This window comes from Cryptomeria japonica, chromosome 11, assembly GCF_030272615.1.
Source record: "Cryptomeria japonica chromosome 11, Sugi_1.0, whole genome shotgun sequence".
Lineage (NCBI taxonomy): Eukaryota > Viridiplantae > Streptophyta > Pinopsida > Cupressales > Cupressaceae > Cryptomeria > Cryptomeria japonica.
Genome location: NC_081415.1, coordinates 316,767,168 through 316,911,346, shown reverse-complemented (window position 1 = coordinate 316,911,346; position 144,179 = coordinate 316,767,168). Strand labels below are relative to the sequence as shown.

Sequence of the window (144,179 nt, the reverse complement as noted above, 5' to 3'; positions counted from 1 at the left end):
AAGCTAAAGGTCGAACAAATTGGGCAGATCAAATGGTGATCACACATGATCCAACGGTGATCGTTGATCCGCGATTGTAAGATGCACAACCTAAACTCATCGCAGATCAACGACAAATCACTGCAGAAAAGGGGCAAGTTAAAGATCGAGCAAGTTTGAGAAGATCCAATGACTGTCGTTATACCACGACGAGAAATACCTCATCGGTTAATCATCATGACTTGGCGACAAGGCGGGCCCAGGTAAGGTGGTGATCTAGTGGAAGATGAAGTGGCAGACGAGTGGCAAGTCACATGGTGGCTAGCCAGATGTGCGGACCAATCCAAAGGTGACACGTGGCCAGGGGTCTGTTGACGAGTGACTGAATGGTGGGCCTTCTTTGAAGGTTAATGGTTTAGCAACCGAGCAGGATAGATGAAGACCAACGGTGGTCGCTATAATGCAATGGGAAACTGCTTGCCAGTTATCCATTGCGGATCAGCAACAAAGAAGACACAAGACCTAAGGTGGGTCCGGCCATGCTCAGGTGGCAGGATAGGTGGAAAATAGAGGGACTCGCAACCAACCCAGAGGTGACACATGGCAGGGCGTAGAAGGAAAAGTCAAAGTTAAATGATATAGTTTCAGACTATAGTGTAAAAATGTAGAAATTTAAATGACTATTGTGCAGAGAGATATTGATGGTTGGTGGGTTATTTTTTGCCCAAATAGCAAGTATTATATACCATTAGAAATCTCATAAAAACACAAGTTTGTTTTTGCTATCAGTTTTAAAACTTGTCAAATATTTCAAAAATGGTTTCCATGAGAGTGATGGAAAGAATATTTTAGAAGGAGTGGGACACTTGTCACTAATAGATGGAATCTAGAATTCTTCTCTTCCTTCTTATTCTCAATTCTTCTCATTTGTAAGGGTTCCAATTTTTGAGAAATTCTCAAAGGGAGATTTCCAAAAGGGGTTCCAGTCTAGTGCATTTTAATTTTCTAGGTTGTAATTGTTGATGTTCTCATTCTTCTGTTATTGAATAGATACTTTTAGCTATAAATTCTTGGTTGCAGGTTGCATATATGTAAGGCATGTATGCAGTTCCATTGGATTATCTTCGGGCATCTTTTCAATTTCAATATATCCAGTCTTCAAGGGAGTTTGGGTTTATCCTCCCACGGGAGAGTGTAATTCTTGTTCTTAGGTATCCTTTACAGAAAGGATTTAAATTCAATGAGCAGAAATTATGAATTCTGAATTAATGTTTGGATATGTATGATCCTTTGTTTGAGTTTAGAATGTATTAATGTCAGGCATTAATACAGGGATATCTTTTAGTAGATCTAATTTTTTTCTTGGATTTCATTTGTGGTTATTTGTATGGACTCTATGCCTAGATTGAGGCACTGATTTGTTACAGCTAGAGGTTACTTGCATCAACATTTTTAAAATCAAAATCATAATATCTTTCTTTTCTATTTTGTGGAATTGTTCCACTTATCTCATGTTCAAACCTGTCGAGTTGTCAATGTAGATTTAGCCTATCTACAGTACCCTCCTTGTTTTTCAACCTTTAATGAGATCTATCTGCTTCTGTTGATGTTCTAATCAATAAGAAAAATAGGTTTTTAGGACCCAAAACCTTTAACATAGGAGATTAAGAAGTATCATCATAGAGTATCCAAACCATTAAAAACTGCTTACAAAACGACTAGCAAAAAGGCCAGTAAACAGAAAGGACAGCAAAATATGCTTCTGTTGATGTTGTCTTGTGTGTCATTGGTCTAATTTATGCATCAAAGATACACCCACCTAGGCTTTGCAGAGCTTGAAGAGTAGAAGGATTTTTATCCTTGTTATGTTGTCCCAAGCCCTGAAGTATTTCATTGATTGAAATTGGCTACTTCATAGGTAAATTGTAGGTGAACTTGGGTTTTCTCATTTTTGAGAAAAACACCTAGTTCCACTCTTGTGATCCTGCAGTCAGATAGTTGCATTTCCCCTTGTGGTTCATCAATAAGAGGTCCTGCGACCTCTACATACTTCTTCTTGTTACTATCCACAACCACTTGTGAAACTATTTTAGCTTTCTTGGCAGCCTTTGGTTTGGATTTTCTAAGCCACTTAAATTCAAACACATTAAGAGAAATCTCATGTTTTTTTTATCTTAGGAGTGATTGAGCTCAACCATGGGGGTAAATATAATGAGCTTGTCTCAATAACAACAATTGTATTTTGTGTAGAAAGAGACTCAGTCTTTACTTCAATTGTCATTCTAAGGGAGGCCTCGGCCTAAACAGTAACAAATGTTTGCTCGAATGAGATGTCATGACTAGCTTTAGACATGAACTTATCATAGTTTATAGAAGAGGTATCAATCTTAGGAAGTAACACACTCAATAGAATAGGATATGAAGTATTTGCCTCAAAATATTCTTGAAGTTGTCATGTGAGGCATCCATAGGTATCTATGTTGTCGATGATGAAACAATAATGCAAAAGGAAACACTCGGTACAATAGGATCAACATGAACCATAGAGAAAGAATCAACATGTATGTCTATTAGAGACATAGGGACATCAAAAGATAATTGGGGAATGACCCTATGAAGAGTCTGACTTCAAAGTAGTAGGAGATTTTGAAGCACCCTCCTCCTGTTGTTCATTCTTAGGGTAAATGACTTGAATTTCCACTTGAGGCTTCTCTTTTCCTTTCAACAACACCTCTTTTTGAGGAATAACCAAAGCTCTATTGAAACTTAGCTTGATTCTCATACCAGAAGAAGAAGCACCCTCTTTTATTTTAATACTTCAGACTTACATCCAACAGGTCTCCTTCAATCATCCTTTGATCCAACTTTAATCTTTACAGTTTTAACATTATTGCTTTCCAACCAAGCATTGTTCTTGGCAAGGATAAACAAAAATCTATCAAAGATTGAGGTATATTCCTTCTACGACCATTGTACAAATGGAAGATGAGCCTCTGCAACCCTTTGCTTTGTATACTTCAAAGTAAGTATTTTCCTGTCAACTACCTTGCCTTGTGGAATCTTGGTTAAATTCAGATCTACAATTTTCTCGAAGGTAAGCCTTCTATAGTCCATCTTCTTCATGTCTTCCTTTGTACAAAGATCAACCCAAATATCCTCAAGGTGATGAACATGAGTAAAATCCCACTTTCTTTTATCTTTCATCACTCGATAATAAAAATCTTTCCTTTCCTTGAACTTCTTCAACTTGATTTCCCTAAGCTTTGTCTCTGTCGCCTTAGCTCTTGCTAAAGTGGTAAAGGAGTATATGCCAATCTGAAGTGGATTATATGAGGATATATTGATCCTTGACTTATGTTGAGTTAATTGGATTACATGAACTATCATCAACTGTCTAGCCAACTCCATTAGGATAATCTTATCAGTACGATATCTTGGAAGCATGTATGGATGGCCTTCAAAACAGCCAACTCTCACGTAAGTGAAAGTCGGGAATTGAAGGAACGGGCATCTATATCCATTAACCTTCTTTCAGGCTGCTTTAAACACTCTCTTGGTCTTAAGTACCTTATCAAACAAAATCATTAAGTGACCAAAGAAGACATCCTTCACCCTCTTATAGTGAGCCCAGCTAGGTCTCAAGGTGAGTTGATCATAGTATTTCCATGCTGGAGCCAACAACCTGTCACCTTTGGTAGAAAGACCTAGAAACTGTTTGAGTGACGCTTCTATATATATGAGGTAGGAGTTCATGTATAAAGTGAGAGTGGTTAAAACTTGGGAAAGGTGCTCACACAGGTTATCACTGATCACTTTGCCCCATAAAATATGCGACTGAGCTTTTTTCATGACCATAATGTATTTGTGCATCCAGACCTCAAACACATTAGATTACTTCAATCTCATTATTCAGCTCAAGAGTGTGATCATGTCACTCTTTTCTTTAATGAAGTCAAAGCAGTGAACTTGGTCCATCAAGACAAAGAAGTCTTGGGAGTCTTAAGCCATTTGGAGTTGATATGCCTTATACAAACTATCTTTTTCAAGTTATAATGATCAAGAGCACTCTCAAGGGTAATATTTGTGTACATTGAACCAACAAGAACCTTAAAGATTTTATCAATGGTTTTGATAGGACCTAAAATTATGTCTTGCAAAATTTTGGTCATTCTTGTTTCATTATGCCCTCTCTCAAGTTTTCAGGGTTTCGAGTTTTAGGGGTTGTGACTTTCTGGTTAAGTTTTGGTATAAAACAAAATCTTTGGGCCTTTATATATTTTGTTGTTACCTTTTTCTTACTTAAGGCCGAGGGTTGTATTCCGTTGGCGGGGCCATTTTATTTCCTAAGTGTTAAGTTGTGTTAGACCGGTGTATGAAATGATTTTTTTAAGTCACGTAAAGTTTTCCCTATAGTCGATCTCCTTTTAATATTTGTACCCACGCCCATAATTTTCCTAAGTCTAAAATTCTTAAATATTTTGGTCGGTTACTAAAGACAGGACAGATCAAACGATCCTCTTTTCCTCATGGTCAAAAGTGAAAGGATGATAAAGACCGTGGCATCATGATATGATGCCACATATGCTTGGCAGAGAAAGGCGAGCTCACAATTTGACTTTTCAAAATTTTTGATGTTACTGGTTCCCAGTAGTTAAAACCCGAGTGACTAGAAATGAATTTTTTTGCACGTGCTTATATCAAGAGGTAATGTTTTAATTGTGGTCTAAGAAATGATCAGGAGTTAGCAGCCTTTGTCAAGTGACCGGTGCAGATAGAAGGTAAACAAAGAGCAGACCTGATGGTTTCTATGGTCCTAGGATCAAAAGATGCATGGAGATTATGGACCGCGACATCACGAGATGATGCCATGTGTCCAAGGTGAGCCAAGAAAAGCCGATGGTGGGGTCACTAAAGGTGGTGAAATAGGAAATGAGTTGGATGTGCCATGTCATGTTAAGGATGGACCCACTTGCCACATTGGATATTAAATGTCAGATTGAATGGTTTGGTCCGTAAGATTTGCCAACTTGGAGGATGACCGACAGTGAAGTTTTAAAATTTTCTAATGCAAGTTAAGAGTCGTTGTTTCACGCGCATGAGTAGTAATGGCAGATGAGACATTTGCATTTCATTCCAGGAAGTAATAAAAGTACTTTTAAAATTTTTTCTTCACTCGTAAAGGATTTCATAGCGATCTAGAAGATATTCATGTTGTTGAAGAAGGTTGAAATGACTCTTTGCAACACAGAATTGCCATCTCTCTGGTGAAATCGAAACAGTAAGTTTGTCTGAGGTCCTTCATCTGTTCTTGAAATGAATTGATGTTATAAATTATGCATGGAATTGTAAGAAAATAATTTCAATTGTTTTAGGGTTAAGAGCTAAACAAAGAAGAGTGAAATTTGTTTAAATTATTGTTTTAATTTAAATCTCATGTTAGCCCTAGTCTTTTCTTCCTCAATTTGAAGTTATAGTGGAAAACCCTAGTTTCAAAAGATGGCTCCCTCACGAAAAAATTTAGGACAAATTGATTATATGATATGAAATATATATGATGATTTATTGGACCAATTGAAGCCCTCGACAAATGATAGACAGCAAGAGCAGAGATTTGTGAGTGGAAAAACCCTGGGGGAAGGGTTAACTGATCAAGCATTCCTCTTGGCAGATGTTAGTGTACCAATGACTGGACTAGAAATGTTCAAACTATGGTATAGATAGAGGAACTTTCATTCAACATTATCCAGTCCCTTGCATTATGATTTGGGTAAGTTAGTAGTGTTAGGTGTCTTCATGGACATTGACCTACTCAGAGTTGTTGTGTTGGTGCCTAAAAATGGGTTTACACTGACTCAAAGGCAAAGACCAAATTGTTTTCTCCTGATAATATCTATGGAAAGCCACTTCCAACTATTTAGTATTCTTCAAACTTGGACCAATAATGACAAGGATGCTAGATCCTTCTACGCTTTAGGCTCTGCAAAACTAGGGAGGGTGATCCCCATGCTTTTCTATGTTTTTACACCACACTCACAAATCATGCATGAAATAAAGAAGATAATCTCATATAATGAATCAACAATAAGGGAGAATTCTCAAGAATGGAAAATTCCTCAATGATCCTCAACCCGTTTGGAGCATGAGATGACTAATGCATATGATAATGTTCATATAAAATGAAAGTATTCTGATTTTCAACTAGTTATAGACAACCAGTGGTGATTTCGAATGGTAAATAAAGACCCAGGAATTCACTTAACTATGATCAGTGCCTTACTCCATTAGGTACGTGAATTCATATTGCATTAGACTGTACTTCTAACATAATTTATCTAACATAAAATCAAAGATTATATTTCTTTACAATATATCATATTTGTAATCCCCGCCCAAAACTACTTATCAAAACCCCTGTAAAGACCCCTATCACTCTGCAAATTTAATTGACCTATTAGACCAAAGCATGAACAAAAGGTTACATACACAACAATAGTGCAATGAATGATAAAACCCTTTATAATACACTTTCAAAACATGATAGAACAATACATTGGAGAGAAATGGGTTTGAATCATATATTCATTCATTAATTCCGTTGTCTCTATAAGAATACATTCCATACATAACTCCTTCAAGAACTTGCAAAAATCATAGACACAAGAATCTTTTCTATATATTTTTTGCTCTGTAAAATGACCTCTTACAATCCATTTGTTTCACCTAGACTTTGCTATTTGGAAATAGAAATTCGGAACACATAAGGGACCAAAATTTCTGAACCCCCGTCTCATAGCCTTGAATTCCCTTTTATAAAAAACAAGGGAGCAAACAAGCTTCAGGCCAAAGGAGACACCTATCATCTAAGAATGACTATGCATAACCATGTTCTGTTATACAAAACAATCATCCTCAAACTTTCTTATACTAGATCAAAATTTCCAGCCACTTTCTTCAAAACTCAAGATGAAAATTACCCCCACCTTGTCTTACGAGCTGCAAAATATTTGTCACTAGAAAACAAAAATAGTTCTGCAAATGGTTTACAACTTTTTATTCATCATTTAAATACATGTCACTCCACATGCTATAGTCTTCATCAGATGGCCAATTGAAATTTATTACTTCATCTTATTTTTCCATTTATGGAATATACTTAACGACTACTTGGTTTTCCTCTCTTTCAAAAGTTTCAAAAAATAACCCTGTAGCAATTATCTTATCCATACTATCTTCTAGCATATCCATATTTAACCCATCACAAATCATTTCTACCTTGGTGTTGATGACTCTCTCTGCCTCTTCCTTCCAAGACCGCAAAGCCTTAACTCTCCCCTCTCTATCTTCAATATATAGCAAAAGAGTTTGTTCTAATTCACTAAAACTGTTCATCAACTCCCTTATCTTTCTTTCTATATTTTCTAGTTGAATTTGGGATTCTTGCATTGATTTTACCAAGAAATATGTTGACTGGAGTGCATGTGGCTTCTCAGTGTGAAATTTAGAAGCCATAGACATCATTCTAAGCTCATTTCCCCTTTGTAACCACTTTGTAAATAGGGGAATTGCAACTTTATCATCATTAAACTTTTGAATAGCATCAAAAAGTAAAGAATATAAGGCATGAATATTGCTCAACCTACATTTAATTCTCTCATTTAAATGAGTTAGTGAAGAGGGGAAAAAATGGAATGAAAGGTTAAATGATCCAAAAACACAATGAAATGAGCATGAGAACCATAAAACATCAAAAGATCATTTTATACCTTTTCTATTTTACCTCTCCCTCGGATTGAGCTTGATGAAGTGGATGATGAGGATGTGCCCTTGATGCTCCACTTGATGTGTTGCTTGCTTGATTTGGATGTGGATTGGTCTCCTTTGTGTTCAACAAGATAGATTGATGGATTGGATTTGGATTGAAAGATTATGGATGGATGGATTTGATAGAGGATTATGAAGAGAGAGGAGAAAAGAGAAGCATGACAATGCATGAGAAGTGGATGATTTGTGAGGATAATATACTCCAATTTATAGATTGGAGGAGGCCAATGGAGGGCCAAGATTGATTTGATCATGAAGGGTTGAGATTTATTTGAGATAGAAGGCATGGATCAAGGGTGCCTTGGGAAAATAAACAGGAATATAAAATTCCTTGGAAAAAGGGGGGAGAAATTTGAATTTCAAATATGAGGAATTAAAAATTCCAAAATAAGGATGCATTGATGGATTCAAAAATATTTGAATTTCTTTGAGAGTCTCAATGTTGATGTGACATGAGTGGGAATTAAAAAATTGAGGGATAATGATAAGCATCATTATGAGAGATTCTAGAAGGATCAATTAGTCTAATGGGATTAGGAAAAGTGATTTGTAGGAATCACATGACTAGGTTAATTAATTAAAATTAATTAACTGAGTGGATTTAGAGGAAATAATTATTGGAGGGGACTTTAGAAGAATAGGGGAATAATTAATTTATTTGATAAATTGATTATTGGACAATAGTGACAGGATTAATTAAATTAGATTTAATTGATTCTAAGAGGAATAAGGATAACACAATTAAATTAATTAATTATGTTGATAGGCTTAAATTAATCAAATATTAATTTTAGGTGTCTACAATTAGCACACAGCTAACTATATTCTTCTACTCCTTCGCTGATTGTTTCTTTGATTCTTTAAACTTATTCTCTAATTCAACGATTTTCTCCAGGAGCTGAGACTCATTTGGTTCAGTTGATCTTGTAGCATCAGGCTCATCATCATCATCATCATCATATGGGACTAACATCATGACAGGGATATTAGTACTTATATTTAATTGAGATACTTCTTTTTGGATCATAGGTGGCGACCTAGATGTTGATGGCTCAGACGGCCCTTCAAGTGTAGGATATGAAACCTTTATTTGTCCTTTCTCTAGGAGTTGCACTCTCATTTGCAACTCCACACATCTTTTATGAGATGCATTATAATCATTAAAAAGCTTGTCAAAATTCTTCATTAGCTCAGCCCTCTCTGAAGCTTCCTTTTTCGCACTTTGATGTGCCAGTTTAGCAACATCAACATTCAATTTTGTAGCCTCTACACTTGATGTGTCAGCTACCCTCTTATCATGCCCAAACTTTTGGGCACAAACGGAATAATTTTTTTTTTTAAATACTTAACTTAGTACGACTACCTTCATTAAATTAATGCAAACTAGTTTGGTCTTAACTATATTTTGCGTAAAACATCAATTGAATTAATCAAGCGATAATTAATCTAAGTCATGAACAAGCTAATATCTCTCCAAGAGAGTTATCGCTAATCTTCCTTTAATAAATAATTAAACTCCCTTAGCAATTAATCTCAAACTAAATATATATTTTCTAAAATTGATGGAGGAAAATAATAATTTCCTATAGTTCCCTAACTACTTGGGGTCTAAAATTTACTCACCCTAACTCCTTGATTAAATAAATTTATTAAATCAATTATTCATTAATTAAAAAAAAGTCCAATAATTTTCAGAATAGAGGGGGCCAACATGGTCAATTTAATCCCCTAAAATTTACCCTCCCAAGAGTATAAAATCCCTTTTTTTTTATACTTTATTAAAATGCTTCTACATTTATCAACAATTTAAAAAAAACATTTCTTAGTTTTACAATTTACTATATGATTCCAAATAATTAAAGAAATTAAACCACTTATATATATAAAGGTAAGAAAATAGCTTATTTTGAAATATGCAGTTTTTTTTTTTTTTACAAATAGTTTTATTTCGAAATATACAGATTTCTCAAGAATAAATTATATATATATATATATATATATATATATATATATATATATATATATATATATATATATATATATATATATTTGAATGGATTATTTAACAAGCTTATTAGGTTTCTTTTTTTTTTATATTTGTGTTATTAAATCTTTAAGTACATCACTATTTTTTTTTTTTGTTTATAAACAGATTTATCAGAATAACATTTAAAGAACTAAAATATATATATATATATATATATATATATATATATATATATATATATTTTGCTACCCTTCTTTTTTTTTTTTATCTATAACCCATATAGGCTTTCTTTTTGAATTTATTATTATTTTGTGTATCTCTAAAATGCATGCAAGGATTTCCTAATGTGTTTTGCAGATTTAATAATGTGGAAAATATTTTATTTTTTTGTAGGCAAATAAACTAAGACTAAATGCTAATCTTTTTGAAAAGAAATAGACTACTATAATAAGTTTCATTTTCTGCATTAAATGGGAAAATAAATGACTGTTTTTATTTATTTGCAGCAGCATTAACATAGCTAAATGAACATGTAGAAAACAGAAATAAATTTTCATTTGCCAAATAAACATAAATGCAACAACATTCTTTTTGGAGATTTAAATACAAGCTAATTCATTTCCTCTTCTTTTTTAGCAAAACTAGCCAAGTAGGAGAAATATTTACATTTCTTTAGCAAGTGTAAATACAAAGTATATTTGAAATACAAATGGGTTTGAAAATAAAACAACCATATTTTCTTTCCATGGTAATTTGAATACATTATATGCACTTCTTTTTTTTTTATAAAATAAATACAACAAAACACTTTTTTTTCAAGCTAATAGTGAATACATATTTTCCTTCAAACTTTTATGCAACACAAAAACAACAACTAGGCTCTTTATTCTTTCCTTTCCCATCCAAAGCAACCTGCAATAGAATCACAACTTGACCATGGAGAGCTCACCTCCCAGCCTAGGCTTACTAGAAGCCACCCCCGAGCTTGGAGAACCAAGCACTAGACGGGTTACATACAAGCAAACTCCACAACAAATAAAAGAAAACACTCAACATACATCTTCCCATCCCAAGCTACACTTCACCACACTTTGTGATGTTCATTCCATGGGTGGAAGTGGACCAAGTACCATTGGGGAGATTGCAAGCCAAAAGAAATTACAATTCAAGCCACCTCATGGCAATACAAAATACAACAAAAGATACCTCCTCATGCCTTATGTCCCCCAAAGGCTCAAGGCCACATTTTCTCCCCTTATGACCCCCAAATGCATACACAAGACTATGCAGCAAGGGCCACAAAGGACACCCTTGAGATCACTCTCCATGAGGAGAGCCTCTCACCCAAGGCTATCATACTTCTTCCACCCCAAGACCATCCTACTCCCCCAAGAGTAGGAGATCTTGGACACTCCCAAAAAAAACAAGAACACATAAACAAAACATAGAAATGAAAACTGCACATTCTTTTCTCCAACAACAATTTACATAAACACTTTTTTTTTCACAAGCATTTCTTTCCTTCAACAAAACAACATAAACTAACATAAACAACATAAATAAGAGGAAAATAAAACCAACCTTATTTTGCCAAAAGGTATGTTAAATTTCCCCAAGATAACAACTAAACCTCTTCAAGGAGTCAGGATCATTGATCTTGAATATTTTTATAGAATCCCTTCACCATCAGCTGTATCCTTTTCACCGGTAAGACAAGATGAAGTTCAAGTGTAGGGAGGTAAATTTATTGCAACAAGTGCAGAAATGCAAATGGGTATTCCTGTATTGCCTCCTAATTTGGAGTTGGATCTTACTCCCTTGGATATTTAGGGTAAAGCCTTCAAAGATGCAAGAAAAGAGGCACATGATAGCTTCCTTGAGGATGACACATTTTTAAAAAGCCCAACCTTTTTGCAGTTAGTATGGAAAACAAAGGTTGAAGAATACAAAGGAAGAATTCCTGAGGAAGGCCCAAAGGCCAGAAAGATTAGACCAAGAAATCCAAGAGGAAGTAAAAAGTGAAATGAATGAAGAGTTCAAGGAAATCACTGCTAATGAGGGTAGGAAAATTATAAGTTAGGCTGGAGTCTTGATACTACTAGAGTGGGATATAGCATATGTAGTGGCATTTGATGCCATTAGGAAATCAAAGGAGGAAGAAGCAGGGTTAGCATTAAGAGGATCAGACTTTGTAGATGATTATGCAACTTGGCTATATGGGAATTAGAGGAAGGACCTAGGAATCCTAACGTCAGTGATTTAAACCCCAACTTGAGGGGAAGTTTGATTATAAAGAGGTGTGAGGCCCTACCCCGACTCAGTTTGACATTTTTAGTTATTTGCATATTGAGACTATTATGGATGCTTTATTTTATGCTTCATGGATTTAGAACCTATATGATTTCATGATTGGATCACATTGACATATATTGATGCTTTATTCTATGCATGATGATTATGAAACTTTATATGTTGTTAGAATAGAATTATTTTGAAATGATGAATGTCATGATTGGAATTGCAGGACTTTATTTTGAAGATAGAAAAATGATGCTTATTTTATGAATGGTTCAATTTTGTGAATTATGTTAATCGCTTATGTGAAATCGAATTTAATTGAATGAGATATTGAATTATTGTTGACAATGTATGAGTGTTTGATGTGCAATGAAATCCATGTATTTAATTATGTATAATTGTGATTATTTGGAATTAGTTATGTGTTAATTAAGATGCGCAGGAAAATTATCCATGTGACCATGGAATTTATATGGAGAACCAAACCTAGACCAATGTACGTTTGTTAAGCCAGGGGTTGCCTATTTGGAGAGACAACACCCCGTTCGTAATGTATTTTATTTGTGAAGTGTATGATGCTTGAGTGTTAAAATTAATTTTTATGTATATGTGTAATCCTACAAGAGACAAATTCCATGTGTGATTTTTATATTGTATTTTTATTGTGTCACTTGACACATGTGTTGATTAGTGTCATTGATTTTGACTTGTCTCTTGGAGGGAGTTTTGTTTCTACCAAAGCCATTCAAAAAAACATGAGTGTGGTCCCAAATTTGCCTTGGGTAGGGAGTCTTGGGAGTGGTCAACTCAGGTTGACCCGTAGGTAAACTTCAGTTGGGTTTCTAAGGGGTTAAATGGACTCCTAGGGTCAGTTTTAAGGCTTTTCCAAAGGTCCAAAGGGTATACCTATGGGTTAGGGGTATTTTGAAACATGTGACTACTCCCATGTGACTGTTTAGTCACTTCAAAAAGTGGTTTTTTCAAGGTGAACGAATATTCAACTTAGAAAGTTCCTCCTAGGATAGACAACCTTCCCTTTTGATGTCAAACTCTCTTCCCCATCTTCTCTCACCTTTTCCTTTTCCAGTTTTAGGAATGTGTAAGAGTTTGGGAAGAGCAACCAATGGGAACTCTCACCTCACCCAAGGGGTTGGGGAGTATGTGAGAGGCCTTCTTAGGCAAGAATTGGAGACTTAGTGAGTAATCACCCACTCTCCATTTTTGGAGATTATGCTTTTGCTTTGAAAATTAGATGTAGGATAGAATTTTGGGGGAAGATTGGAGAAAAGTTTGTGTGGATTGGGCAGCTCATCCCCAACTAGGCTCTGAACTCATGATTTTCTTACCCTTTCTCCTTATCAATCTTCCACTATCATTGCTACTATCCTCTTCCTCACTTATTTATTCTCTAACTCTTTTGTGAGGAGACTCTTGAACAGGCCTTTCTGCTACCACACCACTTTCTCTCTGGGATACAAGAGGTTGTGATCTTAGTTGTTGTCAGCCATGAACTTCTTCAAGTCTAGCTAGCTTCTCCCTTAAAACTTTAGTTAACTCATCAAAAAAATTCATAACAAATTCAATCTTGGTATAGAATGGAGAAAATTCCTTTAATGGATCATATTTTGGATCCATCTTCTGAATAGTACCCCATAATTTTCTAAAAATTATCCACTTCTCCTTTCTCTATTTCTACATTGTGTGGTCAAATTCAGCCCTGATTAAATCCTCAGGAAAATTATACACATGGGGCAACAGAGATTCTTTTATCTATTTCTAAAAATTATGAAAAAACATTCAAGATCATTGTTTCTAGCTATACTTACCCCCAAATGATATGGAGCAAATAATTTGTCAAAATGCTTATACCCTCCCTTTATAATCACAAAGTAAGGGATAATGGTGTAATCCGGGAAAAGTGACCCCTTTCCTGTATTTTCAATTCTTTATCCTAGATACATCCAATTTGCCACATTACCTCAACAAAACCCATTCTCAGAGGAACATTGAAAGGCAACACATGAGGTTGTCCATAAAAACCATAAATTCTAATCACAATACTTACAAAGTATGGGATAAAGTATCCCCAATTATGCTCAATTCTAGGAAGATGCGTCCTTTCCTTGGGTCTCAAAAAATCATGTAATTCTTTAGGAATCCTTGGTGGATTCACTGTCAAAATTTGTCTTAATCTAAAGGAATAATTATTATCAAATCTTATATAACTAGCCTCTTGTCTATCCCATGACATATCTGTGCTCCAGAGTTGTACTAGAATCTCCTGATTATCTATTGTCTTTCTGAGGTTCATGGTACCCTCAAAATAATATGCATTCCTTGAAAGGAATATATGCATGAGTAAAGAATACCAAGATAATTTTACCACAGCCACCTGATTCTTAATGTCTAATAACCCCTCATGAATCTTTTCCTCAAGATAAGGGGCAAAGTCAAAAACTATTGTAAAATCTGGATGTTGTATCTGCATAGCCATGTACATGAAATCAAGTGGCATTACTGTAATGGGACTAAAACCCAATACTTGGCAAAAAGAGAAGAAAGTAGCCTAGAAATAGGGAGAAAAACCACCAATTGGGAATGGCTCCTCTAAACTAGGGCCGATATGATATGTTGTAGTTCCTGCTCTAGCTAAGTGCATTGGAAGGAAACAGTTTCTAATGAATTCCTTCATTTTGTAATATTCTTCTTTATGTTCATTTAAATCTATTGGTACCAGGCTAGGGGATGGCTCATATAAGTCAAAAATCTCTTGAAATTCATCCCATCTGATGGTTAATATAATCTCACCATCATTTGCTCTGATGACCCTTGAAACTGGGTCATATCTGTTTGCAACAGCCTTAAACAAATCGACATCCATAAAAACACCCGGTGCTACCAACTTGCCCAAATCATACTACCAAGGACTAGTTAATGGGGAATTTAATTTCCTTTGTCCATACCATCATTTAAAAATTTCTAACCCAGTTGCCAGTATATTAGCATCTGCCAAATGGAATGCTTTGTCATTCAACCCTTCCCCTAGGGTTTTTCCATCCACATACCTCTGCCCGTGTTGTTTATCATTTGTAGAAGTCTTTAATTTGTCCAAGAAATCATCATAAATATTCCTTTTCATATAATCCACCTCCCCTAAATGCTTTCGTGCGGGAGGCATTTTCTACAACTAGGGATTTCTACTAAATCTTCTAGTCTAGGACTTATCACAAGATTTTAAAATTTCTAGAGTAACTCAAACATATTTCACTATTTTCTGTCTAATATCTTAACCCTAGAACAAATTGAATCTTCTCTTTGCAATCTTTCACAGTTTGCAATATCAATTCATTTCAAGAACACATGGAGAGCTCAGATAGACTTATTGCTTTTGATTTTCACTAGAAATGACAATTATGTGTCACAGAGGGTCGCTTTAGTCTCCTTTAGCAGCAGGAAATTCTTTAGAATTGCTATGAAATCTTGTGTGAATGAAAGATCTTTAAGATTATTTTAATTATTTGTCCAGGAAAGGACGCCAATGTCTTGTCCATCATTAATATTTGCACAAGCGAAACAACAGCTCCTAGCTTTGTAATTAAGAAATTTAAAAACTAGTCATCGATCGTCTTTCTAATTGGCCAATCCAATGATCATCTCCTTGTTGACTCATCACCTACTCTTTCATCTATATCAGTGGTCCCACAAAATCATGACACATCAGCAACACCTCCTCTTTTTGTCAAATTTCATCAACTGCCCCATTGTAGGTCTTTCTGGCCAATTTGAGACACATGGCATCATCCCGCAATGCCGCAGTCTGTAACCACCTCACAACTTCCATTTTGGGAATACGAGGACCGTCTGATCTGTTCAATATTTACCTCTTTGCATACTACCCATCAACTCCTACAGGACTTAAAATTCGAGCACCTTTTACCTCAGGATAAAACATCCTCGTTCATTATGAGCACGTGCAAATTGATGATAATATTTTTTGACCCACCTTTGCTGTCTGCAAACCAGTATTACAAAGCTTTTGATCGATTGTGCTACTAACCTTGTTGGTTTCATTGATAACATGAGGCATCATCTCGTGATACCGTGGTCATTAAAATCCTCACATCTCTGATTTCGGGGAAGTGCTAGCTATTGGATCTATCCTTTCTTTAACAGACAGTCTAGGTATTTAGTACTTGCTGGACTTAGGAAAAAGCAATCGCAGGCATAAATATTTTAAAAGGGGACCAGTTATAGGGAATTTCAAACAGGTGACTTAGGAAAAGCATACATTACGAACTGGTTAACCAATATTTTTCCTAGAGAATGAAAATGGCCCCGCGAACGAAAGTAGAACCCTCAGCCTTAAGTGAGAAAAAGGTAACATCAAAATATACTAGGGCCGAAAACATACTTTCAACCCACTTTTTAATCATAAAAGACACAACCCCCCATAGACCTAAACCCTGATACCTTGACCAAGGGCAAAATAAAATCAGCAAGACACAATTTTAGGTCCTATCATGTTGCAAATAGATATGACCTTGTCTCGAGGGTTATTAGGGGAAATGAAGGAGATATTTTATTGACTATTAGAAGGGGAGAATTCCAAGAGGTTTTTGACCTGTATGAACCATCTACAAGCCTGGTGTAGATAGATTTGAATGAGCCAAAGGCAGAGTACAATAAGATGAGGGAATTCATTAGAAATAGTTTCCTTCCAATGCATTTGGCTAGAGCAGGGAGTACAACATACCATATCGACCCTAGCTCAGAGGAGCCATTCCCAATTGGTGCTTTTTCTCCCTACTTTTAGGCTACTTTCTTCTCTATATGTCATATATTGGGTTTAAATCCAATTACCACCTGATTTTATGTACATGGCCATGCAAATTCAGCATCCAGATTATGTAGTGGTTTTCATCTTTTCCCCTTACCTTGAAGAAAAGATTCATGAGGGGCTACATGATATTAAGAATGGAGTAGTTAGTGCTAAATTCTACTGGTATTCCTTACTCATGTATATGTTCCTATTTAGGAATGCAAATTTCTTTGAGGGTACCGTGAACCTCAAAAGGACAATTGATAACCAGGAAATTCGAGTGCAGCTTTGGAGCACATATATGTCTTGGGATAGACAGGAGACCATCTTTGTAAGATTTGATAACAGTTTTGCTTCTAAGTTGAGGCAAAGGTTCATAGTAAATCCGCCAATAATTCCCAAAGAATTACATGATTTTGTAAGACCCAAAGAGAGGTTACCACTTGTCAGGATTGAGCATAATTGGGGGGATTTTATCCCTTATCATGGAAGTACTGTTATCAGATTCTATGGTTTCTCCAGACAGCCACATGTATTGCCTTTCAATATTCCTCTAAAAATGGGTTTTGTTGAGGTAATGTGGCAAGTAGGATCCATAAAAGACAAGGATTTAAAAGGAAGGGGTAAAGGAACAATTTTCCCAGATTACACTATCATCCCTTATTTTGTAATTTTGAAGGGAGGATAAGAATATTTTCATAAATTATTTGCTCCATATCATTTGGGGGTGAGTAGAGCTAGACACATTGATCCTAAGGCATTCTACAATATTTTCAAAACAAGAATAAAAGGAAGTATGTTGCCCCATGAGCATAACTTTCCTGAAGATATAATCATAAATGAATTTCATTTCATGACTCGAGAATGGAGGAAAGAAAAGTCGATAATCTTCAGAAAAATGTGGGCTGCAATCCAAAAGATAGATCCAAAATATGATCCATTGAAGGATTTTTCCCTATTTTGTGCCAAGGTCTACTTTGTTATGAATAATTTTAATGAATTAAAATTGTTTTTAAAGGAGAAGATAGCCAAACTTGAAGAAGTTCATGGCTGACAACAGTCAAGCTCGCAACCTCCTTTGTCTCAAAGAGCAAGTGGCATGGTAGGAAGGAGACCTATTCATGGATATTCTCAGAAAAGAGCAAGAGAAGAAACGAGTGATGAAGAGGAGAGTAGTAATGATAGTGGAAGGTTAATAAGGAGAAAGGGTTAAAAGGTGATGAGTGTCGAGCCTTCCCCTAAAATACAAATCAAGCCTTTTCAAGGAATCAAGATCATTGATCTTGAAGACTCGGACAGAAGCCATTTGCCATGACATGTATCCATTTCACCTGTAAGGCAAGATGAAGAACAAATGGAGGAAGATATGTTCATAGCAACAAGTGCAAAAATGCAGCTCAATGTTCCTCCTTTGCCTCCTAATCCAGAATAGGATCTCACTCCTTTGGATATCCAGGGTAAAGCTTTTAAAGATGCAAGAAAGGAGGTGTGTGATAAGTTCCTTGAAGATGATACTTTTGTGAGGAGCTCAGCCTTTCTGCAACTAGTATGGAAGATGAAGATTTAGGAGTACAAAGGAATAATTACTGAGAAAAAGGCCCAATGGCCAGATAGATCGAATCAAGAGAACCAAGAAGAAGTAAAGAATGAGATGATGGAAGAATTTAAGGAAATCATTGTTGATGAAGGGAGGAAGATTATAAGTCAGACTGGAGTCTTGATCTTACCAGAATAGGACATAGCAGATGCAGTGGCTTTTGATACATTAGAAAATAAGTTGAAAGAATCAGAAGATCAATCAGTCGGGCAGCAAAAGGATATAGTTAGTTCAATGCTAACTAATTTGAATGAGAAATTTTATAGTAGGCTCAGTAGTATCCATGCCTTATATTCTTTGTTATTTAATGTTATTCAAAAATTTGATGATGATAAAGAAGTGGCAATTCCTCTGTTTACAAAATGGTTGCAAAGAGGTAATGAGCTCAGAATAATGTCTATGGCCTCTAAGTATCATGCCTAGAGACCACATGCACTCCAACCAACATATTTGTTGGTAAAATCAATGCAGGAAGCCCAAATTTTGCCAAAGAATATAGAAAGAAAGATAAGGGAATTGATGAAAAGTTTAAGTGAATTGAAACAAACTCTTTTACCAGATATTGAAGATGAAGAAGGGACAGTCAAGCCTTTACAATCTTGGAAGGAAGAGTCAGAAAGAGTCATCAGTACCCAGGTAGAGTTGATATGTGAAAGGCCAAATGTGGATATGGCTGAGGATAGCATGGATAAAATAATTGCTACAGGATCATTTTTTGAAACTTTTGAAAGAGAGCCGAACAAAGTAGTCGTTAAATATATTCCATACAGGGCAAAAGCTGATGAAGTCACGAGTTTTGATTGGCCATCTGATGAAAACTATAGTGTGTGGAGTAGTATGTATCTGGATGATGAATAAAGGTTGTAAACAGTATATTATTTTTGTCTTTTAGTGACAGATGTTTTTCAACCTATATAACAGAAATAGTGGTAATATTCATCATGAGTTTTAAAGAAGGCAGTTGCATACTTTGATCCTGCGTAAGCAAAATCAAGGATGAATATTTGTGTAACTAAATGCAGTTGTCTGTAATCATTTTGAGATGACAGGTATCTCCTCTAGCCTGAAGCTTGTTTGCTCCCTTATTTTTTATAAAAGGGAATTTAGGGCTATGAGTCGAGGTTCGGATTTTTTTGGTCCCTTGAGTGTTCCGAATTTTTGTTCCCAATAGCAAATTTTAGGTGAAAAAAAAAAGTTGTAAAAGGTTATTTTGCAGAGCAAAATAGAGAGAGTCTTATGTCAGTTATTATGTAGGTTCTTGAAAGAGTTGTGTATGAATTGTAATCTTACAGAGACAGTCGAATTATTCAATAGAAATATAATTCAAACCCATTTCTCTACATTGTATTGTTCTATCATGTTTTGAATGCATATTATCAAGGATTTTATCATTCATTGCACTCTTGTGGTGTATGCATTTTTTGTTCATGCTTTTGTCTAAGGGGCCAATTAAATGCTTGAGTAAAATTGTAGAGTGGTAGGGATATTTGCAAGGATTTTGATAAGTAGTTCTAGGTTGGAGTTGTGAGTATGATGTATTGCAAGGCAATATTTTCTTAGGTTTAAATGTTGTGAGATAAATTTTGTCGAAATGCATTTTATGTCGTATGAATTCATGTACCCAATGGAATAAGGCACTGATCATAGCTAAGTGAAGGCCTTTGTGTTGATTTTCTATTTCAAAATCACCACTTATTTGCTATAACCTATTGAATATCATAATATTTTCATTTACATGAATGTTGTCATGTGTTTTAATCATCTCATGCTCCAAACTAGTTGAAGATCGCTGAGGAATTTGTCATCCCTGAGCATTCTCCCTTTCTATTGAGTCTTTATATGAGATTATCTGCTTTGTTTTATGTATAATTTGTGAGTGTGGCGTAGAAATCACAAATTGGCGAGGGGATAACCCTCCCTGGTTTTGCAGAGCCTAAAGTGCAGAAGGATCTTGTATCCTTGTTATTGTTGGTCCAAGTCTGAATAATATTAACAGTTGGAAGTGGTTGTCCATAGATATTTTAGAAGAAAACAACTTGGTCTCTGCTATGTGTGAGTGTAAACCGGTTTTTGGGCACCAACAAAAAATGGCGACTCTATTGGGGATATGAACTGTAAAGAGTCTCTGGTTAAAAGGGTTTTGTTTAAAATATAGTAGAGGTTTCCATAGTATCTCTGTGATTTGACGGTTCAGCCCGCGGTTTTGTGTTTTTGGTTCATGTTTTCCTGTGAAAAAGGTGTTTTACGTTTTCGTGAGAAAGATATCCTGGTTTGTGAACAAGGCTCACAAATTTCTGTCAAAGATTATCACGCAGTATATTATTTAATATCCCAAAGCAATTTGGGTGGCGACTCTGAAGTTTCTACGCTAGTGCGTATATTTCTGAATAATTCTAACGAATCTTTGAAGGACTCTGCTACTATGAGTAAAGCGAAGAACACCAGAGGTTACATGAGGTTGCATCCTGAAGAGAAATTGGAAGAGCTTCGTGGAGCTCCACAGAGACAAGGAACGAGAAGAAATGCAGATACAAGTGTTGCTCCCTCATCATGGAAGCCTAAGCACAAAAATGCAAGTAAGTCACAGTTAAATCTTGTTCCTAAGGTTCATGCATCATTTCTACAAGTTCTGAATCAGATAGTTTAGGATTTTTCAATTCCTTATTTGATACACCTATTCAAGAAGAAATGCAACCACATAAAAAAGAATGTACTCAATTTCAGTATTCAGAAAAGACAAGAGGTGGGACTAGATGTAGAAGTCACCAAAGCGAAAATACTATTGGTGTACCTCCTCCTCCAAGTCTCACAACAAATTTTTCTCGTGGTTATGAGTCAATACGAGAACAAGATACTGTGAACTTGATTGATTTAGATGATACTTCTAGATCTGAGATAACTCTACCAGATCCAGAAGAAGGCTTTGGAGACATAGACATATTGAGAAGAGAACTTCAAGAACATATAGGTTTGAGAAGTAAAAGATAAAAGGAAAAGGAATTTGAATTTATTAGAGCTACAATAGAGAGAGATGGTTTGATAAGACAATTAGCAACACTCAAAGCCTTGGTTCAGGAAAATGATAAGCCTAGTGTTGAGGGCCCTGTTTTAAGAGATTTTAGATAAGAAATCAGAAAATATCACAAAGCAAAAGACTAAGAGTAATATGAATAACCAGTGGTTAGTAGATCTTAGTCAGCCAAGTATTCAAATTCCTAAATTAGATCTCGATAAAGGAAAACATAAGATATATGGTGTTAAGATAGATGATAAGAAATCTTCAACTATCCTAGATCTAAGTCGAAAGTTATCCCAAATTGACATTGAGCTAGGAACATGCCCAATCTTCGTATCTTTTTTTTCATCAGTAGGAGAGCCCACTTCAGAAGGAGAAATCTCATTCTGATACTTGTCATATGTGTACTTCATCTTCTTATTTGAAGGAGATGTTGGTTCTTCCGTCATTGAGTAAGAATACGTAACACTACAATGAAAACCCCAAAGAGTTAAGACATCATCAAAGGCTATTGGAGAAGCCATGACACCTTCTTCAAATGAAAGAGCTTGGAAAACAATGCCCAACTCTTAACCTATCATGGTATTTATCATGGGAAAGGGAAAATGAGTGAACAAGCTTGAATGATGTATTATGAAAAGGACACATATAGAGACAAAGGACAAAAATTTGGATCTCAGGACGTAGAATGCAAGTGAAATGCAGCGACCTTGGAAAAGTGGAAATGGTCAACGCAACTTAGGGAGGAACATTGACACTTGCACTTGCAATCGGGTCTTGAATACCTAATTGCAAGTAAGCAAGCTTGCATTATTTGGTATAAGCTTACAATCGAGTCTTGAAGACCTGATTGCAAGTGCAAAATAATTGCAATCGCATGATAAATATGAGCTTGCAATCGAGGTTTCAAGACCCGATTGCGATTAAACAAGCCCAATCGCTAATATAGTATGGCTTGCAATCGGATCTTGAAGACCCTATTGCAAGTAAGCACATAATGAAATGCAAGGATGGAAGCTTGCGAACTTATGAGAGAAGATGATAGGAAAAGTATACTTGCAGGGAAAATGATCCTTCAATCACACTTGGCGATAGAACAACATAGACCTCAAGTGCAAATTAAACTCAAAGGTTTAACAAGAGGGAAGAGCAAACGCATGGTTGGGTTTTAGGAAACCCCAACACACAAAGGACTCAAAAACACGCGGAGGCAAAAATGCAACAAAGGTGCATTCACAATGAACAAAGATTAAAACAAAACAACCCCAAAAGAAAGAAATGCAAAGGTTGAGAAGAGAAATACCTAGAAAACAAACAAGAATGCTAGAAGAATCGCCCAAAACACAAACATGACTTCAAGGAGCTAAGTGAATGTTTAAAGATCTATCCAAAGACTCAAATAGATGATTTGAAAGGTTACTCGTTCTACAATGCAACCATTTCACCATTAATGAAACTTCACCCCAAAAATGCAGGTTTGCATAAGAGGGAGAACAAATTGGGTTTTAGGAGCGCTGATATGAGTAAAGGTAAATACACCCATTTCAAAAAAAGGACTTGTAATCGGGTTTCATAAGCCTAACTACAAGTGAGGAAAGACGCCTTTTTAATTTGCTAGGCCAAAACACACTTGTAATTGAGTTTCTAGAACCCGATTTCAAGTGGAAACTTTATAAAAATGAGTTAACTTGTAATCGGGTTCTAGAAACCTAATTACAAGTAAAGGTTCTTTTACTTGTAATGACCTCCAAATGTCCATACTTGAAGTGACTGTGCCAAAACCTGAAATTGCTCAAAAAGGAAGGAAAAAGAAAACAAAAATCGACAAAACCTAGACTAAGATGGCAAAAACACCCACTAACAATTAGACAAACAAAAATGAGTGTTGAACCTCATGAAACGTGCCTTGGAGAAGAAAACTACGAATTTTAAGCAAAAAATTGTAGGGGTTGTCAATTTTTGAAAATTTAAACCTTAAAACAATATGAATAAAGTACTTCAAAGTTTTTGGAATCAAGTGTTATATAAGAAAATATGATGAAGATTTGGAAAATTTTGATTCTAACAGCAATGAAATTATTTTGCTTGGATATTCCACAAGGGTACTGCTTACAAATTATGCTATAACAAAAGGTTGCACAAAGTAGTTGAAAGTGCAAATGTGAAAGTTGGCGAAGACATCCAAATGAGATAGTACACGAAATTGATTATCAAAAAGAAGAAAGATGTGAAGAAGAGAAAGAAAGGAAGAAACTAAAATTGGAGAAGTTGACAAAGAAATCCAAGGACTCGAAAGGTATCACCCAAGACATCATCTAGATTTGTTCAAAAAAAACATCTAGTATAAGAAGACTTGCCTATACAATGGAACATGTAAACCTATGTTTTTTTTCCAAAGTTGAACCAAAGAACTTTTCATAAGCAAGTGAAGACAAGCACCAAATCAAGACTATGGAAGAGGAATTAGATTGAATCGAAAAAAAATGAAACTTGGGAACTTTTTCCAAGACCTAAGGACAATAATGTTATTGGCACTAAGTGGGTTTTTCATAAATAAAATAAACAAGGATGGCCAAGTTGTAAGAAATAAGGCAAGATTGGTATGCAAGGGATACACTCAAGTTGAAGGAGTTGACTTCGAAGAAACATTTTCTCATGTTGCTCGTATGGAAACCATAAGGATGTTCTTAGCCCTTGTCATCTTTAAGAACTCCAAAGTATATCATATGGATGTAAAATCATCCTTCCTAAATGGAAATCTAGAAGACAGAGTGTACATTGAACGATTTGAAGGGTTTGTTCTATTAGAGAATGAAGACTATGTCTATAGGCTAAAGAAAGCTAAAGCAAGCCCCAAGGGCATTGTACTCAGGGGTAGATAGGTATCTTCAAGAGAAAGTCTTCAAAAGAGGAGTTATGGATACCAATTTGTATATCAAGAATGAAGGAGATCATTTGTTGATTGTTGTCATCTATGTGGGTGGTATCATTTTTGGAGGAGACCATGAGGAAATGTACAAAGTCTTTGCCTCTAACATGTAGAAGACATTTGAGATGTCAATGCTTGGTGGGTTACTTTTCTTTCTTAGTTTTTGAATCTCTCAATCAAACAAAGGGATCTTTATTTCTCAAACCATGTATGTTAAAGAGAAGTTAAAAGAAGTTCAAGATGGAAGATTGTAATCCACCAAGAACTATGATTACTGGTTGTAAACTGATCAAAGATGACGAATCTGCTGCAACAAATCAAACTACATATAGAGAAAAGATTAGAAGTTTACTATATCTAATAACTACAAGGCTCGATATTATGAAAATAGTTGGCTTGATGGCATGGTTTTAGGCAGTTCCGAAGGAAACCCATGTCAATGTAGTCATATAAATATTGAAATATTTGAAATGGACTATGGATTTTGGATTGTGGTGAAGATTTCACTCTTACAACATATGCGGATGTTGATTGGGCAAGCAATGTTGATGAAAAAAAAGCACAAGTGGATGAGCATCCTTGGTAACAATTTTGTATCTTGGTTAAGAAACGAACGTTCTATTTCTTTATCTACAACAAAGACAAAATGCATTGCAAAAACAACTTGTTGCACACATGTTCCATGGATGAAACAAACATTGAAATTTACTAAGATTGAATTCAAGATTTTTATCTCCATATTTTATGACAATACGAGTGCTATTAACATCTTAAAGAATCTAGTTATGCACTCCAAGACGAAGCATATTCCGATTACATATTTTACTTTTTGAGAGAGCATGTACGTGATCAACAAGTAAAGTTGGAGGATGTTGCTACCAAAAATTAGATTGCAAATATTTTCACAAAGCCTCTTTCAAAAGTGATTTTTGAGTGCCTAAGGAAGAAATTGGGAGCGATGTCACTCCCATCCATTCACTAGGTTCTTCAAGAGAAGCATGTGTTTAAGGGGAAGCTATTCATTATCTTATTTTGTTAGCCCCAAATAATCTTTGTCATTGATGTAAAAGGGCAACCATTGCATAACACCCCCTCTTTCAGCCACCCTTGGTAAGGTGATTAAAATATTTTTAATAAATTTTTGTACCCCACCTCTAGAAGGGACGACCTCCCTAGAGCCTAGTGCTTACTTGGTGGAAGGAAAACAAATCAATAAAAATATACATATATTTGCCTTGGCCAACCTAAGAAAATAAAAATATATTTGTTCGGGCCAACCTAATTAAGGGGATGCAACCTTTGATTGAAGTGTTGCTTGAAGTGGTATAAATGGAAGAATTTTGAGGATAATTATAAAAACAATTCATTAAATTTCTTTCCTACTTTTAGACAGCATAAAAAGAGCAGATTTATGAGAAAAAATCAGACATTTTTGGAACAAATATAGTGAGGATATATTTTAGATTTGAGAGCAATTATTGAAGATCATATTGCAGATATAAGTGGAGATGTAGCAGATTTGAAAGCAAGGTTTTAAGGTAGATTTTATTGAAGTTGTGAGAGGTGGTTGAAGGTGATCTAGAATAGATGCACAGATTTTATTACTACTATGCATTTCAAAGGTTGGTGCCTTCTATTATGCAAGATTGGGAGGTTGATGTCTCTCATCAGAAAAAATTGGTATCTTTTGTTGAGTTGGCACTTAGTGGAGGGGATTGGTGTTTCCTATGGGTTGGTGCCTACGAAGATTGTAAGAAGTTTTTTATATAACCAATATTTTGCTCTGGTTTTTTCTGGCAAGGGTTTCCACTTAAATTGTGTACATATTGTGTTCTAAATTTTTAGATCTTACTTGTGTGAATGATTTCATTATTGTTTTATGATTGTTAAAGTTAGAAATTGTAAAAATTGGTCTTATACTGATTCACCCCACCTCTCAATACATGTGTGTGTGTACGCACTTCTTCACACTTCCAATGAATAGGAAACACATAAAACACTTCATTTATAATGAAAGTAGTTCGTATACACCATATTGTATTTTTTTGCATTGTGTGAAGGAATATTACTATGCTTGTTTTTGCATGGTATTTGTACCATAATATTCTAGATTGGTCCTCGTTTCAATCATGCAAGAACACTATCTAAGAAGAACACAAGGAGCACGTACGATGTTTTGGACAAAGGTCAAGGAATGACAAAATCATCATATCGAAGCACATGGAACCAACTATAGACTAAGCAACGAGAACATAGGTAACCACCATCATTACACAAGAATCTTCTTCTGAAACACAAAATGCTACAACCATCTAATATTTTTCATGATTTTTCGTGACCACACTTGTGTTTCCAAATATATCTAGAGGCTGTCACCTCAATATAGTTAGTTTATTAATATTTTATTAGTCTGAAGTATCACATTATTTCTAGTCACAATGCACAAGCTGACTACTAAATTTTAAAAAGTAATCAAAATAATTTCAAGAACAAATATGGTATAAATCCCACCATTAGCTCTAAGTTTCCACCTCTCAGAAAAGCTTATCTGATCTTTGTTTAAAATTCTCAAAAATGGGAACTCAGACCAATGAGAAGTCCTCTGAAAAATTTTCGCCATGCCGCTTTACATAGGATATTAACTATTCAGTCCGCATAAGTGAAAAACTCTCTAGGAAACTCTAAATAAGATTTTTTAATAATAAAACTTGGGACTGCAATAGACACAACCACTATATAGTACATTCTAATCAGAGAGTAAAAAGTAAGAACTCATAATATCTTGGATAATTAAGTCATTGCTTTCAATTGACATACCAGGTTAAGAATTTTAGAAAAGGTAATTTGACAGTCAAATTGAAAGGCAACTTTCAAATTCATTAGAGCAAAAAAAAAAAGGTTTCCCCTGGATATTCAATTGTATTTGCCGTCTTATATCAACTTGCAAATTTAATAACCTCAACTACAAAAGCACTGGATGGCGCTTCACTTTTTAAATTATATCATTCGAGTTCCATGACTAAACATATCATCAATCCCATTATTTGCTCTGAGAATCCCTTGAACTAATATAAGCATAACTAAACTAGTTCAAATTTTGCCATAATCAGAAATCAAACCAAAGAGAAATCCTCTGAAATTTTCTCTTTTATCATCAGCCATTAAATAATCTCTCGGCACTTTGCAAACAGTACACAAGCCCATAGAAAGTCCATCATGACCTCCATTTGACTTATCAAGCCTGCACATTTTTCTCTGAAAGTTTTTTTTTAAGTCGAAGAACTTGTCTCCGATGTGCACGGCCAAGATTATGTTGCTTCCATTCGTGTGCTCCCCGAAGAACACGATCACAATACTGTGAGAATACAAATTAACCCATAAAAGCAACTCAGACCTGTACAACGTGCTCTGAACTAGTCTTTAAAAAAATGTGACAAGCAAAAAATCAAAACTAACCTCGCAGACATATTGTGTCCATAAATCTCGGACTTCATCTGTATATGTAGAATCAACTCTGACAGCATCTTTTTCTTTTTCTTTTGAGGCATTTGCATTTTCAAATAAAAAGGTTTTCACCAAATTTATGCTAGTATCAACCACCATTGTTTTCCAAAACTCAAGTGATTCAGCTGTAAAATTAACGAAAAATAATTTACAATCTTAACTAGAAATAGACAAAAATAAAAAAGGAATATGCAATGTACTGGATACCTATAATTTATTTACATCAGACCCTAATTAATCACGCTACTCTTTAACCCAAATATGGCCCTGCATATTACAAAGATCTCAATAACATTCCAGGAATTGTCACAAGAAACAACCCACAAGAAACAACCCTTTTTTCGATGAGTCGTCTGGGAGCAAGATAAGATTGTTGACAAACATTTGTAGATAAAGATGAAATACAGACAAAAATTGATTTAAGGTTTTTTTTTTAATCTAAAAGAGACATGACCTACAAAATAAAACCGAGCTTATGAGAACAGAAAAGATGCCAATGACCAGAAAGAACAAGAACCATCGGAAAGCTCACTCACAATGAAAACAGAAATGTAAGAATTACTGAGTAAATCTTTAATATTTAACATTAAATGAGCCCAAAAAGTCTGGTTCAAAATTCCAAACGATAGAATACTCATTAGTCATTATCAATGCTTTTCTTTAAAAGGAAATTGTCCCTAGCTCCTCATATATGCATGCTCAACTGCTATTCAAATATTCATTTAGAAATGCATTTTGCTTGAAAAGAAACTGTTTCCAGTGATTCTTGGATTTCGTCTTCTGAAAAGGGCTAAGTCAGTACAGTTTTTATAACTCCACAATATTCTCTGCAAGTGAATGAGAGTTTTAATATATGGTTATGAATGCAAAAGAAAAAATAACTGAATTCTATAGGTTGTAATGGTCGAATGTTATGAATTAGAAATTCAGGGATAGACTATACTGCTTGTTGAGGCATGGACCAGCTAGGACTCGAACCTAGGACCTTCCATACGCTGCTGGAGTGCTCTACCACTGAGCTACTGGCCCCTCTTGGACCAGTCCATCGTCGGTCCAGGTGTGGCTTATTTCCAACACCAACACCCCCCCTTAAGCCACACCTCTCGTGTGCTTGGGGCTCCTAGCCTGAACCTGGCTCTGATACCATGTTGAGACATGGACCAGCTAGGACTCGAACCTAGGACCTTCCATACGCTGCTGGAGTGCTCTACCACTGAGCTACTGGCCCCTCTTGGACCAGTCCATTGTCGGTCCGGGTGTGGCTTATTTCAAGTGTTCCACGGGGACATGTCTCCCCCCCTTTTTGGCCGTGTCTCCGAGATGGGGACGTCTCCGGGACAGGGGGACGAGGACGCGACGTCCCTTGCCATCCCGCCACCGCCACCCAAGCGCCACCGGAGACGGGGAGACGTCTCCGCGTCTCCCAGAGAGACATGGAGACGCCTCCATGTCTCCTTGGGAGACGTTTGGGCGTCTCCCTGTCCTTCGAGAGACGTGCAGACGTCTCTCAAGGGACGGGGAGGGGAGACGCCCAGACGTCTCCCGTCGCCCCCACTTATATGCAATGTTTAAAATTAAAATTAAAAAAAAAAACTAAAAAAGTGACTTTTTAAGTTTTGGGGGGGTTAAGGGGTAACTCTAATTGGACGTGGGCCAATAGAAAAATAACACCCGACGCCTTTAGAAAATAATAAAAGTATTTTTGGTCTCACGGGGCGTTGCCCCCAAACCCCCGTTGAAAAATATAGGGGGAAAATGCGCCGATAGAAGTAGGAAAAATCTAACCTCCGAGTCTGATTAGGCTCCATATAACAACACAACTTAGAAATCTTGGTAATTGGTATTTAAATTTAGTATTTCAAATTTCCTATAGTCTCATTTGAAAATGTAATTCTTATACTGTAATACTGTCATACATCTTTTCAAAACTAGTTTTTCAAGTACTATATGTATATGTATAACTATATCAGCACCACCACCCCGCCGCCGCCATCCCCAAACTTAGGCCCTTGGTCTCCCCGTCCCGGAAATGCATCCCCCCGTCCCCAACGCCTGTGGAACACTGATTATTTCCAACACCAACACTGCTAAGATGAGGCAGCTAAAGAAGACATCAGGAAGGATCTAAGGTGTTGACTAGTGCATTCACTCACTATTTTGACCCCTGACCTTGTTTATTGTTGTGCTGACCAAGAACTTCAATTTGACCAAAACATTTTTTTTGAGAAAGGATTTTGTGGCATTGACAATATTTTCCTCTATAATCTGCACCATTAGGCCGAACAATAACTGCTTTAGTCCAATGTTTGACCAGGAAAGTAAAGTAAAATTGGTTATACACTGAAAAACATTACCACAAACCTATGAGCATTTCATAGAAACACTCAACGTCACGTCTACCAATGTTGACCAGCAATTTGATGATTTGTGCAATAAACTTTTGCAATGCGATAGATGGAAGAAACAGTTTGGTAGCAGAAGTGATTCACCAAGTGTAGAAGAAGTCTTTGCAGCCAAGGACAAGGGCAAAGGCAATTGACCTTAGAAGAAACGTCAAGGACAAAAAGAAGATACTTCGAAAAATCTAGAGACTATCACATGTCATTACTGTCGTGAACTTGGTCACATGAAGAAGTGTCGCAAAAAGAGGTTGGCTATTCGAAAATCCAAACAGGGAGGGCCTACACCTAAGGCTCCTATCACAGATCATTTTGAGCAGGAGTCACCCTCATACACTTTTATGGCCAAACGACAAGAAGATCACTCCAAGTCTTCTACATGGTACATCAATTCTCGATCGTCTAGACATTTTACACACAAAAGGATTTGTTCACTAAGTATATGGCTTGCTCAGATGCAGTGATCTTCGATGATGGTGAGGAGTATGCAATTGTTAGCAAAGGCAATGTCCAGATGAATTCTAGAAGAAAATCTCTTATTTTCCTCAATATATGCTTTATTTCGAGCATGAAGCTCAATTTGCTCTAATGAGTTAAATATTGTGCCACAATCCCAAGTTGGGCATCATTTTCAGCACAAGTGCCATATTATTGACAAGGAGTCCAAAAAAACATTGCACTTGGCATAGAAGATCATGGTTTGTATCAGCTTGTTGACATTGGAGAGATTCAAGAGCATGCATTGGCTACAAAGAGTTCATCTGCTATCAACACTCTTTGGCATCAACATATGGGCATCTCAAATTCTCAATCTTTCTTATCTCTCTCATTTGGCTTTAGAGAATATGGTTGAAAGTTTACCTAAGATCCAGCAATAGATACAAGGTGCTTGCAAAGCTTTCCAGGCAAGGAAGCAGAGTAGATCTCTGTTTTCAAAAGGATACCCTTCAAGAACACACAAGGCTTTTCAGCTGGTTCATGCAGATCTATGTGGACCAATGAATATGACATTAGACACTAGTTGCAAGTATTTTCTCTTATTTGTAGATGATTACAATAGGAAAATCTATGTATTTTCTTAAAATCAAAAGCAAAAGTGTTTAAAGAATTTTAGAAGTTTAAGCCATTAGTACAAAAAGAGTCAAATTGTTCAATAATCTCTAAGATCTAATAATGGGGGTGAATTTTGTTCAAACAAATTCACAGACTCTTGTGCTAGACATGGTATCATACGTTAATTCACAACACCCTATACCCCCTTAGCAGAATGACATAGTTGAGCGGAACCATACAACTAAGGAGATGGCCCGCTGCATGTTGGAGTTACACTACAGTGTACCTTATCAACAGTTCTCTGACATAGGCAATGAAGGACAAGACCCTAGAGGAAACATAGTCTAGGAGGAAACCAAGAGTGGGCCATCTTAAGTTTTTTGGTTCTACTACATATGTCTAGATTTTGAATGCCAAGAGAACCAAACTAGACTCCAAGAGTCAAAAGTTAATGCTTACCAAGTACAATGACTATCATAAAGCCGACATGCTAGATGATGTGGGCACTGACCACTTGACATTCAACAAGGATGTGGTGATTGATGAAGAAGTTGGGTCTTTTCATCTCTTTTCTAACATCAAGAGTTCTAGAGATCAACCTCTAAAGGCTTAAGATTTAGATGTCCAACTTCCATTAGCTACACTTGAAGTTGGGACTCCAATGATTTTGAACATGTGGAATCTCCCAAGCATGTATAAGTACATGTACCAAAACATTTTCTTTAGGAGAACCTAGATCAGCATCTAGATGATATTGTACCAAGAACTCCAAGTCATGATCACCACACTAATTTGGATGGTGGGATTTCTACAAAGAAACCTAATTGGTGGGAAAAATTTGTTGATGATGTTCAAGATGATGAAATGATTGAAGAAAGATCATCTGGAGGCAAGAGCAATGTAATGTCCCCTTCTCAGTAAAGAGTAACCAGTGGTCCATTGGCCTATTCCGGAGACCCGTAGGCTGATTGGAATGAGGAATTAGGGTTTCCTATTTTCTAGGAGGATTCTTCACAGTTTTCAAGGATATTCTAGTTGGAATTTGGCAGAAAGAACTAGGGATTCCTTCTGGGTTTTTCGAGAACTTCACAGTGGTTTAACATGCATTTTGTTCTGGAGTGATTTCTGAACTTACTATTTTTAGTAAGTTGGTGGCAGCTGACTGGATTTTGAGGGTTTTCTAGGTGTTCCGAGCATGTCTTTCGGAGATGTTTTCATTAAATTACTATTTTTAGTAAGTGTCAGTTTAAGCAGTGCTAATTTTGATAGTCTTGAGCAGAGCTCCAATCCAGTTCAAATTAGAGTTTTTTGCACTTCCGTTCACATGGTTGATTTGGCAGCAATCAGTGATTGATTTTTAATTGTTAATTAAGTATTATTACTTTATTCTAAAGTTTAATGTTTAATTATTTCACTGATTTATTCTGGAGGAACAACTTAGGAAAGGAAATATAATATCATTTATCCTAAGTTATGTTTTATTTCTCAAGTCAGAAAAGGGTGTCCAAATTGAATATGTTTTATGTATTTAATATTCCATTGTTGCAAATGTGGACTGTTGAGACATGGACCAGCTAGGACTCGAACCTAGGACTTTCCATACGCTACTGGAGTGCTCTACCATTGAGCTACTGGCCCCTCTTGGACCAATCCATCGTCGGTCCGGGTGTGGCTTATTTCCAACACCAACACCCCCCCTAAGCCACACCTCTCATGTACTTGGGGCTCCTAGCCTCGACCTGGCTCAGATACCATGTTGAGACATGGACCAGCTAGGACTCGAACCTAGGACCTTCCATATGCTACTAGAGTGCTCTACCACTGAGCTACTGGCCCCTCTTGAACCAGTCCATCGTCAGTCCGGGTGTGGCTTATTTCCAACACCAACATGGACCTTGGGAAAAGTGTGCCTAGGCTTACCTAGGAAAGTGGACGCCATGTTGGAAGGGGACATGAAGATGAAATGAAGTGAATTTCAAATGAATTTTGGGCGCCAATTCATGGAAATTTGAGATTCAAATCTATAAATACAAGGTTGGGCGCCTCATTTGAACATCTTGAAGAAATCATATTGTTATGTTGCCGAAATGGTGAGTGAACTTGAGCTTCGAAGTTGTGGCTCCCTAGTTTAGCCAGTTTCATACTTGAGACATAGTACCTAGCTGAGTGTTGGATTGTTGGTGAAGTTTTCAATGTGAAATTTCAGATTTTCAGTGTGTGGTGTGGTTTTCAGAGTGTGGTGTGGTTTTCAATGTTGCTGAATTTTGGTGTGGCTGAAGCGAAGATTTGATTGTATCTCCCTGCCTATGCAATCAATCATTCTGGGTATTAGCTCATTGGAAGTGTATGAGGAAGGCGATTATTCTTCTACCTTGGCGTTGATTTTGGTGTGTAATCTGATTTTTAGTAGCAAATCGTACTACTGTCGCTGGTCGTAGTTTCCTGGAGCTGCCTTGGGTTGTGTGCCTCTTGTTGGAGGTGATTTTGGTGCTGATTTGTGATTCTATCTTGAGCGTCTTGGTTATACCTTTCATTTGCCTGTGTTTGTGAGCAATTCGGAGCTGTTTTGGGGGAGTTGTGAGTCTTTCAGTGTTGCTGGTCCAGTGCTGGAGTCTGCTGGTATTTTATATCAGATTTGGTTAATTGTGTTTTAGCTTGTTTTTTCTCAGAATTTCAGTATTGTGATATTTAATACTTCATTATTCTCTTCATTGTAATTGTTGGTTAGTAGTACTAACCTCTATTGTATTTGAAGTACTCATTGTAATTCTCACTGCACAAGTGGAAGAGGTAGGCTTGGCCGCCTTCAGAGTTTGTAATTCAGTTTGTATTCAATCCTCCCGCTGCATAAGCGGTTGAGTGATTTATGTTTGTATTGTCCTCCCGCTGCATAAGCGGTTGAGTTGATTTTGTTTAGTAATAAGTCCTCCCGCTAAAATATCGCTGTAGAGTGATATGTGCTTGAGTGTGTTCTTGTTTATTTGGCTGGTTTACTGCCAAGTTCTTTGTTCTACCCGCTGGAAAGTGGAAGGGGTTGGCTTGCTGCCCAATATTGTAATAAGCATTTACCTAAAATTGTATCTAACGATCCCCTGTTAGCATATGCTCTCACCCTCCCAGCTTGGGCTCTCGGTGAACAAAAGGTGTAGGGTTCCTTCTAGCTGGTTTTGGATTCCTTATTCTAACCCTAACGGGTGTGGTTGTGTTTGTAATCTTCTTGAAAAATCAAAAAAAAATTGTTGGGGATATTACAAGCAAGTTGAACACAATTAACTTTGCTCTTATAGATAACATTCATAGTGATTATGAACCTTAGGATTTTGCAACAGCAAAAAGTAAACCAAAATGGGAAAAGGTTATGGAAGTTGAACATCAAAGTCTTATGAAGAATAAGACTTTCAGATATTCCACAGGGAAGAAACCCATTGGCTGAAAATATGTGTACAAAGTGAAGCACAAATCTGATGGTACACTCGACAAATACAAAGCACAATTGGTGGCTAAAGGTTTCTCGCAGAGAGAAGGTATTGATTATGAGGAGACCTTTGCTCCAACAAAGATGAGCACCATCCAATTCATTCTGGTCATAGCAACATAGTTTGGATGAAAAGTCCATCAAATGGACATGAACAGTGCCTTACTCAATGGAAACTTGGAGGAAGAAGTGTACATGACTCAACCTTAGGGAATTCAAGTGGCAGGAAAGGAGTATCAAGTATGCAAACTGACGAAGACTCTTTATGGCTTGAAGAAGGCACCCAGGGCATGCTACATAAAGATTAACAGATATTTGGATGAACATGGGTTTCAAATAAGTCTTCCAAATCCTAACTTGTACGTCAAAAGTGTAGGCAATGATATCATCCTTCTGGTCATTTATGTGAATGATTTAATCATAATAGGTAGTGAGGCACGTTTGATTGAAAAAATCAAACGGAATTTGAACAATATTTTTGACACAATAGACTTAGGCTTCCTACATTATTGCCTAGGTGTAGAGGTTTGGAAGACAAGTGACGATATTTTCATTTCTTAGTATAAATATCCAAGGAGTTTGCTAGACAAGTTTAGAATGACAAATTGCAAAACCTCATCTACACCTATGGAGAAAGAGCTGAAGATTTCAACCAAATCAAACTCAAAGGTGATCAATGAGTAAGCATTCAAGCAACTATTGGGAAACCTTATCTATCTTACAACCACTAGAGCTGACTTGAGCTATGCTATGAGTTACATTTTCAGATTCATGATAGCAACCAAGGCAAAACATTGGGTTGCAATGAAGAGGGTGTTGAGATATGTGAAAGAAGAAACTTGACTTTGACATTCTGTATAGCAGAAGCAAATATTCTAGGCTGGTTGTGTAATGTCCCCTACTTGGGAATGCCCTAAATTTGCCCTAATTTTGTAATGTCCCTACTAGGTATAGGCCTGTTTATTTAATAAATCTGTTTCAATACATTTATGATTTAAATTAATTAATTAGGAGACAATTACTATTCTGCTTATTTGAAACAAATCATTACTTCAATACTACAATATGATTGTTTCTTAATCAAGAAAATCATGAATGATATAAGTGGGATTAAGGTTTGACACATACCTTATATTGGATGAGTGTAGTTTTGGAAGGACAACCTGCACCCAAAAGTAAAAGCAAACACCTACATACATGTTCAATTATAATTAGACCTAATCCATTCTAATGCAAAAATAGATAGAAGTTGGTATATGAGACATGAGAGGGGATTGTGGGGGTCCGTTGTCAACCAAGCCCAAGGAATGATTTCTTCTAACCTCCTTGCTGGACTTGGCAGCCCATGTTGCTTTCCCTTCAACCCCATTACCCATACACACATCATCTTGTGAGTCTGGCATAGAGAGTGTAGCTGGTTCCTTGACTCCAAGGGTTCTTATGACCACTTGTGAGCCCCTCGTTACTGCTGGGTTACACCTCTATCCTCTTCCCACAAGATGCAACAAACAGATTGGACCACTTCTTCAAGTGCATACATCTCACATTGACTAATTCTATATAAATATTGCTACTGTGTAATGTCCCCATTCAAGACCTAAATACAATAAGAGTCATAAATGTTGATCACCTTTCAAAAAGTGATGATGGGCAACATGAGGACCAACTATCATCCCTGAAAGATAGAATGACAATTGGAAAAGAGTTGGAACAGATCAGCTATAGACATGAAGTCAAGCATTGAGATCAACTCCTTAAGATACAATCAGCATATCAATCCCATTCAAGGTGATGATCAGCATTAATGAGAAGAGCAGATATTCGATTAGCATAATAATTGGATTCATTGAGTAAGGACAACCTCAGATTATCGGAATATAGAATACCCAATGTCCTTCGATTTGTCAAGGAAGCTAATCATTCCAAGCATATCGATAATCATGGCAGCACCAAATTAATAATAAAGCACCTTCTTAACTAATCTCCATTTAATGAAAGATGCATTTAGGAGTAACTGATATTAGTTATGCATATAACCAATTTGGTTATAGTTGAAAAGGCACGATAAAAGACATTAAGGGCAGCAAAGAGGAAAAGGAAAAAGATGTGTCTCCTATGCCACCTATTCCCAGCGTATAAGATGACAATCACAAACATTTGCAAGGGGTGGGAGTTTTTTCAATCTTACTTATTTATCCAATTGGATCGCTCTTTAAGAGCAATTGCCGAAGGCACATAATTGGTTGCATAAGGAACAAGCTATCAATCAGAAAAAACACCAAATCTTGCATGTTTTCATAGTCAGTTCTGAAACGGCATCTTCACATATCGTTGCAAGCACATAAGTCTCTTTATATGTCTCCATCGATGGTGAGAAGTTATGCCCTTTCCTACAGTTGCAACTGTTGAAGGGAGACGTGACTCTTCATTGCTTAACCGCTGGTCCTTTCATAATTAAAATGCTTACCTTTAGCATCAACTTAATTAACCAACCCACCTAGTAATATGTCATGTCCCCTTTCTAGAGTGGACATCGGAGACGGAGGAGTTGGCCTATCATTGGAGTCTCGTAGGCTAGCAGAGGTTGATTGGGACTCATTCAGTGCATATAGTGATTGGATTTTGGCTTTACAGGCAGTTTGGAGCCAGTTTGGAGCAGTTCCTAGATTTTAGGGGGTATCCCTAAATTTTAGGAGGTCGTAACAGTTGCCAGTCGTGAGGTTATTCATGACCTTTTAGATGGTTTCAGTTTCAAAGAGATTGGGCTTGTTTCCTAAATTTTAGGAACATCCCTAGATTTTAGGGATGAGACTACCAGTGAATCCTTGATTTCCGACTTCAGTCACAGACAGGTGACAGGATGATTTTAGGGTTTGTAATGTCAGTTGGGCATTTTGTGGCTATTTGGGTTATATTTTTAATATTTCCTAAGTTAGCGTTTAATAATTAAATAAGGCTAAGTTGTTAGCCATTTTGGAGTAATAAGGGGATTTTTGGTCTCATCTGGATGCGCATCCTATTGTGTGATAGCTCGTTGGAAAGATCTTGAAATTCTTTAAATCTTTCTCTTTGGTCTCAGGGCAATTCAGTGAGCGGATTTCTGTCTATGGGGAAAAAGGTCATGTTAGATACCACTGAAAGATCCCTGATGGATCTCTTTTACCAATCTGCTGTAATTTTTATTTATTTAAATTGATTTTTCCTGCTTATTAATATTTTCTTTCAGAAATAGACAGAAGTTGCAGAAGGGTTGAATTCTTTTTGTATTTTGATGATTTTTCAACAAGTAAATAATGAAGTACAAGTACATGAACAAAGTACTGAAAATGAAGTTCATATACAGCCAAAACAAATTCGATTCAAGGCAGATTTCTGAATATAAAATCAAATATTTGACCAGATGAAGATTTCCAATAATTTCAGGAAGATTACAATCAGGAATAATTCCAACCTGGATGCTGAAAGAGTAACATAACTAGGAATGAAGTTGTGGCAAGATTCCAGCCCTCCAAGTGCTGCACGTGGGAAGGAAAGTGGCTGCCAGGTACAGCCGTATGGTTGCCAAGTACACCCAACTGGTTAGAAACCCCAAACCCCACGCTGAACTCTGTCAGAATTGCTGAACCTCCAGAAAGAATGCCGTACAATCTCCAAGATGCTAATAGCTGCAAACAAATCCAAACCACTGTATTGGGGGCTACGTCCCAAACAGGCAAGGCATTGGGGTTGGCGTCCCAGATGCTGAAAAGCTCTTCCAGAGCCAAATCTCAAATCCAAGATGTAAAATGTGTAAAAGATAATCATAGAATGAAGCTCCTATCCCCTTATAACCCCTCTCAATTGCAAATCGAACCCTAATTGTCTCCAAGTGGCGTGGTCTAGTGGAAATGTTATAATTTCTTATTTTAAAGTGGTCATGTTACTAGAAAATGACCTTTTTCCCCATAGACAGAAATCCGCTCACTGAATTGCCCTGAGACCAAAGAGAAAGATTTAAAGAATTTCAAGATCTTTCCAACGAGCTATCACACAATAGGATGCGCATCCAGATGAGACCAAAAATCCCCTTATTACTCCAAAATGGCTAACAACTTAGCCTTATTTAATTATTAAACGCTAACTTAGGAAATATTAAAAATATAACCCAAATAGCCACAAAATGCCCAACTGACATTACAAACCCTAAAATCATCCTGTCACCTGTCTGTGACTGAAGTCGGAAATCAAGGATTCACTGGTAGTCTCATCCCTAAAATCTAGGGATGTTCCTAAAATTTAGGAAACAAGCCCAATCTCTTTGAAACTGAAACCATCTAAAAGGTCATGAATAACCTCACGACTGGCAACTGTTACGACCTCCTAAAATTTAGGGATACCCCCTAAAATCTAGGAACTGCTCCAAACTGGCTCCAAACTGCCTGTAAAGCCAAAATCCAATCACTATATGCACTGAATGAGTCCCAATCAACCTCTGCTAGCCTACGAGACTCCAATGATAGGCCAACTCCTCCGTCTCCGATGTCCACTCTAGAAAGGGGACATGACATAATAATATCTTTTATGCAGTTAACTAGTCATTTTCACAAATTGTGTTCTTGTTGTTATCTTGGAGAGGAAGCGATTCACAAGAGAGTTATATTCCTCAACCATGAACATTATCATCCTCTATAGCCAATTGATCCTTTGCATTGCTGTGGTTCGAGCTAGGTTGTCATAAAATTGTGAAGTCTCATAAATGAGACAATTTTTTGGTCATTGATGTCTCTTTGATTTATGTGTTGAAACAGTTAAGGGTCAATAAAAGACGGGGCATGATAGGTTGGGTTCACAGATTCAAAATGGGTAGGTTCTATTGATGATGAGAAATCCATTTCTAGGTATGTTTTTAGTCTTGGTACGGATGCAATCACATGGACCAATAAGAAGCAGCAGGTAGTGGTTCTATCTTTGACAAAAGCAAAGTATCGGGGAACAATCAAACCAACATGTGAGACAGTATGGCTTCGTAGGATGCTTTTAGACATGCAAATGTCTCAGACAGGGCCTTCACCCTTGTATTGTGACAGCCAAGGGGTCCTAAATCTTGCCAAGAATCCAATCTTCCACAAGCATACCAGACATGTGGAGAGTCATTGTCATTTCATACAACAACTTGTAGGAGATGGATCAATGATGTTGCAGTACATTCTAATTTAGGACTGGACTTTAAACATTATTACCAAGTCCTTGAGTCCTAGAAAATTTGTAAAATTTTGGGATAAGCTTTGTATAGTTAACAAAATGACCATTAAGAAATAGTATTAAAATAATATTGTAATATTTAGTTATAATGGTCAATTAAGTTGTTAGGATAGACTTTAGGAATATTCTTTTAGTTGTCATCTATTTTCCTTAGTTGTTGATCTTAACCTTATCGAATAAATAGTTTGTAACTCTTATTTAAGCACACTTTCACTCTTTAGTTAATATTGAATATCTCGGTAATCATTTGAAAGATCCCTTCTCCAACTGTATTGAATTTCTGAAATACACGAAACACATATGATTTCTGTTTAAGAAAATACACCCACATCTTATGACTGAAATCATCAACAAAAAGTAAGGAATACCTGCACCCAGTAACAGAAGGAGCATTCATTGGACCACATACATCAACGTGGAACAACTGTAGTACCTTAGATGCTCGACATGACTCACCATCCTTGAACGGTGTCTTGTGTTGCCTCCCAACCTAACAAGCATCACAAACTCGCTGATTCTGAGTTTGAATTTCAAGTAGGCCATGTACTAAATCTTCCCGAATAAGCTGAGCAAGGTAATGAATGTTCAGGTGACCATATCGCTGATGCCAAAGACGGGTGATAGAGGAGGATTTTGCTACAAAGGCATGCTCAAGAGAATCACCTATATCCACAAGTCTGTAAAGACCATGATCCTCAATACCAACAGCAACAGTAGTGCGTGTCGCACGATCAACAATCGAACACTTATGTGCACCGAAGATGACATCAAGCTAAGGAGAATGCCGCATAATCTAACTCACAGATAGAAGGTTCGGTTCCATGCCAAGAACGTAGTACACATTGAGGAATATGAGATTCCTCCCACCAGACTGTATCTGAACGTTGCCCTTGCGGACAACGGTACACTCTTCACCTCCTCCAAAAATAACTGAATCAGTATAGGGAGAGAATTTTGTAAACCAATCACACTTGTGAGTGAAATGCCGAGAAGCACCAGAAACAATATACCAAGCAGAAGATTTCACATGGTCTGCAGGTCTTTTAGCCATGAAGGTGTAAAAGGTAGACTCTTTCTTCTCTGTGTGCTCGGCAACATTGGCTTTAGGCTGAGACCCTCCTTGCTTTCGTTGTTCGGAAGCTATCCGATTGTGACAATCCTTAATCATATGACCATATTTGTGACAATAATTGCATTGAACCTTCTTCTTCTTCGAACCTTCCTGCGACTGACTAGAGCCCTTTTGCTGAGAGGATTGAGATGGCTGAGATTTGCCTTTTATCCTTGTGAAAGGATTTAGCTGCAAATGCTTGCTCTGAGGAGGACGAAGTGGCACTGCTACCAAACTGTTGTTTCCAACGATCTTGCTGCAGAAGTTTGGTGCACAACTCTGGAAATTTCAAATCAACATTTGTAGACGTAATGTTAAGAGTCTCTATGAAGTGCTCGTAGGATTTAGGTAGACTTTTCAGAGTTATTACTACCATATCCTCTTCCTCCATTTTCCAACCAATAGCTTCCAGTTGATCTCAAATGTTCTTAATATTCATGAGATGCTCCTATAAGGACATGCGTTCATCCATCATGATGGAGAACAACTGATTCTTCAAAAAGAACGCTCAGCTTTTGTCGGATGCCTCATGCAACTCCTTCAGATGCTTCCAAATTTCTAAGGCTAATTTGCCAGAAAGAATCTGAGGTAACTGGTCAACTGTGACAGAGAGCTTGAGAAGCATAACAGCTTCCCTATTGCGGTCATCAAATTTTTCTTGATCCGCTTTGGTTGCAGAAGGACAAGATTCTTTTCCCAAAACCAGATCATCTAGGCGGCGATAATTGAAAATAGTTAGCATGCGCTGCTTACAGGTGTTATAATTTTTGTCGTTGAATCTCTAACTGCCTTCCAACATCAAGTTAGTCAATGACGCCATCTTGCACGTTTCCCAATGCACTGAAATCGAGAAAATATGAAAAGGTGTGAATCTAAAAAATGCAGAATCAAGTAAAGACAAAAAAATTCAAAGTACGACTAGCACAAATTTCGAGAAAAAAAATCGGATGACCCAAAAAAATTTGACGACAACCATATTAGCTTTCAAAAAACCCACAAGGAATCTGAAATCAAAATGCAGATCCGAGGGCTCAAAAATCGAGGGACGGAAAACAATGCACCAAGAAAAAACGAACGACCCAGTAGAGTTCTAGAAAAATCCTGAAGTAATTTGTGGTTGAAAAATAATTTCAGCAAAAAACTGAGGATTTTCGAAACCCTAGCCGAAATACACAAATCGCAGGTTGTTTTTTTCAATTTGAGAAATTGGAAGGGTTAAAGAACCCTTGGTCGAAACTAAAAATGCAGGTCGTGGCAATCAGAAGAAAATATTCCCGTCGAGGGTATGCCCACACTATCAGAAAATTATTGGCAAAATATCATGAAAAATCGCGTCTGAGGGTTGCGTGGGAAGTCGCGGCAAGCACAGGGTTGTGAAAATGCAGAGCTGCCACGAAACACAGAGCCACTGAAAGAAAATTCCCGTCGCCGAAGAAAGAACACAAAAAATATGCACGGAAAAAAAGACGGAAAACTTCGTCGCGCGCAAAACAAAGATCCGTCGAAAATAAAATTTGCGCAGTAAGAAAATCGCGACGGATAAAAAAAAATCTTTGTTATAAAATCGTGTGCAGAGAGAAATGGTGACATGTCGGGTGCAGCAAACCCTCGACGCTAAGCAAGGAATTGAAAAATAACAAAAAACGACTCTGCAAAATTGCCCAAAAAGATTTCTAAAAACTTTTGAATTTTTTCTAAAAAATTCCTTTCAAAGATTTTTTAGAATAGTTAAAAATCTCAAAAATTATCTAGGCTCTGATACCATATTATGGAAATGTAATTGGTAAAAAATTGATTGTTGTATTAACAATGAGCAAGAACGCTCAATAAATAGATTACAAAGATTTACAAAATAGAAAGTTTCTAAAATACAATATATTACACGATTGGGCATTAATAACTAACTTAGGAAAATATAATATTAATATTGAAAACTAAACTGATTTTTCTGATTTTTGGGTTTGTTTAATCGTCTGAATTTTCTTTGACCAACGAAGGGAGTGTTTGGTTTGGTTTGTATTTTGAGTTTTCTGGTGCCAAATGGTAATACAATGCTTGGAAAAGAAATAAACACAACAATGACACATTTTTGGACCTTTTCTATTATGAAATAATTGACTGATTAGGAAATCAGAATTCTGATTTTTATTACAGCAAACTACAATTGCAATTTCGAAAGATTTATTCCAAAGAAAGGCAAATAGCATACCAGGGGTCCCACACCTAGCTTGGAATAAAGTGTTTTATTGATAAACTGCAATACAATGGCGTCCAAGGTAAACCAATGCCTCCAATGAGGTTTATTTGCATTAACTATAATTATCAGAAACAATTATTGCAAGAATTGACAAATCTGCTACTGATTCCTTGAGGCTCCCAAGCAAGATCACTGAATTTAGCCAAATTTCCTCACTGATTTGCTCATATCATCCACCTATGTTGTATTAAGCTTGAAGAAATGATTTATTTGCTGATTGCTACTGCTAACAATGGATTTCCTACCAATTTCAAACCCTAACTATTGCTTATTTATTTATTTGATACCCCAGGTGCCTCCAAGGTGTACGGCCTGCCCTAAAAAGCCAAGTGGGAGCTGGAAAAGGATATGGCAGCCTTCTATAGCCTCTGAACCCTGATCAATTCGCTGTCAGCAATCTGATAATGCTGCTATAGATCTGATTTTGAAGCACAAACAAGAATTTTGGAGGAATTCTTCATTTATAGTTGCGTCCAAACTCATCCACCTCTGAGAAGTTTTTGTTTCCCAAGACTGATCTGCTGCTGGTATGCATTTTCAGAGCTCAATTCCAAAAAGAAGTTGAGAAATAATAATCGTGAATGCCAAAAGATTGCCGTACAACCTCTTTTATGCTTTCCAAACTTCTAACGCCCAACTTAGGGTTTTCCATGCCATATTCCAAAGGAATATTCCCTCACTTAGGTGTCCAATATGAGGTTTATATTTCATTAATAAATGGGCCTACTTTAAATTAAAACACAGCTTGCCTAGCTAGGCATGCAAAAGGGGGGTCACTTTATGTTTCAATATTGAAGCTTAATTTTCAATTTAATAAAAGTCACTTTATAATTATGTCTATTTATAGAAAAAAAAGTGACTTAGGAAATAAAATAACATAAAGTGCTTATAAAATAAGTTGTCCAAAGCCAAAGTTGGCTAAGTATGAATCCCCTTTGCTAGCCAAACATCTCCTATCCACTGAATTCACCTACGGAGATGGGTAACAGGCGAATCTTTGTCTCCTGAATGACCACTAGGAAAGAGGGGACATTATATCATTCTGTCTTTAATTTTTGTAATAAACAGAAGATCAAAATTATTCAAAGGTATGCATTTACAATCTGTATTCAGAGTTTATTGAGAAAGTGGTGTATTTTTTCAACCCTTATTAGCTATCCATTTGCTCTGATCTATAGGGTAAGGTCCAAGGATGGTAATAAGCTCTTGTGGAGAACTCTAGAGATATGATTTCTTCTTGGGAGGCCAAATCAACATGCTGTCCCTTCTACTAACAAAACAAATCCTTGATTTTGGTAGTTTTGTGAGAAGGACATCCTTGTGAATGATTTTTCTGTGGTTAGAAAGACCAAATGTAGGTTCCAAACATTGGATTTCTGACTACTAAATGGTCCTTTTAATCTTTTTCTCAGTTCTTTTTGAGATTTCACACCTTTTCACTTCAAGTATTCCTCATTAGAGTCACCTTATTATTTAGGATATTCACAGCTAGGAAGCTTGCCATCTGACGTTGGGTTATAAATATAATATAGCTTAAAAGAAGGAACTGAGACTAGTAGAAAATGTTTGTAACTTGTTCCACACATGGAAAAAATTTAGAGAACATTATAGTTATCGGCTGCCTTCAATCTATTAGGCTAACAAAAAGGCTTGTTGATGAGAATTGATGGTCAAGAGATCCATTTCTTATTTAAAGTTTGATTATATCCCATAACAAAACCTTAAGGATCTCATAAAAGTTTGACTTTTCCAAACACCTTGTTAAATTGACGACTATACTATTGAACAGTTTCTCAGTCAATTTTAAAGATATAGAAACTTCTCAGTCACTATCCATTATATGCAAAATGATATAATGATTTGCAGATGCAAACTAATATTCTTTACATGTCAGAATAGCAGCTATGTTGTTGATGAGTATCAGGCTTGAGACCTATGCAACTAAGTTTCCAATTTTAAAACTTTTAGTCAAGAACCAGAGTACTAAATCAACTTCCTGCTTAAAAGTAGGCAGCTGAATTTGTATAGATGTAGAAACTGCTTGATATATCCTGATACTTACTGAAACATATATATAACATTTGTCAACAAGATTTGTTTAAATTCTTGGCAATCTTTTGATGTTCTCAAAGATCTTGTACTAACAAATATACAAGATCAAGAATTGCCTCCTCAGGTAATTCTTCTAAAACAAATTCAATAAGACATTGTGTATGAGCCACGTTGTGAATTGCTTCAAAATTGGCCTAGTCTTAAAAGGAGTCAAAGGAATGTTTCACGAGAAATTACAACCACATGTTCCCTTTAAAGAGCAAAAAAATGTACCCCAAAGGACAGATCTAGAGCAGATAAAGTACTTATTATTATTAATAGCAGACTCATTCAGGAATGTTTCACAAAATTATATGATCTAGGGCTAATGAGTTTTGTGCTAAAATAACCTCACTTTAAAAAACTCGAGAGGAAAATCTTAAAATGGAAGCAAATTCACCAAGTAAATGAGTGATTAGTTGTTAGCATCATAAGATACAACAAACACAACACAGATGTTTTAACAGATACAACTAAGTACAGATCCCAAATATCAAGTGTTCTAAAGTTCTCTTAATAAAAAAACAAACAACTCTTGCTACAACTTCACAGATGCAATTACAAGATAGTACTGAAAATACGCAAGAAAAATATGTTATTCATCTGGAAGAAGAAATTGCTTGTATTATAAACATATTCAAAACCAAAGCAATGTCAACTATATAAGCCCCAAGGGAAGATAGTCATACACCCAGTGGTTTCTAGAACTTTTGTTACATCAAGTTGATGCAACTTCCACCCATAGAATGTCCTCAGCCGATTGAGCCGTCGTTTCTGCAAGCAAAGACAAAAGACAATTTTCAAAAAAATAGCAAGTATCCATTTTGGAAACATTTCCTTCCAGAAGAAGAGTAGACTTTACTATTTAATACTTATACCATCTAATCTAATTTTCATCATTGATTTCTGGTTCCACAAGATTTGATTCCCTTATAAGTCAATATAACCAAGAAAACAAAGAGATTGTAACAGAAACGTACTTGTTGGCGGACAAGTCTGCAAGTATTTGCTTTCATCCTTTTAATAGCGACATCTAAGAGGATCTTGTGGCGATTCTTATTTACTTCTGCTATTTCATGACAGTCACCAGTTTTCTCTGTAGTTGCCACAGTTTTTGTTTCAACATTAACATTCACACTATCTGCATTTGGTCTGCAATTTGTAGGCTCCTCACTGCCTAAAACAACTAACTTACTATCCGGTGGGGAAACAGTAAAGAAACTCTCGAATTCCCGTACACCAATGGCTTGCCGCAAGCCACGTGTATAATCAGCCTTAGGATCATAAAACCCAGAAACTTCTTTTAGTAAACCGTCCTCAACCATAGCATCTACTCTTTGTTCAACATATTTGTCCAGTACAGGCAATGAAGCATCCACCCACAAGAAGCAGCAATCATATCTAAAAGAAGCTTCTCTACCCCAATTCTGCCCTGCCACAAGAAATCACAAAATAAATGGCTCCATCACTAAACACACATATCCTCTGCTTGCTGACATTCACCTGGAAGAAGACAACAATATGAAGCAGATGATGCAAAAATATTTACATGCAGATCATTATGGGAGTTATAGATAGTAATGCTAATAAGAACAAATATTCCATTTCAATAGAAAATACACAATAAAGACAGTTTTGTACCAAAAGTCTGGACCATTGTACAACGTTTATTTGCATTTAGCACAACATTAATAAAAACTATTTCCACCAGAGGGAAATCAAGCTTTTTTTGTATTATTGTATGCTTTCAAAAACTGAAAAACATCAATATTTTTTTCCTAGCATCTCCTCCTAAACACAAATCCTTCTATTGAGCCACTTCATAACTTCTATGATTCCCCCCTCATCAAGTCATAAAAGACATGATACAATTTACTCTTCTTCTTTGGTGAGTTTTTAATCCCTTCATGTATGCTACGTAACAACTAAATAGTGGGGCATTGTCTTTTTACTCTGTTTGAAAAAAAGACATTCAAGTTTTTCTGTCAGTATAGACAGGTGGGGAATGGCAGTAGAGAGAATCATCCAGATGGATAATTTATCTCTCTATACCAGTTGGGAGGGCACCACAAGTTACTAGTGGTACACTAACTTCTAATGTAAAATGGAGCCGGAGTGAAAGAGAAACAGTGACCTTCGACACCCAATCAGGAGTAGGACAACTTCAAGATCAAGATTGCCTTTTTTCTTGTATATAATACAACTAGTTGAATTCACCATATCTAGCTTACCAAGGTGACTGAATATGCCTGAAATGCCCTTTCAATACAAAAGAATATTATATGTGGAATAATGGAGATGATAACTAGATACAAACTATGTTACCCAATTGTCTTGTGAGTACTTGAAATTGGGTACAGTACATTTTGGGTTTAGAATCAGAATCAGATACCCTGTGGAATCAATCAGAGTACCGCATTTTTGTCCCAAGCAACTTCGGGACACAAATTTGAAGACTTGCCACAAACCCACACGCATACACATGTTAAGATAAGCTGCCAGCATTCATTTTTATTTACACATGCTGCACATTGTCATTCAAATTGGCAATTAAGTCTATAATTGACGATTACAGTGAACCCTTCAAGTATGATCAATATATATTCCCTAGAACTTCCGCAAGCTCTGTTCTCAAGACTAAAATATGCCTCAAGAATACAATATACAAAAGATTTTCATACAACTTCCCATGGGCCAATCATTGAAACAATATCTGCTCTTTAAACTTCCTCAAAAACATGGATGCATGAACAAGATTGGGAGCCATTCAGTTCATTGAGGCAGTCTACCTGGAAGGGTAAGCATTTGGCAATGCTTTTACAACTGTACATATTCTCAGTCACACAATGGAGTTATACCTAATACTTCTTCGTCATCCAACATAAGGAAAGATATCAACAAAACTGATGATTGAAAGATCTCAAAGGATTAGTGTAGTTCTCAAAAGGAGGAATTCTCAGACATTTTGGTCATCTGAACAGCTATCACTTGCAAATTCCTCCCAAGGATAAGCAGGGCATCATTTTTGTTCTCAACGAATAGGAGATGCCAACCTATCCTTTTTGAGTCTTCAAGTTGACTTCCACAATCCATCACTTAGCCAAGATGAGAAATTCAGTGGTTGTATCTAAATTCCTCTTTATCATATCTAGTTTTGAGCATTCATGTTTTTGGCTTCTATCAACAAATGCATGAGCTACAGCAAGTTGACCATTAATTCCAGGCATGTCTCCTGGTAAATTTTTCACAAATCCACCCTTCTTTACATTTTGAAGTTCACTGATTGGTTCATGATCAGAGGTCAGCTGAATCACAGTGCACCTTGACATAGACCAACCCTAGAATCCCCAACATTTGCTACAGAAGTTTTAAAACCTGGGTTTTTAAATGGAATGCAATTTTTGCAATACAGTGACCAGGGAATATTTTAATCCTATATTCATATAAGCATGATGTCAACATATAATCCTCATCCAAGCAGTCATGTTATATTTGTGGAAGAGGCATAAGCGTGTTAGCATGTGACCACCATTCAAAAATACTTGGACACATGTATATCATCTGTGAGTATGTAAGGAAGCAATTCATGAAGCATCAAGACATCGCAATGTGGCAGCAGAAATATCTCCAATATCACATTTTTAAAACACTGCCTTTCTAGAAAAACTCCCCATATGACCAAGATTATACCAGTCTTCAGGCTGACTTTAATTTCATCAAAAAAAAAAAAAGATTAAGTAAAACTTAAATGATAATATAAAACTTTGAAAGTGAGGCAGTCTCAAGTCATAATGCAAGGCAATTTCAACACCTCATAATGCAAGGAAACTTAGTGTGTACTCACCCAATTTTTCAAACAAACTAGAAAAATTACGAAAAATAAATAAATATTAGAAAACTTGAAAACATTTCTTAAATTTACTTTTAATGCTAAGTTTTTTGTTGAGTTTTGGTGGAGTTTATTTTCAAAGAGTCAAAGTCCTATTCAAAAATCACCTATATTGTCTACACACAAAGTCCAAATCTCAACAATAATCAAGCACAACTATCCAATATACATGCCCATATTAAGATAATATTGTAATGTTTCTATAATGGTCATTGTTGTCATTTTATGACACCCTTGGTCCATTAGTGAGAACCAATCAGAGATATGTTCCATGGACCAGCGCTGTGCCAGTTGATCAAGGAAAAAAGCAATCATGGTTTGAAGTGTTGCCTTGTCGGAAGTTCCTAGGCCCCCTTTTTTCTTCCACGGAACTCCGGAACCTCGAGGTTCCGAAGTTCTTTGCCTTAGCCGCTTTCTTTCCTTCTCCGGAACTTTGGAACCTTCCCTCAGCTTCTCTCCAGTTTCTTCGGAACCCCAAGGTTCTGAAGTTCTGAAGTTCCTTGCTCCTTCCCCTGTCTTCCCCACTTCAAGAGTCCGAGCTTCCGAAGTCTCTAGACTTCCTTTCGACTGGCGATACTTCCGGATGGAATGATTGACACTCAAGGCTTTTAATGCTCCAACAGTTTTGGTGAATTGTGCACTTTCTTTTGTGGAGCCACAAGGGTGCATTAAATGTTTTTGGCAGGATTTCCATCAGGGAGGTACGGGGCCATACTTGGTGACTTATGTCATGTCTGACTTTGAAAGGTTAGTCAGTCCACCTTCTCAGAATTGCCCCTTGTGGGTATGGCTAGGTTGCTTGCATGTACAAGTCAAGTGCATGCACTTCCAGACTGACATGCAGGGGTCATGATCACCCTTGTAACCATTTTTCTATATAAAGGTTGTTAAGCCTCATTGTAAAGGGATCTCTCCCTGCTGGCTTGAGTTTTCTTATGCTCTTCTCTTCTCTTAAAGATTGTCTTTTAGCCTTAATATTAATTGAAAATCACCATTCTTGCCTCCTTCTAACCTATGTATGTTGTGTATGTTTTTCTTACCTTCATTATAGGTGTATGTCTTGTGGCTTTCCTCTCCATACATGATGTGTTAACTTGTTTTCTGAGTGTGACTTGTGGGAATCCTTCTCCCCTCTTGACACTTAGCAAATTCTAACCTCCATACATGCGTTTGGGTCACTTATGCAATTGAAGTTGTGCATCTCTTGGGTTTTTTAGTTGGTTCCTTGTGCCATTTCGGTAGGGAGAGAAACAATCTCTTCTTAGTGCATCACCTCCTTTTATTTCAAGCAATTCTCTCTTCCTTTTACCTATGCAAGTTTTTAGTATAGGCTTAGGAGTAAGTTTTGAAGTGTTGAGTTGATTCAACACCTGCATTGGATTGAGAAGGAAGTCGGCCTTCTCCAGAGACTCAACCCCCTTGCGCAAGGTCCCACACTTCGGGGTCGTTTCCATGTTTCACAAGGTTGCTGAGTTGATAGTTCAGCAAGGGTGCGAGCTTTTGTGATAACAGTCATTTTTAATCTTTAGTTAGTGTTTCTATTAACGATCGTTTCCCTAATGGAAAGATCGTCTTGTATTCTCTATTTAAGGAGTCCTTTGTCTCCTTTGTAAATAACAAATATGCAATTACCATTTCATGGTATCAAAGTAGGTCGATGGGGTTTTTAAGGTTTGGCGAATTTTTAAAAAATTTGTAGTCCAATCCTTAATTTTATTTTATTTTTGAAATTTTTTTTGAACTTTTTAGTTCAATTTTTTTCAAACAAATCGAATAAATTTTCATGGAGGGTCTCTGAGGAGCATAATTGAGGGCTTTTCAACCTGTTTTTGTTGTTGAAGTTCGTCGTTTTTCTCCCACGTGCTATTTTGAAGGGTCGTTTTTTTTCTCAGAACCTATGCGTGTGTATTTTCTCCTGTGTGTTTATTTGTTGCTCAGCCCGCGCGTGTTTTGTGTCTTTGCCACGTTTTTGCGTGTGTATTTTTTTTTCTGCATCGGCTCCTTTTTCCACGATGGGACTAAGAATCCCGACAGGTTTTCCCGTGTTTTCCTGTGCGCAATGCGAAATAGAAAAGTTTTCTACACAATTTTTGTTTTGTTTTCATGTGCGACAGAAGTGTTTCTGCAATTCGCCAGGTTTATTTCCCACCAACGATGCCGCATGAAAAAAAATTGCGATGGTTTTCATTTTTCCTATGCAACGAATCGTGGCGATTTTTCTACCGATCATGGGTAATTTTGTGGGTTTGTTGTGTTTTGTTCCCACAGCTAGGGTTTGCAAAAAATTATTTCAAGTTGTGGGTACTATGTTTCAACTTGCATATTAGAGTTTTCTGCCTCGAAGAGACCTGTTTCGTGACTCTGCCTAGGGTTTGTGGCGGATTTCATTGTCTGCAAATAAGTTACTATTTTTTGGCCTTTATCTACTATGACCTAGGGTTTATGGGTCCTTTTCAGCACGTTTCTTTCTATCTTCTATGGGTTTTGTACGATTATTTCCACAAAAGTCGTGATTTTGTAAAAGGGTTTTGCTCAATTTTTTCCCAAAAATCGTGGTCATGCATTTTAGTTATTTGCTAGCTTTTTTGTCAACAAAAATAGATGCTTTTTGAGAACCTGTTCTCTGTGTCTAGGTTTTTTCGATTTTCTCCTCAAAAATTGTATTGAGGTTTTTTAATTTTTTCCAAAATAATCATTTTAAAAATGATTAGGAATTATGGGACAAATACTTGAACTCCTTAAAATTACAATGTCTGATTTTGCTATGAACTTATGTAGTTGATAATATAAGACAAATATATATAAAATGACAATTATCAATGCCACTTGCTATCTCTGATTTATACAATTAGGAATATGCTAAGTGAATGATAAGCCAATAAATTTTCCCTTTCACCTATATTGATAATGTTGTATTTGTTGTGATCTTATGGATTATGCCAATTTATGATATTCCAATCTGCAATAAGAGATAGGTGCATTTCCTAATAGGTCGATGTGATTTATGCAATGAAATATATGGTAATATTGCTTGTAGCAATATTGATTGCTTGTAATGTTCCCACTTTGAAATAGAATTTAATGATAAATACTAATAATAAAATTAGAATGTTAAAAATTAAATTCAAATATTAAAGAATATGATTAAATATAATTTAAATTTAATTAAGTTAATGAATGGTCAAAAGACATAAAATGAAAAGTTGTGACTCCCTCAAACATGAGATATAAAAAGGAGAAGAGAACCACATTTGAGGGGGGATAATTTGGGAATCAAAAGTGCAGATCCGATTTAAATAAGAAGTGCAGATCTGATTGTGAAAGGTTGTGTCCCTTTCAAAGGGCAGAAATAATAAAGAGTTGCAGTCTTTCAAAGGGTGCTAATGGTGAATGAGTGTTGTTGTGACGTTTTCACACATCGCCCCATTGCAAATGGAGACCCCCTACTTTTTAGGCCCTTCCAGTCTTTTGGCTTTGCTTTTTGGGTCTTTTTCACAGTAGTCTCGTCAGTCTCTCTGCTTTACAAGTGTTTGGGGGTCATATTGATTAAGTCTGCTTTTCGTTTGAGCAAATTTGGTTAAGTCTAGGACTCATTTCGTCAATTTTAGGGTTTCTGCCTTTAGTCCTAGATTTTAGGGGTTTCTGTTAGGGTTTTGGAAAAACTGAACTTAGAACTATAATCAGGACCCTTCAAGGAACCTCCCAGTAAAATTTGAGCGAATTCTGAGCACTTACTATTTTTAGTAAGTTTCACTACCTCTCAGATTGGTCTAATTTTGCCAAAAATCAAACTTACTATTTTTAATAATTTCTATTTTTAGTAAGTTTCTATTTTTAGTAAGTGCTTTTCTGACCTATTTTGCCCAAACCTTGACATTTTGAAACACTTACTATTTGGGAAAATCTATTTTGGCAAGTTCATCCCTGAAGACGTTGAAGAACATTCATGAAGATCATTTCTAAATCTGGAAGAGTCGAAAGGCAGACAAGTTGGATCAAAAAAATGGTTAAGTTTGGAACTCCTATTCCAGAAGAGGAAAGCGTGCAAAATCATCCAAGTCTGGAAATTCACATCAATCCACCAATGTCATCCTCGTCCGAAAATGGCCTCAAATTTGACTGTCTAAAAATTTGAAAGATCTTCCAAAATCCAGAATTTGCATTATGATTCCTAGGGACCTGAAACCACTCTCAAACATCCTGACAATATATATGAAATATAACCACTTATACTTAAATGTTATATTTCATATATATACATGTCGTGAATTGGTAGAAAACATCAATTTCCTCCTTCATGGCCAAAATCCGCCCAAGCACTCAGTAGGGCGCCAAAACAGAGGTCTCATGGAGGATTCACAAATTGATGAATTCCTCCTCCACAGCAAAATTCTGCCCCAGGCCAAGGACAGGCGCCAAAATGGATGTCTCATGGAGGATTCACAAATTGACAAAATTCCTCCTCCAGTGCAAAATTCCGCCCAACACTTAGGCAAGGCGCTGAAGTAAAGAGGTCAAGGAGGGAAGGAAAAGTTGTGAATTCCTTCCTCAGGTGAAATTGTGCCCAAGCCATGATCAAGGCGCCAAACAAGAGAGATGAAGGAAAATGAAAGAACAATGAAAATCCATGACCCAAGCAAAATAGCGCCCAAGCACAGGATGGGGCGCCAAATCCATGAAGGCATGGAAGAATGCTCAAACTCGTGAATTCCTCCTCCATGGAGAATTTGCGCCCAAGGGTTCATTAAGGTGCCAAAACACACAAGGCATGGAAGATGGAGAAAATTCAAGATTCCAAGGAATGGAGGGATCAATGCCTTGGCCAAGGAAAGGATGTTGAAATGGCTAAGTCAAAAAAAAAAAAAATCAAGGATGAAATGATGAATTCCACCATGAAGAGTGAATTCCACGCCTAAGTTGGAAAACTAAAAAATTTGTCTGAGGCACGCAAAAATCCAGGTATCAAGGAAGGACATGGAAAGGATGAATTTCCTCTATCAAAGTCAAAATTCCAGGCCCAGTTAGGAAGTTGAAAATCTTCTAAGGCATGGAAATAATGAAATTCCTTCACCAAGCTAAATTCCACGTTCCACGCCTAAGTTTGAAAGTCTGGGATGGAAATTTCCAAGGCAAAGGAGGATTTCGAGGGTCAAGGAGGAATGGAAATGCAGAAAATCCCCTCGGGAATAATTTTGAAAAATCCTATTTTTAGACACCAAATCACATCCAAATTTCAAAAGTTTTACAGATTTGGAATCATGAGAGAAGTCTCTCTCTCCTGGACCCGAGTCCTAAATTTTAGGAAAGTTCCTAAAAAATAGGAGATGGTGGAAAATCATAAAAAAAATCTCCTCCAAAACAAGGAAAGTTAGAGAAACTTCAAGGATCAGATTTTTCTCTCCTGAAGTTTTCTCTCTCCAAGGTTTTTTCGCCAAGTGGCAGCCCAGTCAACGCACGTTGAATTAATGAAGCAGCTCTTTGCATGCAGCCGTCACATTTATGGCATTATGGCAAATTCCTTCTACATGCCTGCATGCAGCCGTCACGTTCAGGAGATGATGGAGAATTTATGGCATCATGGGCAATTTTTGCATGAAGGTACATTCATTGCATAGTGGGCACTTTTTGAATGTAATGGTTAATTAATGCGCAATGGGTGCCATTTCTGGCAGGATTGTAATTAATTGTATATGGGCTTTATGGGGTATTTATTGGAGATTCCCACCTTGTTGCATCTTGAGTGGAGAATCTTTTGAGCAACCCCTAATTAGGGTTTTGCATGTAGCCAGGGCTTGAAGCCTATATAAAGGGGTGACCCCCCTCATTTGTAGAGGAGGGGGAGCTTTGCATGAAATTGTTGCGATAAGTTTTTGAGAAAATAATAGTGAAACATTGTTCTCTGATGGTGTCCACTTAAGTTATTTTTTCAAAACTTGCATGGTTTCACCTTCCTCACTTAGATTAGAAATAGTAAAGTGCTTTGATTTCAATGGAGAATGTAATGGTGTCTGATGAATTTCCATGGTTCATACTTTTTGCATCTTGTTGATTGTAAGTTGCAGTGTAAAGTTAGTCTGAGCCCTCTAAATTTGTGCTAAGTTCGAATGTGGATAGTCGTTTGGATTGCGCTATTTTTGGGTATTCATATGTACTTTCTCGATTGGAAAATCCTATAGCATCCCCAAAAGATTGCACCGGTTCTTGCGGAGTTGTAGTTGATCTTGGCGAAGCAGAGCTTGGTTTATTTGGAATTTGTCCACCAAAGCACTATTCATTGTTATCACTGCCCTTAGGAGTAGATTTAGATCCTTCTAAACCCTTTCCCTTTAACTTTCAGTTCATTTTAGTCCGTTTGAAGCAGCAGCATCGCAGAATTGCCATATCCGATGATGGAGTTCCAGCCACAGCAAAGAAGTGAAAGAACGATGCAAACGTAAGGCCCCTTGGATTACCAGCAATCACATAAGCCAACTGAGTCACGTCTGTAGCATAAAGGAACCTTGGAGTCGATTGTCTGATCTTCCTGCAATCTTAGCAGACAATCGCACTTTGATCAAGAGAGAGCGAAGTGACTATTAGGCAACTTTATTATGTGTTCAACGTAGTCATAAAAAACACGTCAACAGGTGTGTCTCTTGCCAAAGGGCATACATGATGAAGAGGTGTGACCTCTCCCTCACATTGAGAGATATAAAGGAAAGGAATCAAAAGCCTCTAGTGACATCACCATCAATTAGATCAGATCAAAATTGTTATTAAGTTACAGGCAATAACATCCTTGTTCTTGGTGGTATGCATGGGGATGTTCTTAATATGTATGTTTAATATATGACGTCTGATATTGTTCTTATGCAGAATTTTATAGTAATATTAATATAGATTGCAATATGTGAGACAGAGTAAATATGTCTCATCACTAACTGCTCATATGATGATTAAGTAAATTATATGATGGAGTCTGTAATACCTTTCAATCTCACCATCCAATTATGGAAAGAGAATACAAGGAAACAAGAGCACTAGGCTCCAGCAGGTACGCCAACCCCAAGTGTGGGCCAAGAGGCCAAGTTGACGAGGTCCTTGGTGCTCTTGGGGTTGTTGGAGAGGGATAGACTCGAGGCACCTTGTGTGATTCTCCTAAAGCTTCATATGAGGACAAGTGTGGGGAAAGAAAGGGTTGTTGAATCCTTCACATACACTTTGCAATATACTAAGAAAGACGAATTTATGTTTTGTCATGACATAATAGAAATGTTGTCTAATTTGTTGTGCAGGTTCCAGACCAAGCTTTAGTTGACATTAGTGTCCTTCTATTGTTCTCTCTATGTACTAAAATTGTGATTCTAGGACAGAATATTAGAGGGTCCTATTGTGATGTTTTCACACATCACCCCCATTGCAAATGGGGACCCCCTACTTTTTGGGCCCTCTCGGTCTTTTGGTTTTTTTGTTGTTGGGTCTTTTCGCGGCAATCTCATCAGTTCCCTCAGTTTGCGAGTGTTTGGGGGTCATTTTGATCAAGTATGTTTTTCGTTTGAGCAAATCTAGTTAAGTCTAGAGCCTGTTTTGTCCTTTTTGGGGGTTTTTGCCTTTTGTCCTAGATTTTAGGGGTTTTTGTTAGGGTTTTGGAAAAACTGAACATACAAATGGAATCTGGACCCTTCGAGGAACCTCCTAGTAAAATTTGAGTGAAAACGGAACAATTTTCTATTTTTAGAAAATTCCTATTTTTTAAGGATTTACAGAGTCCCAAAATGTATTCATTTTGCCAAAAATCAAACTCACTATTTTTAGTAATTTCTATTTTTAGTAAGTTTCTATTTATAGTAAGTCATTCTTGTATCCTGTCTAGGGGTCTAACACTGACACTGAAAAGGTTTGGAAATTTTGTTCTAATAGGACCATTCGGACAAGTGCCAAAATCAAGGAGGCATGGAGGATTCACAAATTCATTGAATCCTCCACCAATGCAAAATTTTGCCCTAGACCAAGGACAGGGGCCAAAATGAAGAAGGCATGGAGGATTCACAAATTCATTGAATCCTCCACCAATGCAAAATTTTGCCCCAGGCCAAGGACAGGCACCAAAATGAAAAAGGCATGGAGGATTCACAAATTCATTGAATCCTCCACCAATGCAAAATTCTGCCCCAGGCCAAGGACAGGCACCAAAATGAAGAAGGCATGGAGGATTCGCAAATTCATTGAATCCTCCACCAATGCAAAATTCTGCCCCAGGCCAAGGACAGGCGCCAAAATCAAGGAGGCATGGAGGATTCACAATTCATTGAATCCTCCACCAGTGGAAAATTCCGCCCAAGATGAAGGACAGGCGCCAAAATCAAGGAGGCAAGGAGGATTTACAAATTCACTGAATCCTCCACCAGTGGAAAATTCCGCCCTACTCCATAGCTGGGCGCCAAAATCAAGAAGGCATGGAGGATTCACAAATTCATTGAATCCTCCACCAATGCAAAATTCCGCCCCTGCCAAGGACAGGCGCCAAAATGAAGAAGTCATGGAGAATTCACAAAATTAATGAAATTCCCTCTGCAATGAAAAATCCACTCCTAGTATTGAAAATTCAGAAAATCTTCTAAGGTATGGAAAATCCAAGGGTCAAGGAGGAATGGAAAAGCGGAAATCCCCTCAGGAAATTTTTTGAAGTTTCCATTTTTAGACACCAAATCTTATTGGAATCCGGAAAGTTTTGCAGATTTGGACTCGTGATATAATTCTCTCTCCTGAACCTAGGTCCTAAATTCTAGGAAAATTCCTAAAAAATAGGAAATGTGGTATTGGTCAAAAGGTTCCATGCGAACGTGATGAATTCAAAAGAGCACAAAAAATTCCTTCCTCAGGGAAGAATTGCACCCAAGAAGAAGAAATTCCAAGAAAGTGAAAAAATTGGTTGTCGGAAATTCCGTCCTTCGGGACAGAATTCCACGAAAGGTGAAAAGTTGACTAAGTGTTTGAAATTTCTTCCTTCAGGACATAGTTCTTGGAAATCATGAAAATTGGCTAAGGCATGAAGAATTTCCTTCCTAAGGGTAAGGAACAAATTTCTTTCCAAAGGAGAATTCCTTCACAACAAGAAATCACACCCAAGGATGAATTGAGGATAAATTTTCTAAGGCAAGGAAGGAATCAGGGATGAACTGAACAAGAAATTTCCCCCCTAGGGAAAAATTTGAAAAATCCATTCTCGGGCATCAAATCACATCCAAATTTCAAAAAAACTTACAGATTTGGATTCGTAGGAGAATTCTCTTCCTCCTGGACTTGAAACCCTAATTTGTGCAAAATTCCTAAAAAATAGGAGATGGTGAAAATTGATGGAAAACCTTCTCCAAGCAAGGAAATTGAAGACTTCAAGAAAAAATTCTTCCTGAATCACATTTTACCTCTCCATTTCTACATGTGCAGGAGCGGATATACGACGATGGGGTCCACTTGCATGGTGAGGATCTATTGAACACGTGGCAATAGAGTGGCGCATTCATTACCGGAATATTTGACCAAATGGCGACCCGGTCATTGCATGTTGAATTTATGGCAGATTCCTTCTGCATGCAACCGTCACGTTCAGGAGATGATGGAGCATTTAAGACATGATGGGGTGATTTTTGCATGGATGAATATTCAACGCATGTTGGGCGAATTTGAAAGAGGTGGTGCATTTAATGCGCGATGGATGCTATTTTGGGTACTTTTGAATTAATTGTATATGGGCTTAATGGGTGTTAAATGTTGATTCCCACCTTGTTGCATCTTGAGTGGAGAATCTTTTAAGGAAAATCCTAATTAGGGTTTTGCGTGTAGCCAGGGCTTGAAACCCATATAAAGGGGTGACCCCCCTCATTTGTAAAAGGAGAGAGCCTTGTATGAAATTGTTACGATAAGTTTTGAGATAATAACAATGAAACATTGTTCTCTGATGGTGTCCACTTAAATTATTTTTTCAAATCCTGCATGGTTTCACCTTCCTCACTTAGAGTAGAAATAGTAAAGTGCTTTGATTTCAATGGAGAATGTAATGGTGTCTGATGAATTTCCATGGTTCATGCTTTTTGCAACTGCTGATTGTAAGTTGCAGTGTAAAGTTAGCATGAACCCCAAAATTTTTGCTAAGTTCAATTGTGAATAGTCGTTTGGATTGCGTCGTGTTGGGTATTCAAATGCACTTTTCTCAATATGAAAATCCTCCAACATCCTCAGAAGATTGCACCAGTTCTTGCGGAGTTGTAGTTGATCTTGGCAAAGCAGAGCTTGGTTTATTTGGAATTTGTCCACCAAAACACTATTCATTGTTATCACTGCCCTTAGGACTAGATTTAGATCCTTCTAAACCCTTTCCCTTTTACTTACAGTTCATTTTAGTCTGTTCGAAGCAGCAGCATCGCAAAATTGTCATATCCGATGATGGAGTTCCAACCACAACAAAGAAGTGAAAGAATGATGCAAACATAAGGCCCCTTGGATTACCAGCAATCACATCAGCCAACTGAGTCACGTCCACGCATTGAAGGAACCTTGGAGTCGATTGTTTGAACTTCTTGCAATCTTAGCATTCAATCGCACTTTGATCAAGAGAGAGTGAAGTGACCGTTAGGCAACTTTATTCTGTGTTCAACGCTGTCATAAAAAACACGTCAACAGGTCCCGTTAGGGGACATTACGTTGCTGTTTCTGATAAGAACTCTTAAATTATGCAATGTCTTGATATGTATTATCGCCTATAGCGATATAGTTGCTGTGTCTGATTTAAATATATTAACTTGCAACAACAATGCTGATGCTGTGTCTGATCTATGCTATTGTCCCTTGCAATCAATGGTGATGTCTCAGATATAAAGAAATGCACTTGTAACCCTTTTAGCCAAGCAGGCCAATGCTCACAAGAGCAGATCCAATCCAGGATAAGAGATAAACAGGTTTCCAAAATTGATGATTGCTGAAGTGAGATTGAATGCCTTTATATATCTTGCAAATGGAATGACAGGCTGCATCCCAAAAGACATATCTAATGTCTATTCATCATTGCCTCTTTTCACCTATATTAATCAAGGATGATGGAATTTATCACTAATGCAATAGCTTTCGATGTCCTATTCCTTTCTGATTTCTTTCTAATAGCACTTCTTTCTGCACTTGGCTGCACAACTTGACATCTTCACCAGCAATTTAAGCAAATTGGTATTTTGGGCAATTGATACCTTCTCTCATACTAAACTCACATAATTGTAGTTCAGTGTGCCCCCAATTGCACCATGCTTTCATGCAAGGTCCTTTTTGCCTTACATTGCACACTATAAAGAATCTGGAGTTTAGACATTTAAAAAAGAAAAAGGAAAGCAAGAAGCACAGTTTCGAAAAAGAAAAACAAAAAATAAAAAAGCCAAAGAAAATACCTGTCAAATCACAATCCAATTGTCAATGGATCCTTCCGATCTCTTGACATTCCTTTCATGTCACTGAGATCAAAATTGCTGACAGTTAAAATGACAAAAACTAAAGAAAAGGGTTTTAGCCTGTTTCTATAGCAATAGGATTTTTGTCAGGCTTATGGGTCCAAGAAAGATCCAGCAAGAAACTTGCAAGTTTCTACAGCCAATTAGAATCATGAATACTTGCCCTGCAGAACTTGCAAGTACACGCCAGGTTTTAAATCACTGTCTTGGAAAGATATTTAATTACTTCATATGACTTCCATTCTCATAATTCTAGAACATTGAATAACTCATAATCACCCACAAAGTTACAACTAAAACTTGTCCTTTAATCATTTTCAATATCAATACATCTGATTTTTATAAAATTATTCGAACAATATGTACTTCTGAATTTCAGATTTCTGCTTTAATATTGGCTTTTCTCTTCAATTGATTTTAGGACTTCTTTGACGCATTATGCTTCAAAACATGAAGAAAGATGTTTTTGCTAGTCTGAGATTTTGACAACAGAATATCAAATTAGGTTTTAGTTTCTATCATATTGTTTTAATCAACAGAACTTATTAATGTAGCAGAAAAACAATAAAAGAGAAGCCAAAAAGTTCTGCTTGTACACAGCTTCCAAGTACATAATGCCAAACTTTGGCTTTGACACTCAACAACGGAATATGAGCAGATTAGCAACATGCATAAAACGTGGTAAAATCTCAGTTAACACTCTCACTGTACACTGGCTGAAAAGATGGCTTTCAATGGGGTCAATGACATTGTGACTAACTTCTTGATTTAAATCACAAGGTCCATGTTTCTGTATTTTATTGAAGAATTGCAGTACAAATCGTTTTTTAGTTTATAACACTTTTATCGGATATCCCTCCAAGAGTCACTAAAAACACATACCTCAGATTTCTCTCCCTGGAAAATTTTACTCGGAGGAGTCCCTTTTTCTTCATAGATGTCAAGGTACCGATTTATCTGCAGGTGGACCAAAAATAATGTAAAACTTGCTTCTAAAATATATACAACATACATGCATTAAAATCCAATGCAACCTCCATGAAATTTCTTCAAACCATGCATGAGGAGACTGGTGAGGGAGGAGGTGGTGGTTGGGAGTAAGGGAAGAGAAGGAAGGGAAGAAGGAACCGGAATACCATGATCTTGGTGCTAGAAGACATTTAAACCATGAACAAAAGATCTTAACACATTCCAAAGATGAAAGAAACGTAGGCATGAAAGCGTTCGTGGGCAATGATATTATGGATCCAGATGGAGTAGATACACTGATCATAGACATGCTATCAAGTAGGATCAGAGATCTTCAAAATCAAATTGTAAGGTGGAGTTTGACAAGCACTTGAGGATGGAAGGAGAAGGTTTATGCAGATTGATAGGAAGTATTGTGAGTTGTGACACATGATGCACTACTTGACAAATTAATTCAACCATGTCACAAGAAATTTGAATGTTGTTAACACATAATGCCACCTGCACCAAACTGCATTACCTATGTTACAAAATATGATGCACGGACTACCAAGCCTTAAATTTTAGGATGCTGGTGTGTGTGAGGGCACACTTTGAGTAAAGAATCAAAGCTTTTTCCCCCTCAAGCCAATAGAAATCCAGAAAAATCTCCATTTCAAATACATTTAATGTGTGTAGCTATGTCGGCTGTGAGAAATTAAGGAAGGTGAGATTTACTTGCTATCTCCCCTAATATAACTCTCAAAGAAAGAAAAAAAGAAAGAAATTACGAAAATATATTAAAGTCCACAAATGACCAAAAAAAGATCAAAGGACCTGGAATGTACAGTAGTTATAATAACAAAGGATTATGGAAAAAAGGACCCTAGACACAGTGAAAACCAAAAAGTGAGAATAGCCAAAAAAATATATATACAAACAGGGTTAATGTATAAAGTGTAACCCTCAAACTATTACACTTACAAATAGTCAAGTGGGCATAAGGCCCCTCAAATCAATAGAAACAGATGACTACTTGGGCAGGGAACCAAAATCCTCAAGTCTTAGTGTTCAGACACATGCTAAAGCAGCCAATAATACTATAATTAATCACTTTGGGAGTACCAATGCAGAGACAGAGAATGCCCATCAAATAAGAGCTTCCTGTTCTGCTCAACTTAGCCTCAACAAATGGATTTATGAAGATGTCTGCAATCTTATCATCAGCCTGCAAAAATTAAAGATGCAGTATCCCATCTCAAATGCAACATACAATATAATGTTTATGAACATCTACATGTTTACTCCTAGCAAGCTCTTCTAGATTGTTAGAAAACAAAATAGCATCCTGACCGTCACTCTAAGTATGGCTGATGTCTCACGTTGAAGACCAAACTGTTGTGATAACCCCGAAAACAAAACACCTCTTATGCCACATTTGACCACTCCTCTATGCTTTGCCATAGAAGTGGATATTGCAATCAATTTCTACTTCAGGCAATAAAATGTGATAGAACTTCATCCGGCAGAAAACATAGCTAGAAGTTAATAGTTGGATACCCACAACACTTGCCAATTAGGGTACATGACCCCCCAAACATAAAAAATCCTCAATTAACCTCAGTATTTGCTAAGCCATTTTCTAATGGCCTTGCTTTGGCTTTTGCATATACCTATAGACCATGTGCACCAAAAGGAACTTATCAATCTTCACCTACCATGCTTGAGAGCCTACTTCAACCAATAAAGTGATATATCAAGTCTCCCATCCATCTAGTGCGCCTCACATTCAAAGTGATATATCAAGTCTCCCATCCATCTAGTGCACCTCACATTCAAAGTGATATATCAAGTCTCACATCCATCTAGTGCAGCTCACATTCAAATCTAGCTACTTGGAGAAAGAACATTATGAATCAATTCTATTTTGGAAAGTAGATCATGAGTCTCTCACTGATCAATATCCTTCTTTTCAAAGCATCCCTATGGCACTAATCTTTCCTTATAGCACTTAAAAAGCCATCCAAAGTGAAATTGGTTTCGCAATTTTACTTGCATTTGACAATGTTCTACATCTTCCCCTTCAAAAAGGGTACAAAACTCCCAAATCTTACTGTTCACAAGTAGTTGAAATCCCACCATATCAGCATCCCAAACAGCTCAAACTTTGGCCTCCTAAAAGTGCTCATCACCCTAATCAAAATTAGCTCATTTATTACTATGTCCTCTATATAGTACACTAAATTCTCTATCATCCCCAGCCTCTCAAGGATTTTAGTTTCCCACTTGGGACAGCCAGCCTCTCCAAAACCATCATCGTCATGTGCAAGGTCATCCTCAACCAAAATCTCAAAATTTATACACACCACAACAAGAAGGAATACCACATCATCAAATACATCATGCACAAAAGGTAACTCCTCATCTCTAGAAGCAGCCTCATCTAGCATAATCATAGTTAATGGGCCTCAATATCTAATATATGAGCCTCATCATCGGACACATCAAAAATCTGCAAAATATTCAAGGAGTCCTTAAAACAATTGCATTTTACTCCATCAACAATAACATACCTCCAAATGATTACCACCTACTTGGTTGGGAATCCTATAGTCCATACACCTTAGTCTCCTTGTAGTGGCTCTTATCACAAAAGCTCGCACCCTTGCTGAGCTATCAACTTAGCAACCTTGTGAAACAAGGAAACAACCCCGAAGTGTGGGACCTTGTGCAAGGGGGTTGAATCTCAGGAGAAGGCTGTCTTCCTTCTCAATCCAAGTGCAAGTATTGAAACAACTCAACACCTCAAATCTTACATCTAAACTACCCTAATAGCTTACAAAGGAAAAGGGAAGAGAGAAATGCTTAAAATGAAAGGAGGTGATGCACCAACATAAGAGATTGTTCTTCTCCCCACCCGAAATGGCACAAGGAATCAACTAAAATACCCAAGAGATGCACAAACTTCACTTGTATGAGTGACCCAAACGCGTGTATGGAGGTTAGAATTTGCTAAGAGTCAAGAGGGGAGAAGGATTCCCACAAGTCACACTCAGAAAAAACAAGTTAACACAGCATATATGTAGAGAAGAGCCACAAAACATACACTTATGATGAAGGTAAGGAAACATACACAACATGCATAAGTTGAAGGAAGGCAAGAATGTAATTTCAATTCATTCAAAGGCCAAAGGCCAAACTTACAGTTGCAGAAATGCAAAAATAATTACAAATCTTCAAGAGAAGAGAAAGAGCATAGGAAAGCTCAAGGCAGCAAGGAGAGAACCCTTTACAATGAGGCTTAGCAGCCTTTATATAGAAAAATGGTTACAAGGGTGATCATGACCCCTATATATCAGTCTGGGAGTGTAGGGAAGTGCATGCACTTGACTTTTGTACATGCAAGCAACCTAGCCATACCCACAAGAGGCAACCCTGAGAAGGGTGGATTGACTGACCTTTCAAAGTCAGAGTATGCAGACATGACATAAGTCACTGCAACAAGCATGGCCCTGTACCTCCCTTGGTGGAAATCCTACCAAAAACATTAAATTCACCCCTGTGGCTCCACAAAAGAAGGTGCATAAGTCACCAAAGTTGTCGGAGCATTTAAAGCTTTGAGTGTCGATCACGCTATCCGGAAGTGTTGCAAGTCGGATGTAGTTTGGAAGACTTTGGAGACCTGGGTCACCGAAGTTGGGGGAACTTCGGAGACCTAGGTCACCAAAGTTGGGAAGACTTAGGAACTTGGGAACCTGGGGGTTCCGGAGTTCCGGGGTAGAAGACTTAGGAACTTGGGAACCAGGGGGTTCCGAAGTTCCGGGGTTGAGGAATTAGGAACTTGGGAACCTGGGGGTTCTGGAGTTTCGGGGTAGAAGAACAAGGAATTTGGGAACCTGAGGGTTCCGGAGTTCCGGGGTTGAAGACTTAGGAACTTGGGAACCTGGGGGTTCCGGAGTTCCGAGGTTGAAGACTTAGGAACTTGAGAACCTGGGGGTTCCGGAGTTCTGGGGTTGAAGACTTAGGAACTTGGGAATCTGGGGGTTCCGGAGTTCCGAGGTTGAGGAATAAGGAACTTGGGAGCGTGGGGGTTCCGGAGTTTCGGGGTAATAGAACAAGAGACCAAGGAAGGGAACTTCGTAACCTTGAGGTTCCGGAGTTCCGGGAAAGAGAGACGAAGAGAAGGCTTGGGAACTTCGGAGACCTGGGTCGCCGTAGTTGGGGGAACTTCGGAGACCTAGGTCACCGAAGTTGGCAAGACTTAGCAACTTGGGAACCTCGGGGTCCCGGAGTTTCGGTACAAGAGAACAAGAGACCAAGGAAGGGAACTTCGGAACCTCGGGGTTACGGAGTTCTCGAGGTTATGGAGTTCCGGGAAAGAGAGAGGAAGAGAAGGCTTGGGAAAGGAACTTCCGACAAGACAACACTTCATACTTTATGATTCCATCGTCTTCTCTTGGATCAAACTGGGGCAGCGCTGGTCCATGGAACATATCTCTGATCGGTTCTCATTGATGGACCAAGGGTGTCATAAAATGACAACATTTTTGGCGACCTTTGCGGGATGCTTGCCTGCTAAGCATATAGATCAATAGCCTTTTTAATCCATTGGGCGCAGAGTCACAACTACAAGAAAAAAGAAAACTCTCTCCTCTGTAACCTGCAAAGGATCAAGATCAGCCATTCTGAAGGGGAACAGCCTGTGCTCTTGCGCTTCTTGGAAAACAAGAAACCTAACTAATATTTACATTGTTACAATAAGAGGCAACTGATGCTTTTGCCTCTGTCAAAGAGGAACCTTTTGAAGGAGTTGATCCCCTTCGTACCATTGTTACATTCGCCATCTAGCTGTAATGGTTGAAATCTCTTGTATGCATGCATTAGATCACACATACTACTCATGTGGTGAAAGAACACTTTGCTATTCACCTTGCCACCGTAGGGAAGTCATAGAAAATAGCCACTTGAGACATCCAGGGATGCATGAAGCATACACATAGTAGCAAGGGGGGAGTTTTTTAGGAGTCGGCTAGCATCAAAAGAACTACTCCTTGCAAAAGAGAAGGCATCTCTATTATACAAGGGGCCATCATATTTTTCACAATAGCCGACCTCTTGGCATGAGTCGAAACCAAAGGAAAAGGCCTCGAAGTCACATGGTGATGAAAAGTAGACCATATCTCTGTCTTGGCCTGCACAAGGGGGCTCTTTAGACACATAAAATTGGAAACTTTGAAGCTCGGGTATACTATCAAGTTGAGCAACCAAAAGACTGTCAACATGACCAACATGTTGTTGCTCAACGTCATCAAACTTGGCATGTTGGTCCCAAGTGAAACATTCAAGCTCAGGCACATCATTCCTAATGCCAGAAGAAACATCTTCACCTTGAATGAAGACCTCATATTCAATATCATCACTTTCAGGGATAGGGGAGAACCAACATACATCATAATCACGTGTTGATATCCAACTCATCAGCACAAATCTCAGGTTTATGAGACACCTTAAAAGAAGAACTAAAATCTTTAGATTGTCTCTTTGTTTTTGTTTCCTCCTCCTGGCAACAAAATGCAACAACCTCAGGTTCATGGCACGATCCATCCGCCATGAAATCTATAGTAAAAACATTACCCCTTGTGCCCTCCTCAAGACTAGCCTGTTGCTTCAGAGCTACCATCGGGGGAGGTGTAGACATATCTTTCTCCTCATGATCAATAAAGAAAGGAAGATTGTCAAATGAGAGGACAGTGTCCTCTTCTTTACCTTCACACTCCTCATGTTCAATGATTTGTTGTTGCAACTGATTGTTCTCAATATCCTCCTGCAGCATTGCCAATTCCTCTTCCTTTAGAGCATATGAAGACTCACCAATGGCTGATTGAACCCCTTCGTCATGATGAGGATGGGAACCATCCGTCCTCCATACAACAGGCCCGCCCTTAAAAAGGGAGATAGCATATTAGGAAAGGACCTAGGTGGTGGGGTGTTTTGCAAAAGGCACTGAGGAGAAGGCTCATGTATAACAACACCTAGAGCTCCCTTGAAACTTGGAATTTTAAAACTAGGGGTGTTAGTTGAAGGCTTGCGAGGTCTCCCCTGCCTGAAGCTTGGGATTTCAAACTTAGGAACCCTAGGGGCAAAAACCTCCTCCTGTATAAGCCGCATCTCTATGGTTGCTAGTTGCTCAATTTCTTTCTTCCTAGCAGAGGCAAGCTGCCTTGCAAGGAACTCCCTATGTTGTCTTTGGGATCCCATCTGTTGTTGTTGAAGTTGAGCCTGATAAGCAAGTTGATCATGTTGTAAATCCCACTCCTGTTGTCTCTTCAACTCCTCTAGCTGCTTGGTGAAATCAAGCAACACACTTTTGATTTCTGCAATTTGCCTTTTTTCGTCATCTTGGGGCTGGTTGGGCTGCCAAGAAGGTTGAGCAGGGGTGGGTGGGTGGCAAGCATTAGGAAAGTACCCACCTGCTGTTGAAGTGAAGTTGTTTGGGTTGAAACTAGGAGTAGTCCTAGTTCGGTCTTGTTGGTAAGGAAGGGAAAAATGGTTGACATTCTCATAGAATGGGGGTGAATAGAAGTTACACCCATGATATGAACTCATATTAAAGCATTTGAAAGAGATGCGGCTTGTTTAACAAAATGCTTAAAGAGAGTAGACGGACCCTCTCAACCAGAGACTGATAACATACCACAGATCCACCAAATGATTGCAGAGTCGCCAAGTGCTTGAAAGATGTTGCCTCCAAAGGCTTGATGAACTGTAGAACACACCGAATCTTCAGTTGGCTTGGGCTTGGGACTGCATGACTTCGGAACCTCGGGGTTCCGGAGTTGAGGACTCAGGCACTTAGGAACCTGGGGGTTCCGGGGTTCTGGAGTTCCAAAGTTGGTGACTTGGGAACTTGGGGGTTCCGAGGTCCCAGAGTTAGGAACTTTGTATGAACAAGAACTGGACCTGTTGAGCAGAGTCGCCAAGTGCTTGAGAGATGACTCCCTCTAAAGGCTGAAACACTAACAATTAACACTGAATCCTTAGCATGTATGTCGAACAAAGTCCCACCGAGCATGTAAAAAACTGTTATCACAAAAGCTCACACCCTTGTTGAGCTATCAACTCAGCAACCTTGTGAAACATGCAAACAACCCCGTAGTGTGGGACCTTGCGCAAGGGGGTTGAATCTCCGGAGAAGGCCGGCTTCCTTCTCAATCCAAGTGCAGGTATTGAACCATCTCAAAACCTCAAATATTACTTCTAAACTACCCTAACAGCTTACAGAGGAAAACGGAAGAGAGAAATGCTTAAAATGAAAGGAGGTAATGCACCAAGATAAGAGATTGTTCCTCTCCCCACCCAAAATGGCACAAGGAATCAACTCAAAATACCCAAGAGATGCACAAACTTCAGTTGTATGAGTGACCCAAACGCATGTATGGAGGTTAGAATTTGCTAAGAGTCAAGAGGGGAGAAGCATTCCCACAAGTCACTCTCAGAAAAAACAAGTTAACAAGGCATATATGTAGAGAAGAGCCACAAAACATACACATATGATGAAGTACACAACATGCATAAGTTGAAGGAAGGTAAGAATGTAATTTCAATTCATTCAAAGGCCAAAGGCCAAACTTACAGTTGCAGAAATGCAAAAATAATTACAAATCTTCAAGAGAAGAGAAAGAGCATAGGAAAGCTCAAGGCAGCAGGGAGAGAACCCTTTACAATGAGGCTTAACAGCCTTTAAATAGAAAAATGGTTACAAGGGTGATCATGACCCCTGTATGTCAGTCTAGGAGTGCAGGGAAGTGCATGCACTTGACTTCTGTACATGCAAGCAACCTAGCCATACCCACAAAAGGCAACCCTGAGAAGGGGGTTCTGGAGTTCCGGGGTAATATAACAAGAGACCAGGAAGGGAACTTCGTAACCGTGGGGTTCCAGAGTTCTGGGAAAGAGAGAGGAAGAGAAGGCTTGGGAACTTCAAAGACCAGGGTCACCGAAGTTTGGGGAACTTCGGAGACCTGGGTCATCGTAGTTGGGGGAACTTCGGAGACCTGGCTCACCGAAATTGGCAAGACTTGGCAACTTGGGAACCTCGAGGTTCCGAAGATCCGGTGCAAGAGAACAAGAGACCAAGGAAGGGAACTTCGGAACCTCGAGGTTACGGAGTTCTAGGAAAGAGAGAGGAAGAGAAGGCTTGGGAAAGGAACTTCCGACAAGACAACACTTCATACTTTATGATTCCATCGTCTTCTCTTGGATCAAACTGGGGCAGCGCTGGTCCATGGAACATATCTTTGATCGGTTCTCACTGATGGACCAAGGGTGTCATAAAATGACAATAGTGGCCTAGCATCATAAACTTATGACCTAAGATCTAGCTTCTTCAGTTTCACATCCTGAATATCAGTCCATGCAACACTACTGAAAACTTCACATCTCATGTCAAACCCCTCTAAATTTATTGAAAATATTATTATTACAAGAAATAGCCTCAAACCAAAGTCTAATGCCTACCTTTGGTTTCCAGTACACACCTTGCCATCTCTACCAAAATTCACCTCCCTCGAGGCCACACCACTCTACAGGAGAGTATATAATGCAATTCACTATCGTACCGTTGGAATCCAAGAACACTGAGAGGGGGGGGAGTGAATTAGTGTTCTGCTAGTAAGATAAGTTTTAACCTTATTAACAAAGTGTCTCAGTAACCCGTAACCATAAAAGAATATAACAGCAAGTATAAATAATGCCACCACAAGAACATAACATAGAGATTTATACGTGGAAAACCTCAAGGAGGAAAAACCACGATGGGATTGGTGACCCACAATATCTATCCATTGGCCAAATGAATAAATATTACAATAGGGGCCTGCACATGCAGGAAGGCCAACAACCTAGAGCACACTACTCATCACAAAAGGAGCCTCACTGACTACAAACACCAAATACTAGTTTACAAACAAAATTCTGAACTCAGAGAATGCATCTACTATGTTGGATGAGTTCAAGTTCAAGCACTGACTGTATCGGTTTCCACTGTGTCCTCCTTTATGGGTAACTTGCTCTGCATCCCAAACCTTAAAACCAATAACCAAGACCGACTACAAAATATTATATTCGCATACAGTCGATCAATATTCTTCGCACTATATCTCGCATAATATGTATATCTCTCAATATCATCATATCCAAAATATCTTAACCGAACTGACTTAAATACCCTTGCCAAACATAAACATAAATGCCTTATGTCGGCTTACAATGATATTACAATTTATTTACATGTCGGCCTAGACAAAAATAAATACATTAAACTTCGTGACCGATGTCGCTGATTGCTACCGTGTAGACCTGCCGAGTCAATTTCCAATGTCAATCTCATGTACCAGTTCGTAGTTTGCCGGTTTCCCTGAATGTCGGTTGTCGAATCAAGAAAATCGGTGAGTACCGATTAAGTGTCCAACCCAAAATGATATGTGTTGCCATCAGTGACAACACAGCTAAACTGGATGAGTGTCAATTGCCAACAATCTCCCCCTTTGGATTGCTGAAGTGTTGTCCCGGTTCCTCAAAAAAACTGATGACCAAAACTGACCCTGCTCCCCCTGAGCAATACATTACTTCTTATGTCCCTTGACATTTTTCACAACAACCACTCCCCCTTTGACATCAATGACAAAGGCGGGGCAAAAGAATGAAAGAATTAAATCAAAATGTGTTTACCGGATCTACATGTACTTGAATATATCTGGGTAAGCACCCTTCAAAAATCCTAAGTATCCCAACCAGTTTTCAAAGTTCCCAAAATAGTTACAAACCCATTAAGAAAGTATGCATGTAATTCTTTTGTTAGATCCGTCGATGTAGGTTTATTCATCAATTCTAGACTTTCCCACTTATGAAGTAATAAAGTGTTCAATCGGGGGCTTACCAATCCTCTCAATTCCCTAGCTTGCCGGATTAATCTATCCACATCATTCTCCAAAGCTGATATCTCAAATTCTGTAACCAAAATTTGACCATCAATGGCACTGGTCAATGACTGAGTACCATCAAAATTGTTAGCCAGATGTTCCAACCGGGCCTTTGCCGCTTTTGTTTTCACCTCCAAGTCAGCTATAAGTTTGTCGGTGTTAGTACAAGACCTATATATACAACTGCACTGATTAAGAGCCTCATCAATCTTTGTAAGTTGCCCTGTCATCTTGACCTTGTCTGATATGATCATATTGTCACAGGTGACCTTCCTAGCCGCATTGTATCTCTCTATCAATTGTTGGTTTGATATCTATTGAAGAGTTTGAAACTCTTTTGCAATATGTTCAGTCAAACTCTTAAGCTTACTAGAGGGGCTAGGTACCGGACTAGAGTATCCAGGAACCAGTTGCTGCAAAATCAGAATGGCCTACTCAATGACCTGCTTGTCTTCTGATCCTTCTTTTCTCAACTTCTGAGCTGCAACAAACATTAATTCAAAACTGCTCAGTTACTCAATGTTCTTCTGCCCAAAATCAACTTGACCGAATGAGCCAAGTGCCAACAATGAATGACTGGACTCTCCAACCTGCTGACTAGCATCGGTGGCTTCGACACTTGGTGCAGTAACCATCTCAACCTTAGCCTCTTCAGTATGTACATTTGTTGTCGGAGGTTCAACATCCTCAACTTGTTTATTATCTGTATCCACATCAATATTCTCTACATCTGGAATGTTTTGTTCCGGTGTATCCTGCTTATCATGCACAGCTTCAAAGTTATCTATCGGTTTCTCTACATTATGTACAGGTGATACTGTCGGAGGAATATCCTATGTTAGTTACTGTCACAAAACCGGTGAATCCATACCCAATATACCTTTTCCCTTACCATCAACATATATGCCTTCAATACTAGACGTAGGCCAAAATACCGATGCAGTAAAGAAATCTGGTTTGTCTACAAAGAATTTTACCCATGCCTCGTGGGTCTCCTTAACTATTTCATTTACTCTACCTACCATGAGACTCACATGTCGGTGTCTGCTTCGAAAAATTGTTCTATTAGCATATTCAAGACACTATTGCAACTCATAATCAGTTATAACACCACAAATTGTTAATAACTCCTACAACTTTATATTTTTATCCTCTTCAACTGCAGATAATCTCCTAGCATCTAGCTTATTGCTTCCTCAATCTCCATTTGATCCTTATCATCCATATGTTCATAATAATGTTGGATATTACTCAAAATTCCATCTTTAGTTATCTGATCTATCAATTCAGCAACTGAGAGAGGAGGAGTGACCTCAATACTCTTACCGGATTTGAGAGCTATATCTAATTCTGATTTCTTCTTCTTGTTGGGAATAGAAGTAGATTCTTTAACCGGTTTCCTCTTCTCTGTTGGTTTCCTCTCCTTCAAAATTTTCTTAGGGGCTGCCGGAGAAGTGACCTTCACTTTCTGTACCTTTCCTTCCACGGGCATCTTCCTCTATAACCTGATGTATGTCTGGGGAATCTTTGGAGGCACAACATCAATATCAGAACCGGATTCAACAGGGGCAATATAAGTTTCCGGTTTCTTCCTCTTCAGTATACCCTTGCCAGTTGTTGCTACCGGTGGAGTTTGAACTGATACCGGAGATTACCCTTCTGCCAATCCAATGATCTGCTTGATTTCAGAGGACATCTTCTCCACAGCTTCCCCAACCCTCTTGATTTTTCCTTCCCTCTTCTTCTAACTGAAACCTATTTGAACTTCGGATTCCTTTTACTTTGTTGTCCCAAACGTTTTCTCAGTTTCATCAATCGGGGCATCAATAAGAGTCTTGGCATATAAGTCCAAGATCTCAGCATCAACCTCATAACCCATCTCAGTGATCCAGATCTTTCGTGGTTGTACTACTTCCATCAATGTTTCATCCTTCTTAACCATAAAGCAGATTTTTGTAGAGTACTTATCAACAATATGTTTAGGCACTCTCTCTTTTCGTCATAGCCTTCTGAAATGATTTGAATTAACCCCATAGAATGGAGTCTCTCTCCTTGTCTTGTCTTAAACCTCTTATAGCATTCTTTATTTGCTTTCCTACAGGCATATCAAATGCCCATTGAGTTTTATTGGGATCCTGGTAACTCATTCAAAAAGAAAAGCATCAAGCAAACAACAAGATTGCCATACTGGAAAACACCTTTCTTTTTACCCTTAATCTTCCCTAGGTTTAAAATTAGTTCTTCACACATCCATTGACAGAGATCATACCTATCATTTCCTTTGACCATCTGATGAGCACAATAAATGCATGAACTGGAAACAGAGTTCAATCGGTTTGATTAGGTTACCTTGTAACCGATGATCATGCTCACAAATTGAACAGCTTTGTCTTTGATAGTGCTTATCCTCATTGACCGTTTGTCAAAGTGGCACCAGTTAACTTCGCAACCTCATTGTTAGGTATTTTCTTCCTTCCGAGAATCTAACCAGTTTAGGGCAAACCGGTGATTGCACGAATAGCCTCCTTGGTGATTTTGTAAGGTCGGTCCAACAATATGAATTACCCGTGGACACGGCTCAATACATACTGGATCATTTCATCTTCAAATTCAGGTATCTCCAAAATGTCTGTGAAACCCTGATCCTTCATAATTTGAAATTCCGGTTTCATCAATCCCCTCCTATCTAGCAGATTTGTCATGTACATTGTTTTGATCTCAGCTGAACCTAAATCCTCCAAAGTGCAGTGGATATATGCACGAACATCTTCAACATACAGAACTCCGCCTGGAACCCTAGAAAATGCGTCGACTGAATAATCAACCTTCGCAATTTGAGGGCATTGCGTGAAAATCAAACGTGGACGATCCTTGATGTCAACAACAAGGGTAGCCACACCTACTGGAGCGGGAGTAGATACAGAAGCCATTTCAAACAAAAGATAGTCTGGAAACTGATAAAATACCTCACAACCTTCGCCAGTGAAAGTTCTTGAAAATCCGCATCAAATGCACTGGAATTTGCTTGCAAATGCTTTTGATTGCCTTGGATCGCCTTAAACTCGCTCTACTTCACACTGAATGTTGTGTGATCATAAATGAACCAACATTTCTCTTTTATTCTACCAAACCCTAATTTCTCATTGACGTAAATGCACGTCGGTCTATCATACCGGATTCAAAATTCATGACCTTAGTGTCGAGAAACCTTCAGATTGACTTCTCCAAGATCTGAAACAAGCTTTCAGACCGCTACCAGGGGTAATGCAAGATTTATCATTAATTTGCCTCCCCCTAAGGCTAATGCCTTGGTTACCGGATGAGTTTTCTGTCGGTGCAGGAACATTCTGCTCTGCCAGCTGAGTAACCAGGTTGATTGTCTCTGTCGGTTGATCTTCAGATTTCCTAACCCACTTCCTCTCATGCTCCTTCCAGATATCATCAACTTTCTGTTTTCTTTTTTCATCATTTCCTACCGGATTGTTCTTGCTTCTGCAAAATTTAGCAATATGTCCTATTTTGTTGCATGCATAGCAAGTGACATTATTTTTCTGAATTGCCTTACTGTATCCTTGATCATTCCTTGACCTGCATTGATTAGTCATATGTCCAAACTTTCCACATGCATGACATCTCACATTCGCTCTACAATCTTCCATCCTATGACCATACTTCTTACAATTTGAACACTGACTAAGAACTGCATTATTATCCTAATTTGCTCTAATTCTACAATGTCTTGCCATATGACCAAATTTATTGCAAACAAAACATCTACCATTGAATTTATGTGCATTGGGTTGCCTTACTGGTGATTTCTGGTTGACAGGTGGATTCTCCTTCTGGTCGGTTGTTTCAACTTCATTTGTAGTACCGGAGCTTTCTCCTTGCTCAAATGCAAGACCTCTAGTGTCTCCCTTGCGCCTTTGATCCTTCAGTAATTCATCGAGCTTTGCAGAACTGTCCTTGAACTTGTCTCTGTATTCATTTGGAGTATCCAGATCTCCTCTTCGGATTGTTATCAATCTTTCCAACTCCAGCTCATTATTCTGGGATTGCACCAGTTCAATTCTCAACATGTCATTCTCATGTGCCAGCCTAATGCATTCCTCAAATCTGTCTTTCAGGGATCTACCAAGATTTTCTCCATTCTTTTTCCGGTCTTCAATATCCTTGGACATCCTCATAGTTAGGGCTTGCATTTCATTCTTCATGGCAGTATTCTCCTGACTCAGATTCTGACATTGTTCTTTAAGGGCATAATTCTCTTCATCATCCTGTTTTGTAAAAGTTTCTTTCTTCTAGGTTTAGCAAATGACAGCCTCTCCTATACGATAAGAATGAATTCCTTTGCAAAGTTTAAGTCATCTTGCAATTTAAAAATTTTCATCCTTTCAACATCATAGTCTTCACAAGCTACTTCAAGTTGTTTCTCCAAACTCATCTCCATGGATTCCGGATTCAGTATCTTCCTTAAGCTGTTAGACTTACTCCAAGGCACCAAGCTCTGATACAAATTGTTGGAACCCAAAAACACTGAGAGGGGCGGGGGGGAGAATCAGTGTTCTGCCGGTAAGATAAGTTTTAACCTTATTAACAAATTGTTTTAGTAACCGGTAACCATAAAAAAATATAACAGTAAGTATAAATAATGCCACCACAAGAATATACACCATAACACAGAGATTTATACGTGGAAAACCTCGAGGAAAAACCACGGTGGGATTGGTGACCCACAATATCTATCCATTGGCCAAATGAATAAATATTGCAATAGGGGCCTGCACATGCAGGAAGGCCAACAACCTAGAGCACACTACTCATCACAAAAGGAGCCTCACTGACTACAAACACCAAATCCTGGTTTACAAACAAAATTCTGAACTCAGAGAATGCATCTGCTATGCTGGATGAGTTCTGGTTCAAGCACTGACTGTACTGGTTTCCACTGTGTCCTCCTTTACCGGTAACTTGCTCTGCATCCTGTTGTGACCATTTCACACATCGCCCCATTAGAATGGGGACCCCCTCTTTTTCGCTTTTGTTTTGCTTGTTCTTCTCTCTGCTTTTAGGGTTTTGAGTGAGTGAGTTGTCTGTCTGGACTAGGGCTAAACCTTAGGAGTTTCTTTTGGATGTTATTCAAGCTGAGTCCAGTCGAATTTTGGAACCGAAGAATTGAGACGATTGAAGTAAGGTAAGCCTTTCAGGGGAGTCAAATAGGTCTTAGGTCAGGTCTAATAAGGGTTTTTAGGGTAAAATCCAATCTTGACTAAGTGTTAGCATTTTTGAAGGTGAAATTGTGTGTTCTTGCCTAGGTGAGTTTTGATCAAATTTTTGAAGCAAGATGATGCCTGAAACAGACAAATCGCTCTTGACCCTCAGACAGAGCCCAGGGCGAAATTTATCCTGAGCAATTTCTTGTTTTTGATGGGCTTGCTAACTGGTTCTTGACCTTGAAAATGACCTAACTTTTCCTGTGAAGCAGTTTGAGACTTAAATTTGAAGCAGTTTGGCCTAAAAGGGTAAAATCACTCTTGACCCTCAGAGAGGGCCCAGGGCGAAAATGTTGTTTAAGTCATATTTGTCACTGACTTTTCTAAATTACTTTGTGCAGGGCCTCCTGGAAGGATGATTCAACGTGATTTGATGCTTTGGACGGTTTGGAGACGTGAAAGATGGTGAATTTTGGAAACTAAGGAAAAAATCGCTACGGACCCTCAGAGAGGGCCCACAGCGAGATTTTGATTTCCTTCATTTTGCAATGAAAAGAGACCAAGTTTTGATCATAAATGGAAAATAAATGACCTTCTCCACCCACCTGAGGAAGTTTTGGCTAGAAATGATGTAGGACCTTGTTGAAAACAGAAAAATCGCTACGGACCCTCAGAGAGGGCCCACAGCGAGAAATCTTATAAGGGTCATTGCAAGCTTTATTTGGTCGATTTGAGAGGTCAAGAGCATGATGAAGGATAGAATGAACATAATCAAGTATCCAGACTTGATCAAAAATGATGAATTCAAGGAGTTTTGCCCAAGAAAGGAAAAATCGCTACGGACCCTCAAAGAGGGCCCACAACGATTTTCTTTGTGTGCACATTTTTGGACAATTCTTGGACATGAATTTTTATTCATAACAAAGAACAAGATGATATCTTCCTTGGCAAAGTGATTTTTAGACAAAAAGTGAAGCATTTTGGTCCAGGTAGCAAAAATCGCGACGGACCCTCAGAGAGGGTCCACAGCGAGATTTTCAAATATGCATTATTCTTGCAGGATCAAAATGATTTCATGATTGGAGGGGATGGAGGAAGGCATGGTCTATCCGTTGAATATAATTTGGAGGATCAACACAAAGGGAAATCAACCCAAAATGAAAAAATCACTCCTGACCCTCACTGAAGGCCCACAGCGAGAAATCGCTCCGGACCCTCAGAGAGGGCCCACAGCGAGAAACCTAAAATGGGAAGTTTTCATCCAAGTTTGAGGAAAGCTAAGGTTAGGCATGGGTTAGAAACGATGTTTGAAAAGCCTTGAAGTGAAAAGAAATCGTTGAGAATCAATATTTTGAAGGCAATTACAAAAATCGCTACGGACCCTCAGAGAGGGCCCATAGCGATTTTCCAGTTTTCTCTCCTTGGTTTGAAGAATTGAGATAAAATCTTGCTTGGACAGGAGGAGAACGTGATGTGTTATGCCTTGGAGGTGATTTGAAGATTAAAAGATGAAGGAATTTGCCTAGAACCAAAAAATCTCTCCGGACCCTCACTGAGGGCCCACAGCGAGATTTTCAAAAAATGTATGTTTTCTTCAAAATGGTGCTAAGGCAAGGTTTGGACAAGGAGAAAAGACCTCCAAGAGCAGGATGAATATTGTTTTGCATTTAAAACTTGATGATTTTGGTCAAAAAATGAAAAATCGCTCCTGACCCTCAGTGAAGGCCCACAGCGAAAAATTGCTACGGACCCTCAGAGAGGGCCCATAGCGATATTGTTGAAAATCCTCGTTTTAACTTACAACAACAAAGCGAATTTGGTTGGAGTGGATTAAGGGAAGGCATTGCCAAATGATGAATGAAGTTTTAATGAAAAATGATGAAGAATCGAGCCTAAATTGCAAAAATCACTACGGACCCTCAAATAGGGCCCACGGCGAGAAACTTCAAAATCACGCCTTTTCTCCAAAATTGGATTGAGCTAAGTTTGCAATTCAGTGAAAGGACCTAGTTGAAATGTCTTGAAGAAATTTTGGAGGTAGAAAAGTGCTAAATTTGAGCAAGAAATGAAAAATCGCTCCTAGCCCTCAGAGAGGGTCCAGGGCGAAATCCTCAGGAAGTTTCATTAAGCCTTGTTTTAAAAATTAATATTCTCCAAATTGCATTAGATCGCCAAAATTGCTAATTTTGAGGCATTTGAAAAAATTAAAATTGGCATTAAATAAAAGATATTTTGGCATTTAATAAATTAATTTTAAGCCTTAAAAAAATCGAACTTCTATCTTGGAGGCATTTAAAATTAATTTTTATTAAATTAAAATTAAATATAAAGCGCTTAAGGCCTTATTTTCATTTATTTTGCCAAGTCGGCCCCCCTTTTTTGGGATTTTATTTATTTTTTAACCTCTTTTTGCCAAGTCGGCCTAGAGGGAGCAAAGGGGTGAGCGCTCTATATATTGGAGGTGTTTTTTCACAATTCAAATCATTCAATCATTGCTTCAAGTGCGAATTTGGAAGGCTAATTGAAGGTGCGAAATCTGGTTTGCTTGGAGCGAATTTATTTCAAGTGTTGGAGACTAGAAGGAAGTGGAGTTGATTCTTGTGAAGGCTAAAGGAGGCGCATTTTATCCAAGGGAGAGCTTTGATCTACATTTTGCTTAGCGAAATTCACCTATTTTTGCATCATTTCTTAGAGTTTAATACTCAAGAGGAGGTATGGCGAAATCATCTTGACATCATTGTTGAAGATTTGAATTTTGAACTTTTGTTTTGAAAATTCTAAGTTTGGCATAGTTAATTAGGAAATGATAACTCAAGATTTATCATGAAGTTTCCTAATTAAAATCTTAAATCTTCCTTTCTACTCTATATTTCTATGCTTCAAGATATATTACTAATTGTGAAATGTTGTGTAGGTGTCAAGATGGCGACTCCAAAGGCGGGAGCATCTACTAGTCACCCGGCTCTCATGAAGGAAGATCAGAAGAACGAAGAATTGGAGACCAGGATCGTGTCCAAATGGAGTAATATCGGAGATACCAACTTGGGAAACTTCAGTGTGAAGAAGTTTTGAGAGGTCCCCTACATTGGCAAGCCATCACCTATTGCGAAGAGGATAATTGAAAGTGGCATCATCAAGGCGGCCGGTTTCCCCCCAGCAGTCCAGTGTCATGAGCTGATGATCAAGTGTGCCCGCCATTATGACTCACAATCAAGATCGATCGTATCCAAGGAAGGAAACACTTTAGCTTACCTTTCAGAGGAGGCTATAAGCGAAGCTCTTCATCTTCCAGAGCATAATGATATGATTTACAAAAGCCTAGAAGGAGCCAGGTCAATGTATGAAGATGATCCCGACACTTGCCTAAATCTCATCAACAAGAATTGGTTGCTCAAAAGTCGTCCTCGCCTGAACAAGATTCCTAATACACCGCATAGGATTGATTTCCAGGAAGAGTACAGAGATTTGATAACTTTGCTCAATCGAGTTACCGGGGCTCCCCAAGCCTTCTACTTTGAGAAATGGATGTTCTACTTCATTCAAGTGATTGTCCAAGGGAAAGGAACGATTCATTGGGCCAGAATTATTAGCAATAGCCTGGATGTGCAGTTGAGAAGACTGAGGCCTACCAAGTCGTTCCACATGAGCTCATATGTCATGTATGCCTTGATCAGGAGTTTTGAGTATGCAGGGCTACCTCACAGAGGAGTGATCGAAAGAGGACCCGGAGAAGTGAGAGTTTGTGACTCTTATGTTCATTTGCATCATCCACCTGGAAGTGACTACAAGTTAGTCAATGATACCTTCACGATGAACATCACTAGGATATTGCAAGGCGGGATTCACAATCGACTATCTTTGGATGCACAAGAGCTTGTGAAGAGGTATGGTGCATGGTTCATCCAGTTTCAAAAGTTTACATATATCAGAGTTCAGGGGTGTCCTTCACCTCCCTACATGTTGCCTAGGTATCCGACGGACAGGATAATGCTACTTGAGGTAACCAGGCAGTTGGTAGCTTGTGCAAAGGTATCCAGACACAAGCATGGAAATGGAATTCCCGTACCTATCATATTGGGGAATTCAATTGAGGTATGTCCTAATACTCAAGCTTCAGAGGATGCAGAGAAGGAATTAGCCTTGTATTCATTCACCTTCTTTGCCCCACGGGAGAATTTTGATCCTTATGGTTATATGGAGGAGACAGTTGCTAGGAAGTATGGACATGAGTTTCAGGTGGAAGACTTTTAGATGAATCTCTCAAGTGATTTAGAAGTGAAAAGAAAGATGCATTCCAGATTACCCTTAGATTTCATCAGGAAATGCAAAGTTTACAGAGTAGCCGATCAAGCTCAAGACAATGGCAGACATCTCTAGTCATCCTATGACAAAGAAGATAACAGAGTGAAAATAGATTGGAGCGAGCCTGAGATTTTGGACTTGAGAGCTTTGATGGCTCCAGTTTTGTCATGTACTCGCAGATGGGTGGATGTACAACATCAGAAGTTAAGAGAGCAGAATGTACCAATGACTTTTACTTTAGAGGAAAGACCAGAAGAAGGAGGAGCAAGCGTAAGTGAAGACAATTCTCATCCTAGAGGCGCGAAGAGGAAAGAAAGACCTGAGAAAAGAGAATCCTCCAAGAAGAAGCAAGAGGCCAATCGAGATCACCCATTAGGCACATCTTCTCGACATGGAAAGAAGGCAAGTCAAGCTGAAGGTCAAGAGAAGATGGTACCTGAGATTGATGAATCTATGGACTCCATGGTACAGAATGATAAGCCAGAGAAGGGACAAACACCTCAACATTCATCAAGTCAACCTCTACAAATTGATGAGCTACAAGAGGATCAGGGAAATGATGATGAAGCGACATCTCCTCTCCGAGAAGATGAACCACTACCTAAAGAAATACTAGTGAGAGAGACAAGATCCACCATTCCAGATTGGTTGAAGGAGAGACTGACAAGGGTGATTGTGATTGAAGAAGAAGAGGATGTGATTGACTTAGAGAGCCTTATAGGAAATTCTCAAGAGGTAACGGAGAAGAAGAAGGCCACCAAGATGTCCAAGGTGATCAGAGATGAGACAGGATCCAGGAAATTGCAGATAGCTACACCAGTAGTGGACAAGTATGAAGGTGAAATTCTTGCAGATGAGTATGAAGTAGAAACATTTGAGCTTGGTCCACTCACTACTGAACAGGCAATGGATGAGGCAACCGATTCATTTGAAGCACTTAAGGGCAAACTTAAAGAAGAAATGGAAAAGAATAGGAAGCTTGAGAGAAAGGTCGGTGCTTGGAGAGGCTACTTTAGTCATCTCAATCAGCCCTAAGACATCAAGATCCAATTGTATCTCTTGTGCAAGCACTTCCCCTTGAATCAGTTGGCGAGGCAGAAAGAGTCAAGAGCTTGGTTCGGCTTATGAGCTCTTGGATTGACAAATCCCACACGATAGCTGTTGAATTTACAACAAGAATGATGAAGACAATCCACCGAGCTATCCAGGTCCTTGAGATCATCCACAATCTAATGATAACTGTAGCCGCTTTCGCTCACACTAGAGATGTTATCATTCCTGTTCTGCAAGTAATCAGGCAAACACCAAGGAAGATCCTAGCAAAAGAAAAGATAATGGATGGAGGAGCTCATAACCTACTTCAGTGGTCAACTCTACTCTAGATGAAAGAGGTTCTTTTCGAAGACATCAGCACCAAATGCAATCAAGTTGAAGGCGTCATCCATCCAATTCAGGATAAGGTGTTTGAAGTGTTGTGTACCATTCTTGGCAGGCGGATCGAAGTTGAGACGGATGTGGACCTCCAAGAGTTGGAAGAGAGAGTCAAGGTCATCTTTTGCAAAGATGAGAATGTCATCACAGATGAGCAACGGGATCTAATGTTCACTACTATGCTCCTGATTGAGAAGATCAAAGAACTCGAACCTGGATGGGAAGCGGCTCTTCTCACTGCCTTTGATCAGGTTATCCACTTGGAGGAACGAATGAAGAATCTTCCTGAGATTCCCATTGTTGAAGTTGAAGGAATTGTGTCCAGATTCGTTGCATATGCTAAGAAAGAGCATTGGAAAGGGAACAAGGTTCTGGAAGAAAGGTTGTTATAGAATGATGTGGCATCTTAATTATCATTGGTCTATGTTTCCTCGACTTTTGTGCCAATTAAATATTTGGCTATGCATTTAATAATGTTCATCTAAAAAGGGAACTTTTTGTAAAAAACCCTAATTAGGGTTTAGGTGTCAGAATCTCAGCCATTGATCTTCTTTCGATCTGGGCCGTTCATTGTAATTGAGGATGCTATATATACCCTCACTCATTTGCATTTTAAAAATTAGAAATTAGATCAGATTAGATATTAGGGAGATAGATAATAGTTAGAGCTTTGGAGAGAAGAAGGTTATTTTGTAGCAAGATTGAGTAGTGAAGAAAGAATTTCGAACAATTGTTGTCTATTTTGGCTTTGAGATCAATAAAATATTGAAGTTATGGTGTTTTATTGCAATTCTTGTGGCTATCTTCATGGTTGCTTACTTTCTTGAATCATTCTCAGTCGAAGTAGTATTTAAGTTTGAAGGACTAAGTGTTGTGCTTGATCTTTGGTGAGATTCACATTCCAAACCACTAGCTTCTTACTGATTGTAAGGATGCCTTGCGTGATCAACTGGAGATATTAAGATTGCTTGAACCTTCAATCGTTATTTATGGTAGTATCTATAATTCTTGATGATTTGAAAATCACTAACCACCTTAGAAGATCGCATCAATTCCAGTAGAGTTGTAATTCCTTGGCAATACTGAAATTGGTAGAATCTTACCAAGTCTAGCCTACATTGAGTCATTCTTAGGATTAGATTAGTATCCATCTCTTGAAACCCTATCTTTTGCTATTTTTTGAGAACCTGTTAGCATTTTGGAAAATCCTGTTCCTGCAGATCGAGAATACGTAAGGCCCCTTGAAGAAACAGCATTCACAACGACCACTGGTGCTTATCCACACATAGAGATCCTACAACAAAGAATCTTGAAGTCACCCTGATTGATCCTTTTCGCGATATCTTCAGCATTCAGAGACTTTACTCAAGAGAGGATAAGGTACCATTTGGGTATTTTATTATGTGTTTGGTTGTGTACAAAATACACGTCAACACATCCCAAACCTTAAAACCAATAACCAAGACCGACTACAAAATATTATATTCGCATACAGTCGATCAATATTCTTCGCACTATATCTCGCATCATATGTATATCTCTCAATATCATCATATCCAAAATATCCTAAACAAACTAACTTAAATACCCTTCCCAAACATAAACATAAATGCCTTATGTCGGCTTACAATGATATTACAATTTATTTACATGTTGGCCTACACAAAAATAAATAAATTAAACTTCATGACCAATGCTGCTGATTGCTACCGTGTAGACCTGCCGGATCAATTTCCTATGTTGGCCTCATGTACCGGTTCCTAGTTTGTCAGTTTCCCTAAATGTCGGTTGTCGAATCATGAATACCGGTGAGTACCGATTAAGTGTCCAACCCAAAATGATATGTGTTGCCATCAGTGACAACACAACTAAACCGGATGAGTGTCAATTGCCAACATGTACAACACCTTGCCTTCAAAAGAAATCCTCCAAAGCACAATTCATAGTCTCTATTTAATCTAGTATCAAAAATTTGAGATGATGCATAAATTGGTTCTCAAACAATGTTTTGCATTTACCAAATTTCTCCAAGGCACTTGATTTTTAAATACATTAATAAAAGAACTTAGCCTCCTTGAAAGGTCATTAATGAATGTTAAGATATGCCTAGCTCTTGATATAGATAATGGTTCATAAAGCACTAATCAGAATGAGCCAACTCTAGATGTCACTTCACACACCATGCCTTACTCTTCTCAAACCTTTTGCATTGATACTTCTAGAGAACACAACCATCTCATACAACCTTGATCCAAGAACTCAACCATGGACCATATTCAAACAGCCAATCAATTGTGTGGCTCTAACACTTGCATCCCCCAATTTCTTATGCCATATAGGCAATTCACCTCATCTGTCTTAACTACCACAGCTTAATGCCATCGTCCACACTGAACATTCTCCAAACAAGGAAAATCATATAAAAACTTTAGCACACATCAAATTTTAGGTGTTGATGCCAACCACCACCTAAAATTTATTTGCTAATATATTTCACAGCAAATCAAACAGGCCAAAAGTCATATTTTTCCCTTGTTGAGTGATTTGGAATGTGGATAGAAGGTTAGCACTCAGATTAAAAACATGATAGCCATCATAACATTATCCAACATGCTATTATTTCCCATAACAATCCCTGCTGAATCATTTACAATATAGATCTTCTCATCATCGGCCTTGGTAAGAGATAAAAAAATCACCAACCTTAGCCATATCCACTATTCACACATATCTGATTGTACTTACCTGCAATATCTGTTCGGTTAACAATAGCAACATACTTACTGCTACCTTTTTCTTAACAGTGATTTAGTTCTTCACACAAGAATTTTTCTTCAACTGCCTTGTTGCAGTAATAGCACCTCTTCGTGCTATTTTGCATTTCTTTAGCTGGCTCTTTTTTTAACAACCTTGCATTAGGTGTCACTACAATTATTACTCTTTTTAACAAAAGTATATATAATGCCTGGCGGTTGGTAAAGACTGCCAACTGTTGGCAACTACCACCCTCTCAGGAACAACCCAATTAATACCAATTATACTAACAAAATAAAACAATATTTAGTTACAAGTGGCAGTTTTGACAACTACATTGTTATTATAGCTATGCATCTCTTTCTTGGTAATGTATTTACATTTTTAATCTATGTACTACAATAGATAACCAATCACAATACTTTTAACAATTAATAATGCTTAGCTTTCCAATTATATTTATTTCTATTATTTTGTAACACTTATATTTTATCTAATAAGTCACTCAACTTCTCCTCATATTAAATAAATGAAAAATAAAAAATTTCAATAATCAGATTTAACTTTGTGCTCCTCATCACCTACCTTCTACTTAAGTGAATGGTTGGTGCACTTTTCCAATTTGGATCTATTATTCATATGATCCTATTAACATAATTATTTTGACTGATTTGTTCCAATATCCATTACCAAACACAAGTGATGGATGGATTTCATCTACCTACATCTAAATTGTGCAAACTAGATTGTAATTGAAACTTTGAAAATTGTTAGCATCTAGTTATTATTTAAGCACTATGAAGCATGCATTGTGCAACACGGTGTAACTAGTGATACGAACAAAAACAACAGAAAATCTCTATTCAACATTCATGGGCTAGTCTCTTAATTTATTTTCCCTATGTATCTCTATACTATTGAAATGCCTTTAAATTCCAAAAACATTATATTTTTATCCCCTTTTCTACATTTTCCCACCTTTTTTAAGATCCAATTTCTTCCCCATTTTTTCCCATTTAAATCTTTTTTTAAAATCTTATACCTTTGGTTTGACAATTTTTTCCCCCAAATATTTTTGCTGCTATGGTTCCTAGGGTTGATTGATTTCTCTATAAGGAATCGGTTTACAAGTTTGGATAAGGGATGGTTGCTCTATCATTATGGATGGGTGGACCGATATTAGATATCAGCCACTCATAAATGGCATTGTCACATGTACAATAGGCTCTTATTTTCTTTCAGCTATTGATTATTCAAGGAAGAGGAAGCATGCAAGCTTCCAATTTCAAATTTTGAAGGATGTCATAGAAGAGGTTGGACCCTCTAATGTTGTACAAGTAGTGATTGATTCGGCACATGCATGCAAATTAGTTGGATTGATGATGGAGGGTGCTTACAAGCACAATGTTTGGACCCCATGTTGTGTTCATGTGTTGAAAAACACATTGAAAGACATTGGGAAAATAGATTGAGTGAAGAAGGTGATGTCCGAAGCTAGACGCACGGATGTTTATTTGCACTCATCACATATCACTTGCTTTGTTTAGGACATTTTTGAGGAAGGAATTCCTCAAGCCCATGGATACTAGGCATGCTAGCTAATGTAGTAATATTGACATGTTTTTATTTGTGGGATTAATCATTACATGGGGTATTTATTACTCACTTATATTACTACTTTCCAAGAGTAGTCATTTCTCACTGACCTTTCACTCATTGTCGATAATCACAAGGCAAGGAACTAACAAAGCACACAAGTACCTCTAAGCAATGTTATGCCAAAAATATCAATGATGCTAACACATTACCCTAGGGACTGCACCGCAAAAGTCAATCCTTGAGTACTAAATACTCCAAATGGTGAAGAAAGACAAAAGAATAAAAAAATCTAAATAAAATTACACTAGATCTCATTACTTACTTAGAATGTATCTACTATGGTGTGGTTCTCATTCCTTGATTATTTAATATACTCTGAATGGTGGAAAATGCCAAAAAAAATATATCTAAATAAAACTACACAATGGAAGCTCTGGTTACTTACAAACAAAAAACCCACTATGGTTTGTCTCTCTAGACCTTCACTCTCAAATGTAACCAATTGTGCATTCACTATGCTTTAATACAATCTTGATATATTTTACATTATCATAATTTGTACTCCATATATTTCTAACCCAATTTATCTTGTTTCCAAGGATGACCCCATGGGTTATCTCATGAAAAATGTTAAATATTTGGCACTGCCAACCACAACTACAATAAGTAGAACAAATCAAAAAAAACGCATGTATCTATCTAACAACATATCAAGTTAATATGGTTGCAAAATATTATTTTTTTACCTTTTGTAACATGAAAAAATTTTGTTGTGGTTTGGAACATAGATGTACATCTTAAATTTCATCTAGTAGTAAGTACCAAAGACCTTAGGAGTAAAGTAACAAGATATTGTGGACTAATTTCTGTAAGGTCTTGACATGATTTTAGCTTTAGCAATTATAATATTCTGAAGTAGATTTCATTGGTGAGTCTTTTGGTTCTCTTCTTGTACATTAGGAAAATAGGAAAGAAAGGAAAAGGTTTTAGTTTCAACTAAACCATCATAATATTTTTTCAACAATGTTGAACCTGCAATGGGTACTCCTCTTCATGTATAACAACAAAACTACTTAATATTTCAATTGCTAAAAAGAGTTGAGAGGAACTTCATCAGGGCAAGGAAAAAAGGGAAAGCTTTTACTTATTGTGTTTTCTAATTCTTTAACATCAGCTACATAAAGAAAGATAGTGGGAAATGAAAAATATAAAATTCTTACCTTTCTGATATCATTAGGATGAAGTCTATTTGCTGCAACAGGATCAATCACTTTAAGTCGATCGAATGGATTACTTTCATTACAAACAACACGACTGCATCCTTTATTTTGGTTATCACCCCTTCCTACAAACATTTCCAGATAAACAATCAGATATCTCATAGTATCTTCTCAAAGCGTACAAATGTAGTTCTAAAATGATCATCAACCTTCTTGAATCATAATGTAATCATCAGTTCTCACTGGTTTGAGATGCACATGTTACCTGTGTATCCACAACTATCGAAAGGTCCTTCAGATATTTTGAGATCCTCGTCTCCAGCATCAATCACATCATCTACCAAGTACTTGCTAACAAGAGCCTAGTTTCCAAAATATTGTCACAAATATTTATTACCTTATAATTATTTAAGGGAAAATGGAAACATCTTCTCAACAGAGTATAAATTATATCATTGGGAGGGGAAAATATCAAAGATGAAGAAAACACTTATCAAAAAAACCTCAAAAAGAGAACAATTGTATGTTGAAGAAACAAAACTCAAACTCCCTCTACATGTAACTGCCATGAATGTAAAACAAAATGACTTCACACTTAAATTCCACAAGTCGGTGAGTTTGTAGTGCTCAGACCTACCAAGAGGGCACACCTTTCCAAAAGGATACAGATTATTAAGGACTTACACCAGGTATACCTTTTGAATCCCTTTGTACACATCCGAAACTTGTTTTTGCATAGAAACTTTTCCAAAGCCTAGGATATAATGACTGAATAGAATAAATATTACATAATTCCAACTGATGAACTGGCTTCTCTTCTCATTTTTTGCTCCTGATATTAGTAAGAGAATAAATGGTTCCTTAAGTCTCCCCCCCCCGGCTCTATCCCACATTAATACAACTGTAGCAGAAATACTAGATTGTAAAAAGTGATAAATTGTCCAAAAAATAATAGAAATTCAATTGGGTAGTGTAATAAATCCAGAATAACAGCAGTAGTTTAATCCAATATGCAAACAGTAATGCATGATAGAGCATGTCTGATATATGACCGTGCAGAACAAAAAAAGGGACAGAAGTATAAAAGGAGAATGTGAAACCTTTAAAATTAAAAATATAAAAATGAAGAGATAATACCATAAACTTAAACGAACTAGCTAGCCCCTATTTATAGCTGACACTAGGCTGGGCCATCACCATAGTTCTGATCAAACCATCTACGTTTAAATTAGCAATTCTAGAATTTACAATCAGCTAGCCAAAGGAATGTGTAACATATGTTGGCAACAATATAACATTGCATTAGATGTGATGGAAAAAGAAAAACTATGTGTAACTTACCCTCCCCTCATAAAACATGTTGCCCTCAACACTTTGCACCTAAAGTTTACAAAAGAAATCTCATCCTCCCAAGAAGTGTCCTTATAATTGACAATATACTCCAAAATGACAATGCCTCATAGCTTCTTCAATCTTTAATAATTGATCAATAATGACATCAAGTCTTGTGATATTTATTCCTTCATCATACAATTCTAGAAGCTTTGTTTCAACTACAAGTATATCCCCAATCATTTTTTTAAGGATATATCTTGAAAAAGTTCCCGATTATGCACATTCCAAACTTATGCATAATCTTCTTGAGATCATTGAATTTTGGATGCAACTTGTTTCTTTCTTACCGCCAAAAGGGCATTTGCTCATATGGCTGACCTCAAAGGGAAAACCAAAGTTGCATGGATATGGATATGCATATGGATAAAAATACGGTATCGATAATAAATATGGCAATTTTACAAGATGTACGAATACAAATAAGGTATCAGATACAAATATGGCCATTTTACAAGAGCCCTAGTATGGACACGGCACGATATGCATTCTCAAAAAAAAAACCCATATATATATAACACAATTTTCTAATTTATTCAAAGAGATTTTCATTACTTTGGAAGCAATATGAACACATAATTATTACATATTTCAGATACACATGGGTTTACTTTGTCAAACAGAAGTCTAAAGTCTTTGAGAATTTTCTAGATTTCAAAGCTATTGCAAAGAAATAATCTTGGAAGTTCCTCAAGATTCTATGTACAGATAATGGGGGTTTATATGTTAACAAACAATTTGAATAGTTTTGTGCAAGGTATCAACGTGCAGCACATAGTTCAATATAGTGTCACAGAACACAAGAACAAATCTTTGAAGGAGATGGCAAATTGTATGATTCACTCTAAACCTTTGGCACCTCAGTACTGGGTAGAGGCCATCAACTGTGCGTGTTACACCTAGAACCGAGTTCCTCACAAAGTTGTAAAGTGGGTAACTCCTTTTCAAGCTTGGACTGGTCAAAAACCCACAGCTAAGCACTTTAGAGTTTTTGGTTCTCATACATGGGCTCATATTCTAGCGTGAGAAACAGAAGGCTATGGATCCACAAAGCATGCCTTGCATACTTATTGGGTATCCAAATGATGTCAAAGTTTATAGGCTTCTCCATCCCACCACTCGTGAGTTATTCATCAAAAGGAGTGTTTGTTTGGAGGAGAGATCTTCTAGTTCTTCTCTTACTGCTTCTCCATGTAGCATCCCATCGAAGACACTGCATCATGGTGATAGTTTTTCAAAGGATTTTAATCCTCCTAATTTTGATGAGGAGTCTTCTTTCTCCACTTCAAATGGCGCTACTGATAATAAGGATTCATATTCCTCTCCTAGTCATCATTCAGAGGTTGATGATTCTCCTCCAAACATTCCAACTACAGCGCCTTGTGGGCTCGTCAAACATTGGAATCAAAAGGTGACTACTATGAGTTGGTGATCCATCAAATACTAGAAGAACAAGGTCACTATTTCAAAAGGCTCCACATCTCTTTATTCCTATAGCTTCTAATCCACAATCTTTTTGAGAAGCTTTAGGTATTCCAGAGTGGGATGCTGCAATGCAAAGGAGTTCAATTCCTTGGAAAGAAATCACATACGGGATTTATGTAATATGCTGCCCTATTGTTCTTTTTATTTAAAAATACTATAACAATTTTTTGTGTGATCTTTCAGACTAGACAGAAGATGGAGAAGGGATTTGCTTTTTTGTGTTGTTTTGTTGTTGAATCGGCATGAAGCAATAATGAATTGCAGCAAATACATATTGTGAAACAATGTAAATATCATGCAAAATAATAGTAGAAAATTCCAAATTTAGATGTTGATCAAAATAATGTTTTTTCTCCAATACAACAGCGACCCAAATTGTTAAATACCCCTACATATCTAAATCAAACATACCCAGAAAAAGTTGATGACGTGTACCCACTACTATAATGAAGTCAGACCTGCAAATTCCTAGACTTGAGCGCCACGCCTTCAACTTTCAGTGCCAATTGCCAATGAAACGATGGAAAGATGTAAGCAACCCCTAACCACCACAAATTTATTTGATCAAACCATTTTAAATATGTCCAAACAGCTTTGACAAATCTGCAACAGCCCTGTTATTGAAAGATTCAATTCTTCTGATAAGCCTATGTGTTGCCTGTATGATAAACACCTCAAATCTCCTAGATTGTATATTTCAACACAATAGATGTTATCAACAAGGGATTTTGTCCTCACCAACCCAAAAGAAAGCCTCCAAAGAAGCCACAGCCAAACTCCAGACACAAAATACTTGAAAGAATGAACAAAGGCTTCATTCAAAAAGGGCGCCACCTTCAACACTAATTCCCATGCCCAAAATGAAGGAAAAGGCATTTTATTTTATTTTTTATAAAGTCATTATATATCCCCAGGTTGGACGCCAACTTTAGGCTCCGTATTTTTTATTTATTAAAAGCACCTTATATCTCCCTAGGTTGGGCGCCCACTCCTAGGAGTCCCCCTTTTAAAACAACTTTATTTTGATGGGACACTCTGTAATGTCCCACCCCAGGTGGAACACTGTAACTGCAACCTGTTTGTTTATTTTAGATTAAAAATACTATGTTTTCTTTGTTTGTGGTGTTCTAGAACTAGACAGCAATGCAGAAGAGTGTGTTTTTAAGTTTTTTGCAATGTTTTGATTGAACAATAGGAAACAAAGTAAATATTGCATACAGCTAATACTGATAATAAACAATGAATTTGTAACCCGAAATGGTAGTTTTTAGATTAGCTATAGGTCTGAATGATTACAAAATCCCTTAAAGGAATGCAACTTAGTACATCAAAGACCTAATAAATTATTTTGGCATACCCGATGTAGTACCCCTGCCCTAATCAATTTCTAATCTCGGTTTAATCTTGGTTAGTTTATCTTAATATAATGGTATAGTCAGATGTTTGATTTAATGCATAGCTGTTGATGTGGTTTTCACACTAGTTGTATGCAAGTTGTTTAGTGTTCCTACTTCGTGGTATTAATATCGGGCTAACGCTTTCATTAAATTTTATATATGTATGCATGTATGACTCTTGGTTGCAAGAGATTTCAGGTACACCGCCGCATGAGTGCGAGGTTCGTCTTCACCTGGATTTGCAGGTTTGAGTGTACCTCTTTAATCCTTAGAGTTGGATTAGGTGGTCGTAAGACCCTTGTTGACCTTAGTCGTGCTCAAATGAGCATCGTCTGTCGTCGTCGGTAATCCCTTTTTGTTCGGGGTTTCCTGGCGGGACATTACATTTGGTATCAGAGCACATGTTGCAAACACTGGGATCTCTGGTGTCGCGTGTGCCCTCTATTGGTGTGAGGTGTATCGACCTTATGTGTATGCTTGTCCTCCTTTTGCATGTGAGTGATTGAGCAGACCTGAACTTGTGTGTAACGCGTGTGTGTTCACACCTTGTTCTCACCTTCTTGATGTTGGTATTCGAGTGTTTATATGTGCATTGTTTGCTTATTGATGTCTGGGTCTACGATTACTCTTATTTTGAAAGAGAGTCGTATGTACCTCCCTTTTTGAGTGTTGTACTCTTTAGACTAATCCATTTGGGTTGGTTCGTGCTTGTCTTGAATCTGAAAGTGCATATTGTGATTGTTTAAGATTATGATCTAGCTTAGTGTTGTCCACTTGAAGGACTAGTATGGCAAATATTGAATGCTTATTTTGTAGAAAATTAAATGAGTATCTCCATTCCTCTCTCTCTTTCTGGAAATTAAAATGATTAGGATATGTGTAATTATCTCTGATTTGAGTTTTCTTGTTTGTGAGAGAAAAGCTGTGACTTCTTGAACCCTTGTGTGAACCCTATGATGCTTATGTGTTTAGATAATAAAAGGGCTATGAGTTTTAAAATTTATTTTGGTTATTGGGAGAAAACTGTATGTGTACGTTTAAAGAATTCTCCATGTGTATGTTGTAGGAGTAGCATGATTAAATTCTACCTTAGTAAGGTGCATTGCTATGCGAATAGTTGAATTATGTGAACTGCTTGGTTTGTAGAAGAAGTATTAAAAGGAGCATGTTATTGTAGCTTTGAGAAAGTATTAATGTGTTCCCCGAAAGATTGTTTTATGTGTTTCATTAAACCAGTTTGATTGAGGATCTATTTTAGCAAATGCTCCATTGAACTCGCTTTTGAATATATGTAATTGTCTTATTATGTTTAGAAAGTGCGAATGAAAAGCTTGTTTGATGTGCATGCATTAATATGTTTTATTTGGGTAATAGCTCCTCGCTTACCTTTTTATCGTAATTTGATTTTAATAATAGGTTGCAAATTATGGCATGTGTCTGTTTTGTATTAAGTATAAGAGAGTGTTCTCAAGAGGTCTGGTATTATCGAAAAGATTGCCTGTCTTGATCTCTGCTTTGTTTGGAAAACTAGAACCTCCTGTTGCAACCATAACTATTGGAAGTGTTTTGTTAAGCTGATTGTCATCCTTCTTAACGGTAGCGAAATGAAAACCGTGTAATTAAAATGATAGGCTTATAGTGAGAAATTTTATATTATAGTGTGGTCTTGTTTGATCTTGTGTCTTTGTAGGAAATAGTTTGGTTATCAAACTCTCTTTCCCTTCTCTTTGCCTAATCATAAGTTTTTTTAAAAAAAATGGTATTAAAGAATGCATTGATTTAAATAGAATGTTTATAAAACATGTGAAATTGTGCTGTTGCATTTTGGCTTCATATTGAAAGATGAAAGTCCTCTTTGAGAAAAGAATTTGCTTAGCTAGTAATTTAGTTGCGGATGCTTAGTGAAAGTTGAGAAAGATATAGGAATGATGTTATTTCCTTATGTAAATGTGAATTGTTAATAATTTCAATACTTGTATCTAGAGTAAACTTGATTCAGTTATTTATAGAGAAAGCATAATTAAAATCTTCCTTGTATAGATGTTAGCGTACTGAAAAGTACTCCCCGTGAATGTGACTAAACCAGTACTGGTGTTTTCGTGTGTATTGTAAGAAACCGGTACTTATTATATGTGCCCATGGATTGGTGAAGTAATCAACCATGGAGGATATGTTGCTTATGAGTATGGGAAACCATACTGTTTATGTGATGTTGCTTAATTGTTTCCCTACTGAGTACCAAACCTTGGGTTGTGGGTAACTCAGTATGTTAAGGGGTAGTATTCGAAGTAACCATTCCTTGAATAGTATGGATTGGCGTACGAGTAATGTCGGCGCGAAGCGACTTTAGCTTCTCTACTTCGAGGAATGATATAGTTGTACTATTAAACTGTATCAAAGGTGTACTCAATACTTTCCCTTTTTGATGAATCTATTTATAGGTTTATATGTGACAGCCTATTCCTCTCCTTTATTTGAGCATATGGATGGTGATTCTTGTGTGTAGTGATGGTGTAATTTGGAGGATCCTTTGCCTTGTCTTCATGAAAGGTAGGGTTATTCACATGTGCTGCCAGTTAGTATGTGTTGGTGGGCATGTGGGTGGACCCTAGTCATGTATACCTCTGACTCACGGCGAGTATCCTTCTAGATACGTCGCTATGCGGGATGTGACCTGCGCGTGCTTTTTCCGTGAGGTACACTACCATGCGGGATACGCCCATTGCGTGTTTTCTCCACCTGGGGTATTGCCATGCCGCGTGACGACGTGATGCGGGGTGATGTCGAGGTGCACACCGCCATGCCATGTGGGTAGTGTGACTATGTCGCACCACATGATGAGCTACTGCAATGGCTAGTCAGTTGTTCCTTCCTTCCTCGTTGGTGGCTAGATGCTAGTCACATAGTGATGTTATGTGCAGTTGTGATATTATTTATATTTCTTTGGGGATCAGCAATTTATTTTACTTTGATTTTGAAGGTTTAGCCACGATCTTGTGATCTTTTGTACTTTTGATTTGGTGTTGAAATTTCGGATTATTTTCTTACCTTATTGTTGGAATTGATGATTTATTACCTTTATTCGTCTGTACTTTGGTGGCTGAACTGGTTTATCCTTATTGTTTTCGTATGCTGGTCTTGTGTTGAAATGTGAAATTCCTCTCCAAGGACGTATGATACGGAATTGGTAGAGTGTGTGCGAGGAAGTAGATGTAGGGAACCTTGAGGATGGGGGTATGTGAGGCTGTGTTGCAGCTAGGACCCACTACCTACCTATGTGTGGTGACTATCTCTTGGCGGCTAACCACCTTGCTCAACAAGGGGTATTCACAAAGGTCTTGTATGGAAGGTAGCACCGCTATGGTGTGCCTAGCACCATCGAGCCCTTGAGTGAGATATTGGATATTTATGATCATGTTGTGTTCTGAGATCAGGCATAGAGATGTTGATCATGCATGTTACCTTTGACCGAGCATTAGACATGCTCACATGTGGCCTTTTGAATTATGTATTCCAGTTATGTGGATGGTTATTATTTGCAACATGGAGTAAATTGTGTTATCTTGTCACTATGTTATGGGACATAGTCTTTGGAAAGGTTTTCTTATGCTTGGCAAGTGTAAACAATTGAGTTATTTATGTTGCCCTTATTTCATGAAAGTTAATTTGGTTGTAGAAATTGATTTTTAAGCTAGTTCTATTCAATAAAATGTTATGATAAAGATGTATTGGTAACAGAAATTGATCTTGATGGCATGTTTTCTTGTCATGTTTGGTAGATGATTATGGTAATTGTTGTTTACCTCCTTGTAATGCTTTATTTTGGTGTAATGAAAGAGAGAAAGTTCTTGTTTCTCTGCTATGATTGTGGATAATTCCTAGAATATTTTAAGGAATGTATGGATTTAGATGTATCTTGCCAATGAGTAGTGGCGTTTGTAAAGGATTTAGCAGTAATATTTCATTTATTTATGGAAAGATTTCTATGTGCAATTTGATCTTTGTTGAATGAGTTTCAGGGCTAATGCGTACGACATGTTCTCCATCTAGCCTTACGACTTCCAGGAGTAAGTCGGAACCTAGGGGGGGAGAATGTAGTACCCCTACCCTAATCAATTTCTAATCTCAGTTTAATCTTGGTTAGTTTATCTTAATATAATGGTATAGTCAGATGTTTGATTTAATGCATAGCTGTTGATGTGGTTTTCACACTAGTTGTATGCAAGTTGTTTAGTGTTCCTACTTCGTGGTATTAATATCGGGCTAACGCTTTCATTAAATTTTATATATGTATGCATGTATGACTCTTGGTTGCAGGAGATTTCAGGTACACCGCCGCATGAGTGCGAGGTTCGTCTTCCCCTGGATTTGCAGGTTTGAGTGTACCTCTTTAATCCTTAGAGTTGGATTAGGTGGTCGTAAGACCCTAGTTGACCTTAGTCGTGCTCAAATGAGCATCGTCTGTCGTCGTCGGTAATCCCTTTTTGTTCGGGGTTTCCTGGCGGGGCATTACACCCGATTTGTTTGTCCTTGAATCTTGGATTTGGACTTATTAGGAAGAAGTTTCCAAATCTGATTTGAAGTAGGCAGCCAAGAAGGATACTCAGAAAACTAGATTGCTACAGCAATATATCAAGTCCTTCCACCTTCAAGGGACTCCAACCAGCAAGGGAGTTTAATGCTTCAAGTTGCACAAATAGACTCCCAACTCAAGACGTCTAACCCTTGGATTTTCCTTCAATGTATGGACTGCTCCTGATGACTGGTACGGCCTGGTCTAAGTACTGATATGCTGTTGATAAGTCTTCAAACCCACTGAAATCTTTAGTGAAAGTGCTCAACTTCTGATTTTATTGAAGATTGCAACTGAACCTCAGCTTCAAACAGATTTCTACAGCCCCAAATATCAAGAATGGTGCAGCCAACCAAGCTAGCTGCTCACTCGGGATATTCTCTTCAAAATGCACCAAAAACACTTAAAATCTGCTATTAAAGTAACCAAAACTGCAAATATTAACTTGTGATTGCAGGCCGAACTCTGAAATAGGTGATAGATGTTTTCCTTACACTTCCAACAAGTCTTTTAAGGGGTAGCCTAACAAGCAAGAAGCTCACTCAGAAATTTATATCAAAATGCTTCCAAACTCTTCTAAACTAGTGTTAAAAAACACAAATCTGCTGGTAGTGATCATATTCAATGACCCTAATACTGAAATGCAAGTCAATGTCTCCTTTCCTCTCCAAACAAGCCAAAAGGGGGGCCGCCACTCACACAGGCTGCTCACTCAAAAATTGGTCCTTGAGATGCTTCAAGTGCTTCCAAATGTGAAGAAGACTCATCTAAAACAGCTGGAAATAAATATTCTTACCAACCCCAAACTGAAAATACACAAGAATGTCTCTTTTCACTTCAACCAAGCCAAAAAGGGATCGGCCTGCCTAGCAAGCAACACACTCAGATTTTAACCAGCAAAATGATCTGTTACATCCCACTTGTGCCCTAGTGATTTTATGCAGTATTTTCGTCCTGATACATGTTAACCCTAGTGCATTTTGATATACTTGTATGATGTATGATGTGCCTAGTTTTATGCTTTAAATGATGGATTTGTTCAAATTATTATGCATGTGTGAATAATGATAATTATGTTTTCTATGCAAAATTGATGTAACTTAATTTAGTAAATTGAGGAATTTCAGTTAGCAATATGATATCATGTTTCACTTTTATCATAGTTTATAAATTGTTAGAACTAGACAAGATTTGACCTAACCAATTTCCATGGGCCAAGTGTATGCAGGGGACCGTCGTCCTCTCCAAAAGGAGGGAAAGTATCATCAGGTCGGGAGGTGAAAGAATGCAAGAACTCAATGTCGTTTGAAAACCCTAGCCTAAGCCAGGTAAACCTAGGTGGATCTTGTCAGACTTTGATTAGCCTGTGTATCAGTTAACCGGTAGGTCAAAGCATAGAATCTGAGGTTGTCGTTTCCTGAAATAATTGTTAATTATTCTATTAATAAATCATTTCGTCGTTATTAATTAAGTTGACTGGACTAATATTACCTTTTAATATATATGTTTAAGTATATGTATATATACGTAACTGACATGTCTTATACAAGTACCTGGGTAGGGTAGCGCGTATACTTGATCGTATACGCACTATCGCAGTCAGATATTCGTAGGAAGTATAGGTTGCATATATATAAATATAAATAAATATGTATAATTAAATTTAATTAAAAATTGCCTGGCATGTTTTATTTTAATTAAATAAATTATTTTATTGACCAACTTTAATTGGCAATATCAATGGTTAAATAGATGAAATTATTTTCTTTCATAGTGTTGAAAGAAATAAGACTTAAATAAAACTTTTAGATCTTATTAAAGTTAACCATCATATAATTTCTATTTAATAGAGCAAGCCTTATAGTTTATCGGGCTGGTTGGAATGTAATAAGAGCAAAAAGGTTATAGTAAAATAAACTTATTATATCACCATCTTTCGTTTGGAGTTGTCGGGCAAAGAAAGAAACAAAGGAAATAAATTAAGGACTTCACGCACCATTATATATGATGATGGAAAGATATTTTTGCATCCTTTTTGGTTTGGGATGAAAACGAAAGGCAGCCACGGGAATGGAAGCATGCCCTGCGTGACTCCTTGGGAGTTTTGGGAAATCCGCCTGGTATTAGGGCGTGGGTTTTGGACAGCGTGGGTTATAAAAACCAAAGGATAAGAGAGGAAAAAGGATGGTTATTGTTATCTACGGCATATTTTTCTACTGGAACGAAAGGAAACAAGGGTTTCGGCTGGGCATTTCCGTTTTCCAGCTTGTGGTTTCAGCGTGGAAAATTGGTTTCAGAACTTCATAATCCACCAGGTCACGTTGCCTTCTTAGACCTGCGATATTAACTTATCTTTGCTGTTATTTTCTTGATTTTCAAAGTATAATGGAAGGAATTCATAGATAATTTAGTCGTACGTAAGTGGCTGGGTATTTAAGAGAATTTCATGGCATTTTAGATGGGTTGAAAACCCTTCTGCACTTTTACTATGTATATTAGTTTCTGTTCAGTTTTTAGTAGGAAATAACCAGTCTAATGTAATGCTGTGTATTCTGCTAAGGCTGATTGGAGATTGAAATTGGAAAGTAGATATACGTATTTCATTACCATTATCCTGCTATTAAATTCAGTGTTAACTTTGTTCTGAAATGTAAGGAGAGGGTAAACATATTTCGGGGTATATTATATTTTGTGTTATCTCCGTGAGAAGAAGTATGAGATGTATAAATATGAATTGTACATATATATATATATATATATATATATATATGTAAATATGTGTTGTACTTCTGGAAAATTCTCTTCTACCTCTTCAATCTGGTTTTAAAGCAAGCAAAAGAATTCTGAATCTGCCTACTGATTCGGGTAAAAGGGGCTTGACTATTTCACAAAATAAATGAGGGAGGGAATGTGTCTTATCCTGTTTTTTTTCTGTATCATGAAAAGTAGAGAAGATTGTGAAAAATTCTGTGTTATCCTCGTAAGAAAGTTGGGTAGAAAATCTGAACTTATGTAAATCGTTTTCTGTTTGCTGTCTTACACCAGATTTGTACAGATTTATATTTATATATGTACACACATGTATATCAGCATTCTTAAGATATATATGCATGTGCATGTATAGATATAATAGGTGGTTTTTGAAATTAATGATTGAATGTATTTAACCCCTTACTGTTTTTTTTTTTTTTAAATGGGTTAATGTATAAGTCTCTAAAAAGGAGCAGTCCATTTTATATCAGTATAAAAAAAATTGGGGCTGCCAGTTCGTATCATTGTTTTCTTTCAGACCAAGCAATAAGGGTAGATGTAGTGTTTTATACATACTTACAAATAAATACAATCTGTGTAGATACGTGCATATGCATGGGTTTATGTGTATGTAAGCATGGAGATATAACACTTCATACCGGTGTGAGTGTAATAAATGTTTTTCGAACCCTTAAATTTTGTAACCTGCTGAATACAGTCATGCCAGCAGCATCCTTTGGTTTTAGATTTGAAAACCTGCAAGGTCTCGTGTTTAGAAGACTGTCGATGCCTCATTGAGCTTCCTTAGATTTTCTTAAATGGATCAATCCGAACAGCAGTGTCCAACACTCTCTATCCTTTTGAGATTACCCTCTTGAGCTCAGTTGAACTCCTAGAACCTAGACTTATTGCCGAGAAGGGTGAGATCATTGACAGCGCGAAGACTAGTGCTTACAGTGTAAAACCTTGGCCAAGGTGGTGCTGCGTAATGCATGCACTAGTCTGATCTTTAGCACCGGATACAACCTTAGTCAGAGCGTCATACTAGTAGGGAGTTACCCTTAGTGTATGACCGACTAAGTGCGTAGGTCCTAACACCAAGTCTCAGATGGTATTGAGTTCTCGTATTCCTTTACCTTCTTGCGAAGGGCCGGGCCAATCTAGAAGGATATGGCACGGGGGACTAGATAGTCCGTGGTTGGGCGGAAAAGCGCCCTAATGATACTTTCCCTCCTCACCAGTGTCATAACAAAGTTTGAAGTTCAGAATTTAGCATCAGTTTAAAAGTACTCTCTAAACCCTTTTCTCTCTTTCTTTTCATGCAAGTTAATTAGTTCTTAAATATTGCATGTATGCTTAATTTTTAGTTTATGCGCTTAATCATTCGGTTATCGTTATTCGTTTTCCTGTTTAAATAAAAAAAATATATATATCCTTTTTGCTATGCTTGTTAACGGCTCTTTTTGCAACGGTTAGATTATTTGAACTTAATTTTCTTTCAAATTTCTGCATGTTACATGATCTTCCAACTGTTTTCTATGAAGCCCAAATGAAATTCTTGCAAATGGAATTCCCTTGCACACTTTGGGTTGCTCTTTCACAACTGCAAGTGCAATTACTTGTGAAGGTTTCCATCTTGACAAGCTCCTCAAGCCTGATCCAGCAAGCTCCTCTAAGGAGGCAAGGTAAAATAGCAAAAATAACAGGTCTCTTTTGGTTTCCAAGTTGCCCATTTACAATCCTCTAAATGCTACGCCCTAATTAGGGTTCCCATCATGTGCCCACTTTATGTTTTATTTTTGAGTTTATGTAATGTTTAATAAACCCACTAATGTATTTCATAAAACTTTATTTTCACATGGATTTTCCACTCTCCTCCAAGGGGCATTCACTTAACGATCTTTTGAATTTGCCTTTTCATTAATATTCACTAATACCCTATTAAACCTTGGGATTATTTAATTCTTGTGATATCTCACTCAATTGCTTTTTTTATAAGTTTTTTCATTATTAACTTTCTCTCTCCTCAAAGGCATCTACCAAGGAGGCACTTCACTATCTCTCTAGGCTTAAGTCACTTTCAGGAGGTGTTTTGCTTGATTTTAATGTAGTTTAAAACTGGTTACTTGGTGATAATGTAACTATTAACTTATTCCACCAAGTTTACTCTAGAATTCAATCTGAAACAGAAGAATTATCACCAAATCCAGTGTCCTCTATTCCTCCTATCACTCTATTAGAAGGTTGTCATTGATGTCACACATATTGAACAAGTCATCAGTGTCATGAGATGCAGTAATTTATGTTGGTCTTTATACAACAATCCATGTATACAGTTGACAACATGACAGATCTTCATTATGAGTGAGTGAGTTTATGAGTTAGTTACAGATCAATGGTTTATGAGTGAGTTACAGAGCCTCATATGGTGTGTGGTGATTAAGAAAAAAAGCAGTGAGTATAAAGCAAAGATGCATTTATAACATACAGAAATTAACATTAAAAATGCAGTAGTTAATGTTTAAGGAGCAATGATTTAATACAAGACATAATAAGTAATAAGGTCATAAGAGACGAATTGCAGATAAGACAAAAGAGAAGTAATTACAAAAGAGGCAGCGATTCATTTAGAATCTCCAAAGGCAGCAATTAATATGTATAAGACAAGAACTCCCTACATAAGACAAAAATGTCTTAAATAAGACAAATCGTAGCATGTGAAAAAGAAAAAGTTTAATACAAAGCAGCGATTCAAATGTATGAGTGGTGCAATTCATATAAGACAAATAAAAGGCAATGTTTATAATTATTAAGAAGGCTGCGAATTCATTAAAGAGATTAAAGTCTATAAAAAGAATGGTAATATTTAATTGTTATGAAAAGGTATGATATATTTAAGAGTTGTGTTTATTCTGAAAGGACACATTTGTTCATAGAGACATCTCATTTGAAGATGATATAAATGCATAGTGAAGGTCTGTTTTGAATGCTAGTAAAGATTTATTTTTTGAGTTACAAGCAGATATAAAGGAAGAGGGGCAAAATTATGAAGAGTGTTTCAGACTTGTATTCAAGAATATATGCAGTTCATGTATGAGGTATAAGTGCAGAATATCTGAAGAGATATATGCAGATTTGATAAGGAATACATGCAGATCTAAAAGGAGAAGTGTGTTGTGTAGTGTGTGAAGTCAATCAAATCGATATACACACCAGATTTAGAAAGGGCTATTTATGAGGATATTATTTCAGAGTTGAGGAGAAGAGTTTAAGGAGTTTGTAGCAGACTTCAAGAGGATATAGTGATCAGATTGTGGCAGTTGTATGATCATCATTATTGCAGAATTTTTGGTTGAAGTTGGTGCTTCAACCTTGTGAAGTTGGTGCCTCATTTCAGAAGTGGGAGTTGGTGCTTCCAGTGAGTTGGTGCTCACAAACAAAATTAGGGGTTGGTGTCTCTAGTAGGTTGGTGCCTACAAACATTGTAAAGTTCAAATAATTCGATAATCAATGTATTAACAAAGGAGACGATGGCTCCTTAAATAGAGCTTACAAGACAATGTTTCTCAAAAAAAACAATCGTTAACTGGAGTTACAAGTAACCCAAAAAATAAAGACTACCTAACTAACTCTAAGACTCTAAATAAAAAGAACTTAAGATGACAACTAAGATGACCATTATAGATATAATATTATATTAATACCCTCCCTTAATGGTCATCAAACTCACCACATTACAGAAGACATTATAGGTTTTTTTATCACAAATGCAAAGAAGGCTACCCCTTTTTTTCAAAACACTCTACTGAGCCTGTTGTTGAGACCCTCCCTGAATCTGCAGAAAGTTAATGACCAAGAGTACCAGAATTCGTCCAACCTGATGTAGCCCTCACACGCAAATTATGAAACCGTCACCAATGAATTATTGAGCCGAAAAACATTGAAACCATGATTTTGAGGAAAAATCGACAAATCGTCCAAAGAGCAACAAACACAATTTTGTCAAAAACCGCAAAAACTTTTGCAGATGTTCGCCCCAACAACTCTAGGTGCGACCCAAAACAGACTGCAAGAAACCACGATTTTTGTGGAAAAAATCGTCAAACCCTAAAAAACTGAAGTTACAGATCATCGTTTTTTGGGGAAAAAACGATAAAAACCCTCCAATAGAGAACACGCAATTTTTTAGGACAATTGAAAAACCCACCAATAATTTATTAGGAAAAAATTTTAACCTAAAATAGTTTGAGGAAAAAATTATAAAACCCAGATATAAACCCAAAATATTTTTTTGTGGGAAAAATTATAAAACCCTAGTAGAGGTAGCAAAAAAAAATCTAAGCAGAAAATATCACGCAGACCAGGAAGGACAGACCCGAAAACGCAGAAGGAAAACACAATCAAAACACTAGTGGAAAAACATGAACCAAACCCCGATCACAAAAGTCGTCGCGCGACAAAACCCAAACGTTGTGTAGAGCAAAGGCAAAAAAACAAAGCCCATAAAACCAAAGATTGTGCAAGAAAAACGATGCCCATAAAACACGAAAATTGCAGCAATTTTAGAAGAAAACCGTCACCATAAAGACGTCTCAGAGAAAAAAAAACCGACGGAAAGAAAACACGTCACAGACTCACAGGTAATAGAAGTCACGCAGAGAAAAAGCCAAACAAAAGAAACGCAGTTAGAAATACAGTCCTCATATCATAGAAAACGAACTCCCGTCACGAGCAAAAGCGGAGATAGAAGAACACGACCCTTGATTTCATGAAAATAACTTAGAAAAGACCCTCAAAAACACCGAATGCAAAAGAAGAAAACCACGAACGTGCATATTTGCCTGCGATTTTCTTAGAAGAAAACCCACTAATTGAAAAACAAATTGTGAATTGAAGCTTCAGAAAAGCCCACAAACCACCAACGATCTTTTTCAAAAAAAAAATCAATAAAAAAAATTATGAAAAAAAATCCTCCCAAAATCCTGGGCCCTCGTGAGGGAGTCAGACCCAGACCCAGACCGGCCCCCGCTCTGATACCATGTTCAGATAATTCGATAATCAATATATTAACAAAGGAGACGATGGCTCTTTAAATAGAGCTTACTAGACAATGTTTCAAAAAAGAAACAATAATTAACTGGAGTTACAACTAACGCTAAAAATAGAGACTATCTGACTAACTCTAAGACTCTAAATAAAAAGAACTTAAGATGACAACTAAGATGAACAATATAGATAATATTATATTAATATGTAAAAGGAGTTATATATACATATATAAGCATTTATTGCCATGGTTTTTCCCATTAGGGTTTCCATGTAAATTTTGTGTCTTGGTGTTCTTAACTTGCATATGTATTGAATAAATTTTATGTAGTATCATACTCAATCAAATTTTAAGGAGTAAAAATTCTTTAAATTACTAATTCACCACCCCCCCTCTCAATATACTTGAGTGCTCTTCACAATCTACAAGGACTTGTTAATAGACTGATCTTGAATACTGATATTGACTAGGAAGAGGGGACATTACTCCCTCAAATGACAACATTATTATATTTAAATAACATAAGTGAAAATATTTTAATTTTCACTTAAGACCTTATGTTTTTAAAAAAAAGTCCTAGACCACATAAAATATAGAATTACGCCGAAAACCAGGTAGATTGCCTCCAGAGTTCCCTATTCTCTTACCCATTAGCCTCAAGAACTCGACTGGCTAGGATAATGGTTAATCCTGTCGAATAGTTGGGAAGGGGATAATACAATTTAGTCCCTCTTCCTAAGGGAAGAAAACTTGTTCGATGCAAGTGGATCTATAGAACAAAATTTGGAGCAGATGGGTCGATCGATAAGCATAAGGCTTGCTTGGTAGCAAGAGGATTATCCCAGGATCCTGGGATTGAGTACTCTAAGACTTTTGCATGAGTTGCTAAGATTAATTCCATCCGACTTGTCCTTGCTATAGCTATAGCCAATCGTTGGGAAGTTCATCAAATGGATGTAAAGAGTGTCTTTCTTCATGGTGACCTTCAAGAGAAAACCTATGTGGAATAGCCAAAGGGGTTTGTTTTGGATCCCTCACTTCTGTGTTGACTTCAAAAGTCTCCCTATGATCAGAAACAAGCTCCTCGAGCTTGGTATGCCAAGATAGACTCATCCTTCTAACAATTAGTTTCACTCGATGCAATTTTGATCCGAATGTATACATTCTACAGCAAGATGACACTTTTTATTCTCTATGTTGATGACTTGGTGATCACAAGGAGTCACTCATCCACCATCAAAGTAGTGAAAACTGCTCTATATAATAGATATTTGATGTTAGACTTGGGTCAATTGAATTACTTCTTGGGGATTGAGATCACTCAATCATCTTCAGGTATCTTCCTTGGACAACACAAGTATGCACTAAACTCAAGGTACTCATAATTATGGAATTCGGTATGTAACAAGCATGGACATTGACTTGGTAAGCCACACAGATTCAAATTGGGCAAGTGATTCTCACTTTAAGGTATTGCTTCTCACTTTGATCTAGTCCACTCTGTTGATCAAGCAAGAAGCAATCTGCAATTTCTCTTCCATCAACAACAGTTGAGTATCAAGGGCAATTAATGCCACCAGTTAGGCTATTTGGCTTTAGCATATTCTCACGAAGTTCGCTATTCCATTCAAGAAGCCTACCATCATCTTTTGTGATAATCAAAATGCTATACAGATCTCAAGAAATCCAGTGCATCACCAGAGGATGAAACACATCGAGATACATATGCACTACATGTGGGAGCTAACTCAAGAAGGCGTCATTGATCTTAAGTATTGTTCTACATCAGAGCATACTACAAACATCTTCACCAAACCCTTCACTGAAAGAAAGTTCCTTCATTTGCAAGCTTTGCTTGGGGTGTGACAAGTCTCTACTTCAAGAGGGGCTTCTTAGTCCTTCATTTCCTTTCTCTCTCTACTTTGGGAGGGGAGGGAGTTATCTCACTATTTAGGGGAGCTATTCCTCTTCTGGGGGGCTTCTTCTTTTGAGGGAGATCTCTATGTACATGGGTACCTAACATGGCTTCATTTGTCAACACCCATCATTTCACCGACCTAAGTGACGCTTAAAAGGGGGTGTTAGCACAGGTTTTCTATTTTCCTTATGTTATGGGGTATTTATTTTTTCTACACATTATTTAATCTTTCTTAGCTTATTAAGAGTGGTTAATATGAGGACACAGCAAAATACATCAGCTGCATGTGTCACTGTTTCCCACCCATGGGTGGTTGAGTTACAGACCCTCTTTTGGCTTGTGCTACCTCTCATGTCATGCCCCTGCCATAAGGAATATATAGATGCCCTAAAAATAGTCTTAACTGTAAGACTTCACGATTTTCTATACTAAGCCAAAGATCACAAGACTGAGCAATCAAACAACGATTGAACGAGGAAGGAAATTAGCCGAAATAAGCACTTGGGGGACAGTGATTAATAGAAACAACATATTAGACAGCAATTATATCTTAGAAGGAGCAACTATTCTTATTATGCTAATAGCAGCCATTAGGGATAAGTAGCAGCGATCCTATTATCTTAGAAGGCAACCAATACAACAGCAGCAATAACCAGTTTAATTATACACCAGCTATACAAGTATCATTTAAAGATGTGATTAAGTGAATAAACAAATGGCAGCAATTGGTTCTGAAGAGGCATATCCATTTCCTAAAGAGCAGCAACTTCCCAAGGGACATCTCTCTTCATAGAGACATTAAGATATAAAATGCAGAAGACCACGATGGGGACAAGGGATCAAGGAAAGCAATACAATAAGCATCGGTGCTCATAAAGAGCAGATCAAGTCCTAATATATCAGCAATTGGGCACATAGATCAGATCAGAAATTATCATTTATTGCAGGCAGTAGCTTTCTTGTTCACTTGTGGTATGCAAGAGTGTATGTTTGATATGCATGCTTAATATTTGCAATGTGGATAAATGTTATCTAATGCATCTATGATCTTTTATTATTTCTTACTAGGTGTTAATAAACTTGGTATACTTCTTAATCTATCCCTAGAAGCAATTATACGGGAATGGAAGGATATATGTTAGGGAGAGGTGGTAGACATAGGTTCCCCCAAATAAAGTACTCCACCCCAAGGGATGGAATCATCACAGGATGTTCCTACCATTTGTGGGTCAAGGGGTGAGTTGTCTTGGTTAGGCGTTGCGCACTCTTGGGCTTAATTGGGCTGAACAATCTTCCTCTTGTAATATGCTGAAATAGGGATTCACAAGTTTAGCTATTGTAAACAAAGAATGAACCTATTTCATGCAACGATTACATTAAAGGGAAGCGAAATTAATGGATTAACTCCCAAGGGATGAATGTTAGTTTATTTCAGGTGGTCCCTTTATTGGAGTTAAAATCGATACTGAAAAGATGTAAAGTGAATGCTAGATCTAGGGCTAAAGTTGGAAAATTGATATGAATTAACAAAAACCAGCTGTTCCAAATTTGATATGAAACTGTAAACAATAATCTAGAGTGAGGAAGATGAACGGAACATGTGACTAGAATTTACACCCGAGAAAGCAAGACAATGATGCTCCGAGCAACCCTGTCCTCAAAATATTAGATGCAAATGAAATTAACCTATCTAGAAACATAATGCTACTCAAAATCTACCCTAGAAGTTTTGTTGTAAATTTGTTCGATATAGAGGTGTGAAATGACCATGTCTTGCGCTTTTCGCACCTACAAAAGCTGGATCTATTTGTCTTTGTCTACTCTGCCTAATTCCAGATTTATAGCTCCTGAACCTGTAACTTGCACTTGCAAAAGAGAAAAAGATGTTGAGAATAGGGGTTTGCCTAAGTCAAACTCTAGGTTTGGAATTAACCCTTGAAATGAATTGAAATATTGAAGTAAATGTTGAATCTTATAACTCAAATCTGCTATAGATGATTGTAGGTTAATGATGCAACACTCTTTGAATGTGATCACAAGTGTTGATGCAATAACATGACATGACATGACATGAGAAGACATGAATGACCTAATCATAAACACATCCTTGCATGAAGATTGAAGTAATTTGCTACTCCATGATCACTAGATCTTGAAGTATATTTGAAGATATGGTGGGATGAAATGTCCCCTTGATGCTCAATGAATGCTTGATGATGATAGTTCTTGATAACGAATGCTTGTGATGGATGTGGATGTCAAAATGAATTGGAAGAATGCTCTTATAAAGGGTTCTCAAGGTATTTCCCCTATTACGCTGACCTCAGGTATTTCCCCTATTACGCTGACCTCCAACAGTCAAAATTGAGGCATAGTGATTGGGAGATGACTGGCAGGAAGGGTGCACTGGGATATTCAGATTTGGGCCCATTTTCGGGGGACAAGGGTGCCCCAGGGATCTTTGTCTAGAACAAGGGCATCCCAAGTGCCCTTGTCCACCCAAAACAAGGTGCACACATCCCAAGACAAAGGCTCGGACCACCACATGAATAGATGACATCAATTTCGAGGCAAGAGGCCGAAAATCGGCTCGGATGAGAGCTAAAAATGGGTCACACTAAGGCAAGGGCACAAAAAGGTGTAAGTTGTACAGGGTTACAATTTACAACACTACACCTCTATAACATGGGTTCCCTCAAATTAAGTAGCCCACCCCAAGGGATGGAATCATCACAGGATGGTCCTACCGCTTCTAGGCCAAGGGGCAAGTTGTCTTGGTAAGGCATTGCGCGTTCTTGGGCTTAATTGAGTTGAATAGTAACTAGGCACCATTTGTGGATTTCCTCTCAAAACTCTAAATATGATTAATTATAGGAATGGAACCCTAGATGGTTATTGTGCGATTTATCTAGATAGAATAAGATAATTATTATGTAGATGCTTATAATTGTCAATTAGGATCCCTAACCCTAAATAGAAATAATTGGTCTTATGAATTATTTTTCAAATATTATCTAACATGGTTGCAGGATCTAAATCAAGGTTTATGTTGATTACTATATTACATTCCTTATTTCAATTAGATTTGTAAATTTAGGGCAAGATCCAAGGTCCTCCCAAAATAGGGGACATTACTGTTGGTTGAAAATTTTGTACACCTAGGGGATGTGCAAAATTGTGGTTTCAGCCACAGTGTGTGAGTATGATACTCTCCTAATTTAGGGAAAGCTCCTCCTATCTACAAACTAAACTAATCTAATATGGATGGGACAGCAGTCTTTCTTCTTCTTTCAAGAAAAGCTATACTCTTTTCTCTTCACAGAAAAGTAATAGCAATTGGAAATAAATAACAGCAAATACAGGAATGAGACTTTTTTGTAGGATTTTTGGGACATAAAGGGAACCAAAGTTTCCATGAAGGCACAAAGACCTTTGTCACTTCCCCGAGACGGGAAAATAAAAAGAAAGCTCTAAGTGCTCCCTTCACTATGTATCATCTCATTCTTCATATATATAACTCCCTTTCTCAAAATTATGATCAAATTTATTAACAGAAAATTCTAATCATCAAATAAATTATAAACCATATTTCAGACCAAGTGTGCTCCCCTCACTATGTACCATCTCATTCTTCTTATATATAACTCCCTTTTTCCAAATTATGATCAAAATTTTAAAAAAAAATTCTAATCATCATATATATTAGTTATCATATTTGAGACCACCACGTTTAGGCACCCTATAGCCTCAATTTCCAAAAAATCATCCTATAATCACATGATACTTGTACCTTAATGTTAATATGTTTGCTTGAAATTTTATTGATGACTTCAGGCAGCAGAAACTCTGAAGATTTTGCCATTTATAGCCCTACTTATATGTGCAAGAATTGATGAATGCCAAGAAGAGGTTGGAGGTTTTGGAGGTTAAAAGAACAAGAAAGAGAGCTTAAAATGCATATTTTGACAGCAACAAATAACTCCCTAGCAGACAATAATAAAGTCTTAAAAGATGAAAGATGAATGGCGAGTTTTGAAGAAGCACTTACAGTTGGGAAGTTTGAGTGGCAAAGCATGAAAGATGAATGGCGAGTTTTGAAAGATTCAGCAACAAATAAAGATGCGTTAAATGCTAAAGCATCTCATGTTGTGGAGGAATCACTGCACCAAGCATGCTTGGAGAGACAGAAAATGCAGAAGATAAAATAAGTTTCTCAAAAGTTACCAAGACTTGGGCCAACATCAGCAAGACGTCTATGAGCATTGTGGAGGGGAACACAAGGTACAGAGTTCAAGGAAAGGCAAGATAGAGTAGCAAATGTAATTATTAAAGGAGTGAGAGACTATGTGAAAAACAAACACACTCTCGATCTTGCAAGAGAATTCTTAAGGGACAAGTTGCTTTGGCAGGGTCAAATCTACCAAGCATGGAGGATTGGTAAGTTATATGACGAGAAAAATAGGCCCATAAAAATAATCTTATCAAGTGTTCGTGACAAGCAAAATTTGTTAAGCAAGAAACAGCTCTTGAGGGGTTCTCGTTTTTTCTTAGATGAAAATTGAACTACTAGGCAGCAAGAGGAGAGAAGGATTGAAGTGGCAAAGGTTAGAGCAGCAAGAGATGAGGGTAAAAGAGCATGGTCGTTCAAAAGCAAAGCTGTTATTGCTTATTTTGGTCCCCATTCTAAGGAAGAGCAGCAAGTGAGCAACAAAGAAGTGGCAGCAAATTTAGTTGGAAACAATGTAGCAAGGTCCATACAGTCACATAGGGATGAAGACTCGATTTTGAGTCTTGTATGCCAAGATAAATAGCAATCAAGTTCTACCCAGGCTTCCTTAAGTTTAGTTAGTTGGAATTGTAGAGATTATCCTTGTAAGCATGAGCCTAGGTTAGGGCCTATTGCAAAAGGAAGACACATTATTTGTCTCATAGAAACATGAGTATGAAAGATGTAAGAATCCCATGTTTGAAGGGTATATGAAAATGGCAGTGTGGAACAAGGCAACGGGAAATGGCAAAGGTCACAGGGGTATAATGTGTTAGTGATAGAAAAAGAAGACCGTTTCATTCAACTTGAAAAAGAGGATTCTAATAAGCAATTTCTATGGTTCAAAATCTCAGAAAATAGTAGTCTTATTAGGATTGCAGCATGTTATTTTGCTCCACAAGCCTCCAAAACCTATAAGAAGTATGGTCTAGACCACAAAGACCCCTTTGTAGCATTAAAAAGGACATTAATGTGTTATCTCGGCATGGTGATGTTATCCTTGTGGGGGATTTCAATGCTAGAACAACAAGTGAATAAGCTAGCATACTCAACTATAAAACAGATTGTAATCCTATTTGGCTCACAGAAGAGGGAAAGCACCAATGTGAAAGAGTTTCAAAAGAAACCAAAGGATGCAACCAGTTTCGGGAGGAATTGCTTACTCTTTGTGGCACTTTTGATTTAATCATTTGCAATGGTTTGATTTGATGGGCAAAGTCAGGTAGTTTCACTTGCAACACTTCCAATGGGACAAGTGTAGTTGACTACGCAATTTGCTTGTATAACTTATGCAAGAAAATTGAGGAAGTTATGATTGGTGAGCATCTATGGGATCTAAAATCAGATCACTGGCCGATTTAATTAAGTCTTTTGTGGGCAGAAAAGAAACAATGAGGCGAAAACTCAATGCTCTCAACAACCGCATTCAAAGGGCAGAATTATTTTGACTCAAGAAAATGGTAGCATCTTCAAGGCTACGCTTGAGAGGCTTTTTTAGGAGGGGAAATTTTCATTTCATGGTCTCAATATTCATGAGTTAACAAATCTGACCCATGAGACGCTTACAAAGTGCAAAAGAACAAAAAAAAAATCTGAGACAAATTGTTTTCCAGTTAATGCATGGTTTGATGAGGAATGCAAAATGGCTAGGAGAATTTTGAAGAGAGTCAAATAAAGAGGAGATAAACATCAAAGCTTACAAGCAAATTTTAAAGAAAAGAAAGAAAATTGATTTTATGATCACATGGAGAGAAGAGCTATTTTTTCTTGGCAAAAATAACCCCAAGTTATTCTAGAAAGAACTCCAGCCAAGAAAGAAACAAACTGAAAATAATATCACAGCTACTCAATGGTTTGATTATGCAAGGCAGCTTTATGAGAAAGATATTGAGGTGGACCCCCCACCCTTAGTCAACATTACTAAAAATCTTTTCATCGTGCAAGAGATCGAGATGGGTATTAAGTAATTAGGTGTCGGTAAAGCTAAAGAACCGGTTGAGCTTCAAGCAGAGTATCTCAAGTGGGGCATGAAGCACCTCACATTATGATAGTCTTCAACAACATCATTCACCACAGGTTCCCTAAAGATTGGACAACTAGTCTAGCTATACCTCTTTTTAAAAGTGGTGATGTCAATAACCCCTCCAATTATAGGACGATAATGATTGATCCTTTGTTTGCAAAATTATTTGGCAGCATGATAGAAAATAGAATCAGCAAATGGGCGGAAGAAAATCATAAACGTGCAAAAGGTCAAGCTAGTTTCAGACCTAAACATTCCACAGTTGACCATGGTATTACTTTGAGACGCATCATTGAAAAAGTTTGGGAGACAAAGGAAGAGGTCTTTTATTGCTTTGTCGATTTCAAAAAGGCTTTTGACATAGTCCCTAGGGATAAGCTTTAGCACAGAATGGAAGAACTTGGGATTCCTATGCATCTCAAAGCAGCTATTCATAGGCTATATGAGGAAGTTAAAGTCAAAATCAGAACTTCAACTAGCATTTCAAATAGCTTTAGGTGTGATATTGGGGTCAAACAAGGGTGCCCTCTACCTCTTACCTTGTTTGGATTATATATTGACAAGCTTGAAGAGTGGTTAAACATACAAAATGGTGAGGGTATTCAGCTGGGTGAATTTGTGAAAAGCTGCTCCTTTATATGGATGATCTCATTTTGATTGCTAAATCTGCCCTTGGTTTGCAAGAGCATTTATTTTCTCTTGAGCATTTTTGCAGCATTGTGGGAAAGCAAGTTAGCATCAACAAGACGAAAGTCATGGTTTTCTCCAATAAAAGAAAACAAAATCAGCATAAATTTTACTTTGAAGGCAGCATTCCTGAAGAGATTACAGATTACAAATATCTTGGAATTGACTTTAACAAAGATCTAAGTTGGGAAGGTTGTAGGAAGATAAAAAACTTTAGGAGGTTGGAAAGCATTTAATGCTCTTCAAAATAAATGCAAAGAGGCAAAGCTATGGGATTGGAAAACCATCCAAACTCTTTTCAGGCTTTTAGTGTTGCCAGTTGTCCTCTATGGGTGTGAAATATGGACCAGCAGTACCTCAGTCCCACAATGGTAGCAAATTGAGAGAATTCAAAAACGTTTAATCACAAGCAAGTTCAAAATTAAAAGTACAGTTCCCTATGATATCATGTTAAGTGAAACAGGAGCTGCCCCTATTGAAGCAATTGCTATGGTGTGCCTCATTAGCTATTTTAAAAGAATCGAGCAAATGGAAGAAGGTAGATGGCTTAAGGTTGTCTTTAATGACATATTCTGCAAAAGGAAGAAGATTTGGATGCAGCAAAACATCAAATGGATGAGTAAATGGAACAATTATTTAAATATGTGCCCCACAAATAACAAAGAGATAAAGGCCTTCGTTACGGATAAGTTCTACAAGAGAATTTGGGGTATTGGGCTAGGAAGAAAGAAACAATACCATATCAATGAGTTCAATTCCACGTGTGATCATCTTCAAAAGGTTAACCTAGGGTTTAATATCTCATGGAGAGCTAAAATTCCTATTGCTTAGCTTAGAACTAACTCTCATCAACTTCGTTGTGAGACCGAGAGGTGGAAAAGGCCAAAAGAGGCTTGGGAAGAAAGAGTTTGCACTTTTTGCACCTCTGGGAAAGTGGAAACTGAAAACCATTTTATCTTAGAGTGTGATGTCCTCAAAGACAGTAGGGATAAGTTTATTAATACCTTAACTGCTAGTTCATGGTATAATTTATTCAGTGAAGAGTATATTGAGAAGTTGGGAGCACTCATCATCAACTTGCATAGGCAAAGAACTAATCTATAAAAGTCAATTTTGATTGGACAGGCTGTCCCATTGGCTATCCTTAGCCTCATGGATGTTAAAATTGTCTTCTTCTTCTTCTTCTTCTTCTTCTTCTTCTTCTTCATTTGCATCAACGCTAAGATTGAAAGGAAGACTCCATCTCCCATCTCTAACTTGTAAGATTTTAGAACTAGCCCTACAATATCTACCCAAGACCTTTGGCAATCAAACTATTACTCCGAGGATTTCCATAATAAAATTGATACTGAAAACATGGATCGATAGAAATTGGAATTTTCACTGACATATCTTTTTCTAATCAAATTAAAATACAACTATTTATAACCTCTTGGATGGATGAACCACAATATCAAGTGTCCAAGAGGAATTGAGCTAACTTGACAAAGAAAAAAAGAAAAAAAGCTAACTCAACAAAGAGGCAATAGTGTCACCTAGTGAGACAAGCATGGCACCTAATCGCCTTCGACCAAGGAACGATGAGGCAAATTTGGTACCGAATTGACTTCATTCAAGGAATTGCACATCTTTGTTAGCTACATATAAATGAAACATATTAGCTATTTAAACTTAAAATGAGCTGACACCCCCCTTAAGTGCAAAGTTGGCACCTAACTAACTTCAATCAAGAAAGTTGGCACCTAACTAACTTCAATCAAGGAATGGCACGTCCTTGTAGCTACCTAGGAATGAAACACAACACCTATTTAAACTTAATAAAAGAGAAACACCCCCATTAAGTGCAACTTATGGAGTGAAAGGATGGATCTCAGCAAGTAGTGCCAAGTTAGGTACCTATATACAAAAAATCCTTCCAACGAAAGATAGTGGTAGCCCCGCCAAGAAAAACTTCCCATGTTGTAGGAGATGAAGAATGTTGAAGCAAATAGTCTCGTAACAAGTGTTGAAGTACGTCCCATTGCATCAAACAACACATCTCCCATTTAGAAGAAAGGACCCTTGTGTTGTATATCCATTGAATTCACAAAGGTGGAATGAAAGGTGGCAAGATAAAGATCTATGAAAAATCTTCATATTTCTCCATGCCTATGCTAAAATATGACTAGACCTGATCAATAGGCTTAGGTACAATTGTGGGATGTGTCATCATGAAGGCACGTAAAAATAAAGGAGTGAACAAGAGAGTAAATGTGTAGCTTTATACATCCACTAAAAATGATGAAACTACAGAAGAGCTGTTATAAAAGAGAACAATGTCCTTAATTGTGTCATCAAGATCCCAAAGATGAGATTCTACAAACAGATGTGAGATGTTTGGTAAGTATTTATCCCAATGAAGTGAATCATCATAGACGATTATGAACTTGCTAAGGGAATTGTCAAAAGAATTTCGGGAAGCCATGTCTTCTGTAGAAGCAAAAGAAGAAATATATGTAATAGTATTTGCAAATTCAAGTGAAGAAAAGTCAACAAGGAAGTCATAACAAGTAGATGGAGGTTCTAATGGATCTCCACAAGCTTGTATCAAATCATTCATACATGGTGCCCTTTAATATCAGTTTGCAACTTTTACATCAAAAGTTCTTTTAGCTACAAGAAAAGTACCAAGAACTAAATTCACTAAACTAAATTAGAATAAAAACAAACAAAACTTATCAATGAGAAGCATGCAAAACATTACACAGTTTTAAAAGATGACATTAAAAAAGGAATCTATATTAGCGAAACAGACCTCTATAAGTTACATGAACAGGAATTGCTCGCAAGAATTTGATAGACCTGCATTCTGAAAATTGGGGGAACAAATCCAAACAAATATCATCACTACATAGCCATTGGAAAAATGGCCCATCAAAATAAATTTGTCCCTAACCAAAGTCCAAAAAAGTGAGAACAATATCTCTAAAGTTTGGGTGTCAAAATGCAAAGGCAAGTCTTATTGGCAACCACCCCCCCAAGAGTTGATGGTGGAAGCATGACTTCATTCTAACATCAATAGGTGGCAAGGCATCGTCTAGGCGCCCAATTGTTATGTGACATTTTCCCCAATAGAATTCTCTCTTTGAATATTTCGCTTAGGGGGATTTTTACACCTTCATCTCAGGAGAGAGGCCAGGTTGGCTTTCTCCATTCTCAGCAAGCAAAATGCAGGGATGGCAAACCTGCGGCCCCCCCGGGAGGTTTCTAGTTATGAACAACGTCGAACCGGGTAGCGAATTGTCTCCACCCAATTTCTCCTCAACAAAAGCTGGGTATCAATTACTGCTGTTCTTATTACTAGGCTATGGGATCAACAACCGAACACTGGAGGAGGGACTTATGATCCTTTGGTTAAAAAAGAGATTAATAAAGAATACTTATAAAATCCCTCAAAAAAGGGAGAGGAATAATTATAAAGACGAAACTCTTGTGAAAAGGTGTGATGGTTTGGAAACCACCCCTTAAAATGTTATATAAAGAATTTATGTGAGACTTGAAAGGGGGCATGGAGATCACCCAAGAAGAAGAAGAAGGTGGTTTGGTGAGCTATGGGCACTTGCAGAAGGGGGCACGCAAAGTGTGTCCAACTTAGGGTACAGAGTACACTTGGGATTGTCCTGGCAAAGGCTTTGATGCTTTTGCATGGTGCATGTATACACATTCTATGTTTTTACATAGGTTCTCCAAACTATGCCATAGCTATGAGGGTCCATACCATTTAAGTCTACCTAATTGAGATAAGTATTGAAATCCATTAATTTAAAAGATATTTGAAACTATGATCATGATGTTAATTTAATTGAAATATATCATTGTGTTATTCAATTTTCTGCATTAACTAATTACTTTGGAATTATTAGAAAATTATCACAAGTATTTTTATATGGTCATTCACACCTATTTTATTAGTATCACATCTTGTGAATTATATACTCTAATACTAATCATATTTAAATCCGCTGCAAATACTTAATTAAATCTGGGAGAAAAGCAGCATTACAATGCAGTAACTAACATGGACCCACATTGCAAGCAACTCAGTGTTTGCGTTTCAAATAGCATGGATCCAAATGGCATGCCACCAGGCAACTATGTAACAACTAACATTGTAGGCAATGCATGGTCAAATATCAAGGTACAAAGTATGAGGACATTACTAGGCATGGTCTATAAAGGTACTGTGCAACATACAAGTTTTACATAGTACTAGGCTATGCAGAACTTAATAAGCCAGCATTCTAATGTACCTTGAAAAAGTAAAGTGCTCCATGCACTTTATTAAAGTGCTTCAAGTGTTTTTCAAAAAAAATCATAAAAGCGTAGCTTTTTCAAAAAACAAAAATCCAATACCTACACATACCCACCTTGAGGATTATGCACGGTATCCTTTTACCTCGAACTGCACATAATCCATATGGCCTAAACTAGTAAGAAAATTGTTGCCTTGGGGAGAAGTTTCCAATTAGGATGAGATATACAATTCTTATATTTTGGCTGTTTGGACATAATGGCAAACTCAATTTCACTCTAGCATGTCTCTAAAAAACGTTATCTGCAAAAATTGCAAATAACCTGCAACCTTCACTCTTTGCTAGCTTGGCCTCTAGTTGTCTAATTTGGACAAACCAAAAGACAAAACTTCTTAGAACATCCAATCGGTCTAAAGAGCATAAATTTGCTCTATCATTCACCCAGAACAAAATACCTGCAAATATATATTTCCCAGTAGAAGAAACCTTAATGAGAAAAACAAATTTATGAGATACATGACTAGCCTATTAGCCAAATTGGCTCTCCTGCCAAGTAGGATTTTAGAACTAACCCTAAAAACTTTATCCAAGACATTTGGTAGTCAAACTAACTAATACCAGATTTTCTATACTGAAGCTAAAATTGAAAACCCAAATTAATGGAAATTGGCATTCTCGTGACCTTTCATCAAAGCACAGCCCCACATATCAGCTTCATTGATTTCATTAAGGCACTCAGCACCATGCAACACACACATCACAATGTTAGCACAACTTTGAGCAACACTCTAGGCAACTCATATGTGTGCAACTCATGGAGACATCTACACCACATATGCGCACATCGCCTAGCAGCGTTTGTGCCAGGAGACATGATATCATATGGGTTTGACATTTGGCATCATCCCATCCACATATGCCACACAGCCATGTTTTACACACTTGTCATCGCCTCCTCGGAGCCTAGCTGTCAATCTAGCTATGCTATTGTGTACAAATACCAATATTGTACATCATGTATAGGTGGCAACGAATCTACAGATTCACATCTTATCCCTTTATAAATATTTTTCCTTTTTCGTTTGGAATAGAAATGGCATATCTTCCAGGTGTCTTTTGCACATCAGAATTGTATTTAGTTTACCTTTTTGTTTTCCATTTTCCTGTTCTAAGATATTGTTCCTTACTAGCTTATAAATCAAAATCCTCCTTTGAACCGCCTAGTATTTGGACCATTCTTCTTGTCTAATTTTTATAAAAAAAAATTATAGCCTCTTGGATGGATGAATCATAATGACAAGTGTCCAAAATGACTTAAATTAATTCGTAGAAGAGAGGAGCTAACTCAGCAAGTAGAGACAGTAGTGGCATCTAATTGGGTAAAGGTGTTACCTGAAGACTGTAATTACCTTCAATCAAGGAATGATGAGACAAAAGTGAAACGAAGTAACAGTTTGACTGTGAAAGTAATAGGCTTCAATGAAGTAATGGAATATGTCCTATTTAGCCAACTAAGAATAAACATATTATCTAAATAAACTCAATTAAATAAGTGCAACCAAGGAATGACGCATGTCCTCCTTAGCTACCTAGGAATGAAATGTATTACCTAAGCAAACTTAATAAGAAAGGTGTAATATTTTATAAGCTTAATGAAAGAGGTGCAATCAAGGAATGACAAATGTCCTTATTAGCCATTCTAGAACGAAACATATTGCTCAAGTAAACTTAATAGACGAGGTGCAATAAAATACTACACCTAACTAATCCACAAAAACTTGCGCTGCACATTAAGAGTTCCTTGATTCTAAAGGTTTTATCTCCCATGGCTATAACTCATATGGGCTTGAGAATTTGGGATTTCTTGGTTGTAAATACATAATTGAAAATCTAGTTAGTCCTGGTTGCAGAACAACATATAATTGCATTATGTTCATTGTAGACTACAAATTGGGATGGGTTGCTATTATGTTTATACTCTATAGTTATGACTTTACATAAAGCTCACTGGTACATTGCACTATAACAATTAAATAGACACAGCAAAAGACGAATTTGCATTAACAGTTCTCATATCATTAAATGATAGCACCATGGCTGAATTCCAGATCTGTAACAGATTGAAATACAAATCATCAACTAGAGCTCAAATTGCATATCTTCCAGGTATTGTTGTTTGATAAATTGATTGGTTCACATGTCATATTGAACTCTTATTTGTAGAGTCAGTGCAGTTAGTTGAAAAAGAAAATACATATATTTCCTTTGAGAACAACACATTTAACATTAATTTTTCATTCGAATTTATGTTGCAGCAGGTGATTTACCTGTATGTAGTAGTTTGTTCCCCCAACAATGATAGGCAAACGCTTGCGAGAAATTATCGAGTCAATAATCTGGTAAAAAACAAACTGGATTTATGAGTCCCACATTCAAATCTTTTCTTTCAAAGATTAACCATTATAAAGTGATGGAATGATACAGAATAAAATGAATATCGTATGTTAACTTATAGATACAGTGTAATTCAGAAAATGCTGAAATAAACTTCTTAAGTTTGTATTTGTTTTTTCTACATTAAATGAAAAAAGAAAGGATTGAATCAAAGGAAAACATATTGGTTAGCTATTTATTGTCCATGATTGTAAAACAAAGCCTGTGCATGAACAAAGATTATATTACTTACTTTCAAATCACAGTAAGAGACTTACCTGGATAGCCCTGTCACGGAAGTGCTTAGATGTGAACTCCTCGTTTGGATTAACTGTGCCTAGAAGATGATGAGGTACTCCTAGAAATCATAATTGTCTTATTAGTTAGATTGTCAAGAACCAAAACAAAATTGGAAACAAACCAAAAACGTCTTTTAAAAGAACCACCAGATCAAAATTGACCATAAGAAAACTTAAGTTCAAAGGTAAACTGCCCTCTAGACTAGCTAATTGGAAAAAACAATAGCAAATAATTATGAAGTAGCACATCGGCATTTACACGAGATTTTCTATAACAACCTTTTTGTATTAATGACATATACCAAAATTGTTAAATCCGACATGAAAGTACATGAAAACCTAAACATCAAGCATGCCATAAAATTTTTGAGAAAAACCCAATCATGATAGAAATTAACTACATATTTTCTCTGTAAGACTTTAATTTATTCTGCATAACAGTCGGAGAAACTCATAAGATTGTTCACTACAGCCAGTTTAAATTCAAACCTACCGACTACAAAGAACTCTGGACCATGCTTGTTATAATCAGAATACAAACACAAATAATGATTCTGAATTTCTGACATGCTGAATTGATGGGGTGATGATTGAATCCTTGGAATAATCTCTCTTTTATATTTTATTGGTGAAAAAGAGTGACCACCTTTCACAAGAATAAAGTCACCACCCTTCATTGCTGCCTTTTGAAAATAATAAATTATTTTCCAAACCTTTTGGATTCCTTTATTGCTAAGTGTCATCCTGAATGTCTGCTCTGAGATGTTATGATCAGAATTGCTTCGTTTCCTGTAGATGATTCTCAATTGATTTTTGATCTTAAGCCCTTCCAATGTAATGTTCTTCCCTCTTATATCTTTATTTTTGAGAGAGACGCACCTCTTAAAAATTGCTGCCTCTTTGAGGAGTCCCCACTCTTCTTCTTTAATTGCTGGCCACTAATAATCATTAATGAATCTCAGTCAGCCCCTTGCTAATTCCTAATCTTTGTCAGCCCCCTTTAAATTGCTATTAATTTTATTGCCTAGACTTAATTATAAGGGCGGCCCCTTTGAATTGCTATTACTATCATGTGCGTTTATTATTAATAAAGGCTTGGATCTGTTTTTATTAAGGGCTGCTAACCCTAGTTTGGCAGGGGCATGAACATAGACACTCTAAAAATGCTCTAGCAATATTTCTTTTGCAAGGGCCTTATCAATGCTTTGCATGTATCATTAATATATCAGGGGATTGAGTGGGCTTAGTTAGAGCTACAATGAGTATTATCATGATTTAAGTGTCCTTAGAATGCCTTAGATTCCCTCAATCTTACATCTAATGCATAGAAACCTATAAATATAATGTCAACCTGAACTCTGAAATGCTAGAATCCTGAAATTTGGCTTATTAGTCTAAGTCTGAAGAGCTCCTCCAGAACTATTTCCTTTGTTATAAATCAAGGAGATTTCAAACTACTTGCACACATTCTAAATATTATATTTATATAACGAACTCAAAAATTAAGAATAGTAAATGTCAATATATAAGATGTAGACTTATACCTAAATGTTTGTTTTATTAATATAACCTCCTGGACCTTTTAGGCCACTTGTGTATCATTGTCCATCTTTGCCTGATGTCACCAGCCATAGATAGTGAAGCACAATTGTATCGTTTTATCACTTGGACAAAGATGAGTTCAAAAACCATGGCCAATGACCTTGGCATTGTTTAAATTTGACATTAGACTCGATACCCCTATTTATACTTTACTCCAAAAATAGGCTATATCTGGAAACAAACAACCGAATCATCTCCGCACTTGAGAATTACACTAGACCTAACATTGTCTCTCTAGATGCTTTCCAAGAGAAAAAAGAGAACTCTACCCTAATCAAACTCAATAGGATACGAATTATACACATGGAGTTAAGGATTTGCTGCAAACAAATATTAGGGTCATAGGAAGAAGAACTCACCTGACACATGAGGCTACATCTCCCCTTCTAGAGTTTGAACATAAGCCATTGAATCTTGCAGCATAGAAGCTCTACTCAAAGAGGGATATATTAACGCAACACATTCTCCAAAAGCATCTTTATTGTGACCACCTCTAACATCTTTCTCGTTTATGTTGATCTACATGTTGCCTAATTTACATTATTCCTTATTTTATTGCAATACATCTTGTCAAAGCATCATGTTTATCGCCTTGCACAATGTCTTAAATTTATTTTATTGCTTCAATGATCATCTATACATATTAACTGCTTGCTACTAACTCAATGCATTCCTTGATACCTTTGAGAGTACAGGTAAAGAAACCTTCTACCTTTCCTTATTGGATTTAGTAGAGCCCTTAATTTAGTTCAAACATTTGCCACACTAACATGCAATGCAACAATCTTTGACTATTCAACAAAGCCCTTTCTATCATGACCAAATTTACTAAACACTACAGATGATACTACTAAAGCAATTTTGGTAGTGAGAGAAAATAAGCCATGAGATCAGGTGCTGACTTCTTTATGCCCCTCAACATGAGATGTAGATTCCTCATTTTGATTTGTATTGAGACGTTTTGGTATGTATGAGTTTAATTTTAAGCATTAATCATCCATGTCTAACCAACCTTCAATCTCTAAGGCTCTAAGTTGTAATCACTTTGTATACAATGTGAAGAAATCCTTTAGTTTGTTTTTGTCTACACTAAAGGAATCCAATGTCAAATCGACAATAGTTTTAGAATAACTTCTCCATTAATGTTAATGCCTATGCACAAGGCCACAAAAAAGGCTATGAAACAAGAAGCATAAACCAAATCTGCTATAAACTGAACGTTGAAACTTCATCATAATAAATTTGATCTAATCTTAATTTTTACTACTCTTAATTTAACATTTAAGTAAATCTAAACTTTGAGGCCTGATATAATTCTTGAATAAATATGCAATCGTAACCAGAAAAAAACAGCACCAAAATCTATCACTCTTTACCTTTCAATATTAAATCTCATATTTCTAATTTTCGAGAGAAATAAGACTGATTATTTGGATGCCAAAGAAAGATAATAATAAGATGTGTGAAGGAAAAGTCCTGACAGAAAATAGCTAAGCAAAACATCCTGTATAATAGTACATAAACTAATGAAGAAAGATTTCTTGAGAACGTTAAAGGTTTCCCCTGCGACTACCTTGCTACTTCACCCCAGCTACAAACGACACTGTGAGGCACACTAACAGGACCAAGCCTTCATGGGCTATGCTAGTGGAACATACAAAAAACTTTAGGTGCACAAGAGAGGATTGGTAATTCTTGGTCTTATGCTTTAGGTCAAACCAATTCCCCAGGTGTAAGGGTGTTGCGTACAAGGCCATGTTACTAACTCAGGCTACAAGACTTCAAAGTGAAATATAGATTCTGGCTTGACCACAGATTCTGGTCCTTATAAACCATCTGAACAAATCACTTCAGAAACAGAATTTGTGCAGTGAGAATTAAGGGACTAGTCACTATTTAAGTTATTCTTCCAATATTCCCTTATTTGAATTTGCATGTGAGATATCCAACTGGCATAAGTAATTTTCACTCACCCAGTTCTATTTTAACAGAACAAAGTAACTCTAGATCACTATTTCCTGTGGATGCATCAACAGGGCCAAAACACGCATCCTGAACAGCCGGGCCATTCTAGGAACAGGGACAAGACATCCTCCCAAACCCCTCCCCCTGATCCCCTTTTTTAATGAGATTGGGAAGTCCCTGTATTTTTTCCTAAAATTGGTAACTTTCTAACATCTTGGGGGTGCCAAGGAGACCCCTACACTTGCACCTCTTAAAAAGCAAAAGAAAGAGTGGAAGACTTCCTAAGAACGTTTTGTGACTGAGATCAAAACTTTTCAAGTGGAGTAGAGAGGGAAGTGAGGAATCTCGTTAGACTTCCAAATTTAGTAAAGCAAGACAGATAGCACTCACCTGTTGAAATTTATTACATGTGATTCCAATAAATTTACACAAGAACTGGGAAGATTCATTCCTATCACAAACTCCAAATGAACCAAAATGATAAACATCAACTATCTGACATCCATTTTGCTACACAAAAGCAAGAATGTAAACAGGAGTGCATCAATAGTTAGAAGCAAGGAATGAATATTAAAACATGAAGCGATTAACGAAATTTAGGGAACTGTCGAATGGAAACCAAACTTGTGATCTCATCTTATTGGGGGTGGTCAAAGGTTATTCAAATGCCGACTATGAGCCTTCTTCAAAATGGATGATAAGTCAATGTTAAACTGCTAAAGCATGAGAAGCTTCCCACAAGAAGAGATCCTTATCATATGTTAAACTGCTAAAGCATGAGAGGCTTCCCACAAGAAAAGATCCTCGTCCTATTCTTTCCAGAGAAAATACATTGAACCATGCAAACTTAATTTTCTGTTAAAAAATGTCTTCAATGTGTCTACAAGAATAGACAAGCTTACACCAGCCAAGTTAAAAATTTAGAATCCGTTTCCGGCAGATATTGTATGGGCTCATATTTATATTTTTAAGGAGAATTATTTAAATATTTATGTTTTTTAAAATTTCAGCTTAATTTAGCTTGTCTCAATCGTTTTCGGGTTTAATTAGTAGCTTAAAATTCAAATACTATTTTTTTATATTTTAATTCAACAGTGGTTCCCCTGCATCCCCAAAATCTGGAAAAAGAAAAATTGCCATCCCCACAACCCGTCCGCCTGTCCCTGAAACTCAAAGAAAGGCTGCTATAAAGATACTTTACATGCTAATTTGTCCATTCTGTTAAATTGATCTAACTTGTAACTCCTTTCCGAGGCTTCTTCTACAGTTTGAGCCAGAAAATATTCCATCTTCATATCTAAGTGGGAACCGTAGTGTTTATCGCACACGGTACTTAAAGATAACACAAGAAAACATTCCAGGAACTTGAGAATAAAAATTAACTTTGCTCTGTGTTAAAGCAGTGACCATGGTCAATCTTTCATTGCTACTAGGAAATTGACAAAGGTACCGATTCTGCTACAAAGTGACGCAGATGACTAAAGGATAAATCAATTTAGAAAAAGATCAGTTTTTTTTTTAAATCTAGAAGCAGCTACACACATTCCAACTGGAATCTTAAAGGAACGTGCACACCACTACCTATAAGATGGTAACGAAAAAACACCTCAACACATATTTAATGACAATGGTGTGGATTTCAAGGGAGAAGAAGGGTGAAGTAATTAATTGATGAATCCAATATAAAAGCCCACCTTTCCTTTCGTGGTCTGGTACTTTGTTGGTCAACACATCCAGACCTTGATAAACCTGCGAGGATGGCATTTGAGACTGATAAATTATACAGACAATGAGAGACTATGACAAGAAGAGAATTGAAATGAATAGAATAGAAAATACTTACTTGCATCGAGTCAGCATTCACGATCTCGGCCGGAAAATGATGTGCTAAATCAATGGCAAGACGAGACTTGCCAGCTCCCGTGGCGCCCAGAATAACCACAACCTTCGCCTTGCCTTCCATTATATTTGCTCCGCTTCAAACCCTCCTCTATTCTCCTCTGCTTTTCTCAATTCTTATTTCCATGCTCTTCGGCCATTCCACCACATACGACCAACTCTTGCCTCGAATCAACCTTCTCTGCCACCCAAAATTCTTACTCAGCTTCTGATCGGCGATACTATACGGGGCTCGGCTCTTTGCCTTCCTTTTTTTCAATTTAAAAAAGTGTGTATTTGATCTTTAATTATTACAATATTAATAATGTAAGTTGCATGCGGATGCCCTTTCCATAGTGTTTTGGGCCCATTTAGATTATTAAAGTCTCCAAAGGCAATTGGCATATTCTTCTGTCAATTCAGTTAATTATTATCACTTATTTCTACAATCTTTTGATTCATTTTTATCATTTTGCATTATATTTGTAGTGACATATTTGATTTGGATTATTTATGTGGTTGTGAATTTAAATGTTAAACTTTAATTTCGAATTATTTTCATCACTTATATTTGAAGATTGATATTAATTTTTTGATTCTTTTTTATTATTTTAGATAAGATTTGTATTTGCAGATTTGACTTGGATTATTTATGTGGTGGTGGATTTAATGTTAAAAATTTTAATTCAGTTCATTATCATCACTTATTTTTAGAGATTGATCTCAATCTTTTGATTCCTTTTTATGATTTTGGATTAGATTTGTAGTTACAGGTTTGACTTGGATTATTTATGTGGTTGTGGATTTAAATATTAAATTTTTAAAATCTAAATTTAATCCCTCCAACTTCTCCCTTAGTAGTTGTTATGAGTTAACCTAAATGCACATTGTGTCAATTGGTACTTTAGATAGTTATTTTAAAGACATGCATTCATTGATTTTTTAAAGAACCTAGATATCTATTGAGCGCATGTAGAATCTTACTTGTAAAAACGGATAAGAGTTATTTAGTAACTTTATCAAAGAAATGCATCACATACCATCGTAAGTCGCTTGCATGTTTATTTTTTGCCTTCAATCTTTTAGATAGAGCCATAAAGCTTATCAAACTAGGGGTGTATTGGAGAAGAACGTGACCCTTATATTTCAGCAAATTCTCAAAAGTGTTTCTAAATCCTTTCAATAAACCCAAATATCATAAATCAAGGTGAGAAAGATTGTGGTGTTCATATTCACATGGTATAATTCAAATGCTCATCAAATAAAATCCACATGTGGAGATCAATTTCTCACACATAGATGAACTAGAGCAAAACACAACCAAATTTTGAATTTGAAGATCTTTATTTGAGTGAACCATAAAATTCCATGTCATAGCAAAATAATCTCTAACATGTATCACAACGTATTCTCATCATTTGACTTAAAGCTAAGTATTAGAATTACTTATTATGATTTAATTATCCCTATGATAATCTATGTCAGTAGTCTAGATTTTCCCTTGTATTTTTTGTGAATTCAACTTTCTTACAACCCTGGTGTTTGTTGGCAACAACAATGAAGGAAAACTAAGAGGGGGGATGAATCAGTTTTCACCGGATTAAACAATTTAAGCACAACTTCAAATCTGATCAACTGCAACAAGAACAAAGATGATCACAATAACAACAACATACATAACACCAAGATTTTGACATGAAAAACCCAGTCAAGGGAAAAACCACAGTGGGAACCTACCCATAATAAGATGATACTCTGTAGTAGTATGTGTAAATATTACAATGGGGAATGCGCATGCATTCAGGCACACTGCCTAGAACTCACTGCTCAAAATATGATAACCTAGAAGGCTACAACCCTCAAGGAAGGTTCACTACCTTACAATAACATTCGGACAACAATCCAGTTTACATGAACTGAAAGAATAGCATCTCCAAATGCCTGATGACAGTTTCGGTTAAGCACATTTGTCTACTATGCAACAGTCTTTGCTCAACACTTCATATCGAATGATGAATTCAATTATTCGCACATGCACCACTCTCTGATAATGCAGACACACCCTCTAATAACCACCGATCTACAAATGACATGAATGTAACACCCATTTATACAAATCATCAACCTTGACTACAAGGTCGGCTCAACCCTTAAGACCTAATTACAAAATTACATCACACGATACATAGATCAACCACCGGACCAATACAATGCCATTGTCGACATAGCATGGACCCAAATCAAATCCTCGAACACGCAACACCACCAGAAATTTTGCCAAGATCATCTATAATACATTACACCACTAAAAATGTCGCATAACACGAAGAACATCACCGGACCCATAAGATCCTCAATAACGCCCATAATGATCAACACGGACCAGCAAAACAAATAGGACATGATTAGGAAACACCAACAAGCACGTTAGAACCATCCACAATAGTTGCACCAACGCAACTTAATCAAATCTTCATCGATCAACATGTTGATACTCAAGAACACTCAAACAGCTGTAACTGGGACTAGAAAGATAACTTGTGGAGCACCAAATCATGAACCATCTGAGTTGTAGATACACATGAACATCTCAAACACTCTCCCAAATACGCAACTCAAGATATAATCATTCCGGAGAATGACGTGGATCAAACACTAGAACACTACAACATTGAACACTGAAAAACCAATCCTCATACCAGAATCCATAACTCTATCATATCACCACATAGCATCATTAAACCAACACATACTTGATTTAGTGTATCAAACAGATAAACCAACCGGATCAACTCTCTACAATCACCAGAACACCAAAATACAAGAATATGTTGACATCAATGACAACAACATATCCTAGCAACAACAATATCCAACAATCTCCCCCTTTGGCATTAATGGCAACATATGGATGTGAAAAATAATCAATGCAAATAAAGAAATCAACACCAGCAATCTCCAATAATCTCCCCCTAAGATCATGCACACAAAGCTTCCAAGATAAGGTTGTTTTTCACATGCTTCTCTCCCCCTTTGACAACAATGTCAAAGATGCATACAGATCATTATTCTCTCCCCCTTAGAACAAACTCACAAATTTGAACATCACACACTGACTACTCCATCTGAGTAGCAGCACCCACTCATCAATCTGGATAAGAAGGTAAGACTATGAAGTCCACCGAATTGATGCATCTCAATGCATCTAGTTCTCATCAAGAGGGGCAGAAACCCCTAACTTATCTCTCAAATATACAAATGTATATGTAGGCAAAGGCTTAGTAAAGATATCTGCAATTTGATCCTTTGTAGATACATATTCCAATTTGACTTCTTCATCACTGACTTTCTCCCTAAAGAAATGATACTTAATTGATATATGCTTTGTTTTAGAATGCAATACCGAATTCTTGAAAATATTAATAGCACTAGAATTGTCACATTATATAATAGTAGGCTCATCATAAATAACTCTAATTTCCTTCAACATCTGCTTCATCCAAGCCACCTTAGTATGGTTTCTAGAAGCAACAATGTATCTAGCTTCTGCAGTAGATAGAGAAAGAGTATCTTGCTTCTTACTTGCCCAAGAAACCAACTTCTTCCCCAAAAGAATGCTCCACTGATAGTGCTCTTTCAATCATCAACATCACCTGCCCAATCAGCATCAGTATAAGCACATAACATGAAATCATCATTCTTTGGATACCACAAACCATAGTAAATTGTCCCCTTCAAGTATCTAAAAATCCTTTTCACAACAGTAACATGACTTTCATTAGGATCAACTTAAAATCATGCACAAAGACAAATAGCATGCATAATATTTGGTCTAGTCTGAGTCAAGTATAACAGCACCAACCATAGATCTATACAAGGTCTGATTAATTTTTTGAGATTCATCATGCTTAGACAATTTGCATCCAGTCACCATAGGAGTTCCAACAGGTTTGGAGTTAGCTAACCCAAACTTTTCAACAATTCCTTCACATACTTAGATTGAGAAATGAAAATGCCTTTATCAGTCTATGTAATTTGCAATCCTAAGAATAATTTCATCTCACCTATCATAGACATCCCAAACTCTTTTTGCATATCATCAGCAAATTTCTTACTCAAACCATCATCTCCTCCAAAAATAATGTCATCAACAAAAACTTCAACAATCAATATGTTATCATTATCAACCTTAAAGTATAAATTACTATCAACAGTACCTTTATAGAATCCCAACTTCATCAAATACCTATCCAATCTAGCATACCAAGCTCTAGGGCTTGTTAAAGTCCATGCAATGCTTTCTTCAATCTACATACCATGTCTCCTTCAACTGATAATGAAAATCCATCTAGTTGCTCAATGTAGACTTCCTCTTCCAAATCACCATTCAAAAAGGTTGACTTCACATCCATCTGATATACCTTGAAATTCTTATAAGCAGCATATGCAAGAAGTAATCTAATAGCTTCAATTCTAGCTACCAGAGAAAAAGTATCCTCATAATCAATTCCTTCAATCTATGAATAACCCTTACATACCAATCTTGCTTTGTTTCTAACCACTTCACCAGTTTCATTCAATTTATTTTAGAACACCCATTTTGTACCAATCACATTCTTATCTTTAGGTCTCGGAACAAGTTCCCATGTATTGTTCTTCTCAATCTGATTCAACTCTTCTTCCATAGCTTTCATCCAATTCTCATCTTTACAAGCTTCAACAACATCTTTAGGCTCAATTCTTCAAAATAAAATTTTGACCTTAGACAATCTAAAGGTTAGAGGTTTTTTCTTCCCAAATAGGTGTGCTTTATGTCTTGAGGAGGAAGAGTCTATGGATCATTTGGCTATCCACTGTTCCTTCACTGTTTCAATTTGGGATAGATTTCTTAAGAATTTTTGTATGGAACGGGTGTTTCCTAACTCTATCTGAGATTTGTTCCATTCTTGGAGTTATCATTGGTCTAACCCCACTTTGAGATCTTTGTGGTAGCTATCACTCCCTCACATCCTGTGGGGGATCTGGAAAGAAAGGAACAACCGCATATTCAGGGACACTTCTCTCACCGAGGCCGTTGTTTTCTAGAAAATTCAAAGGGCTATTATGGAGAACATTAGGATCATTGGGGATCCATGCAATTCTGCCAACCCCATGGAAACTCACATTTTCAACTCCTGGAATCTGAAGAGTGTTGTTAGTACTAATCCTAAACAAAACAAGAGACAAGAAGCCAGATGGCACTCTCCCCCTCATGGTTGGCTCAAAATCAACTTTGACGGAGCTGCCAAAGGCAATCCTGGGCCAGCGAGATGTGGTGCAATTCTCAGAGATGAAAATGGCAGTTGTAAGCAAATGATTGTTGTTCCTATAGGTTGCCAAACTAATCACATGGCAGAAGCTATGGTTGCTCTCCAAGGCATTCTCTTGGCTAAAAGATGGAACTGTTCCTATCTATGGATTGAGGGAGACTCTAGTAACATCATCAAGTGCCTAAAAGTAACTTCTAAGCCTTCATGGACTATCAACAACATAATAAAGGTTACTAGAGATCTCATCAACACCTTCAATAAATGTTTTATTTCCCACATTTATCATGAAGCTAATGGTCCAGCTGACTGGGCAGCCAACGTGGCGGTCAATCACAACAATATGGTTACCTAGAAGGGTGAAGAGGGTCTCCTCAATGACGTTAGATCAATCATTTACATGGATCGATATAACAGTACCCCAAAGATCATAAATGGACAAAATAATGATTAAATGGATTAATAGGAAGACTATGAGTAATTATCATTATGTCAGTATCATTTATTACAAGACAAAAGCCACCTTTTCCCACGCTTTCTGGGTATATGTGGTCGCTTTGAGAAATTTCTTTCCTATAGCTTTCTGCAACTCTCAGCCTTCTATTTTGAAAAGCGAAAAAATGGGAGGAAATAGATGCCGCTATGAACCCAACAACTGTAAGGAGTGGAAACAAAAGGAGGTAATTTGGAACATCTTGCAGAAGGATGGGTTTACGAAGTTTATGGAGAGGCTCCATGGGAGGGACGCCACAATCACTAGCTTTTTCTGCAAAAACTGGAGGAAGGGCACCTTGAAGATGGGAGATCAAACAATCTCCATTGATGAAGACCTCATCGGTCAGGTCACGGGTCTTCGTAGGGAAGCAAGCAATTACTATAGAGATAGAAAATTGAGCAAGGAGGCAATTGAGTGATACCCCAAAATGACAAAGGAGAAGAAGCATCTGGTAAAGTTAAGTAAAACCTGCTACCCGCCTAGGGCATTTGTTAAGCCATGGAGGGAGGTTTTGTTTGCTATTATATGTTACATTACCTTGGATGGTAGATTCACAAAAGTGTATGGCTATCATTTTGTATTGCTTAACCATTTCAGGTATGATGAAAAAGTTAATATTCCATATTTCTTGTTGTGTTCAATGAATGCTACCATTAAAGCCCATAGAGAGAACCCTAAGGGTGATACAACCATGCATCAAGGTCTTATGGTGTTAATTTATGACCATTTAAAAGCTAACCAAATTGCTCGTCCCCAGCCTTCTATCTCTGAGTCTGAGGAGGAAGGGTCGAATTCTAGTTTTTCTATGGGTGAGGAGTCTGAAAGTGATTCGATGAGTGAGTCTAAGGAGAGTCTGGAAAATTCTGAAGTTGAAAGTGGTAAGAAAAGAAAACAGGTGAGTACCAAGCCCTCCTCTTCTAAGGGTAAGAAAAAAACTAAAGAAAAGGTTTTCCAGATCCGCTCCTCCTCCTCCTCCTCGGAGGTTTCTGAGGATTCTGAGGAGGACAAACCCCAGCCTCCTCAGAAAAAGAAAACCAAACCTTTCATTCAGATAAGGAACAAACAGAAGAGGTGGGATGATTGTGATATGGAACTGGAGGATAAAGTGCAGAGAAAGGATCCTGATGTCGACCAAAAATTGGAGGAGGAGATCATAGGGGAAGGTTTTGATCAGAGGGTTGGTGGAAATGTCAATAATATCACTACTAGCGATGTCCCCAAAAATGAACAGGACAATCCTAGTGAGAAAACCCCCCCTTCAAATCCTCCCACTGAGGGTTTGAAAGGGTTTGTGGACACCATCGATTGGTTAATTAATAGTTGCAAGAAAGATGTGGAGGATAATAAGAAGCTCAGCCATAGGGTCCAAATTCTGGAGACAATCAGTATTGGTGAAGGCAAATCAATGGCGAAATATGTTGAGGATTTGAGTAAAATTGTTGCCAAAGTCGAAGAGATCAGAGATTCCTTCAACCCTAGGTTCAAGCAAATTGAGAAGGTCCTGACAGAGATAAAAACCAATGACAATACTATGGACCAAAGAATGGCGGAAACTGACAACAAATTCAACAAAATTGAAAAATGCCTCAAAAGCATTGCTGAACAAAGCTATAGCATTCTGAAGGCCTCAACTGATAATACCAAAATTCTCATCAGCAAACTGGAGAATGAGAAGGATTATTTGGAGCTAGTACCTGACATTGAAGGTATGGGAGAAGTGCAAGGACCTAGAACAAGGACCAGAGGCAAAAAGAAGGAGAAGAAGCCAAACAAGGATATGGAAGAACTCAAAGTTGTTGCGGCAAACTATGACCAGCTAGTCAATAAGGCGGTTGATCTTCTTAAGTCTTTATAGTTGTTGTTTGTCATTTGTCTTATCTCTAGTTTTTCTGCTTTGTTGTTCCTTTCTTTAGTTGTCTGTTCGGTTTACTGGCCTTTTTGCCAGTCTTTTTGTAAGTTGTTTCAATGCTAGTCTGGATGCTTTTTGATGAACTATCTTATGCTCCTATGTTAAAGGTTTCGGGTCCTTAAAACCTATTTTTCATATTAATCAGAACATCTTTAGGCTCAATCTTGGAAATCAAACATATTTCTTCATCAACAATCCTTCTCCTAGTCATCACACCTCTATTTTTATCACCAATAATCTGATTTTCTGAATTATTTAATCTTACATACCTCAGAGTCTTTTGATTATTCTGATTCACTGGTTCTTGAACTTCTTCACCGATAGCAACAATATCTTTATAACTGTCTCTATCGGATCATTCTAGTTTAGGGTCTCAGTGTGTACTTGCTTTGAAATAACATCTTGATCATCAAACTCATATCCACTTTCTCTGATCTGCTTCTCAAGGCATTCATCAACCTTAAGATTTGCACTTTCCACTATCTTTCTCAGCCTCTTATTGTAACACTGGTAGTTCTTGATCTTAGTAGAATATCCCAAGAAGATTCCTTCATCACATCTGGCATCAAACTTTCCTATATCCTCCTCTCTTTTGATATAACATTTGCTTCCAAAAAATTTAGAATATCTAACTGTAGGAATGTGACCAAACCATAACTCACAAGGAGTCTTACCGAAATCACTTTTTATATGCACTTGGTTGAATGTGTATACAACAGTGCTAAGATATTCTTTCCAAAGGTCTGCAGAACATTTCCTTCAATCAACATAGTCCTAGCAATATCCAAAATAGTTATGTTCTTCCTCTCAACAACTTCATTCTGCTGAGGGGTTCTAGGAGTAGATAATTGTCTTCTAATTCCATTCTTATCACAAAATGAATCAAACTCATCGGATGTAAATTCTCCTCCTCTGTTAGATCTCAAACATTTTAGCTTCAATCTTGTCTATGTCTCCACCTTAGTTTTGAATATATTTTATTTCTCTAATGCCTTTCTTATTTCTCCCTTAGAAAGGTAGCCCACATCATTTTAGAGTAGTCATCAATCAACAACATGAAATACATGTCACCCTGCATGCTTCTCACTCTTGTAGGACCACACAAATCAATATGCACAAGATCTAACAATCCATTGGATGTATAGAACTTACTTTTGAATAAAATCCTTGTTTGCTTTCCCAATTGACATTCTTTTTAATAGCTTGAGTAGAACTTATCCTTGTCATGCAGTCAAAATTAACATGACACATCATTTTATGCCACAACCAACTTTCATCTATCTAGGCAATCAAACAACTTTTTTCACCAGCATTCAAATGAAAGATATTACCTTTAGTCTTAGTTCCCAATGCAATATTTATACCAAAGGCATTCAAAATCTTGCATTTACGATTCTTGAATGATAGATCATATCCCTTATTAACCATCTGTCCAATACTCAAAATACTATGCTTCAAACCTTCAACATATAAGACATCATCAGTATTATGATTACCATCAAGAGAAATAGAACCTCTACCATGAATTACAAAAGCTTTAGATCATCTCCAAATCTCACCATGCCCCCATCATACCTCTCCATATTCAGAAATTTGCTTTTATCACCTATCATATGATGTGAACAACCGTTGTCAATTACCCATTCATCTCTCTCTTCAATCTTAGCAGCCAAAGCTTTCTCCTCAACAATGCAGCTTGTAGAATTCACTGGTACTAGATTATCTTCCTTGATAGCAATAAATACAAATTCATCTTTTGAATTCCCATTCTTAGATTCTTCATCTATCAAACCTTCGCCAGGAGGATAATAACATTTTTTTCTGATATCTAAACTTTTGGTTAGGCTTATAGGGCTTATCATATCTGTCTTGCTTCTCATATCTATCATGCTTATCAAATTTATCATGCTTATCATTCCTATCATACTTTGACATTCTTTCAGGACACCTAGAAGAAAAATATCATATATTATTACAAGAGAAATATTTCAAAGTGATGGGATGGGGTTAGGGATAGACTAGCCTAGTCTATGCTCTTGGATTCTTTCCTTGGATCACTTGGTGTTCTCTACACACCCTAGGGTCTCTAGGACTTCCCTTTTCTTGAGGAATCCCTTGACCATGCCCAATCCACCCACCAATGAGTTGCAAAACTGCTCCTAAGGTCTCACTTACTCATGAGACTCAAAAACCCTTACTATGGCTAATAAGGGCTAGGCTTGTTCCACACCTTCCAAGGTCTTAGCAAGGTTGTATCAGGTCTATTTCATGGTCTTTTCACCCATTCATGAGCCCCCAAGAGGTTTCAAGCCTTCAACCCCTTACCGATTTCACTATTTTGTGTTTTTGCCTTCAAATAGGGCTACAAGGATTAGGACCAATTAGGCCTCCTAACCGGTCTTTTAGGGCTCCCTCTCTCAAGTGATGCACAAACAACCGAATCTCCCAAAAAGGACTGCCATTCATTTAGCAAGGACTCAAGGATTTTCTAGGTTTTAGGCCTCCAAGTATCCGTACACTGTCCTAGGTGGATTTTAAGGTTTTCAAGGGTTTTTGTGAGGGTTTTTAGGGTCTGCCTAGGTCACAGTGATTGTTTTGAGTTTTAGCCACCTTGTTTGGATTGGTGGAGGATCCTCCTTCACACTAATGATGCTTCACTCACTCCTCTGCACTTCCTCCAAAGGGTGCACTCTCCACTAACCAACCTTGCTCTCCAAGACCTCTGCAATTTGACCTCTCCTAACCGGGCACTATCCAGTCTCGCCTAGGAGTGGGTCTTTGCTTGGCCTTCCTGCATTTTTAAGGGCCCTGCTTGCATGGGACTATAGTACAAGGTCTTCACTTCCATTCCCCATGGTTTCAGGTGTTTCCACAATGGGGAATGGAGTTATGACTTCATTTGCACAACCAGTCCAAAACTGGACAGTGAGACTGCAAATTACAAACTATTTACAAACACACTCAACCGGTAAACAAAAACCTAAACTAATCACTCACAATGAAATTATTTACACCATAGAAGACATTTTACATAGTTTTGCACGCAGTTCAATCCATTTACTTGCCCAGTAAATTCATTCAATCTAACTGGTAACCAACAAACAGTCACAGTCAAGCTCTTCTTTCTTGGGCCGTACAATCTCTAACATCCAACCCATGCATTTAGGGTTTGAAAATACTTATACCACCTTTTCCTTGATCTATGTGCCCATATTAGGGTTGTCCATTCCAAACTAAGGATTTTGGCCTCCTGGTGGAAAAGTTGCTTGACAACTTTTAAAAGTTGTCATGCAACTTTTGAGCAACTTTCCCAATGTTGCTTTTCATGACTCCTAACCCACATTGGTCCAACCTAAGGACACCACCATGTTATGAAGGACCCCTAAACACCACAAAGACACACATACCCTCCATTTTCAAGAAAAATAACAATCTTGACTAATGACCCCTAAGATCTCCTCTAGGACCCTAACTAGGACCTATGAGCACATGGCTCATTATTTTATATACAATGGCTTCATAAGAAGCATAGTACCAACAAAACAAAAAGGAGGGAGAGCTTGGAAGGGTGCTCCTACACCATACTCCCCCTCTGCACACAACTAAGAAAAAGAAGAAGAAATGAGAGCCGGGTCTATGCCAAGCTTCTTGAACTTGCTCTCGTCCACCCATGTAGCTTCAGATACTGGTTGATCTACCCATTTCACTAAGTGCTCCATGTAGACTTGGTATCTGGTAGACTTCTTCACTCTTGACTCCAAAATCTCCTCTGCTTTAGGCTTCTTCACTTGAGGTAATGTATTCACATCTAGGTCTTGTAGTACCTTGGCTTGGTTCTCAATCTGCCCTGCTATCTCTCCCTTATACATTACCAGATCAACAACATTGAAGACTGGTGAAATGGCTAAGTCTGAAGGTAAATCAACCTTATAAGAATTCTCACCATATTTTGCCAGAATTTCACAAGGTCCTACTCTCTTCATCTACAGTTTGGTAGGCTTACCACTTTGCATCCTAGCTTTGCTCAAATGGACCATCACATAGTCACCCACCTTGAACTGAACTTCCCTCATTTTCTCATCCACTTTGGCTTTCAGTTTTTGAGTGGATTCAAGGATGGCCTTCTTAACCTGTTCTTGGACTTCCTTGATGGTTTGAGTGAAGTCCTCTTCTTGCCCACTCTTAATCTCCAAAGTACCAAGGTCTCTTAACTCACATACTCCCCTTAGATGTCTGCCATATACAACCTCAAAAGGACTTCTACCAGTGGTCCTATTCACACTGTCATTATATGCATACTCTGCTTGATGAATGATTAGGTCCCATGTCTAACCATACTCCTTAGTTAGACACCTCAATAAGTTGCCTAACACTTTATTGATGACTTCATTTTGACCATCTGTTTGTGGATGGTAAGCTGAGCTAAATGACAAGTTAGTTCCTAGTCTCCTCCATAATGTTTGCCAAAAATGACCCATGAACTTGTTGTCCCTGTCTGAAACAATGCTTAAAGGGAGTCCATGAATCCTAACAATCTCTTTGAAGAAGAGATGTGCAACATAGCTAGCATCATGTGTAGTCTTACATGGAATGAAATGACTCATCTTGGAGAATCTATCTACTACCACATAGATGTTGTTCATACCTATTTTAGTCTTGGGAAGTCCTACTACAAATTTCATGCTTATACATTCCCAAGGTCTGTTAGGGACCGATAATGGTTGATAGAGACCATCATTGCTTGATCCTCCTTTTGCTCTTTGGCGTACACCACATTGCTCTACATATCTCTTTACATCTCTTGGCAACTTTGGCCAATAGTAGTACCTCTGTACTAAATCCAAGGTTTTGTTGACTCCAAAGTGTCCACTTAAACTGCCATTATGTTTTTCTTGGATGAGGTTCTCCCTCATGGATCCTCTAGGTACACACAACTAGTTACCCTTGAACAAGAGACCATTTTTGAGAGTGTAATCTGCATACTCACCATGGAAATGGTTCTCAAACTCTTTGCAAACCTTGTAAGTTGATGAGAAGTCTTCATCTCCTTCATAGAGGTCTTTGAAACCTTCTATTCCTATGCTCTGCAACTGTAACTCTTGAACTGTCAACAACTTCCTGCTTAAGGCATCTGCCACCTTGTTAAGTTGCCCCTTCTTATGCTTGATGGTGAAGGTGAAGGATTGGAGATATTCCATCCATTTCAGATGTCTATTGCTAAGCTTCTCTTGAGTGTTGATGTAACTCAATTCCTGATTGTCTATGAACACTACAAATTCTTTTTGGAGTAGGTAATGCCTCCATTTCTTTAGAGACTGCACTAATGCATACAACTCTAGGTCATAGGCTGAGTACTTCTTCTTTGCTTCATTCATCTTCTCACTAAAAAATGCCACAGGTCTTCCCTCTTGACTCAATACACCACCTACTGCAATTCCACTTGCATCACACTCCAAAGTGAATAGCTTATCAAACATAGGTAGGAGAAGGATAGGTTTTGTGGCTACTTCTTGCTTCAACAATTGAAATGTTTTGTTAGCCTACTCAATCCATTTAAACTTAGTTTTAAGACCTCCTTTAATGGTGTCAAGGACTGGTGCACATATACCACTAAAATTCCTCACAAACTTCCTATAGAATTGGCCTAATCCATGGAAACTTCTAACTTCAGTCCCTGTTTTAGGTGCAGGCCAATTCAAGATTGCCTCCACTTTGCTTGGATCCATCTTCAAGGTTCCTTTAGACACCACAAATCCTAAGTAAACCAACTCTTGCTTCAAGAAGTCACACTTCTCTAGGTTGATGGATAGCTTCTCCTCATGCAACCTCTCTAAGACTAACCTCAAATGCTCAAGGTGCTCTTCTTTGGTTCTGCTATAGATGAGAATGTCATATAGGTACACCACCACAAATCTGCCTATGAAATCCTTCAACACCTCATTCATCAACCTCATGAAGGTGCTTGGAGCATTGGTGAGTCCAAATGGCATCATAAGCCATTCATACAATCCCTCTATGGTCTTGAAAGCAGTCTTCCACTCATCACCCTCCTTAATTCTTATCTGGTGATAACCACTCTTAAGGTCTAGCTTGGTAAAATACATTGCCCCTCCTAAATAGTCCATTAGATCCTCTATTCTAGGAATAGGAAACCTATACCTTATGGTGATCCTATTGATTTCTCTTGAGTTAGTGCAAAGTCTCCACTTACCTCCCTTCTTTGATGCTAGCACTACCGGGACTGCACATGGGTTGATGCTCTTCTTAATCAGTCCTTGTTCCAATAACTCCTGCACTTGCCTTGCTACCTCCTTGTTCTGATCAAGTGTGAGCTTATATGCAGCCCTGTTAAGTAAGGATGCACCAGGAACAAAGTCTATTTGATGGCTTATAGACCTTCTAGGTGGGAGTGTTGCAGGTGTTCCATCACTCACTATATCCTTATGCTCTTGCAACATTTGCTTTACCTCCTTGGGTACTTCTGCTTGCAACTTGTCTGCTTCCTCCTTTGGTTTCACAAAGATGGCACACTTCACTATCTCTTCCTCATGTAGCAAGTTTAAGAACTCTTTACCGGTAGCCAATAAAACACTAGGTGTTCTTGAAGTTCCCTCTTCATTCTCTGTCAAAGACTGAATCTTGAAGGTCTTGCTGTCCTTCTTAAAGGAAATGGAGTTCTCTCCATCATAGATCACCTTCCTATCAAATTGTCAGGGTCTTCCCAGCAATAAGTGACATGCATCCATAGGTAACACATCACAAAGGATCTTATCCTTGTATCCTCCAATAGAAAACTCTACCCAAGTTTGTTCATTGACTAGCACACTTTGTTCATGATTCAACCATGTTACCTTGTATGGGTTAGTGTGGGGTATCCTTGTGAGTTTCAGCTTCCTAACTGCCTCTTCTGATATGATATTGTTAGTTGAGCCTAAATCAACTATCACCTTGCAAACTTTACCGAGAATCTTGCATCTCACTCTAAACAATGATCTCCTATGCTTAGGTTCATTCTCGACTGGCTGTCTTATCAAGACCCTATTGAACATCAACTTTTCTCCAATCTCTGACTCAATATGGTCCACCTCAGGTGTCTTGCTGCTTGAAGAGTCTTCATGTGCATAAGCAACCCTCTTTCCACTGTTTGATGATGTAGGCTTGTCAGGGCATCTATATGCCGAGTGTCCCAATTGACCACAATTGTAACACTTCATAGTTGCAAAGTAGGAGTTACCTCTGTCGGTACCTCTACCCCTACTTGGACCACCTTGTGCACCTCTTCCTCTAGAATGTCCTCCTCTAAGATTGGTTTCACTACCGTGTTCAGTCAACTTGGCTTCTCCTTGGTTCCTTTGCTCATTTGTCTTGCTTTGATAACCACCTCGGTGATTCACTTGATCTCTACCTCTGCCTCTACCCCTGTTATTGGAGTCTCCTTTCCTTTTGTTCCTCTCTTCTACCTTGGCAGTAAGCAGATGACACTTCTGGACAGTAGTAGGAGTCCATAGGCTTATCTCCTCTTGAATGTTCCACTTTAGGCCGCTTAGATACCTAGCCACCTTAATGGATTCATCTTCTTGAACTTTAGATCTAAGACATAGCTTTTGAAATTCTTCATTGTAGGAGGTTACATCAAGATCTTTTTGCTTCAATCCCTGTCTCTTCTTATGAAGTTGGACTTCATAATCCTCTGGTAAGTATTACTCCTTGATCTTACCCACCATAACTTTCCAATTTGCAATAGGTAGCTTCCTCATACTAACTCTTTCTTCTTGCAAGTACTTCCACCTTGTCAAAGTTGCTCCCCTTAATCTTGATTTGGCAACTTTAACCTTTTGAGCCTTTGTCACTCCCTCACACTCAAAGTGGTTTTCCATGCCCTCAATCCATTCCATAACAGTGTCTATGTCCATTCTTCCACTGAAATGTGGCAATCCTTCAAAAGCTTTGGTGTTCAATGCCTTAATAGCCTTTACAAATGATTCTTCATTGAACAAGGGATCTGGTTCAGGGATAATATCATCTATGTCTATAGTTTTCTTGCCTTTACCCTTGGTGTCTTCATCCCAAGGTCCTTGTGTCCTCTGATCCACCACTTCCTACAGTTTATCCCTCATCTCACTCACAGCTTCTTCAAGGAGTCTATTTTTCTCCTTCTGCTCTTCCACCTCTCTAGCCAGCTCTGCATTAGTGACCATTCTACTCTCCCCTACTGATTCACCAGTATATAGAGACATACACAGTCCAACAAGTCTTTTACTTGCTCTGATACCAATCTGATGGGATGGGGTTAGGGATAGACTAGCCTAGTCTATGCTCTTGGATCCTTTCCTTGGATCACTTGGTGTTCTCTACACACCCTAGGGTCTCTAGGACTTCCCTTTGCTTGAGGAATCCCCTAACCATGCCCAATCCACCCACCAATGAGTTGCAATACTGCTCCTAAGGTCTCACCTACTCATGAGACTCAAAACCCCTTACTATGGCTAATAAGGGCTAGGCTTGTTCCACACCTTCCAAGGACTTAGCAAGGTTGTATCAGGTCTATTTCATGGTCTTTTCACCCATTCATGAGCCCCCAAGAGGTTTCAAGCCTTCAACCCCTTACCAATTTCACTATTTTGTGTTTTTGCCTTCAAATAGGGCTACAAGGATTAGGACCAATTAGGCCTCCTAACCAGTCTTTTAGGGCTCCCTCTCTCAAAAGATGCACAAACAACCCAATCTCCCAAAAAGGACTCAAGGATTTTCTATGTTTTAGGCCTCCAAGTGTCTGTACACTGTCCTAGGTGGATTTTAAGGTTTTCAAGGGTTTTTGTGAGGGTTTTTAGGGTATGCCTGGGTCACGGTGAGTGTTTTGAGTTTTAGCCACCTTGTTTGGATTGGTGGAGGCTCCTCCTTCACACCAATGATGCTTCACTCACTCCTCTGCACTTCCTCCAAAGGGTGCACTCTCCACTAACCAACCTTGCTCTCCAAGACCTCTGCAATTTGACCTCTCCTAACTGGGCACTATCCAGTCTCACCCAGGAGTGGGTCTTTACTTGGCCTTCCTACATTTTTAAGGGCCCTACTTGCATGGGACTATAGTACAGGGTCTTCAATTCCATTCCCCATGGTTTCATGGTGTTTCCACAATGGGGAATGGAGTTATGACTTCATTTGCACAACCAGTCCAAAACTGGACAGTGAGACTGCAAATTGCAAACTATTTACAAACACACTCAATTGGTAAACAAAAACCTAAACTAATCACTCACAATTAAAGTATTTACACCATAGAAGACATTTCACATAGTTTTGCATGTAGTTCAATCCATTTACTTGCCCGGTAACTTCATTCAATTTGACTGGTAACCATCAAACAATCAAAGTCAAGCTCTTCTTGCTTGGGTCGTACAATCTCTAACATCCAACCCATGCATTTAGGGTTTGCAAATACTTATACCACCTTTGCCTCGGTCTATGTGCCCATATTAGGGTTGTCCATGCCAAACTAAGGATTTTGGCCTCCTGGTGGAAAAGTTGCTTGACAACTTTTAAAAGTTGTCATGCAACTTTTGCAGCTTTTGAGCAACTTTCCCAATGTTGCTTTTCATGACTCCTAACCCACATTGGGCCAACCTAAGGATAGCACCATGTTATGAAGGACCCCTAAACACCACAAAGACACACATACCCTCCATTTTCAAGAAAAATCACAATCTTGACTAATGACCCCTAAGATCTCCTCTAGGACCCTAACTAGGACCTATGAGGACATGGCTCATTATTTTATATACAATGGCTTCATAAGAAGCATAGTACCAACAAAACAAAAAGGAGGGAGAGCTTGGAAGGGTGCTCCTACACCACAAAGGAAACTTTCCATCATACTTACCAGCTCCCTTACGTAGTCTCTATTGGCCATTTGGTGGAATTGATTATGTGTTGCATTGATGTTTTGTCATTGATGTCAACACTAGTTGTTTGGATGCTTTACCGGCACCCTTCTGGTCCTGGTAGGTTGAGTAGTTTCTGGTTAACTTGGATCCGACATGATTCGGTAGGCTCTAGTATAATCTAGTGATGGAAT

The 144,179-nt window shown here is 37.5% G+C and overlaps 1 protein-coding gene and 1 non-coding gene across 2 annotated transcripts; both read right to left on the bottom strand.

The window, feature by feature from the left end:
• Positions 1 to 27,228: 27,228 nt before the first annotated feature.
• On the bottom strand, positions 27,229 to 126,693 carry LOC131065045 (tRNA dimethylallyltransferase 2). Its single transcript, XM_057999416.2, has 11 exons — positions 126,359 to 126,693; positions 126,210 to 126,264; positions 120,928 to 121,007; positions 120,544 to 120,612; positions 88,650 to 88,746; positions 88,385 to 88,509; positions 61,820 to 61,894; positions 46,558 to 47,004; positions 46,267 to 46,351; positions 27,903 to 28,075; positions 27,229 to 27,801 (listed from the first exon to the last, which is right to left on the bottom strand). Exons 1-11 carry the CDS (start codon positions 126,476 to 126,478, stop codon positions 27,682 to 27,684), a joined length of 1,446 nt encoding a protein of 481 aa, XP_057855399.1. The 5' UTR covers positions 126,479 to 126,693; the 3' UTR covers positions 27,229 to 27,681.
• TRNAA-AGC (transfer RNA alanine (anticodon AGC)) lies at positions 33,167 to 33,238 on the bottom strand. The gene has a single exon. It is a non-coding gene; the product is annotated as a tRNA-Ala (tRNA).
• Positions 126,694 to 144,179: the final 17,486 nt, after the last annotated feature.

What these genes read in the sequence shown, in the direction of transcription:
- LOC131065045 (XM_057999416.2), bottom strand. Translation starts at nt 126,478, where the DNA reads ATGGAAGGCAAGGCGAAGGTTGTGGTTATTCTGGGCGCCACGGGAGCT. An exon ending in GCAGACTTGTCCGCCAACAA is followed by an intron (nt 46,352 to 46,557) that starts GTACGTTTCTGT and finishes CTTTGCTTGCAG; the next exon opens with AAACGACGGCTCAATCGGCT. An exon ending in AGTTCTAGAAACCACTGGGT is followed by an intron (nt 28,076 to 46,266) that starts GTATGACTATCT and finishes TTAATTTTACAG; the next exon opens with CTGAATCACTTGAGTTTTGG.